This window comes from Manihot esculenta, chromosome 15 (assembly GCF_001659605.2).
Source record: "Manihot esculenta cultivar AM560-2 chromosome 15, M.esculenta_v8, whole genome shotgun sequence".
In the NCBI taxonomy this organism is placed as follows: Eukaryota; Viridiplantae; Streptophyta; class Magnoliopsida; order Malpighiales; family Euphorbiaceae; genus Manihot; species Manihot esculenta.
The window spans coordinates 1469039-1590934 of NC_035175.2; the positions used below are offsets into that span (position 1 = coordinate 1469039).

A 121896-nucleotide genomic window follows, 5' to 3' on the forward strand; every position below is an offset into this window, starting at 1 on the left:
GTGCCAATATTCAGAAACAGTCAAAGGCACAGGCTTCGGGTTCTAAAGCCCCCACACCAAGCAGTAAAAGATGGGATAGAGCAAAAGGAACAAAGAGTAAGTTCTGGAATAAAGTCAAGTCAGGTCTGGGAATAGGTAGTGGCTCAAGCTCTGGCACAGCTCCAGTCTGCAGACGATGCGGAAAACCACATGGAGGAGTTTGTCGGTTGGGATCTACAGCTTGTTTTCGATGTGGACAGGAAGGGCATATTGCTCGGGATTGTCCGCAGATGACTTTTGCACCATCCCAGCAGATGAGTTCAGGCAGTGTGGTACAGCCAGTTGTACAGCCAGCAGCTCCAGTCATGCCTCAGACTAGTGGCAGAGGTAGAGGGAGAGGGGTAGCCTCTACTTCAGCAGCAGGTTCCCGAGGTGGAAATCCGGTAGCCCCAGCACGGATTTTCACAGTGACACAGGAGGAGGCTAACACGTCGAACACAGTGGTGTCAGGTAATCTCATCATTGGGTGTTCATATGTGTATGCTTTGATGGACCCCGGTGCTTCTCATTCCTTTATTGCTTCGAGAGCCATAGAGCGATTGGGTTTGATCAGTTCTGAGTTAGAGTATCCTCTCTGGGTCAGTGGACCTAGATGTGACCCATCAGTGGCAGTGTCAGTCTGTCGTTTCAGTCCAGTATTCATAGAGGGTAGATGCCTTCCAGCTGACCTTATGGTTCTAGACTTGACAGATTTTGATGTCATTCTAGGGATGGATTGGCTATCTGCATATAGTGCTACGTTGGACTGTCGAGAGAAGCTAGTGAGTCTCAGAGACCAGGATGGGTCAGAGTGTGTCTTCAGAGGAGACAGGAGAGGTACACCCAGAGGTATGATTTCAGCCCTTTAGGCTCGTCGTTTGCTTAGGAGGGGTTGTCAGGGGTTTCTAGCTCATGTGAGAGAGCTAGACAGTCAGGTTAGGGAACCAGCCACAGTACCAGTAGTCCGAGAGTTTCTCGATGTGTTCCCAAACGATTTACCAGGACTACCACCTGATAGGGAAATAGGGTTTGAAATTGAATTGCTGCCAGGTACCAGACCTATCTCTATTCCTCCCTACAGGATGGCGCCAGCTGAGTTAATAGAGTTGAAAGAACAGTTGCAGGACTTGGTAGATAAGGGTTTCATCCGCTCTAGTACCTCACCTTGGGGTGCTCCAGTGCTCTTTGTCAGAAAGAAGGATGGATCCCTTAGACTTTGTATCGACTACAGACAGTTGAACAAGGTCACTATCAAGAATAGGTATCCCTTACCTCGGATTGATGATCTATTTGACCAGCTAGCTGGAGCAGGTTGTTTCTCGAAAATAGATCTGAGATCCGGGTATCATCAGTTGAGAGTCAGAGAGGCAGATGTGCCTAAGACAGCTTTCCGGACGAGATATGGGCATTATGAGTTCTTAGTGATGCCGTTCGGGTTGACAAACGCCCCTGCAGCATTTATGGATCTCATGAACAGGGTATTCAGTGAGTTTCTGGATCACTTTGTCATTGTGTTTATCGATGATATCTTAGTGTATTCCAGAGATGCAGAGGAGCATGCCCAGCATCTGAGGATCGTTTTGCAGACACTGAGAGAGCATGGTTTGTATGCCAAGTTCTCGAAGTGTGAGTTTTGGTTACGGAGCATTGCCTTCTTGGGACATGTGGTATCAGCAGAGGGTATTGAGGTAGACCCCAAGAAGATAGAGGCTGTAGCTAACTGGCCCAGACCCACGACAGTGACTGAGATTAAAAGCTTTTTGGGACTGGCAGGTTACTACAGGAGGTTCGTTCAGAACTTCTCAAAGATAGCAGCTCCTATGACCAAATTGACTCAGAAGAACCAGAAGTTTATCTGGTCAGACTAGTGTGAAGAGAGCTTTGAGGAGCTCAAGAGGAGATTGACAACAGCACCAGTGTTAGCTCTGCCTGTCAGTAATGAAGAGTTCACAGTGTTCTGTGATGCATCTCGAGTGGGATTGGGTTGTGTATTGATGCAGAGTGATAGAGTAATCGCTTATGCTTCTAGACAGTTGAAGAAGCACGAGTTGAATTACCCTACCCATGACCTAGAGATGGCAGCAGTTATCTTTGCACTTAAGATGTGGCGGCATTACCTCTACGGGGTTAAATGCGAGATCTTCACTGATCACAAGAGTTTACAGTACATCTTAAGTCAGAGAGCTGAATTTGCGGCAAAGAAGATGGGTCGAATTGCTCAGTGATTATGATTGTAAAATCCAGTATCATCCGGGTAAGGCGAATGTTGTCGCAGACGCCCTAAGCCGGAAGTCACTAGGCAGTTTATCCCATATAGCAGCAGAGCGGAGACCGGTTGTGATGGAGCTTTATAAGCTCTTTGAGGAGGGATTACAGTTAGAGTTGTCTGGTACAGGTGCGTTGATAGCACAGATGAGAGTGACACCTGTGTTTCTGGAGCAGATAGCTCAGAGTCAGCACGAGGACCCTGAGTTGATGAAAATTGCCAGGACTGTTCAGTCAGGCAATAGTGCAGAGTTCAGATTTGACAACAAAGGGATCCTTCGCTATGGGAGTCGACTTTGTGTACCAGATAGGGGCAGTGTGAAGGAAGACATTATGAGGGAAGCTCATAATGCGAGGTATAGTGTTCACCCAGGAACCACCAAGATGTATCAGGATCTGAAAAGGGTCTATTGGTGGCCAGCCATGAAGAAAGAAGTGGCGCAATTCGTGACAGCCTGTGAGGTTTGTTAGAGGGTGAAATTAGAGCATCAGAAACCAACCGGAATGCTTAACCCATTACCGATTCCAAAGTGGAAATGGGAGAACATAGCCATGGATTTTGTAGTGGGTTTACCAGTAGCGTCCAACAGGATAGACTCGATATGGGTGATTGTGGACAGACTCACGAAATCTGCTCATTTTCTTCCAGTACGGAGTAACTATTCTGTGGATAAGTTGGCACAGGTTTATCTGGATGAGATAGTGAGATTACATGGAGTCCCAGTGTCTATAGTTTCAGACAGAGGACCACAGTTCACCTCCAGATTTTGGCGAAGTCTGCAGAGTGCGTTGGGCACAAGATTAGATTTTAGTACTGCTTTCCACCCACAGACTGATGGACAATCAGAAAGGACCATCCAGACCATAGAGGATATGCTTCGCCTATGTGTGTTAGACTTTGGCGGTTCTTAGAGGCAGCATTTACCTTTGGTGGAGTTTGCTCACAATAACAGTCATCATGCTAGCATTGGGATGGCTCCTTATGAAGCTTTGTATGGGAGGAAGTGCAGATCCCCTGTTTGCTGGGAAGAGGTAGGAGAGAAGGCTCTTGCAGGGCCAGAGTTAGTAGACCTTACCAGTAGAATGGTGCCCATGATCAGAGAGAGAATCAAAACAGCTCAGAGTAGACAGAAAAGTTATGCAGATGTTCGCAGGAAACTGTTAGAGTTTCAGGAGGGTAATTGGGTATTGCTAAAAGTGTCTCCAATGAAAGGAGTGGTTCGTTTTGGAAAGAAAGGTAAATTGGCTCCACGGTACATTGGACCCTTTGAGGTGTTGCAGAGGATCGGAAATGTGTCGTATAAGCTGGATTTACCTGCTTCTATGGAGAGAATTCACCCGGTATTTCATGTTTCTATGCTACGACAGTTTGTGTCAGATCCGAATCAGGTTCTGAGTGAGCCTGAGGTGGAGATTCATACGGATCTCACCTATATAGAGCAGCCAGTGCGGATTCTGGACACGCAGATCAGACAGCTAAGGAACAAGGAGATTCCGATGGTGAAAGTCCTATGGAACCACCATAATCTAGAAGAGTGCACCTGGGAGACGCGGGAGTCTATGCTCCAGCAGTATCCACATCTGTTTTGAGGTTAGTTTCCTCCTTGTGTTTTGTTTTTGTTGTTTTAGGAACATTCGAGGACGAATGTTCTTAAGGAGGGGAGAATGTAATACCCGGCTAGAGTCCGGCACCGGAATTCCTGTTGTTTGGTGGAATTCGGGGTGTCGGAATTCTAGAAAAAGGTAGAATTTATGTTTTACTAAGTGGTATGATTTGTAGTGATGTTTTACGGTTAATGGAAGTGAGTTTTAAGTTGAATAACCTAAGGCAGTTGAGCTAAGTTCGGCCGCCGAAGATAAGTTCGGCCGCCGAAAGTGCTCAATATTCGGCTTCCGAATTCAGGTTCGGCCCCCGAATGTTGCATGGTTTTGCATGCGATTCGGCAGCCGAAGCTGAGTTGCTTAGCCAGCAGTTTTGTATCCCTTAGTCAGCATTTTGGACAGGTGTTATCACCAGCTCATGTCCAGACGTTGGCCACGTCTCCCCTGGTTTATTTGCTGAGTTTGAGCAGCTCATGCAAGAGTTAGCTAGTGTGCAAGAGATTTTGAAAGTGTTGAAGAAAACAAAAACTAAGTTTTTGAGAGTTTGAGAGTGTGAAGAGAGGTGGTTCGTTTCCTTTGATCAGAGTGTTTATCTTCTTATAACAGGAGGTAAGTGATGCTCTTGAACATGTTTTTATGTTTTCTGAAGGTTTTATGGGAGTTATGGAAGGAGATGCATGCTTAGGTTATAAATGATAGTTTTGATGATTTATGCATGTATACATGTTTATGTGTTATGTTTGTTTTGTTTGGGGTTATTAGATAGTTTTGGACCCCTGTGGACATATACGTGAGTATATGTGAGTTGAGTAGAGGAGGTAGGCATGTTTGGAGAGCTTGAAGGGAAGGAGGAGATGGTTTGCCGTTGAAGCTGAGTTCTGGATGAACTCAGGTTCGGCAGCCGAAGGTGCATTCGGCCGCCGAACCTCTTGCATGGTGGCTTAGGCTGCCACAGTTTACCCCCGCGAGTTTTGCATGTTCGGCTCTGTGTGGGGGATTCGGCCGCCGAAGGTGCTTGAGTTTCGTCTCTGGAGAGGACTTTCGGCCGCCGAACCTGCCGCCGAAAGTGTCCTGTCCAGCTTTCTTTTGCATGCTTTGCAGGGCTAGTTGAGTGAGTTTAAGGGGATTCTTGGGGAAGTTTAAGAGAGTTATTCTACGCTTGTTTGGTCCCTCATTTGAGTCCATCTGTATAGGTACAGACCAGAGGAACCAGAGAGAGCAGCAGTGAGTACTGCTCCAGAGGTCAGAACCTGCAGAGTCAGTCAGTCCAGATAGCCAGAGGTGAGTGGAACTAAACTTATGACTTTTAATTGAACTACAAACTGCTTTTGAGCATATCTCATGCATCATGTTTATGCCATAGGTTGATTGCATTAGTATTCACGAATATGTTGCATTGCATCGTTATTTGATGATGTGAGTGAATGCTGAATGATCCAATAGTCTCAGACAGGAAGTCCAGGAGCCTTTGCCTACGCCCTGGCAGGTATAGCGAAGTCCAGGAGCCTTTGACTACGCCCTGGCAGGTATATAGTAAAGTTCAGGAGCCTTTGACTACGCCCTGGCAATGGTAAGTACAGGGGGTGTTATATACACATATACATATATGACAGGAAGTCCAGGAGCCTTTGACTACGCCCTGGCACAGAGTTACTGGGACTATGTGGTGACAGGTTTACTCTTGATGTGGCTTGTCTGTGATATGGTGCATTCCATGAGATCATATTTTCCTGAGATGTTTTACTGTTCTACTCACTGGGCTATAGAGCTCATCCCACTCCCTTAACCCCAGTTTTGCAGGTTCAGTGTACAGTGTACAGGGACAGTCCAGCAGAGTACAGGAAAAGTAAAGAGATCTGTAATAGCTTAGAGTGGACATGTTGTAATACCCGGCTAAACCCGGCATCGGAATTCTTACCGTCCGGTGGGATTCAAGGATGTCAGAGGTTTCCTGAGGATAGAGTGAAGGTTTTCTAAAATGTTTTAAAGTATTTTAACGGTTTGATTAGGAAATAGTTGAGTTTTAGGGAGAAATGGCCAAAGGAGTTTCTGTCATGTTCGGCCCCCGAATGTGAAGTTCGGCCGCCGAAAGTGCCCAATGTTCGGCCCCCGAAGTTTATGTTCGGCCCCCGAAGGTTGCATGGTTTTGCATGTAGTTTCGGCAGCCGAAGCTGAGGTGGTCGGTTAAGCTGTGCACACTCCTCAGTCCGTGGTTTGGCCAGGTGTTCACCTCCAGATCATGACCAGAGGTTAGGCCACGTTTCTCCTGACTCATCTGCAAGCTTTTAATCAGCTTATGCAGAGGGTTGATCATTTGCAAAAGGTTTTGAACGTTTTGGAGAGAAAAGAAGAGTTGTGAGGGTTGAAGCTTTGGAGGAGGAGTTGCTGAGTTTGGTTGTTCCTCTTCTGATTTCAGGAGGTAAGGGAAGTCTTTAAGTTTGTTTTAATGGTTTTTTAATAGCTTTTTAAAGAGGTTATGGGAGTTATGTAGAGTTGCATGCTTAGGTTAGTTTTGATGAGTTTATGGAGAAGTTTGATTATGTGTTATGAGTGTTGTTTGTTGGGGTTGATAGGTAGTTTTGGACCCCTTTGGAGCATATACGTGAGTATATGTAAGTTGAGGTTTGGAGTTATGCATGTTTAGAGAGGAGGAAAAGATGGAGGAGCTAGGTTGCGGGAGAAGCTGAGTTCTTGAAGAACTCAGGTTCGGCAGCCGAAGAAGGATTCGGCCGCCGAACCCCTTGCATGGTGGCTTAGACTGCCACAGCTTGCCCCTGAGTGCCTTGAGGTTCGGCTCTGTTTAGGGGTTTCGGCCTCCGAAAGTAGCCCCCGAAAGGGTTCGACCGCCGAAAGAGGATATTCGGCCGCCGAAGGTACTTGAGTTTCGGCTCTGTTCAGGACATTCGGCCGCCGAACCTGCCGCCGAATGTGTTCTGTCCAGCCTTCTTTTGCATGCTTTGTGTGATTGTTTTTAGAGGTTCAGAAGGGGTTATGGGGGATTGTTTAAGCGTTGATAAGAGTATGTTTGACACCTCATTCGAGTCCATTTGTGTAGGATTGGACCCGACAGTTCAGGGAGGTCGTCAGGATTAGCAGTTGCAGAGTCAGTACAGTTTCTGCCAGAGGAGCAGAGGTGAGTAGAACTAAACTTAATATTTTATATTAAAGTAACAGAATGCTTGTTAGCATAGTTCATGCATCATGGATGCCATGATATATCTTAGGGTGATTGCATTAGAATCACGAATATGGTGCATTGCATTTTCATTGTTTATGAGGATTGGACCAAGGCGACATCAATAGCCCGTCGAGGGAGTTTTGAGGTCATGTCTAATCCAAGATGTGGAATGTTTGAGTTGTGATGCATTTTCATATAAAATGCGTATGAATGAACTGTTTTCAGTGTTTCTACTCACTGGGCTTTATAGCTCATCCCTTTCCCTTAATCCCAGTTTTGCAGGGACAAGGTTAGCTGGGAAGTCTGAAGCATCAGAGTGTTGGCTTCAGTATGCTTGTGTATAGTTAGTGTGGACATGATGTAAATTAAAGAGATATGTAGTACAGATGTAATAAACAGTCAGATAGTGTGCTTGTGGTTTAGTATGTGCTTTGCCTATAGTATTTCATCCCTTGTATATGCATGTATCCTGTTTTCAGTTTCTTGATGAGAAATGAGTCAAACCAGGCTTAATAAATGTTGTGTTTTGAAAACCCAGTGAATTATAACTGTGAGGGAAGACAGGGATTAATTCCTTTGACCCAAGACCAGTGCAGAGGAAAGACCAGGTTTGATTCCTGTGACCCATAGAGAGGCCAATAGAGAAGACCAGGTTTGATTCCTGTGACTCTATGGTAGCCAAGTTAACTTATGATATGCTGACCCTTCAGGGTGGGTTCTATGGCACAGCGCATAGTGCATGGAGGTTACTTGGTAACGTGTCACTGGTGTATTACAGATAGCCCTAAGGGCTATTTCAGATTAGTATATCTGAGTGGTTTTTAAGGTTAAGTCTGGTAATGTTTTAAGAAAAGTTAGGAGTCGAGTTGGATCATGTATGGGATTTTATCAGGTACACAGAGTTCATAGCAGGCTTACTACGGGTCCCGGCGGCCTTAAGCCGATCTGGATCCTAGTGCCGAGCAGTTTGGGCCGTTACAAAGAGGGTACCGGTTTCCGGGCTGTTACACATGTAATATTAAAGAGATGTAATAGTTGTTGCTTGACCTAGTGATGTATGTATTGTACATGATCTGTATATGTATATATGTTTTCCTGTATGTGAAAACCAGGCTTAACAGGTATGAGTTAACCCATCTAGAGCAAGCTCTAGTCAGGGATACAGAGTACAGAGTACATGAGTACAGAGTACAGAGATAGTGCATGCACAGGTTGAGCCTTGGTTCAGAAAAGAGTTTTATTTTCACATAAAATGTATGATCATGTATAAGGTTTACAGGTACACAGAGAGTATAGCAGGCTTGCTACGGGTTCTGGCGGCCTTAAGCCGACCTGAATCCTAGCGCCGGTGACGGTCCATTTTGGGGTCGTTACAGGTATGAGAGTAACAATTAGGTATTGCTAATTAAGGTGCAATGTCTGATCCAAGTGAGATCATTCCTAGTGCTTCTGTGGGGATGGAGCACGTTGGTAGTCGCAAGAAGGGTAGTTGTAAGTTCCGCGAGCCTAGCCAATTGAGGAGTGAGCTAGGGGATGTTGAGACAAGGCTAGTGATAGAGCATATTTTAGTCCATTTTATCATGATGTTATTAATATTTATTTACATATTTTCTGGCTAATTTTATGGTTTTGATCTTATTTTGCAGATATTAGATATAAAGAGACAATTTGGTGAAAATGCTCTTAAAACTGTCAAAAAGTGCCAAATATGGAAAGTGCCAAAAAATGAAAGTTTTCAAATAAGGCAAGTTTTCAAAAAATGAAACTTTTCAAATAAGGAAAGTGCAGAAGCAAAAGCAAATAAGGAAAGCGCAGTCAGAAGATTATTTGAAATTCAAATTGCAGATCTTTCTTTCTTTGTTTAAAGATGTGCAGACACTTCCACAGTCAGATCTTCCTATTTAGGCAGCAATATTTCAAGAAGACGCACTTGCCTATTCCGCATTCAGCATTCAAAATTCGTAATTCAAACGAAGGCTCCACCTAAAAAGGAAAGACTGGACAACATATCCTTCCCTCTGCACAAGCCTTGCCTCGCGCCCATCTTCCTTCTGAAGAGCCATCCGCGCGCTTCCTTCTGAAGACCTTGCAACGCGATTCTTTCCTTTTCAGATACAACTTAGGCAGCAAGGTCAGCATCTAAACTTATTTAAGAAACACATAAGCCAGCCGAGAGCCTCTCTGTAATACCCGGCTAAAACCCGGCACCGAAATTCTCACCTTCTGGCGAAATCTCTGTTAGAATCCGGAATTTTTCGGATGTCGGAGCCATCTAGAAGGGTAAAATAAAGGTTTTCTAAAATGTTTTTACATGTTTTATGGTTTTAATAAAGAAAGAAATTGAGTTTTGAAAAAGAAAAGAGCTTGGAGACAAACCCAGGTTCGGCCGCTGAACATGGGGCGGATGCGGAGGCACTTTTGGCCCCCGAAAGTGGTCTGGCCAGCCATCTATAAAGGGCCCCCTGTCCGAAAATGGGCGAGTTTTCTCTCTCCATTTTCGGGCAAGGTGAGTCTCCGCCACCCCTTGTTGATCTTGTGCTTTTCCTTCAAGTCTCCCACGATTTTTATGAGTTTTCACCTTTATTTTGAAGTTTTTGAGCTAAAGATAGAGGGCTATTGGTGACAAGTCCGTCCTTGATGTGATTTGTTTGTGATGTGATGCATTTCATGAAAGCATGTGTTTAATATTCCGTTTTATTATTCTGCTCACTGGACTCTAGTAGCTCACCCTTTTCCCTTAACCCCCAGACTTGCAGGTTCGGGATAGACCAGGAAGTCAGTAAGAGTAAAAGTTTTAAGTATGTAATAGTTAGTTGTGGACATGAAAGATAATGTATTATAATGTAATGTAAAATATTGTTTAGAATTGTATTGAGGATTAGTGTTGTGCTTGACCCTAGAGTTTATGGTTAATCCCTTTTGTTCATGATCATTGTGTAATGTTTTATTTAATGTGATGTAAACCAGGCTTGATGTATGTAATATTGATCCAACTAGAGCATTTGATGAGGGCTCTAGTGTGAGATTTTTATGTATTCAGTTTCAGTGCATGCACAGGTCGAGCTTGGTGAATGAAAAAAAAAAGTTTAAAGTTTTTTATGAAAATGTATGATCATGTATGAGATTTATCAAGTATGACAGGATGTATGTTAGGCTTGCTACGGGTCCCGGCGACCTTAAGTCGATCTGGATCCTAGCGCCGATAGCTGTCCGATTTCGGGTCGTTACAATACCTAAATCCGAGCTCGGAGAAATCAAGCAAGAAAAGAACCGAATCCAAGAATGTAATACCCGGCTAGACTCCGGTATCGGAATTCCTACCGTCCGGTGGAATCTTGGATGTCGGAAATCTCTAGAAGGGTAAGAACATGTTTTATAAAATGTTTTCATGTATTTTAATGTTTTAAGTATAAAAGAAAATGAGTTTTTACATGAAAATAGCATTGGAGGAAAACCCAGGTTCGGCCGCCGAAAGGCAAGTTCGGCCGCCGAACATGCATGCGTTTTGGAGGCACGTTAGGCCCCCGAAAGCATAGGCGAGGGAAGTCCAGGTTCGGCCGCCGAAACTCACGTTCGGCCGCCGAACATTGCATGGATGCGGAGGCATGTTCGGCCCCCGAACGTGGCCTGGCCAGCCACCTATAAAAGGGGCACTTAGCCGAAATGGGTGAGCTTTCTCCCATTTTCGACCACAGCAAGCTTCCAACCTTCCCTTTACAAATCTTGTGCTCTTCCTCCAAATCTCTTCCATTTTTCTTGAGTTTTAAACTCACATTGCAAGTTTTGAGCATTCAAACCAAGTTTTGGAGCTTTGGGAACTCAGGAGCTCATTTTCTTGGATCTCCGAGTTTAGGTCGTCTCTCTCTCGATCTTCAAGAGGTAAAGGCCGATCTTAAGCTCCTTATGTGTTTTAAATAAGTTTTATGCAAGATCTATGGGTAGAAATGCATGTTAGAGTATATATGATGAGTTTATGGGTTTTGATGATTTTGAACAATGTAGCTTGTTTTTGTTGATGGAAGTGTTGTAGATGGGGTATATGATAGTTTGAGACCCTTAGGTGTAATCTATGTGAAGTATGCATGTTGTAGAGCAAGTTTTTGCATGATTTGAGCTTGGGAGGCGAAATGGGCATAAAAGAGCTGAGTTTCTGCCCTTCGGGAGAAGCTCAGGTTCGGCCGTCGAAGTGACCTTCGGCCGCCGAACCCCCTTTGTGGAGGCAGCATTCGGCTGCCGAAGTTGCCCCCGAAAAGAGACTTTCGTCTCTGTCTGGGACTTTCGGCCGCCGAAGGTGCCGCCGAAAGTGCCTGACTTTCGGATCTGTCCAGGACTTTCGGCCGCCGAAGGTGCCGCCGAAAGTGCCCTGTTCAGCCATTTCATGCATATTTCTATGTAATGTTTCAAGATGTTTTAGGGGGTTTTTGGGGAAGTTTATTAGAGTTATGTTTATGTATGATTGGTCCCTCATTGGAGTCCACCCGTGTAGGTTCGGACCCGAGGAACCGAGGACCTCAGCAGTGAGATAGCTGCTTCAGAGTCTGTAGAGCTTCAGCCAGAGGTGAGTGGAATGAACCTTAAGTTTTTAAATAAATGAAATATAACTTTTTGGAGCATGTTCATGCATCATATATGCCATGATATATTTTAGGTTGTTTACATTAGTATTCACGAATACGTTGCATTGCATAATATGATGTGGATGCGGATTGGCTATTGGATGATCCTCTAGTCCTCCTATGGTATGATATGATGATGATGATACGGTATGGATTGCCAGTGAGGCCCATTCTACGCCCCTGGACTATGTTAAGAGAAAGACCAGTGAGGCCCATTCTACGCCCCTGGCATATTGGAATGTTATGTTATGTTATGTATGTAAGAGAAAGACCAGTGAGGCCCATTCTACGCCCCTGGCACGATCGGACTATGTTGAGGACTATAGGTGACAATACCATCCTTATGTGATATGTTTGTGATGTGTTGCATTTCATGGAAGCATGAAATATTTAATATATGTTTTTCTCTATTCTGCTCACTGGGCTTTATAGCTCACCCCTCTCCCCTAACCCCAGATGTGCAGGTACAGGGTAGACCAGGAGGTTAGTCAGAGTATGAAGTGATGTTATGTAATAGTTAGATTGTGGACATGAAAATTGTATTATGATGTAATGTAAAAGAGTTTTAAGTTATGTTATGTAATTTGAATATTGAGGATAGAGTTGTGCTTGACCAATACAGATTGTTAATCCCACTTGTATGTACATGGTCTTTATGATATGAGATATGAGGTTATGTTTCAACCAAGCTTATGTATGATGAGATACCCCATTGGAGCATTTGATGAGGGCTCCAGTGGAGGTTTATGTTATGTTTATGTTTATGTACAGGTTGAGCTTGGTTGTTATATGAAAATGTTTACAGGTTTATGAGTATTGTTGATCATGTATGGGATTAAGCAGGATTACAGGGTATGTCAGGCTTGCTACGGTTCCCGGCGGCCTTATGCCGATCTGGATCCTAGCGCCGGTAGCGGTCCAGATTTTCGGGTCGTTACAGAATGGTATCAGAGCCCTAGGTTCATATGGTCGGACCTAGAGTGTCGGGCTCATAGATGTATAGAAGGTCAAGCACAATAGGAAAGGTCATGTCCACTAGGATAGGATGTAGAGTCCTGTCTTGAATGATGATGTGATATGCCATGATTATATACATGTGCATAAATGATATGCTATGTTATGTGATGTTTATGATGAGGATTCATGTGTGCCCACATGAACCATATGATGCTGATGTTTGTGCTATGTGTGGTTTTTCAGAAGACAGGATGAGAGGAACTCGTCGATCTGCAAGATTGACTGGAGTGCCACCTGAGGATGAGGGCATGAGCGCCCGTCCTCCAGCATTGCCTAGGGCAATGTCTAGCAGGTCCAACAGGGACCGAGCAATGAGAGACCCTAGAAGGTCTTTGGATTTGGACAGAAGCAGATCTGTGAAGGGAACTGTACAAGGGAGAATGTCAGTGGATGTGGAGGACAGTGTGGATGTAGAGCAGAGGAGGGATGGCAGTTTGGGGGTTAGTATGTCAGAAGAGGGAATGGGAGAGTCCCAAGGAGGCACTCAGGCCTCGGGATTTGTTCAGCCACCCCACTACCCACATTTCTCGCAACACCCCAGGTATTCGATGGGAGGCACGTCGGATTACCCTAGTTTTAGCCCTTACCCCACACAGATGCCATACCCACCATACTACCCACCATACCCACAGTATCCTATGTATCCACCACCACCCTATCACCCAAATCCAGAAAACCCTACCACAGAAAATGTTGCCCCACCTCCACCACCTACAGAACCAGCAGCCCCAGTTACTCAACCTCCTAACCCTAGCTCATCCAGAGGGAGCAAGGTCAGGATTGTAATACCCGGCTAGACTCCGGTATCGGAATCCCTACCGTCCGGTGGGACCTCGGATGTCGGAAACCTCTAGAAGGGTAAAACTATGATTTTATGAAATGTTTTCATGTATTTCATGTTTTTAAGTAAGAAATTAAATGAGTTTTTGCATGAAAAATCTTTGGAGGAAAACCCAGGTTCGGCCGCCGAACCTCATGTTCGGCCGCCGAACATGGCATGCATGCGGAGGCACATTCGGCCCCCGAACGTGGTATGGCCAGCCACTATAAAAGGGTCCCTTAGCCGAAAACGGGCGAGTTTTTCCCCATTTTCGGCCAAGGTGAGCTTTCCGTCGCCCCTCACCCATTTTTGATGTTCTTCCTCTAAATCTTTCAAGATTTTCACTTGTTTTCCCTTGGTTTTGAAGATTTAAGCTTTTGAAACAAGTTTTGGAGCTTGGAAGTCTTGGAGCTAAATCCCTCCATTTTCCGAGCTAGGGTCGTTCTTCCTCTCGATCTTCAAGAGGTAAGCTTCGATCTATGCTTCTTTTATGTTTTATGAAAGTTTTATGCAAGTTGATGGGATAGAATGCATGTTTAGGCTTATTGTTAGGTTTATGGGTTTATGTTGTGATTTGAACAATGTATGTTGGAAATGTGTTGTTTGAAGTGTTGTAGTTGGGGTATATTATAGTTTGAGACCCCTAGGTGTGAGGTATGATGTGTATGCATGTGTAGAAACAAGTTTATGCATGTTTTGAGGCGTTTTGGAGGCTGTGGACACAAGGGAGCCAAGTTTCTGCCCTTCGGCAGAAACTCAGGTTCGGCCGCCGAAGTGACTTTCGGCCGCCGAACCCCCTTGTGGAGGCAGTTTCGGCTGCCGAAGCCTGCCCCCGAAACTCAAGTTTCGTCTCTGTCTGGGAGGTTCGGCCGCCGAAAGTGCCGCCGAACCTGCATGACTTTCGGCTGCAGAGGGACTTTCGGCCGCCGAACCTGCCGCCGAAAGTGCCCTGTTCAGCCATTTCTTGCATGTTTTCATGTGATGTTTTCAGGATGTTTTAGGGGGTTTTTGGGGAGTATTTTAGAGTCATATTCATGGATGTTTGGTCCCTCATTTGAGTCCACCTGTGTAGGTTCGGACCCGAGGAACCGAGACCCCCAGCAGTGAGCCAGCTGCTTCAGAGTCTCTTCAGAGCTAGCCAGAGGTGAGTGGAATAAACTTTAAGTTTTAAAGCAAATTAATGAAATGTTTTAGCATGATTCACGCATCATGAATGCCATGAGATATATTAGGTTGTTTGCATTAGAATTCACGAATATGTTGCATTGCATACTTTGTTGTTGATGTGGATGAATGTTGAATGATCCATTAGCCCTTGTATGTCATGATAGCCTATGTGAGTCCAGGTGTGCCTGCTACGGCTCTACGCCCCTGGCACTATGACAGATTATGGAAGTCCGAGTGTGCCTGCTACGGCTCTACGCCCCCGGCATGTATAAGTAAGAAAGATAGGGGCTAAATGGTGACAAGTTCATCCTTGTTGTGAAATGTTTGTGTTATGGCGCATACATGAAAGCATGATTTAAATTGATGTTTTATTATTCTGCTCACTGGGCTCTAGTAGCTCACCCCACTCCCTTTATCCCCAGAGTTGCAGGTACAGGATAGATCAGGAAGTCGGCTAGAGTGAAGTTCAGTCATGTATGTTGTAATAGATAGTAGTGGACATGAACATGATGTAATGAGTATTTATGACCATGTAATGTAATGAATGATTTGATGATGTATTGAGGATTATAGTAGTGCTTGACCTAGAGGTGTGTGAATCCCCATTATGTACAGAGTGTTTAATGAGTAATGACGTTAATGACCATGATTATCCAAGCTGATATGTATGATGATGATACCCCATTGGAGTATTTGATGAGGACTCCAGTGTGGGGTTTATGTATGATTTTGTGCATGCACAAGTTTTGCTTGGATAAGAGAAAAGAAAAAATTTTTACAGATCGTGTATATGTTGTTATGTATGGGATTCCACAGGTTTACAGGAGGTATGTAGGCTTGCTACGGGTCCCGGCGGCCTTAAGCCGATCTGGATCCTAGCGCCGGTAACGGGTCGGATTTCCGGGTCGTTACAAGGATGACTGATTATATGAAGCTGGGTGCTCCCCAATATGATAATGGTGATGACCCATTTGTGTATCTGGAAAGGGTCAAAATGATAACAGACGAGATAGGGGCGGATGACAGTAGAGCCATTCAGATGGCTGGGTTCACCCTAAAATGCAAGAAGGCCCGTGAGTGGTTCAAGAACTACATCAAACCGAGGGTGGACAGTCTTCCATGGGAGGATTTCGCAAATGAGTTTGCAGGATGGGCTTTCCCTGATAGTTCAAGGGAATTGAAGATAATAGAATTCGAGCAGTTGAGGCAGACTGATGACATGAGTGTAGACGAATATACTGACAGGTTTATGGAGTTGCTGCCATTTGCTGGGCAGGACCTTAGCACAGACCAGAAGAAGTCGAGGAGGTATATCATGAAGCTCCATCCCAGGTATTCCTCCTTGGTACAGTCAGCAGATAGAGAGAGTTTTCACACCATAGTCGATATGGCTAGGAGAATGGAGGCTAGTGCTATCATCGAGGGAAAAGTCAAGCAGTCAGTGGCACAGCCTTCCGGTTCCAAAACCCCAGGTAGGGGAAAAGTGGATCCTTCTTCTTTAAGTCCAGGTAGTAAGAGGTGGAGCAGTACCACTAAGAAGCAGAAGAAGAACAAGTTCTGGAGCAAGATCAAGTCAGGTCTGGGATTAGGAAGTGGCTCGAGCTCAGGTGCAGACAATGTAGCATGTGTGAAGTGTGGTAAGCCACACAGGGGAGTGTGCCTCTATGGGTCCAGAGCCTGCTTCAGATGTGGGCAAGAGGGACATATGGCTCGGGATTGTCCTAGAGCAGCTGTTATGGCACAGTCCCAGCAGACAAGTTCAGGCAGTGTAGCTCAGCCAGTAGCTCCAGCACCAACTCAAGCCAGCGGCAGAGGTAGAGGGAGAGGAGCAGCCTCTTCTTCAGCGGGTTTCAGAGGTGAAGGTCTGTCAGCTCCAGCGAGGATCTTCACAATGACACAGCAAGAGGCGAACACATCCAACACCGTGGTGGCAGGTAATCTCATCATTGGTTGTTCTGATGTGTATGCATTGATGGACCCTGGTGCATCTCATTCTTTCATCGCTCCGAGAGCCGTGCTGAGGTTAGGGTTGATGGTCTCTGAGTTAGAGTGTCCCCTCTGGGTCAGTGGACCCAAGTGTGACCCGTCAGTGGCAGAGTCAGTCTGCCAATGTAGTCCAGTTTTTGTGGAGGGAAGATGCATGTCCGCCGACCTTGTGGTTCTAGAGTTGACTGATTTTGACGTCATTCTAGGGATGGACTGGTTATCTACCCATGGTGCTACCTTGGACTGCAGGGACAAGGTAGTTAAGTTCAGATGTCAGGATGGGTCAGAAGTCGTCTTCAGAGGAGACAAAAGGGGTACACCTAGAGGTATGATATCGGCCCTATAGGCTCGTAGGCTGCTCAGGAGGGGTTGTCAGGGTTATCTAGCTCACGTGAGAGAGCTAGACAGTCAGGTTGGAGAGCCCGCCTCATTGCCAGTGGTCAGAGAGTTCTTAGACGTGTTTCCAGACGAGCTTCCAGGTTTACCACCTGCTAGGGAGATAGAGTTCGAGATAGAGTTAATGCCTGGAACGAGACCGATCTCTATCCCTCCCTACAGGATGGCCCCAGCTGAGTTGAAAGAGTTGAAAGAACAGTTGCGAGATCTAGTAGACAAGGGCTTCATCCGACAGAGTACCTCACCTTGGGGTGCTCCAGTACTCTTTGTAAAGAAGAAGGATGGATCCCTTAGACTTTGTATCGACTACAGACAGTTGAACAAAGTCACTACTAAGAATAAGTACCCATTGCCAAGGATCGATGATCTATTCGACCAGCTAGCCGGAGCGGGTTGTTTCTCCAAAATAGATCTAAGATCGGGGTACCATCAGCTAAGGATAAGGGATGAAGATGTGCCAAAGACGGCTTTCAGGACCAGATATGGGCATTTTGAGTTCCTTGTGATGCCGTTCAGGTTAACTAACGCCCCTGCAGCATTCATGGACCTCATGAACAGAGTGTTTAGCCAGTACCTGGATCACTTCGTTATTGTCTTCATAGATGATATCTTAGTGTATTCCAGGAATGCAGAGGAGCATGCCCATCATCTGAGGATAGTTCTGCAGACCTTGAGGGAACATGGCTTATATGCCAAGTTCTCCAAGTGTGAGTTCTGGCTAAGGAGCATTTCGTTCTTGGGGCACGTAGTATCAGAGAATGGAATTGAGGTGGACCCCAAGAAGACAGAAACTGTGGCTAACTGGCCTAGACCCACTTCAGTAACAGAGATCAGGAGTTTCTTGGGTTTGGCAGGTTACTACAGGAGGTTCGTTCAGGACTTCTCAAAGATAGCAGCTCCTCTGACCAGACTAACCAGGAAGAATCAGAAGTTTCTGTGGACCGACCAGTGCGAGGAGAGTTTCGAAGAGCTTAAGAAGAGGTTGACTTCAGCACCAGTGTTAGCTCTGCCATCTAGTGATGAGGACTTTACAGTCTTTTGTGATGCGTCCCGTGTGGGACTGGGTTGTGTACTGATGCAGAATGAGAGGGTGATTGCTTATGCTTCTAGACAGCTGAAGAAGCATGAGTTGAATTACCCCACACATGACCTTGAGATGGTAGCAGTAATCTTTGCACTCAAGATGTGGAGGCATTACCTCTATGGGGTGAAATGTGAGATCTTCACAGATCATAAGAGCCTGCAGTACATCTTGAGTCAGAGGGATCTGAATCTGAGGCAGAGGAGGTGGGTGGAGCTGCTGTAACAGCCCGAAAATCCTGACCGCTACCGGCGCTAGGATCCAGATCGGCGTAAGGCCGCCGGGACCCGTAGCAAGCCTAACATATAACCTGTAAACCTGTAAATCCCATACATGATCAGCAAAACGCATAAACCTGTAAACATACTCATATAACAACCAAGCTCAACCTGTACTTAAACATAAACATATCATAAACCTCCACTGGAGCCCTCATCAAATGCTCCAATGGGGTAACTCATCATACATAAGATTGGTTGAAACATAAACTCATATCTCATGTCATAAGGACCATGTACATACAAGTGGGATTAACAATCTGTATTGGTCAAGCACAACTCTATCCTCAATATTCAAAATTTCATAACATAACTTAAAACTCTTTTACATTACATCATAATACAATTTTCATGTCCACAATCTAACTATTACATAACATTCCTTCATACTCTGGCTAACCTCCTGGTCTACCCTGTACCTGCACATCTGGGGTTAGGGGAGAGGGGTGAGCTATAAAGCCCAGTGAGCAGAATAGAGAAAAACATATATTAAATATTTCATGCTTCCATGAAATGCAACACATCACATACATATCACATAAGGATGGTATTGTCACCTATAGTCCTCAACATAGTCCAATCGTGCCAGGGGCGTAGAATGGGCCTCACTGGTCTTTCTCTCACATACATAACATAACATATCATTCCAATATGCCAGGGGCGTAGAATGGGCCTCACTGGTCTTTCTCTTAACATAGTCCAGGGGCGTAGAATGGGCCTCACTGGCAATCCATACCGTATCATCATCATATCATACCATAGGAGGACTAGAGGATCATTCAATAGCCAATCCGCATCCACATCATATTATGCAATGCAACATATTCGTGAATACTAATGTAAACAACCTAAAATATATCATGGCATATATGATGCATGAACATGCTCCAAAAAGTTATATTTCATTTATTTAAAAACTTAAGGTTCATTCCACTCACCTCTGGCTGAAGCTCTACAGACTCTGAAGCAGCTATCTCACTGCTGAGGTCCTCGGTTCCTCGGGTCCGAACCTACACAGGTGGACTCCAATGAGGGACCAAACATATATAAACATAACTCTAATAAACTTCCCCAAAAACCCCCTAGAACATCATGAAAACACCACATAGAAGTATGCATGAAATGGCTGAACAGGGCACTTTCGGCGGCACCTTCGGCGGCCGAAAGTCCTGGACAGATCCGAAAGTCAGGCACTTTCGGCGGCACCTTCGGCGGCCGAAAGTCCCAGACAGAGACGAAAGTCTCTTTTCGGGGGCAACTTCGGCAGCCGAATGCTGCCTCCACAAAAGAGGGTTCGGCGGCCGAAAGTCACTTCGGCGGCCGAACCTGAGCTTCTCCCGAAGGGCAGAAACTCAGCTCCTCTATGCACATTTTGCCTCCCAAGCTCAAATCATGTAAAAACTAGTTCTAAAACATGCATACCTCACATACATTACACCTAGGGGTCTCAAGCTATCATATACCCCAACTACAACACTTCAATCAACACATAAACAAGCTACATTGTTCATCAAAGCATCAAAACCCAAAAACTCAACATATACCCTAACATGCATTTCTACCCATAGATCTTGCATAAAACTTAGTTAAAACACATAAGGAGCTTAAGATCGGCTCTTACCTCTTGAAGATCGAGAGGGAGACGACCTAAACTTGGAGATCCACGAAAATGAGCTCCTGAGTTCCCAAAGCTCCAAAACTTGTTTCAAAAGCTTAGATCTTCGAAACCAAGGGAAAACAAGTGAAAATCTTGAAAGATTTAGAGGAAGAACATCAAAAATGGGTGAGGGGCGGCGGAAAGCTCACCTTGGCCGAAAATGGGGAAAACTCGCCCGTTTTCGGCTAAGGGACCCTTTTATAGTGGCTGGCCAGACCACGTTCGGGGGCCGAATGTGCCTCCGCATGCATGCCATGTTCGGCGGCCGAACATGAGGTTCAGCGGCCGAACCTGGACTTCCCTCACTCATGCTTTCGGGGGCCTAACGTGCCTCCAAAACGCATGCATGTTCGGCGGCCGAACTTGACTTTCGGCGGCCGAACCTGGGTTTTCCTCCAAAGACTTTTCATGTAAAAACTCATTTTCTTTCATACTTAAAACATTAAAATACATGAAAACATTTTATAAAACATGTTTCTACCCTTCTAGAGGTCTCCGACATCCGAGATCCCACCGGACGGTAGGGATTCCGATACCGGAGTCTAGCCGGGTATTACATTCTCCCCCCCTTAAGAACATTCGTCCCCGAATGTTCCTCAACTAGTACATGCATATCATGAAACGTAACATACATATTAAACACATAGAACACATAGATACTAACCTCTAAAAGAGATGGGGATACTGTTGGAGCATGGACTCCCGTGTCTCCCAAGTGCATTCTTCTAAATTGTGGTGGTTCCAAAGGACTTTCACCATCGGGATTTCCTTGTTCCTTAGCTTTCTGATCTGGGTGTCTATGATCCGTACTGGCTGCTCAACATAGGTGAGATCCTCTTGGATCTCTACATCAGGCTCACTAAGAACCTTGTTCGGATCTGACACATACTTCCTTAACATAGAAACATGGAAAACCGGATGGATTCTTTCCATCGAAGCAGGTAAGTCCAGCTTGTACGACACACTCCCAATCTTTTGCAAGATTTCAAAGGGTCCGATGTATCGTGGGGCTAGTTTACCTTTCTTTCCGAAGCGAACCACTCCCTTCATTGGAGACATCTTGAGCAATACCAGATCCCCCTCCTGAAACTCTAACTGTCTCCTGCGGACGTCTGCATAACTCTTCTGTCTGCTTGCAGCAATCTTGATTCTCTCTCTGATGATGGGTACCACCCTGCTGGTGATCTCTACTAACTCAGGCCCTGCCAAGGCCTTCTCTCCAACTTCCTCCCAGCAAACAGGTGACCTGCACTTCCTTCCATATAAAGCTTCATATGGAGCCATCCCGATGCTAGCATGATGACTGTTATTGTAGGCAAACTCCACCAAAGGTAGATGCTGCCTCCAAGAACCGCCAAAGTCCAGCACACACATTCTTAGCATATCTTCTATGGTCTGGATGGTCCTCTCTGACTGTCCGTCTGTCTGTGGATGGAAGGCAGTGCTAAAATCCAACCTGGTACCCATGGCATCCTGCAGACTCCGCCAAAACCTGGAGGTGAACTGGGGCCCTCTATCTGACACTATAGAAACGGGAACCCCATGCAGTCTGACAATCTCGTTTACATACACCTGCGCTAACTTGTCCACAGAATAGCCACTCCTGACAGGGATGAAGTGAGCAGATTTGGTGAGTCTGTCCACAATCACTCATATGGAGTCCAATCTGTTGGACGCTGCCGGTAACCCCACTACGAAGTCCATAGCTATATTCTCCCATTTCCACTCTGGAATAGGTAGTGGGTTAAGCATTCCAGCCGGCTTCTGATGTTCCAGCTTCACCCTCTGACATACTTCGCAGGCTGACACAAACTGTGCCACTTCTTTCTTCATCGCTGGCCACCAATAAACCTTCTTTAAATCTTGATACATCTTGGTGGCTCCGGGGTGAACGCTGTATCTTGCATTATGAGCTTCTCTCATAATGTCTCCCTTAAGCCCTATGTCATCTGGTACACATAATCTGCTCCCATAGCGGAGGATCCCCTTATCATCAAATCTGAACTCATTACCTTTGCCCGACTGAACAGTCCTGGCAATCTTCACTAACTCTGGGTCCTCATGCTGTTTCTGAGCTACCTGCTCCAGAAACACGGGTGTCACCTTCATCTGTGCAATCAAAGTGCCTGTACCAGACAACTCCAACTGTAGACCTTCATTCATGAGCTTGTAAAACTCCTTCACCACCGGTCTTCTCTCCGCCGTGATGTGGGATAAACTGCCTAGTGACTTCCGGCTTAGGGCGTCTGCCACAACATTCGCCTTACCCGGATGGTACTGAATCTTGCAATCATAGTCACTCAGCAGTTCTACCCATCTCCTCTGTCTCAAATTCAAATCTCTCTGACTTAAGATGTGCTGCAGGCTCTTATGATCTGTGAAGATCTCACATTTTACCCCATAGAGGTAATGCCTCCACATCTTGAGTGCAAAGATGACTGCTGCCATCTCAAGATCATGTGTGGGGTAATTCAACTCATGCCTCTTCAGCTGTCTAGAAGCATAAGCGATCACCTTGCCATTCTGCATCAACACACAACCCAAACCTACTCTGGATGCATCACAGAACACTGTGAAGTCCTCATTGCTAGTTGGCAGAGCTAACACTGGTGCTGAAGTCAACCTTTTCTTAAGCTCCTCGAAACTCTCTTCACACTGGTCGGTCCACAGAAACTTCTGGTTCTTCCTGGTCAATCTGGTTAGAGGAGCTGCAATCCTTGAGAAGTCCTGAACGAACCTCCTGTAATAACCAGCCAAACCCAAGAAACTTCTGATCTCAGTCATTGTGGTGGGTCTAGGCCAGTTAGTCACAGCCTCCACTTTCTTGGGGTCTACCTCTATTCCATTCTCTGACACTACATGCCCCAAGAATGAGATGCTCCTCAACCAGAACTCACACTTGGAGAACTTGGCATACAAGCCATGTTCCCTCAAGGTCTGCAGAACTATCCTCAGATGATGGGCATGCTCCTCTGCATTCCTGGAATACACTAAGATATCATCTATGAAGACAATAACAAAGTGATCCAGGTACTGTCTAAACACTCTGTTCATGAGGTCCATGAATGCTGCAGGGGCGTTGGTTAACCCGAACGGCATTACAAGGAACTCATAATGCCCATATCTGGTCCTGAAAGCTGTCTTCGGCACATCTTCATCCCTTATCCTTAGCTGATGGTACCCCGATCTTAGATCTATTTTGGAGAAACAACCCGCTCCAGCTAGCTGGTCGAATAGATCATCGATCCTTGGCAGAGGGTACCTATTCTTGGTAGTGACTTTGTTCAACTGCCTGTAGTCGATACAAAGTCTAAGGGATCCATCCTTCTTTCTTACAAACAGCACTGGAGCACCCCAGGGTGAGGTACTCGGTCGGATGAAGCCCTTGTCTACCAATTCTTGCAACTGTTCTTTCAATTCTTTCAACTCAGCTGGTGCCATCCTGTAGGGAGGGATAGAGATCGGTCTCGTTCCAGGCATTAACTCTATCTCGAACTCTATCTCCCTAGCAGGTGGTAAACCTGGAAGCTCGTCTGGGAACACGTCTAAGAACTCTCTGACCACTGGCACTGAGGCGGGCTCTCCAACCTGACTGTCTAGCTCTCTCACGTGAGCTAGATAACCCTGACAACCCCTCCTGAGCAGCCTACGAGCCTGTAGGGCCGATATCATACCTCTAGGTGTACCCCTTTTGTCTCCTCTGAAGACGACTTCTGACCCATCCTGACATCTGAACTTAACTACCTTGTCCCTGCAGTCCAAGGTAGCACCATGGGTAGATAACCAGTCCATCCCTAGAATGACGTCAAAATCAGTCAACTCTAGAACCACAAGGTCGGCGGACATGCATCTTCCCTCCACAAAAACTGGACTACATTGGCAGACTGACTCTGCCACTGACGGGTCACACTTGGGTCCACTGACCCATAGGGGACACTCTAACTCAGAGACCATCAACCCTAACCTCTGCACGGCTCTCGGAGCGATGAAAGAATGAGATGCACCAGGGTCCATCAATGCATACACATCAGAACAACCAATGATGAGATTACCTGCCACCACGGTGTTGGATGTGTTCGCCTCTTGCTGTGTCATTGTGAAGATCCTCGCTGGAGCTGACGGACCTTCACCTCTGAAACCCGCTAAAGAAGAGGCTGCTCCTCTCCCTCTACCTCTGCCACTGGCTTGAGTTGGTGCTGGAGCCACTGGCTGAGCTACACTGCCTGAACCTGTCTGCTGGGACTGTGCCATAACAGCTGCTCTAGGACAATCCCGAGCCATATGTCCCTCTTGCCCACATCTGAAGCAGGCTCTGGACCCATAGAGGCACACTCCCCTGTGTGGCTTACCACACTTCACACATGCTACATTGTCTGCACCTGAGCTCGAGCCACTTCCTAATCCCAGACCTGACTTGATCTTGCTCCAGAACTTGTTCTTCTTCTGCTTCTTGGTGGTACTGCTCCACCTCTTACTACCTGAATTTAAGGAAGAAGGATCCACTTTTCCCCTACCTGGGGTTTTGGAACCAGAAGGCTGTGCTGCTGACTGTTTGACTTTTCCCTCGACGATAGCACTAGCCTCCATCCTCCTAGCCATATCGACTATGGTGTGAAAACTCTCTCTATCTGCTGACTGTACCAAGGAGGAATACCTGGGATGGAGCTTCATGATATACCTCCTTGACTTCTTTTGATCTGTGCTAAGGTCCTGCCCAGCAAATGGCAGCAACTCCATAAACCTGTCAGTATATTCGTCTACACTCATGTCATCAGTCTGCCTCAACTGCTCGAATTCTATTATCTTCAATTCCCTTGAACTATCAGGGAAAGCCCATCCTGCAAACTCATTTGCGAAATCCTCCCATGGAAGACTTTCCACCCTCGGTTTGATGTAGTTCTTGAACCACTCACGGGCCTTCTTGCATTTTAGGGTGAACCCAGCCATCTGAATGGCTCTACTGTCATCCGCCCCTATCTCGTCTGTTATCATTTTGACCCTTTCCAGATACGCAAATGGGTCATCACCATCATCATATTGGGGAGCACCCAGCTTCATGTAGTCGGTCATCTTGACCTTGCTCCCTCTGGATGAGCTAGGGTTAGGAGGTTGAGTAACTGGGGCTACTGGTTCTGTAGGTGGTGGAGGTGGGGCAACATTTTCTGTGGTAGGGTTTTCTGGATTTGGGTGATAGGGTGGTGGTGGATACATAGGATACTGTGGGTATGGTGGGTAGTATGGTGGGTATGGCATCTGTGTGGGGTAAGGGCTAAAACTAGGGTAATCCGACGTGCCTCCCATCGAATACCCGGGGTGTTGCGAGAAAGGTGGGTAATGAGATGGCTGAACAAAACCCGAGGCCTGAGTGCCTCCTTGAGACTCTCCCATGCCTTCCTCTGACATACTCATCCCCAAACTGCCATCCCTCCTTTGCTCTACATCCATACTGTCCTCCACATCCACTGACATTCTCCCTTGTACTGTTCCCCTCACAGATCTGCTTCTGTCCAAATCCAAAGACCTTCTAGGGTCTCTCATTGCTCGGTCCCTGCTGGACCTGCTAGACATTGCCCTAGGCAATGCTGGAGGACGGGCGCTCATGCCCTCATCCTCAGGTGGCACTCCAGTCAATCTTGCAGATCGACGAGTTCCTCTCATCCTGTCTTCTGAAAAACAGTGCACATCACAAGCAACATTAGCATCATATGGTTCATGTGGGCACACATGAACCCGCATCACATACATCACATATCATAGTACATCATTAATGCACATGCATATTATCATGGCATTTCACATCATCATGCAAGACAGGACTCCACATCCTATCCTAGTGGACATGATCTTTCCTATTGTGCTTGACCTTCTATAACATCTATGAGCCCGACACTCTAGGTCCGACCATATGAACCTAGGGCTCTGATACCATTCTGTAACAGCCCGGAAATCCGGACCGCTACCGGCGCTAGGATCCAGATCGGCGTAAGGCCGCCGGGACCCGTAGCAAGCCTAACATATAACCTGTAAACCTGTAAATCCCATACATGATCAGCAAAACGCATAAACCTGTAAACATACTCATATAACAACCAAGCTCAACCTGTACTTAAACATAAACATATCATAAACCTCCACTGGAGCCCTCATCAAATGCTCCAATGGGGTAACTCATCATACATAAGCTTGGTTGAAATATAAACTCATATCTCATATCATAAGGACCATGTACATACAAGTGGGATTAACAATCTGTATTGGTCAAGCACAACTCTATCCTCAATATTCAAAATTTCATAACATAACTTAAAACTCTTTTACATTACATCATAATACAATTTTCATGTCCACAATCTAACTATTACATAACATTCCTTCATACTCTGGCTAACCTCCTGGTCTACCCTGTACCTGCACATCTGGGGTTAGGGGAGAGGGGTGAGCTATAAAGCCCAGTGAGCAGAATAGAGAAAAACATATATTAAATATTTCATGCTTCCATGAAATGCAACACATCACATACATATCACATAAGGATGGTATTGTCACCTATAGTCCTCAACATAGTCCAATCGTGCCAGGGGCGTAGAATGGGCCTCACTGGTCTTTCTCTCACATACATAACATAACATATCATTCCAATATGCCAGGGGCGTAGAATGGGCCTCACTGGTCTTTCTCTTAACATAGTCCAGGGGCGTAGAATGGGCCTCACTGGCAATCCATACCGTATCATCATCATATCATACCATAGGAGGACTAGAGGATCATTCAATAGCCAATCCGCATCCACATCATATTATGCAATGCAACATATTCGTGAATACTAATGTAAACAACCTAAAATATATCATGGCATATATGATGCATGAACATGCTCCAAAAAGTTATATTTCATTTATTTAAAAACTTAAGGTTCATTCCACTCACCTCTGGCTGAAGCTCTACAGACTCTGAAGCAACTATCTCACTGCTGAGGTCCTCGGTTCCTCGGGTCCGAACCTACACAGGTGGACTCCAATGAGGGACCAAACATATATAAACATAACTCTAATAAACTTCCCCAAAAACCCCCTAGAACATCATGAAAACACCACATAGAAGTATGCATGAAATGGCTGAACAGGGCACTTTCGGCGGCACCTTCGGCGGCCGAAAGTCCTGGACAGATCCGAAAGTCAGGCACTTTCGGCGGCACCTTCGGCGGCCGAAAGTCCCAGACAGAGACGAAAGTCTCTTTTCGGGGGCAACTTCGGCAGCCGAATGCTGCCTCCACAAAAGAGGGTTCGGCGGCCGAAAGTCACTTCGGCGGCCGAACCTGAGCTTCTCCCGAAGGGCAGAAACTCAGCTCCTCTATGCACATTTTGCCTCCCAAGCTCAAATCATGTAAAAACTAGTTCTAAAACATGCATACCTCACATACATTACACCTAGGGGTCTCAAGCTATCATATACCCCAACTACAACACTTCAATCAACACATAAACAAGCTACATTGTTCATCAAAGCATCAAAACCCAAAAACTCAACATATACCCTAACATGCATTTCTACCCATAGATCTTGCATAAAACTTAGTTAAAACACATAAGGAGCTTAAGATCGGCTCTTACCTCTTGAAGATCGAGAGGGAGACGACCTAAACTTGGAGATCCACGAAAATGAGCTCCTGAGTTCCCAAAGCTCCAAAACTTGTTTCAAAAGCTTAGATCTTCGAAACCAAGGGAAAACAAGTGAAAATCTTGAAAGATTTAGAGGAAGAACATCAAAAATGGGTGAGGGGCGGCGGAAAGCTCACCTTGGCCGAAAATGGGGAAAACTCGCCCGTTTTCGGCTAAGGGACCCTTTTATAGTGGCTGGCCAGACCACGTTCGGGGGCCGAATGTGCCTCCGCATGCATGCCATGTTCGGCGGCCGAACATGAGGTTCGGCGGCCGAACATGAGGTTCGGCGGCCGAACCTGGACTTCCCTCACTCATGCTTTCGGGGGCCTAACGTGCCTCCAAAACGCATGCATGTTCGGCGGCCGAACTTGACTTTCGGCGGCCGAACCTGGGTTTTCCTCCAAAGACTTTTCATGTAAAAACTCATTTTCTTTCATACTTAAAACATTAAAATACATGAAAACATTTTATAAAACATGTTTCTACCCTTCTAGAGGTCTCCGACATCCGAGATCCCACCGGACGGTAGGGATTCCGATACCGGAGTCTAGCCGGGTATTACAGCTGCTGAGTGACTATGATTGCAAGATTCAGTATCATCCGGGTAAGGCGAATGTCGTGGCAGACGCCCTAAGCCGGAAGTCACTAGGCAGTCTATCCCACATCTCGGCAGAGAGGAGACCGGTGGTGAAGGAGTTTTACAAGCTCCGCAATGAGGGTCTACAGTTGGAGTTGTCTGGTACAGGTACTTTGATTGCACAGATGAAGGTGACACCCGTGTTTCTGGAGCAGGTGGCTCAGAAACAACATGAGGACCCAGAGTTAGTAAAGATTGCCAGGACTGTTCAGTCGGGCAAAGACAGCGAGTTCAGATTCGACAACAAGGGGATCCTCCGCTATGGGAACAGATTATGTGTACCAGATGACATTGGGCTAAAAGGAGACATTATGAGAGAGGCTCATAATGCAAGATACAGCATTCACCCCGGAGCCACCAAGATGTATCAAGATTTGAAGAAAGTTTATTGGTGGCCAGCGATGAAGAAAGAAGTGGCACAGTTCGTGTCAGCCTGCGAAGTGTGTCAGAGGGTGAAGCTGGAACATCAGAAGCCGGCTGGAATGCTGAACCCGCTACCTATTCCAGAGTGGAAATGGGAGAATATAGCTATGGACTTCGTAGTGGGGTTACCGGCGACGTCCAACAGATTGGACTCCATATGGGTGATTGTGGACAGACTCACCAAATCTGCTCACTTCATTCCTGTCAGGAGTGGCTACTCTGTGGACAAGTTGGCGCAGGTGTATGTGGATGAGATCGTCAGGCTGCATGGGGTTCCGGTTTCGATAGTGTCGGATAGAGGGCCCCAGTTCACCTCCAGGTTTTGGCGGAGTCTGCAGGATGCCATGGGTACCAGGTTGGATTTCAGTACTGCCTTCCATCCACAGACGGACGGACAGTCAGAAAGGACCATCCAAACCATAGAGGATATGCTCAGAATGTGTGTGTTGGACTTTGGCGGTTCTTGGAGGCAGCATCTACCTTTGGTGGAGTTTGCCTACAATAACAGCCATCATGCTAGTATCGGGATGGCTCCATATGAAGCTTTGTATGGAAGGAAGTGCAGGTCCCCTGTTTGCTGGGAGGAAGTTGGAGAGAAGGCTTTAGCAGGGCCTGAGTTAGTTGAGATCACCAGCAGGGTGTGACTCGCGGTTGTCGAAGCCGGTCAAAAATAACCTTCCTGGTTATCAACAATTTACAACTGCAGATAGTGGTGAAGGATCGAATCCACAGGGAATTGAGAACCTATTTATTTTTCTCAACAAGACCAAGAGAATTAACTGAAACAATAATAAATTAAAGATGAGATAAAAGACTGAAAGTGGGATCAAATGAGATAAACTGGAAGCAGAATAAAAATAAATTGCAATAAAAGTAAAATGGGGGGGTTTGAGATTGATTGTAGTAACTAATAATGAGAGTAATAATAGAAAGCAAATAATTAAAATAAAAGAGTAAATCAATATGAGAAAAGCCTAGTTGAAGATATGGATCCACTTTGGTTATTTGGGTTGATCATTGAAACTTAAATTATCTTGATTGGTTCAATAGATTAGTTATGGGGGTGGAAGACGCTTCGCACCACCATGTCTCTCCTTATGATTAAATTAATTAGGGAACGTCCTCTAATTAATTACTAATTAACAAATTGCCAAGGAACGTCCTTGGGCCATAGGCATCAAAACAATTGTCAATTGCATAAAGAAATAGAGAGATCCAATCCTAGCTACCCAAACGTATGGAGATAACGCTAGATCATACAATTTTCTTGGATTTTATCCCAAGTGTTCTAAGGTCAGAATATTTTCAGCAATTACGGACTAAAAATAATCCCAACTAACAATTAATTAACTTTGCAATTAAAATCAAGTGGCCAATTTGATCAAAACAACAAAGTAATCATATAATTAAAGCATCAATTGCATAAATATTGAACAAAACCAAAGACAATAATTTATGTTCAGATCTCACAACCCATTAAACAACCTTAGTTTCAACCAATCCTCAACTAGAATTAAGAAATTAGCCACTCATTGGCTAAATTAAAAACAGAGAATAAATAAAAAGGAAAAGAAATAAAAACCGAAGGAATGAATTCTGCCTTGCGCCGACACTGCCGAATTGAAGAATTTGGAATTGTGTCTTTTCTGTCTGTGAAAAGCTCTTTAAATAGAGCTGGAGAGACGCCCTATTCAGGAAAATTGCTCGCGGTCATGTGCGAGCGTGGATCAGGTGCGGTGATGTGCTGGAACGGGCGAGTGGACGTGCAGAGCCTGGAGTGCGCGATCTGTGGTCCACGTGAGGAAATGGCCTTGGTCCATGTGAGGGAGTGAGCAGGTTGTTTGGCCCTTTGGCGTGAGTGACGAGATGCACCGGTCCACGTGTGGGTGTTGATGAAGCGGTTCATTGCAGAGAGCTTTGGTTTGGGGGCCATGTGCAGATTAGTCCATGTGAAGAGTTGATGAAGCCTATGCGGGCCCATGTGCAAGTGGTTTGGTGCTGGCCACATGTGCACGTTTTGATGAAGAGAATTGGTCCATCTGCGCGTGTGGGCTTGATTCACGTGGAGAGAGCGGTGAAGCGCGGGTCTGTTGCGCGTGAATGCTTCGGGAATGGGCCATGGTGAATGCGCGCAGAGTGGGCCGTCCATGTCCTCTTGTGCGAGCCCAATTATTTCTTGGCTCCAAATAATACATTTTAGGGGGATTTTCTCCAAATTGTCTTTTTATATAATTTTCTGCAAAATAATATTAAAAGCAATAAATTAAGCAGAAATCATGTAAATATTCATCAATAATATTAATATAAAATGGACTAATTTATGCTCTATCAGGGTGGTACCCATCATCAGAGAGAGAATCAAGACTGCTGCAAGCAGACAGAAGAGTTATGCAGACGTCCGCAGGAGACAGTTAGAGTTTCAGGAGGGGGATCTGGTATTGCTCAAGGTGTCTCCAGTGAAGGGAGTGGTTCGCTTCGGAAAGAAAGGTAAACTAGCCCCACGATACATCGGACCCTTTGAAATCTTGCAAAAGATTGGGAATGTGTCGTACAAGCTGGACTTACCTGCTACTATGGCAAGAATCCATCCGGTTTTCCATGTTTCTATGTTGAGGAAGTTTGTGTCAGATCCGAGCAAGGTTCTTAGTGAGCCTGATGTAGAGATCCAAGAGGATCTCACCTATGTTGAACAGCCAGTACGGATCATAGACACCCAGATCAGAAAGTTAAGAAACAAGGAAATCCCGATGGTGAAAGTCCTGTGGAACCACCACAATTTGGAGGAATGTACCTGGGAGACACGGGAGTCCATGCTCCAGCAATATCCCCACCTCTTTTAAGGTTAGTCCCTATGTGTTTTATATGTATGTATGTTATGTTGTTTGTTATGCTATGTACTAGTCGAGGAACATTCGGGGACGAATGTTCTTAAGGGGGGGAGAATGTAATACCCGGCTAGACTCCGGTATCGGAATTCCTACCGTCCGGTGGAATCTTGGATGTCGGAAATCTCTAGAAGGGTAAGAACATGTTTTATAAAATGTTTTCATGTATTTTAATGTTTTAAGTATAAAAGAAAATGAGTTTTTACATGAAAATAGCATTGGAGGAAAACCCAGGTTCGGCCGCCGAAAGGCAAGTTCGGCCGCCGAACATGCATGCGTTTTGGAGGCACGTTAGGCCCCCGAAAGCATAGGCGAGGGAAGTCCAGGTTCGGCCGCCGAAACTCACGTTCGGCCGCCGAACATTGCATGGATGCGGAGGCATGTTCGGCCCCCGAACGTGGCCTGGCCAGCCACCTATAAAAGGGGCACTTAGCCGAAATGGGTGAGCTTTCTCCCATTTTCGACCACAGCAAGCTTCCAACCTTCCCTTTACAAATCTTGTGCTCTTCCTCCAAATCTCTTCCATTTTTCTTGAGTTTTAAACTCACATTGCAAGTTTTGAGCATTCAAACCAAGTTTTGGAGCTTTGGGAACTCAGGAGCTCATTTTCTTGGATCTCCGAGTTTAGGTCGTCTCTCTCTCGATCTTCAAGAGGTAAAGGCCGATCTTAAGCTCCTTATGTGTTTTAAATAAGTTTTATGCAAGATCTATGGGTAGAAATGCATGTTAGAGTATATATGATGAGTTTATGGGTTTTGATGATTTTGAACAATGTAGCTTGTTTTTGTTGATGGAAGTGTTGTAGATGGGGTATATGATAGTTTGAGACCCCTAGGTGTAATGTATGTGAAGTATGCATGTTGTAGAGCAAGTTTTTGCATGATTTGAGCTTGGGAGGCGAAATGGGCATAAAAGAGCTGAGTTTCTGCCCTTCGGGAGAAGCTCAGGTTCGGCCGTCGAAGTGACCTTCGGCCGCCGAACCCCCTTTGTGGAGGCAGCATTCGGCTGCCGAAGTTGCCCCCGAAAAGAGACTTTCGTCTCTGTCTGGGACTTTCGGCCGCCGAAGGTGCCGCCGAAAGTGCCTGACTTTCGGATCTGTCCAGGACTTTCGGCCGCCGAAGGTGCCGCCGAAAGTGCCCTGTTCAGCCATTTCATGCATATTTCTATGTAATGTTTCAGGATGTTTTAGGGGGTTTTTGGGGAAGTTTATTAGAGTTATGTTTATGTATGATTGAGCAGATAAGGCCCCAACCTCAATTCCTATCTGCACAAAACTAAAAACAAAGAGGCCAGCCCTGCTCATCACTTTAAAAGGTACATGGTCCATTTCACTTTGATTACACGAAATGTATATATCCGATCTCAAATCGTGGGTTAATCAACAGAATAAAAAATCAATAAGAGTGCCTTTGCGAGATTAAAAAAACTTATAAGTTAGAAGTTCAACCAATTATTGGAGTTCTAGTCTTGATCAGCTCTAGGGCAAGAAAATTGCTAACTGAACTGGTCAATCCAAGGTGGCTGATCTATTTGGAAAATCATTGAATAAGCGTATAGCTTAAAATTTTTATCCTTAATTTATTGGCCAAATTAGGCTTTTCACAGATTGAGCAATTTGGTGAAGCTAGAAAAACAAACAAAAGTAGAAATAGTTCAAAGGTAAACACAAGCAGAAGGTAAATTTCATTAAAGAAAAATAAAATTACAACCTATTGTAATCATCTATAATTACTAGAGGAAAAATTGTCCGTAAAGGACTTACATTTCTAGGAATGTCACTATTTACATTATTATCATCTACACTACTATCTTTGGGGAGTCCAACACCTTTCTGCTCTGACCCCTCGAGGCCCACATAGGGCACTATCTCACCCCCAGCACCTTCTCCTTGAGGCCTGGCATCATCTTCGGCAGCCTCGTCGTCCTCCCTCTCGTCCTCCTCTCCTAGCTCGGCATCCTCTTCTAGGGACCCAGTAGCAGTGTGAGGAACTCCTTTGGGCAAGGGTCTGTCATCCTCCCCGTAACGCACCTCCTCTCCATCAGAGTCTACCTCAAGAGCTCGAAGTTGGGCTAGCGGGGTGAAAGGGGCATGCCTGGCTTCCCTCAAGCCCCGATTGAAATCGGAGATGAACATGCGGAAGCCCTTGTGCCATATTGCGTTCTTCATCTCGTCAGAGGCTTTGAATTCCGCAAGTCGCGCCTCGCAGGCCTCAGCTATCTTGGCCTTTAACTCATAAGAGTCCTTATAACTTTGGAGATGAGCTTCACAGGCCTGCTCAATCTCCTTTTTCAGCTCTGCCGACTCCTTGTACTCCCTCAGGCGCTCCTCACACTCCAGTTGAACCCTGTCTTCAGCGAGCTTAGCGTCCTCGAGCAGGGCTGAGCACCTTTTCTCCAAAGCTTTAACTTCTTGGCAGAGTTGTTGATTTTGAAGTTTAGACTCCTCTGCTGCCAAGGTCAGGTCTTTGATACTGTCAGCACGCTTGCTCAGCTCCTGCTCAAGAACCACTATCCAAGCCAGGGCTTCCTCTCTTTGGGCCATCACAGCATCATAATGAGCCTGGGCTGCCTCAAAATCTGCCTTTAAGGCCTCGTATTGGTGCCAGACCTCGTTCTTCTGGCTCACGGCCTCATCCCTCTCTCGCCGGGTCCAAAGAGCAAGCAGACGAGGGTCTGAAGCCTCTATAGCCCCGCCAAACATCCGCTCCCATAGGATCTCCGCAACAATGCTTGCTGGAGATTGGTGAGTGATGTCCTCTGCGTTCAGAATTTCGTTGTCAGCAGCAGAGAGCAGAGGTACCACAGGAGTTTTTTCTTTTTCTAGAGAAGGCAGGGCTGGAGCTGGTCTTCTAGAGGCCCGAGACCTCTTGGGGACAAGAGCCGAGGCAGGCGCTTCAGAAGAGGGAGGACGCTTGTTCGTGGCCCCCTCGACAGCACCCTCAGGGACTACTGAGGACTCCTCTCGGGGAGGAATGCTATTCTTTAGCTCAGACTCGACCCCCTCCATAGGAACGTCCTCAGCAGCGGGGGCAATCTCTACGGAAGCTCCTAAAACCTCCTTTTCACCGCCCGAAGCTCTCCCATCAACCGGAGCGACTTGGGCTCTCTCTTCAGGGACATCCTCCAAAGATGAGGCAACATCCGTCCTCACATGCCCAGGATCTTCAACCGTCCTGTCAGTAACCCTGGGAGCCCTCTCCGTCCTCGCAGAAGAGACCTGTTGGGACTTCGGGGCCTGGAAAGATTGAGGAATCGAGCTCGAGCTGCTACGGCTGGAGGGCCTAGAGGTCCTGACACCTCAGGAGCTCGGCTTGGGAGCTCGGGAAGAAGCGGGAGCAGGGTGAACAGATCAGCCTGCCGACCTAGAAGAGATGACCTGGGCCACCTCCTGAGTGGCTTCCGACACACCGCCCAGCTCGGAGGGCATCTAAAGCAGCATTCATGCTCTCCCGAGACAAGGTGAAGTTCTTTGGGGGCTTGATCTGGTCCATCTTAACGTCGGAAGCTGCAAAGATCCAAAACCAAAATAAATTAGAACAACCCTCAGTAAAAATCACAAAGAAAAGGTGAAACAATTAAATGAAATAAAGTACCAGCAGCCCTGCAACCCTGAAGGCTAGACACAAACATACACTTTTCGACATCATACTTTCTTTCAACGGAAGTCAGTCGAAGGTATCCGACCTGCTCGGTAAGACTTAGCTGAGGCAGGTCGTTGCAGCCTAAATGGATATCCTCCCAGGAGAGCTCCACCTCCCAAGACAACTCGGAGTCCTTCTTTAGCTCAATCACAGCGAACCCTTCCACCCAGCCCTTTATCGAGTCCTTATGACCCGAGAAGATTGATAGCCCTCCACGAGGGGCAAAATAGTAAAAGCTTTGGCTTGTCCTAACCAGCCTAAAAAAGGTAACAAAGAGACACGCCGTGGGTGTGAACCCCCAACTCAGACAAACAGATTCGAAAGAACACATGAAAAGAAGGGAATTAGGAGCCAACATTCGAGGGGTTATCTTGAAGTACCGGAAGACCTCAATGAAGAAAGGAGAAAAGGGGAAGGTTAGACCGTATTCTCGTTGTTTGACAAAAAAGACTAGACTGAGATCTCTCTGGAGGTCTATTAAGCCGGGAGGAGGAGGATCGGGAAGAACGATCCTCTCGTTCCGGTAAGGAGCTCGAATATGATAAAGGGGAGTGTCCAAATACTCCCGAGAAATGAAATTTTTTAAAGTAGAAGGGGTGATGCTAGACTCAAGATTAAATACATCGGGAAGCTTAGGGCTATCCATGGTGAAATAAGAATCGTACCTTGAAAGTGGTTAGAACAGAAGGACAGAGCAAGCAAAGCGCACAGAGAACAGGGAAGCACAAGGGTTCTGGAAAAGTAGAGAAATTTTGAATTTTAAAATAGTACAAGGAAAGAGAAATGTTTTAAGGGGGAAAGTTCTCGGGTCGCGCGGTCATAATGGGTCCTCGGCGTTTACCCTCCCATCATTCATGTAATACCTGATGAGAAGGTAAAGGGGTAATTGATGACCGCTGGGTTTCACCACCCTGGGAAGAGGCCGAGCCCACAGTGACAGGACCGGCCCAGGACCCGCGAATTCCCACGAATGAGAAGACCCAGCCCATTCATCCCTGAGGTCGGGCCTTTCTCAGGATCCAACTTTCTCTGCCCGAGCCTGGCCTGGAAGCTTAGCAAAATAAGGATCACTGGCCCAGCTCCGAACTGCTCGGTTCACACGCGTGCTAAAAGGGTGAATTAAATGGCCGTTAGCATGGCGCAGAGGCCTAATTCTCCCGTACATGCGTATCAGCATGGCAGGGACAGGTGGCCCAATGACGAGAAGGTTGCTATACGTCACTAGCGGACAAAAGAAAAAGAATAAAAGGAGAGGAGCACCCTCCTCTCAGGCCAAGCTTACTCAACCATTGTAAAACCCTATTTTCTGGATCTCAGATTATCACCTATAAAAGACGATCTGCATCAATTGACTATCGATGAAGAAAAAGACGTTGTTGTCCCTATTAAGAGTTCCAGAGATATTCCGATCGTCACTTATGATTTCTGTATGGTGAAAATATTTCTCGCATACAATCCAATCAATTTTCAGAATATGCAAATCTTTTTAGCAGATTTATGACATTCTTTAAAGAGTATCTATTATGAAATTAGAGACAGAAATATATATGTTTCGCTTTTTTAACAATGTTGATTTTCCTTTCTCTCAACAGGATGATGATGCTACAGGTTTCCTTCCTTTCAACAGGATGTCTCTAACCACATCCCTATGAATGTTAATCTGATAGATAACAGTGAAGCGGCTTATCCCGTCAAAAGTCGGAATAGCCGAAAGCAATGATCGTCCTGTGTTGAAACTGTCGAGGACTCGGCAATCTTTGGACAGTTAATGCATTGAAGAATTTAGTTATTAGTTACAAGCCGAACATTTTATTTTTTATGGAAACAAAAGTTTTAGCTCTCTGTGACTGTTTGCTCTTTGCGACGGAATTTTTGCCTTTTAATGGCTACATTATTATGAACTGTTTGCAAGTGGTTCAATCTCTTCAATATCCACATTTACATATTTCTAATCTGAGTTTAATTTTGAATGATTGTAAATTTTTGTTAGATCCTAGAACTGATATTTCTGTTATATGGGTTCGTCGTCATGTCACTCTAACTACTCTAACTAGATAATCTATTAGGCATAATCATCTCTCTGTTTGGGATATCTCTCTTTATTTTATGAAATTTTATTAATACAATAAGTAATTTGCTTTAAAAAAAAATATAAATTTTGATTAATTTTTTTTAAAAAGTTATTTTCTTTAAAAAAATTTAATTTTCTTAAAAAAAATTATTAACTAGTTTTTTTAATACTCTAAACCCCATAAAATGTAATAAATATCTTAATTATTTAGAACAATAAAATATTTTTAAAATATTTTCTTTTAAATATTTTTTAATAAAAAATATTTTCTAACTAAAGAACTTATTTTACATTACTTAATTTTAATTTAAAAAATAAAATAGTAATGAATGTATATGTAACAATATTAATCAAAATTTTAATGTGCATAGGATGATTTTTTTTTTTTTTTGGAAAAAAGCCATTTTAAACATATTTTAATTTTGCTTTTGACTGAAAAATATTTTATTTATTATATTTCTATTAAATGCCCTACATATCATATTTTCTCCATCTTATAATTACATAATTTTTATTTAATTAAGATTATTAAATGAAGTTATATAAATGAATTAATAGATCAACTATTATTTCTGAATAGAAAGTGACATACAATTTAGGAAAATTAAAATAAAATATATTATATATTTATATATATTTCATATATAAATTTTAAATTATTTATAAAAAAATAACCACTACGATAACTAAAAGTTTAAAATAAAAATAAAAATAAAATAAAATTAGATTGTAAAATAAATTGAACCGAATCAAGAGTTTGGTTATTTGGCGCACATTTTTTCATCAATCCCAAAATTTATAATCAATCCCACGAATAATGAAGCAAGCAATATTTTTTTCCAATAATAACTCAAATATCAATATATATGTAGTAAATCCATTTTCCAACAAATTGACACGTGGAATTTTTCATGTTAATTTCACATTAAATTTTTCATTTTTAAGAAATTGACATGTATTATTTTTTAATATAAGTGTAGTTAATATTTTGGTATGAGTAGTTTTTAATTATGATTTTTTTATTTTATACTTAATTTATTAATTTTAATTAATAATAGTTTATTTTCATTTAATTGGTGTTAAATCAAATTATTATTGCTGATGTTTAGTTTTAAATGATGAATTGGGAAAAATAAAATTAAAAAATTATTATATTTTTATAATTACTTTTGATAATATAAAAATACAATAAAAAATGACAAAAATATATAAAATTCATAATTTTATAATTCTTTTTAAAATATAATTTTATAAGAATTATTCATTAAGATATTAATTATTTGTTTTCTAAAAAATAGGAGTAAATAATTTCTAAAATTATTGATTTTTAATTTATATTTATACACTATTGAATTTATCCATAATTCTAAATTATTTAGTTTAATCGATAAAATCATTTAAAATATATTTTAAATTAAACTAGTTAAAAAATTAGATAAAGGCAAATTTAATTATAAAATAATAAATATAAAAATAAAATTTAAATAATAAATTACAAAATATTATATTGATAAATATAAATATATATTAGCATGCGCATATCACATTCATTTATATGGTATATAAATATACGTAGAGAGATTACTTTTGAGATGTTTTATAATCAAGCCTAATATAGAAATTGGCCTAACTCCAAAGAGAGCCCAATACGCGGTTCTAAGCACCATATGAGTTCAGGATTCTAAGCACCATATGAGTTCAGGGCCTATCTAATAAATTAGGTTGAACGCGAATTTACCAATAAGATCTTAATCTCAAAGATCCACTATCCTTCATGGAAAGTAGACCCATGATGTTTAGGATTGTATCTAGATAACGCGAATGGAATTAAATGGCGGCCTGACGAGATAAAATGATGCATTATGTCCGTACGAACTGCCAACATGAATATGACAGAAGGGTATGGTACAGGACGACAGTTACACGTTACTAAAAAACAAAAAAAAAGGAATAAAATGACCCGAAAGAGAAATAAAAATCAATCTTATCAAAATATACCATGAGCCTAGACTCATTCTCAGATATGGGACATCAATTGGCACTATTTGTGGAAACGAATGAGATCTTATCGTCATCGGAGTTCTCATTTCCATTCACCAACTAAGATTCACATAGCCAACTACTGCAAAAACTATACAAGAATCACTCTAAACGACTTGAGCTCGACTCAGGAAGGTCTGTTGTTCTCATTCTCTAGCCCAACAACACCGATAAAGTAGCCACTCGCATTATTAAACCCCTCACCTAAAGCAGACAACTGTGCGAGGGCTTCATCTCGTTAAGACTCCATAGCAGAAGCCCGTTGAGACGACCTGACAATCTCCTCCTTTAGCTCCCCTAGTTACCTGGTGAGGTCTTCAATTTGCCCTTGAAACTCAATAATATGCCCACGGGCGTCAACCGTAGCAAGCAGGTTTTCCTCCCAATGTGCCTCATCGATGCGACGGTCCATAGAGTCCTGGATAGATCGATTTTAGGCATCAATCTCCATATACATGTCGAAAGACTGCAGCAACAAGAAACAAAATCAAAAGACTTTTAACTTAAAAGTTTTAACAAGAAAGACATGAAACTTACCATGAGCATCTCTCTCATACTGTCTCCAAGGGCCTCTATAGGACGCGAGCTGAAAATCGCCTACTATTTGGTGGCGCAGGCTAGATAGCTGATAAAAGCTAGGAAATCGGGGTAGAAGCATTTGGAGCCCCCAAACATCTTACCGCACAACATCTCAGCCATGGAGGTTGGCGTCAATTCAACATTGACCTCGGCGACATTTATTCTCTACCACCTTCTTCCCCTTGTCGACAGGAGGGGAAGGGATTGCCTCCGTGGGCTTCGAAGTCCTAGCGCACTTAGCAGCTCGGCCCTACATGGCAATAGCCCCCACAGCTCTTATGAGAAAAACGTTCAAAGGAGGAGACCTGGTGCCATCCTCCGAGCTGCTATTCATCGACTCGCTAACCACAATAGGCTCCTTGGGGACTTCCTTTATAGTAGGTGGAGCCTTAGAAGAGGCCGACGCCTTGGGAGGGACTAACGTCTTGGAGGTCACAGAACGAGACCCGACACTGGCACTAAAGCCAAAAAAGGCATGGGGTACGAGCAGAGGGGCGAGTTAACGATGCAGGAGTTGCAGCTTAGAAAACATCTCTGGCCACGTCGGCGACAAATTTCTTGGCCTTAAAAGCGGCAAAGGTTTTCTTCGTACTCTCCTTAGACAAGGTAAAATTATTGGGAAGCTTGATAGTATCCATTGGCATGTCACAGGCTGAAAATGAGAAACCTGTTTAATTATAGTCCAAAATAACAAAAGAATAACACAGGGGGGAAAAAATTAAAAGGTACCATATTATTGGCAGTTCTGCAGGTTAAACATAAATATGCAATTCTCCATATCATATTTATTATTTACAGAGATAAATCGAAAAAGGTAAATATGATCTACTATAATTAATTTAGGGAATTCGTTAAAGTCCTGAGGAATTTCCTATTTCCTCCAAAATAGGTCAATATCCCAGCTAATTTCTAAGCTCTCATTTAGCTCAACGGCAACAAAATACTTTATCCAATTCTTTATAAAGTCCTTATACTCCGTAAATATTGACAATCTAGCTCAAATGCTAAAATAATATAATTTGTGGTTAAATCTAACCAAAAGAAAAAAGTAAATAATAACTCCACGGAAGGGGCAAAATTCCAATACAAATAGACATATTTAAAATAACATGTAAATAAAATAAAATTAAAAAATAACATTTGTGGAGTTATCCTAAAGTGTCAAAAGAACTCAACGAAAAAAAAGAAGTAAACGGAAAGTTAATAAAAGAAAGTTACAAAAGAGATTAACTAAGTACAAGAAGTTACAAAAGAGATTAACTAAATACAAGAGACAATCTTTAAGAGAATAATATGCTAATAAAAATTGAAAATATAGAAAAACTTCATTTAATGCTGGCACCAATTGAGAATCCTTTAGGCGAAGCCATATTAACTCTTCGTAACTTTTACGAGTCCTTAAATAGAATCAAATCAAACTCAATGAAGAAGAAGAAAAGCATGAGGAGGATCCGATTTTCACGCATTGCATGCATAAAAACCAAGCACCGAGTGAAAGCCCCATCCATTCTTTTAATGTATTGGTAGTGAGAATATTGAAGATGGGTTTGAAAGTAATATTAACACAATGGTTATACAGTGTGGATTAAAAATTTACGTAGTTAAATTTCTCAATCAAGAAGGTATTTAAATTCACAAAATTTATTAATATTTTTAATAAAATGACTAAATATATATATTTTAAAATAATAAAAGATATTTTTATTAATTTTAAAAATTATAAAAATTGATTAATTAATTTTGCTAAAATTTAATGGCTCTACTGTAATTTTTTCAATTTTTTATTTTTTTAAAAGAATTGCATACTTTTTTTAATATAGTTTAAATGTAGTTAGATTTTATGAAGATAAATTATATAAATAATCAAAATTATAAAAAAAATATAAAATTTAAGGCTTGGACGAACGGACAAGTAATTGATTTTTAAAACTATAAAATTAAATAATTAATTTTAAAAAGAGATCAGCGCTTTATAGTTTTCTTTAAAAAAAAAAACAAAATATTTAAAAATCTGATGGCATTTTAGTAAAACGGTATGGGTTAGACGCGCAATGTCTTGGGCACTTGCCCAATAAAAAGAAGTGAGTTGGGAGTCCTGGAACCGGTTACTCGTTGCAAGAAGGAGCTCATTTTCCTGGGAGGGTTTCCGTTTGGGAAAGCAGTTCTTTGTCTATGCAAGGCTAGTTACTGATACCAGCATTTCCTGCTATCTACTGGTCGATCTCCGATCGGGTATTTATATACCTCTTTCTTTACTGATCTTCTTTTCCATGCGTCGAGCTTTTCTATTCACCCTAGAAAATAGTTTTCCCGGAACAAAAATCCCCTAAAAAATTGTATTCCCTGGGTACGATGACTAGCTGAATTTGCTTCCCTTTCTTTGTTTGCTTAGTAGGAATTTGACTTTTAAGTCCCGTATTGCTATTATTAAGATATTATCCTCTTCCTCTACGTGCGTATGAAACGTTTTGTGTGTGCATGGGCGTGGTTGGAGTTGTATTATATAGATTCTGTCAATCTCGCCGATCTTCACCTAAATTAATGCCTTTTCTGTTTCCTTTTTTATTTAATAACAATATTAACTGTATAAGATGATTTATATAAGTTCTTTTTTTGCGTAAATTTGCATCCTCAGGTAGCAGAAACTGCTACCGGTCTATTTGTTTTAATTATCTATGTATTTTGAGAGTGCTTTACTTTGAGCTACAAACTGTTGTAGTGGGGGGAGAATTTTTGACATTTGATATGCAGGAAGTAGCTTGTTTGCTAATTTATTCATAGAATTTTGTAGGTGAGATGAGATGGCATCTTCACAACCCTCACATAATGTTGAATTTGAGGCTGCAAAGTTTCTGCAGAAACTTATTCAAGATTCTAAAGATGAGCCAGCAAAATTGGCTACTAAACTCTACGTGGTTGGTGTCCTTTTTACTTGAAAAATATCTTTATCATTTCCTATATTTGTGAATTCTAACATCCTTTTATTTTATACTTGTTTGCTGTTATGTATGTATTCACTAGTTGTGAATTCTAATTTAGTTTTTGCTTCTAATGGTTATCTATGTGTAATTCAGATATTGCAACACATGAAAGCAAGTGGGAAGGAGCATTCAATGCCATATCAAGTCATATCAAGGTGAATTCCCCCTGTATATATGTATGTGTGTGCGGACATATATATGTACTTATGTATGTATATATGTGTATGTATGTATCATGTGTATATGTATGTATATATGTATATGTATTGCTTTCCTTGGATATTCATAATCTGTTTGCATAATGAGAAATTGTGAGAGAGCCAAGTGACGTAAATATGAGAGATCATTCTTGAACTCCTAGATTTATTCTCCTCTCATGTGCGGTAGATTTACTGAATTTTGTTAAAATCAGAAGATAATTTATCATTTAATTATGGCTGAAATTTCAGGGATAAACATGTTTTGTACACTTCTCTATATGATGAAAATAACACATGGTATTACTTTTGGTCAGGTGGATGTTGAATTTTTAAAATTTGACTCTTGATATCATCCGGGTACTTAATCAGGATTTGAACTTTGAAATCACAATAGCTCATGCATAGTGGAAAAATAAGTTCCATTTAGTTATGATTGTTTGTTAAGCCCCAGAGCCTGTGATTCCAGAATGCAGATTAGTTTATATACTATGCTGGCCTCAGAAATGTTATTAGGCTTAAATAGAACATTAGCTGGGGACTGTTACTTTTGTGAATGTATCATTTGCCTAGTTGTCCCCTTGTCCCTGGTATTTTAGATATTGTTATTTCAGTACAAAATTTAACTCGGCGATCTTATATTCTCAACTTATTAATGTGCTTATTTTCCCTCTTTTTCGATTTCCTTCATTGAAGGGCCATGGAGACTGTTATCAACCAACATGGTCTTGATATTGAGGCATTGATGTCATCCCGCCTTCCTTTGACAAGCGGATCTCAAATGGGGGATTCTGCAGGTAAAAACAAAATTAACCAAACGGTTTTTGGTTCTTTTGTTAATTTGTGGAGCCTGTGAGTTTTTAGCATACATTTCATTAATTGTAAATAAATGGCAATACCTTTATGCAGGATCTTCACATGCAGTTGGAGTCGCAAAAGATTCTAAAGTGGGTTTGGCTGAAAATGAAATATCCAAAATTGACCCATTTGCTTCTACCAGGCCACCTGTTGGCCCAAGTGGTGCAGGAGCAGGACATGATTATTATCAAGGATCCGGAACTCACAGGAGCAGTCAGTCTTTTGATCATGAAAGTCCTTCTAGTTTGGACACTAGATCTGCCAACTCTCAATCCCAAGAAAGAGGGGTGAATCAAAAGGATGGAAAAAAATCTGCTGCTAAGAGGAAGAGGGGTGATTCGTCCTTCCCCTCAGAACCACACATTGACAATCAACCACAACTTGATTCTCGTAATGCTGTAGTTAACCAGCGGAAGGCCAAAACAAATAAGATTGACTCACCAGGAGGTTTTTCAGCTAGGGGTGGTGAAAATACTGGCCAGTTGGAACTTTCCACTTCTCATGTATCCACAGGGCAACAACAAGGTGCTTCCTTACCATCTGCTCATGAAACTCTTTCTTCCAGAAGTGCGTGGAATCAAAATAAAACAGGGTTGCCCCTTGAAAGATCTCAAGTACCCAGGTTTTCTTCTAATTCTATGCCTGGTAATATGACGTCGGAAATTTCAGTGCAGCAGTCAATGACTTCTGGTGAGTGTTAAATATAGTGTTATAATCAAATTATGGGATCTTAAAAACTGTACTTTTTTTGGGTTTCGTTTTTTAGTTCAGTGGTGTTTGGTAAAACTTAAATTTAATAGCTATGTTTTAAATGTTTGATAAGATAAATGCTGACAATTTTAATTGTCAAGTTGTTTGATGTGCTAAAAATAAATTGATAAATATAATAAATCAGTTAAAAATTTGTGACTTTTTATTTTATGTTAAAAATTTTGACTAACCATTTTAAGAGATCTTTAGCTTAATTGAGACTGATACATAGACAATTATTAAAATTAAAAAGTGCTAAACGTTTTGAGTGCTTAACTCTGTTCTCAAACACGCTTAGCGACAAAAATGTTCTCAAACAGCCTCTCATGGCAAAGATGTTCTAGTTTTGACCATGACATGAAGTTAGGTATCAGAAGTACTTAGAAGTGAATCATGCGGGAAGATCCGAATGATGAGATTCTTCTTTCAGTTTATTTTGTCAGTTCTGCAAGGAAAAAAAAAGGGAAATTGTCTTTCCTTGGTTTAAATGTTACTCAGAATATTTCCTCACTCAGTTATAGTGATCTTGTTGTTTTTATTACTGGTTTTTTAGGTCCTGTTAGCAAGGTTCATGGAGGGATGCATGTCACTTCTAGTTCTTACCCAATAGGGGAGCTAGGGTTTTCAGGTCAAGTCCACTTCAGTGGTTCTGAACTTCAGAAGCATGGACTAGCTAAAGCTTCTGTAACAGCAAGTCCTTCTGAGAAAGCCATAGAAGCCCACTTTTCCCCTGCCAACCGGGTGGAGGAGTTGCCAGCATCACTTTCCACTGCAAGGGTTTTGGAAAATGATGGGGGGAGTTCAAATATGTTTGGGGATGTAAACAAGATTATTCAGGTACCTTTTCCTCTCTTTTTTTTTTTTTAAAATATTTTCCCTACACCATTGTGGCTTTCCTGCATATTGTCTAGGCTCGATGATATGTTTTTCATGTGGTTTTCATTGGTATTATCAGATAGCAAAGAACAGCAAGGTTGCTTTTTCTTGTTTCATGTTTGTATTCCGCACAACAGTATGTGAGCAATGGTGTTCACTAGTTGTTTCTTATGTTATATTTTGTTGAACATCTTGTTTAAGTAGCCCGTTTGTTCTATTTCTAGGTACATTACTTAAAAGGAGATGATGAATTGCTTCACCCTTTTTATGTGGTGTATATATGTCCTTATTTTCTTTTTTGTAATGTTTAATGATGAGGTCTTTTTGAGCTTCATTTGTCTTATTGCATTTATTTGTCCGTTATTTGTAGTTCACTACTGAATCTTTAATCAAGCAATGTATCCTGTTAATAAAATTTTATCATGTAGGGTGTGTTTTGGATGCTCTTCCTCGTTGTAGTTAATTAGATTGAACAAAATGGTAATGTGATAATTATTCTGATTAATCTTTGATAGTGGACAATGATTTTTTGGCATGCCAAAATGGAAACTCATTGGGTCAAAATCTTAATTGATTTGATAAATAGAAGTAATTCTGTTTATTCAGCAATTTAGTGATGCCTTCATGATGGAAAGTTATTTAATATTTCTGACATTTGGTCTGTGCTTGTTGTAATTCAGGTTCAATGATATAGAGAAATCTGAAATACTCTTTGCATTCGTTTGATTTTATGTGATGTTTAGACCTGGATTTTTTTATCAATTTAACATTGCCACTTCTAGTGTTAAATTTAATCAAAAGGCCAATATGTGGTATGCTTTTAGAAATTTTGGGCCATTAGGAGCAAGCATATCCATCACTGAAGATTGACTAACATGCTAAATAGACAATTATGACTACTTCCATAATGCGCTATTCAGGAGCCCACTTAATTGGACTGAAAACTGTACTGTAGTGTTTTTGTTAAAAAAGGATCAGAAGTGCGTAGAATGATCATTCAAATAATTCTGATAGAGGAGAGATTTATGTTCTGTGAAAGTGCTTTAGCAATTAGCCCTTCTGGTTGTTTAAGTATGTTCTCATTCTTGGTGTTAGGGTAAAACTGTGTAATTACTTCTCATTTTGTGTATAATCTACACAATAAGGCAATTTTTATTAATTTGTTACATGTTTTTCATTTTAATTTTTCAATATGTGCATTTGCATACTATATATGGGTGTCCATTTCTTCTCATTGCTTATTTACTTTTTGGTGTCCCTTTGTCTTGGTTTGGAGGAATGAAGAGTCTACGTGGGTTGTTGTATCCTGGACATTGTTGGGGTGGGAGGGGAAGGATGTTGATTGATTTAAGGTTCGCATAGGCGTGAGCCTAGAGCTTACAGCTGCCATATATGAAATTTGCTTTTGGTTGTATCATGTCATGTGACTAATGCATGTTAGTACTTGTTGAGAATTTGACAGCTACTTTGGCTTGCTTTCGTTCCTATACAAAATATGATCTAGTTTGTAAATAGTGCTAATGTTTTCTTCCTCAACGATATGCTAGGCTGACAATTCTTTTGGTATAATGATGTTTTGTCTCTATATTTTGCATCTCTGATGTATTTCATCATGCTTTATTGCTTCTTTTTTTGTTTTTTATTTTTTATTATGTTACATTCTGTTCTGCACGTGCCTTCAGTGTTTTTTTTATGGTTTTCATATTTTGTGTGATAAACATCATTGTTTTAAATAGTCTTTTATCATCAGAGCGGCAGGCAAAACAATATTTCTGAGATGACAATGGTTAGACCAGCAGCTCCAAGAGATGTGGGAAAATCTCCTGTTTCTCAGTCTAGCAATCCTTTCAGGGATCAACAACTGAAACAGCTCAGGGCCCAATGCCTTGTCTTTTTAGCATTCAGGTGCAGAGCACTGCCCCTTCATCATCTTCTGTTTGTTTGGTCCCCTCTCCTGCCTAATTAGCTGGTTTTAATTAAATGATTTTCTAATAACTGCTTGCAGAAATGGTTTGGTGCCAAAGAAACTGCATCTTGAATTAGCACTTGGAAATATCTTTCCTAAAGATGGTAAGAACTCCCAAGTCCTTATTAGATCAGACTATAGGCTGGGCATGCTGCATATCCTAATAGGTCTCTCTCTCAATTTGGAAGGGCTTGGACAAGGGATCCTAATTGGACAGATCAGTTTTAATAATGATTTTGTACTTAGTAAACTTTTTCAAAATCAGTCGTGATTTTTGTGGACTCAGTACTTGACGTAGTTTATATGGGGCTCGGCTTGGGTAAGCAGGTGCCTGTGGGCTTGGGCCAAGATGTTAAGACTTTTTTTTGGATTCAAAGGAGGCACAATGGCCAATAACAACTGATGGGCTACCAATGGGAGATAGCATTCTCCATTTCTCACCATAAAGGTGCTCAAAATAGGTAGATTGGGGGAAGACATTAGATTTTAGTCCAGGTTGAAAGTCCCAATTTGGCCCATTGCTTGTTCTTCTTTTTATCCATTTATTATACATGTATTTTCTCCTTCTTGTTTTTTGTGGTTATCCTTTTCTTGGTGATCATCAGGTGGTAATTCAGATGGCCTTCGCAAAGAGCTGGTTGATCATAAAGGAAAAGCACAATCTTCTCATGAGCCAACTAGCATCCCTGAAGCTTCAATGCCATCTGGTGGGTTGAATAATACAAAGGAAAGTGAGGGAGTTCCTCCAGGTGCCTCTTCCACCGGTAGATTCTTGGATGGCAACTCCTCTAAAGAAGTTGACAAAGTGAAAATGATGGAAGACAAAAGTGTTCCACCTTCAGACTTCTCAGGACATGCTGAAGAAAGGAAACATCCTTTTGCTACTAGAAAACTGGAGGGTGAAGTGCAGAGCCAGGAAAGGGTGGAATCACAGGCATTGTTCAATGCTGTGAATGTGATGCAGCCAGTTGATTCAGAAAGGGCTCCTGTAGCCTCTCGTAACCCTGTGGACAGTACAGAGAATGGCAATCTGCAAGTAGGAAGGGCTGACCTGTCTTCATCTCTAATGAGCATAAATAGACAAGTGAACCCTGAGGCAGTCAGCTGGACTGGAATAGGCAGTCATAATGAAGTTCCTCGGGGATCCTTAGGTTCCATTGCTGTTCAACATGAATTGGTGCCTGATCGAAAAGATAATGGTCCTAATCATTTTCAAAGTCTTGGGAACAGTAGTGTTTCAGGTAACGAAACTTATGATGATCATTCTTCTTGTTTTTTATTTTTTTGTTATCAAAGCCTACTTAAGAGTTGATTGTTCACTTGTGGCTTTAAGAATGCTTTGGTGTCTCAGAGGGACAAATCTCTCTCAGCAAAGTATTTTATTGTCCTTAGCTTTTATGGTTCTTCCTTAGCCCAAGTTAATTGTGGTACTAATTTCTGTGAATTTCAAATAAAATGCATTCCTGGCGGGTGCATTGTTATTGTTGTTATTGGAACACTTCCTTGCAACAGAACAAGATGATGAAGACAAGTCAGCTTCTACAGATTCACCACCTTCTCCAAAGTATACCATGTCAGAGAAATGGATCATGGATCAGCAGAAGAAGAAACTTTTAGCTGAGCAAAATTGGGCTCTAAAACAGCAAAACACAAGACAAAGAATGACATCTTGTTTTAACAAATTAAAGGTTTGTTATGAAACTTTTACTTGATTGGTTGATGCTTAGTTTTCATTATGTTACTGCTGCCAATTCATGCCTTCTGTCTTCCTTCTCTGACTGAGTCGCTGCTTACAAGCTTTTTGTTATCAAAATTGATTCGGCTAGTATTAGTGATGTCGATGTGAAATCTTTTAAAAAAATATTCTTTCAAATGATGTCACTAGGAATCCTGTTTGGGGAGAATATATAAGAACTCATGGGCAAATTTGCTCAGATGAAGTCACATGGTTTTTGGGAGAAGGACGTAGTGGATAGTGAAATGATTTTGAGAACCCTTTTGATGTTGTCATATTTTGCTCATTTCATTATTCTCTGTCATACATGTTGGAGACTTGCCCTTTGCTGGACTTGGTGGTGTTCTTATATTGCCATGCAAGGTACACTAGAAGACTGATTTTTTTATCAAATTTTGGGTACAGGAAACAGTGAATTCATCTGAAGATATATCTGCAAAAACCAAAAGTGTCATAGAATTGAAAAAGCTTCAGTTGTTGGGGCTCCAACGCCGTTTAAGGAGGTGATTACTTTTCTGAATTTTCACCTTAATTTGAGTTTTTGTGCAGAAAAAAGAGTGTTTTGCTTCATTTCTTGCTAAATTTGGTTGCTTTCTCATTTAGTTATAGTTTTTTCTCACTTTGTTGTCAAATTTTGGCAGTGATTTTCTGAGTGATTTTTTTAAGCCAATCACTGCGGACATGGATCGCTTGAAATCATATAAGAAGCATAAACATGGTAGAAGGATAAAACAACTTGAAAAATTTGAGCTGAAAATGAAGGAAGAAAGGCAAAAGAGGATTCGTGAGAGGCAGAAGGAATTCTTTGCTGAGATAGAAGTTCACAAGTATGTATTTCTGTGTTAATTTAAAGCACTAATGCTCTCTCTCTCTTTACACATATGCCCCTAAGTGCACACACTTGTTCTTTAAAGAAAACATTTTAGTGCATCGTAGTTGTTATTGAGTTATGTATCCGAAGGGTTTTCCAAACACAGTTTTGCGCTGTTAACCTCAATTTTAGGGAAAGACTGGATGATGTATTTAAGATTAAGAGAGAACGGTGGAAGGGTTTCAATAAGTATGTGAAGGAGTTCCATAAAAGGAAGGAGCGCATCCATCGGGAGAAGATCGACAGAATTCAGCGTGAGAAGATTAATTTGTTAAAGATTAATGATGTAGAGGGCTATCTGCGAATGGTTCAGGTTAGGTTTGGGTCCCTAAATTTTGCGATGTGAGGCTAGGTATCTTACATTCACTTCTAACAATTTTTGGCAATTGTACAGGATGCAAAATCAGATCGTGTAAAGCAACTACTGAAAGAGACTGAGAAATATCTTCAAAAGCTGGGATCCAAATTACAAGAAGCAAGGCCTATGGCTAGGCACTTCGAAAATGATATGGATGAAGCCCGGACTGCGAACATTGTGGAAAAAAATGAAACTGCTTTTGAGAATGAGGATGAAAGCGACCAAGCAAAGGCAAGTTTCTTCCATGAGTGCTCTGTTGGGTTCACTTTGAACTTTTTTGCTAATTGCATTATTCTTAAATTAATTTGCAGCATTACATGGAAAGCAATGAGAAGTACTATATGATGGCTCATAGGTATGAATCTGTTTTTGCTAAGATTGGAGTATTGCTGTTTCGTTTACTATTATAAATCATGTTCTTCCTTTTCCTTTCCTCATCTATGTTGGTAGTTATCGCTGACCAGTAATGTGTCTTGTGCAGCATAAAAGAGAGCATTACGGAGCAGCCGGCTTCTCTCCGGGGAGGAAAACTAAGGGAGTGAGTATGATGTGTTTCTGTATCATTTGCTTTTGTGTTCCAGTCCAGGTGTTTCAAATTCTAAGTTCTAAAAGTTCAGCATATGTCATTTGTGTTCTTGGGGTGTGGATGTTGGTTATTATGTTTAATTGATCATGTATTATTAACCTATTCTGGATTCATGGAGTAAGCCGTCTGTTTTACTTCAGTTGGAAAATTTTTTAAATCGCAGTTTTGACTTTCAGGTACCAGATGAATGGATTGAGGTGGTTGGTTTCGTTATACAATAATCATTTGAACGGCATTCTGGCTGATGAAATGGGCCTTGGAAAAACTGTTCAGGTCTGGATCTGAGCTGAATATGCTATCATCTAACTAAACTACTAGAGTCTATATCCTAAGTTGTTGCATTCTTTTTATATTTGTCAAAAAATGAAACCTCTTTGCTATTTATTTTTCATTTTTATAGGACATATTACCATTCTTTTTTCGTCGTCTCATTTTTTTGACAGGTTATATCACTTATTTGTTACCTGATGGAAACCAAAAATGATAGAGGTCCTTTCTTGGTAGTTGTACCTTCTTCAGTTTTACCAGGATGGGAGTCGGAAATTACTTTCTGGGCGCCAGGTGTACATAAAATTGTTTATTCTGGGCCTCCTGAGGAGAGGCGTAGGCTGTTCAAGTAATTGCAGAGTGACATGCTCTTTTTCTTGTAATTCTTTTGTTGTTTTTGTGTTGGTAAGCATGATTTCCCATTTGTATTTCAGGGAACAAATTGTGCATCAGAAATTCAACGTCCTTCTAACAACATACGAGTATCTGATGAACAAGCATGACAGACCAAAATTAAGTAAAATACACTGGCATTACATTATAATTGATGAAGGTCATCGCATAAAGAATGCTTCTTGCAAGTTGAATGCCGACCTGAAACATTATCAGAGTGCACACAGATTGCTATTAACTGGAACACCACTACAGGTGACCGTTTTTCCTGAATTTACGATTTGTCCTTTTTTCTTCATTTGTCTGACCGTCTAACAGTTTCTTGTGTTCTATTTTAAACCTATTTAATATTTTAATTTTGGTGTGGATTTTATTTACCAACTTGTTTTAATTTTGCAGAATAATCTCGAGGAATTGTGGGCACTACTTAACTTTCTTTTGCCTAACATTTTTAATTCATCAGAGGATTTTTCTCAGTGGTTCAACAAACCATTTCAGAGTAATGGTGATAATTCAGCTGATGAAGTGAGCATTTTTAATTCTATATTTGAGATCTGTTGTTTCAGTCTATTATGGCTTCTTTTTCTTCTTGCTGCATCATACTGAATGCTTTCTATTCTCATCTCTGGCTTTGTGTGTCCAGGCTTTACTATCTGAAGAGGAGAATTTGTTGATAATAAATCGTCTTCATCAAGTCCTTCGGCCATTTGTACTTCGGAGACTGAAACATAAGGTCCTTAAATGATCTTTTTTGGATTTAGGCTTATCAGTTGCCTTTAGGTTTTCTTATTACTGTTCAATATTTTTCATAGAATATTTGACTTTGGGAATTGCTCTATGTTTCTTGCATTTGCAAATTCATTTTCTAGGTTGAGAATGAACTGCCAGAAAAGATAGAGAGACTTATAAGGTGTGATGCTTCTGCATATCAGAAGCTTTTAATGAAGAGGGTCGAAGAAAATCTTGGTTCTATAGGAAACTCAAAGGTTTTTATAATGCATTGAATTTTCACCTTATTGGTACCCTTTTGTGTGAAAAGGACTTGTATATATTTTACACTGTTTAACCTTAGATGAATAATCTTTTGTAGGCTCGTTCTGTCCACAACTCAGTTATGGAACTTCGTAATATCTGCAACCATCCATATCTTAGCCAGCTTCATGTGGATGAGGCATGCTTTTTTCCTGTTAAAGCAGGCTTACTTTGAAACTTGAAATTCTTTATCAAAGATATCCAATTTCTTTTGAGTCCCCCGCTTCCCTTTGCCTAATATAAGCGTTGTTTTGGGTTTGCCTATTACAGGTTGATAATTTGATACCCAAGCATTTTCTACCACCAATTGTTAGACTCTGTGGAAAGCTCGAGATGCTAGATAGGTTACTGCCCAAACTGAAAGCAACTGACCATAGGGTATGAATGTCCTCCTCTGCATTCTTCCATTTGCTTGGTAAAAGTTGATTTCTTGTATTGTTCTTATGCCTGGCAGGACTGCATATTGCATATTTTTAATATTTTTATGCAACTATTGGGAGTAGAACAAAAATGGAATATGAATATCAGGAGGTTTTTCTCCCTTTTTGTTATTGTTTGATTCCTTTACAATGTGCAATATGGTGCTTAATTTGTTCACTGTATGCCTGGATAGTTCCTTTTTCTTGGAGGTGGTGATGCCACTTTCTTTATGCAATTAGGAACTTCTGGATTTCTTCCTAATACATCTTTCTTCATCCTATTGAAATGCTTGCTAAGAATCATGCATGGTTTTCTTTATTTATGCAAGGAATTTAGCTCTATGTCTACTTCCACTGTCCATTTTTGTTTCTAAATTTCTCATCATTCTTTTGTTTTGAAATTACCACTATTTATGGGACCATGCAGGTTCTTTTCTTTTCGACAATGACTAGGCTGCTTGATGTAATGGAGGAGTATCTCACAATGAAAAAGTATCGGTATCTCCGCTTGGATGGTCATACTTCAGGGAATGATCGCGGTGCCCTTATAGACCAATTTAACCAAACAGATTCTCCGTATTTTATATTTCTGCTTAGGTAATCTTATCTGTTATACATGCTTGATTTGTATAGTAACCATTGGCACATTGGAGATTCTGCAGTGAAGAAATTGTGTGCTTGTATACTGTTGTATGCAATTAGCTGATTGTCTGACTATACACAATAATAACTAAAGTAAACATTTTATTATTGTTTCAATTTTTTAATATTGCACCATTATTGATAATGATATTTGATGAGAAGTCTCCAGAAGGCTGACATTTAAATATGTGGTGTTAGCATTCGTGCCGGTGGTGTTGGAGTAAATCTGCAAGCTGCTGATACTGTGATCATATTTGATACTGACTGGAACCCGCAGGTTTCAAATGAAATTTCAAATCTCTTAATTAGAAAACAACTTTATTTGTGCACAACATTAGTTTCTCATTGTAAAGCTACCTAATTTTTATGCTGCTGGATTTTCAGGTGGATCTTCAAGCACAAGCAAGGGCCCATAGGATTGGTCAGAAGAGGGATGTGCTTGTTCTTCGATTTGAAACCGTATTTTTCTTCCATTTCCTCTTTCCTTGGTGTCTCATGGGGAAAAGTTTATTTTGATTTCTTGATGTTGGAAATACAGAAACTGGATATGGCTGCTCATTAAACCATGAATCTTGATATGATCAGTTATAGCATGATTTTCTTTCATAAAAGGCAGCTGGGGCTTTGAACTTTGACGTGATTTTCATTTTTGGCCACTCCTTGTGCTTAATGTGGCACATGTAGAATCTCTGTGTTGGTAAATGATTAGCTCTTCATAATGTCTTATTCTCTGGGAACTATTATTTTCTTCCATCTCACTTTCATGCTATGAAACTGTAGATTTGTTTGGTATTGTTTTTGGTGAGTCAATGCTGTTATTGATAAAACACTTCCTTAAATATGTTAGTTATAGGGTATCAAAGTGGATTTATAGTTAAAGTTTTCATATTTTAGTCATAAGAACTTCAAAACCACTAATCAATGTTTCTCAACGATATTTAAATGGTGCTTCTCAAAAAGCACTTTTTGGCGCCTGACCTCTACACCAAGCTGGGCCTATATTATTTTGATGTGCTTTTAGCCCGTTCTGGAAAAATAGAAGGCAAAAGGTCATTTTTGGTTGGATGGTAAGAAAGCCTCCATTTGTTGCACAGAAAAAAATTTGCAGGAAAATATTTTCCACATTTTTTGATGTTTGGGGCACCGAAGTAAATTGGTAAATGGAAAATATTTTTCCGTTCAAAGGGAAAATTTAGTCATTTCTCAGGAAATGATTTTATTTTTCAAAAAAAAAGTCTGTTTTTTAAACTTTGAGAATCTTATTAACATCACTATTTATAAATTTATTATATTTTTTATTTTTTTTAAATCATAACTAAATATCTAAAATTAAGTTATTTTGTTGGAAAATATTTTCCATAGAAAACATTTTTACAGAAAATATTTTCCATGAATATATTTTCCAAATACAAGTTATTTTCCGCAAACAAATGCTGCCTAAAATATTGAATAATTTGAAGTAGGTGTGAACTACTAAGATTGTGAAGGATATAGATTTGTAATACTGAAATAGGTCATTGGATGCAGTCATTCTGTTATGATCTCTGGACCTAAAATATTGTTTAACATGTGATGTGTTTTTGATGTTTTATTTTGAGTTGATCTTGAACTAATTCAATTATTTTCAGGTGCAAACCGTCGAAGAACAAGTAAGAGCTTCAGCCGAGCATAAATTGGGAGTTGCTAATCAGAGTATCACTGCTGGTTTCTTTGACAATAATACAAGGTGAACTGGAGCTTTCGTTAAGCAAAATCTTGCTATAAAAATCATCAGAGTTCCAAAGAGTTTTGACTGATGCTCTTGAGGACATTGTTATGCCTTTTTACAGTGCAGAAGACCGTAGGGAATACTTGGAATCGCTTCTACGGGAGTGTAAGAAAGAGGAAGCTGCCCCGGTATTGGATGATGATGCTTTAAATGATATATTAGCCCGCAGGTAAAAACGAAAATCTTGTTTTAAGTTTTTTGATATTGTTAGAAATTGGAAACATGTTCTTGGTGCTTTGTCTGCGACACTGCACTGTAAGTTTTGAGTAAATGTCATCGAACCTTTTTGAGAGCACATGGTCCAAAGCTAAAGCTTTGGTATCTCCATCTTATTGATGAAATTCCAGCAGAGAGAAAATGTGAAACTGTGCTTATCCACTTTTAAGCCAATGGAGCCTTGCAGGAGGTTGCATTCTTGGATATTCACATAGGGGCTTGAGCTTTAGGTTCCCTGTTCTTTAATAGTTATTGTCATTTTTTGAAAATAATGATTTTGTTAGTGTCTTCTACAAATAAACTATTTCTTGACAATTATTTTGTTATCTCTTTTCCTACTTGATTGAACACAGCTTGACATTGATATAACCAATAAATTAACCATGAATAGCCTTGAGCAACTTGTAAATTAAAGCACGCTTTTTACATGTTTTTGCTCCTGATCCAACTGAGAGACTGCTCATTGTTTTACTCGTGAATGTGAGTTTGATTTTCTCATGTCCAGTTATTACTAAAAGAGAAAAAAAGGAAAAAGAAATGAAGTTAATAAATCAGTTGTCACACTCATTTTTATGTAAACAAAGCAGTCCCTCTATTCTACTAGTTCATTTGTTATTGAAAATGTGAGCTGATTTTAAAAGGTGCAGTCATCCTAAAATGAGGATAACTTATTGTTATGAATAGTCAAAGCAATCTAATTGAGATCAATAAAGCATCCTGAATGTTTTTACTACCTGTCAACTTTAGTAGGTGGGAACCTTTATATCAATATACTACTCTTACCATTCTGCTTCATCTAAGGCCATATCTAGCTGCTATGCTAGTCACTCACTGTGGGCTTGTTTCTTTTGTTGGCTGAAAATTTTTGTTGGTTTCAATTGATGGATTTAATGATTTTTCTTTGATGTTTCTCTTAATATGCTCTCCTAACTTGGCATGAGAATTATGTCCTTATTCTTTATTTTTTATTTGGTTTTAATATAAAATTTGGCCCTTGACTTTACACAAAAAGTCAGTTGGCAACTTGGCATGCTAACATTTTCATTGTTAAGTTTTAGCACCTAACCTTTATAGAAGTATAACTATTTAACTCTTGCGGACGTCATTTACCTGCACTATTTTGAAGGGTGAAATAATTGCACTTTATAATGTTAAAGGATGATAGTTATATTTTATAAAATTTATGGGTTAAATAGTTACTCTTTTATAAAGGTTAGGTGTCAAAAGCTAATAACGAAAAGTCAAGGTACCAACCTAATTTTTGTGTAATGGGCAAGTGCCAAATTATGTACTTTACCTTTCTATTTATAATGGATGTCTCATGGATCTTATTGATAAGTTGCAAATTTTTGTGATATTTAACCTATGTTGTCAGTGAGTCGGAGATTGATGTGTTTGAATCAGTTGACAAACAGAGGCTGGAAGAAGAGAAGGTAAATACCAATATGCAATGTATTTATGACTTCAATACTTCTCTTCAGGTTCTGCTTTCTAATGTTTCTAGTTGTGCAGGCAACATGGAAGAGTTTACTACTGGGACAGGGGCGGGATGTTACTGAGCCTTTGCCTCCCCTGCCTTCTCGCCTTGTCACAGATGATGACCTGAAAGCATTCTATGAAGTGATGAAGTTGTATGACGTACCAAAGGCTGAGGAAGTATCTAATGTCGGGGTGAAGCGGAAGGGGCAGAAGCTTGGGGGCCTTGATACCCAGCGATATGGAAGGGGAAAGCGCGCAAGAGAGGTATATTGATTTTATTTGATTCTTGTTGCCAGTTTATATGCTTTGTGCAGTGTGTTTTACCCCAGTGAGTTCTTTTAATTTATGATTTCTTTTAAACTTAAGGTGCGCTCTTATGAAGAACAATGGACGGAAGAGGAATTTGAGAAGATGTGTCAAGTTGATTCCCCTGAATCCCCTAGAGTGAAGGAAGAAATAATAGAAAGGAACATGCCAAAGGATGCTAGTGTGCCCTCAGTGGCTATTAATAACCCGGAAGCTCAGGCCTTACTCCCATCACTCCCTCCGCCACAGTCTATGGAGCCTCCACTGCTGCAACAAAGCAAAGAGGTAACTCCACCATCAAAGCGGGGACGTGGAAGGCCAAGAAGAACAATTTCAGATAAATCTCCAACTGCCATGGCACTTCCAGCAACTTCTGGAAATGGAAAAGTGGATGTGGGATTGCAGAAAGGGATTGAGTCTATCTCAATAAAACCCTTTGCTTCTAATACTTCAACTGATTCTTCTAATTTAGGGGGAATTAGTGGAATGACATCTCAGTCTGCTATAGGGATTAGCCCTAGTCCCCAGCCTATAACCCCTTCAGTTTCTGTTATTCCCAGTTCACAATCTACTGCTTCTGCACCTGTCACAGCTGGCTCGCAATCTATTTCTGCTGCTGTTGTCACGGCTAGCTCACATTCTATTTCTGCTGCTGCTGTTGTCACACCTAGCTTGCAATCTATTCCTGATACTCCTGGCTCAGAGTCTATTCCTGCTACTGTTGTCACACCTGGCTCACAATCTATTCCTGCTGCTTTTGTTGCCCCTGTGTCACAACCTATTCCTGCTGCCTTTGTCGCCCCTGAGTCACAAGCTAATCCTGCTGATCCTTCTGTTGTGCATATCCAATCAAGAGGACGAGGTCGGAAGGTTCAGAGTGGAGTACAGGCACCACGACGCAGGGGAAAGAAACAGGGGCCAATACTGTCTGCTCCTGGGAATTTAGCTGCTCTTGATCCAAGTGCCAATGAACAATCACAAAATACATCTGTTAATCCATTGGTTAGTGCTACAAGTGGAACAATTTCTAGCGCCCCTGTTGGTCATAGTAATATACCCATCTCTGCTGCTGTAGAAGTTATTAGTGGACCCGCTCATCATTCTGTTCCTGGGATTGCTTTGGATTCGAAGTCAACTCCTCCCTTATCTTCTGTCACTTCAGCGGCTGAATGCCCCCCTTCTGGCCCTTCAGCTCCTTTGCAACTGAAAGGGCTAAGTAGCAACAACACACAAACTGGAGCAGGAACACCCCGTCGTAGAGGGAGGAAACAAGCACCATTATCGGCTGCTATTTCAGATGCTTTTGTCAGTCAGATTTCTATGTCAGAACCAGTTTCACAGAATAAATCTGAGGAATCAGGAAGTAAAGCCATTGTTCTGACAAGCAACCAAAAGAACTATGATTGTGAACTGAGAGATGTAAACCAGGAGCAAGCATCCAGAACAGCTGGTCAGGATCAAAAATCTACTGAGCATTTGTATGACACAACCCAAAATCAGCAGCCAGTCTGCTCATCAAAATTAAATGATGGTGTTGCCAGACCCATGGGTAAGTTGTATGCATATATGAATTCCATTGGAAATCATGCACTCATAATATCAAGGGTTAATATGTTGCTTACTGATGTTGAAAGGACTCAACTTTGGCAGGCACATCTCCTGGACAAGGCTCTGATATGCATGATGTGGCTACTGTTACAAAGGAGTTATCAGCTGAAAATATCCTTGCAAAAGCTAATTTTGGTGATCAAGGTAATGATGGTGGGGTTGCCCAAAATGTGTCTGTATCAAGTAAAACCTTGATGGACGGGGCTTGCGAGAGTTCTGAGGTCAAAGTATCTCCAGTTATTGGCTGTCCGGCAGAGTCATCACCCAGTTCTGTTGTTGTAGAAGCTATGGGCAAATCTACTCATCAGGTTGCTGTTAAGATTGCTTCTGATTCTCAGCCAACTGCTTCTTATCCTTCTCTCACTCCAGCCTCCCAATCTATCCCACCCGAACCCATGCAAGTTAAAAGGCAAGGTCGAAAGGCTCCAAATAGAGCAGAAACACCTAGGCGTAGGGGAAGAAAACAGGGTCCAGTTTCACCTCCTACTGATGGTTTGGTTGTTCAGGATCAGAAAATGAGTCCACAATCACAGAATAAATCCAGAGATTCATCAGGGAGTAAGGTGATGAATTTGAGAACTAAACAAGAGAGTGATCTTAACGATCCTGCAAATGTTCCTCAGGTATTTTAGTTTGTTTTCCTGTATACACTAAAGTTATCATATTTCTACAAGGCCTAATGACGTTAAAATCATCCTGACTAACACTTTTTCAATTTTGGCTGGAACTTTCGATTATATTCTCTGATTATTACTTTTTTTCAATTTTTAATAAATTTATAACTAATGCATGAAGATTGCACTTGAAGATATAGTTTATATATTTGAAACTTTTGGCTAAAACTGACAAACACACTTAAAATTTTGTTTTTTTTTTTTTAAAGAAATTTTGTGTTTATGTTATTACATTTAATTCTTTTAATAATTTTTATACCCTAAATTTTTAGGAGGCATATTTGTCCAGCGGTTTGGTTGGCCAAGATCCAAAAAGAAAAGAGGCTAGTGGAATTCCTGCTTTTGGCCGAATTCAAACTGATGCTGTTACTGATGTTGCTCGTGTGATGAAGGAGATTTTCTCTGAGACTTGCTCATCAAAAAATAAATTGGGGGAATCTTCTAAGGGTGAATTTAAAAATGCCCCAATAATAGCTGTAGTAAGCAAGAGTGTTGTGGAGGTTCCAAAAAGCCAGAGCTCAGAGGAGAAAATCCCTTCAACTGTGCCAACTCTAGTTACAGAAGCTAAAGTTGTGGGAACTTCAATTGACAGTTGCAGGCAGTCTGGCCTTGGAGTTGGAGTCATCGTGGAAAAGGCCCATGCACCTGCTTCAGGTAAGCCAAAACTTATAAAATGTAGCACATTCAGGACAGTTTTCTTATAAAAGCTCAATTGCAGGTGTCAATATGGAGGTCACAAGTACAGTTGCAGTTAGCATTGGTGAAAAAGAGATTATTCCTTCCTGTAGACCTGCTGTGCATAAACTCCCTGGTCCTAGTCCAGCGTCTTCTGGGAATGAGGTTGATTCAACACTTGCATGTCAAGGCCCAGAAGAGCCTTCAGGGATGACCCAGGATGGATCAGGCAATGAAACAGTCCCGTCTTCAGAAGAGCTCACAAAATCTTCCCCCCTTGATGGTAGCAGCCTTGAGCATCCAAAGGTTTCTGTGGGGGCTGCTGATGCTGGAAAATCCCCCATGGCAACTCTTCCAATGGGGCCTTTTGATCACAATTTAATAAAGAAAACAGAGGTTTCTGCAAAAGCATCACCTCTGCACGGCATAGAGCGCCCCACAATTTCTTCAGATCCTGATTGTGTCAGTTCTGCTTCTGGTTTGAGCACACAAATGATTTCTAGTCCTCGTGCAGATTCTGTTCCTGGAAGCATTCCTATTCTGTCCAAGGCTCCTTCTGGAAGCATTATCGAGCCTTCTGCACAAGAGTCACCAGATGCCAGAAGCATTCAGGGCTCAACAAGTTGTGTAAAGTCTAGTGGTGTTGGTGGTCATCATACAGAGTCTGCTTCAATTTCAGTGAATTCCTGTAGTCCACGCAATGTGAAATCATCTGACACAACTTCAATTGATCCTAAAGATGAAATACGTCTTTCTTTAGAAGAGTCTCCAGCACTTCGTGCTCAGCCTTCTTCTAAAGAACCTCCAGCAGATAAAGCTGCAGTTTTCATAGGTGAAACTGCTGTTGAATGTCCAGAAGCTTCTGAAAAGACCAACAATCTTGGAGCTGTTCTCCTGCATGGTGTTGTTACTGCTTGTCGTACTACTGATACTTTTGGCAAGGCTTTCTCTGACCATGAGAAATCTGAAGATAAATCCAGCCATATTGAAGATAAAGGGGATCCCTTGTCAGAACCTTTGCAGCCAGTTTCTTCCGAGTGTATTGAGGGAGATCATGTAGATATTATTACAGAAGATCATGAGCCGGCTGTTAGAAATAGTGAGGAAGATCGTGTTGACGTTTGCAGTATGGAAATAGACCCCTCAGAAATACAAGAGCTGCCTCCAGAAGATTTTGTTTCTACATCTTCCAATGTACAGAATATTTCAGAAGGCACTAGTGGAATGCAACTGCCTCTTGGAGGCACGGGGGGTGATCACCTTGAGGTTAACGATGTGGAAGAACAAATATCTTTGCCGGAATCTGCTGTTTCTTTTTCTGCAAATGCAGGGAAAGATAATAGTGGAGCTGAGGTAAAGCCAGAGGTTGGAAGAAGTAAGGGTGAATGTATTGCTGGTAGCAACGCTGAAGCAATCCTGTCTGAAGCACTTGCATCATTGCCAAATGATGTGTCTGCCAAATCTAATGATACAGAGGATGTTCATCATATGGAGGCTTTGCAGTTGGACGGGGTTGAACTGCAAACTATTTCCAAAAATATTCCTCCAACTTCCCCGGTGGCAGAGGAAGGGAAATTTGATGATATATGTGAGAGGGGTCTAGTTGGTTGCTCCCTAGCACAGGGGGAAACACAAGGATCTGAAGCAGGAATGGCTAATCAGGCGGATGCCTCTGAAGTTGGTATGATTTTGCCCCAAGATTTATCAGAAAACATGGTCTTATCTTCATCTCAATTGACAATAGAGGAAGAAAAGAAGGGTTCCTCTGAGCGGGTTTTATCTGGCAGCCCAATAACACCAGAAGAATCAAAAAGATCTGAAACTGAGATTATCCATCAAATGGATGTATCCAGTGATATTGTTTTGCCTCTGATTTCAACACCAAATGTGGTTTTACCTTCAGCTTCCTTGGCTAGAGAAGAGCAAAAGACGAAGAGTGCATCTGAGAAGGGTCTGGTTCACAGCCCAGTACTAGAAGAAGCAAAAGGAACTGAAGCTGAAAATTGTTATCGGATGGGTGAGTCTGAGGTTGCTTCAACTGTGCCTGAATGTACATCGGAAAACTTGAATGTGCCGTCATGTCCTTTAGCAATGGAGGAAGACAAGGCTGATGACTCTTCTGAAAGGGGTCTGTTTTGCAGCTTAGTAGTACCAGCAGAATCAAAAGGATCTGAATTTGAAAAGAACAATGAAAATGATGTTGCTGAGGTTGGCGATGTTGTGCCTGAAATTATATCAGCAAATATGGTTTTGTCTTCATTTTCCCATGCACTTGAGGATGGCAAAATTGAAGGCTCATCTGGGATGAACAAAAGTTGCAGCCCAGAAGATGACAAATGCAAGGGCTTATCTGAGATGAACAGAAGTAGCGGCCTAGCAGCAGAGGAACCAAAAGGATCTGAAAATGAGAAGAGTAGTGCCCTGGAGGATGACAAATGCAAAGGCATATCTGAGATGAAAACAAGTAGCAGCTTGGCAGGAGAGGAGCCAAAAGGATCTGAAAATGAGAAGAGTAGTGCCCTGGAGGATGACAAATGCAAAGGCATATCTGAGATGAAAATAAGTAGCAGCTTGGCAGGAGAGGAGCCAAAAGGATCTGAAACAGAGAAAAGCAATGCTGTGGAGGATGACACAAGTAAAAGCTTAGATGAGATGAGTAGAAGTGGCAACTCAGCAACAGAGGAAACAGAAGTATTGAAAAATGAGAAAAGCAAAGGGATGATTGTATCTCAGGTTGTTGGTATTGTGCCTGAAACTACTTTAGATAGTGATGGTCAGCCTATATCTTTGTCAGTGATGGAGGATGAAAAAATTGAGGGTGTTAGTGATGGTCAGCCCACATCTTTGTCAGTGATGGAGGGTGAAAAAATTGAGGGTGCTTCTGAGAAGAGCAGTCATGCCATCTTGGTGAGAGTGGGTGATTCAAAGTCTGAAATAGAAGATAATCAACCAATGGCTGAATCTCAGGTTGATATGATAGAGCCTGAAGATTCTCAGGCTGGTAATGTTGTGCTCGATGATAAATCTGGAAATGTTAACCTATCTACATCATCTTCCTCAGTGATGCATGAAGAGAATTTTGAGGATTCTCTGTGCAAGGTTCTAGGGGAATCAAAAATGTCTGAAACTGAAATAGATGGGCATGGTGGGATGGCTGAAAACTTAGACCTACGATCTTCTCTAGCGACAGAGGGGGAAACGGTAAATGTCTCATCTGAAACGGTAAATGTCTCATCTGAAAAGGGTACAGTCGACAGCTTAATAGCATCCATGGATTCTGAAGGGTCTAAAATTGAAGTGGGTGATCAAGTATCTCGTTCTGAGGCTGGTGGAATCGTGCCAGAGAAATTATCTGCGGATATAGGCTCACCTTCATCTTCTCTAGTGATACAAGATGAAAAGACTGACTCCTCTGGAAAAGATACTGTTGGCGCCTCAGTAGCTGGGGAGAAATCACAAGAATCTTTAGCTGAGTAAGTTCTATGAACTAAGAAATTTGTTGTACAGTTGTATTGTAATTTACTAATAGTATGAGCTGATTGTCAAGGGGTTAAGTTGACATATTTAGTCATCAAGTGTTGCAGTTCCCTGTATAACTAGTTTAATTGCGTGGGTTATAGAGTTGCTGTATTCAAATTATCTAAATTCTTCTGGAATTGTTGTTTGGTGTCGTGGGTTAAGTTGACATATTTAGTCATCAAGTGTTGCAGTTCCCTGTATAACTAGTTTAATTGCGTGGGTTATAGAGTTGCTGTATTCAAATTATCTAAATTCTTCTGGAATTGTTGTTTGGTGTCGTAGTTACAGTTTTTTGCTGTGATTGCAGTCATTGTAGTGTTATTTTTAGTCGAATGCTCATTTCCCATCCTTTTGTAGACTTGAGGAATCTGTGCAGTGCTTGTGATATTATTACGTGGCAAGGAAGTTTGGGAAGCGGATGGTGTAGCCTGAAATTGTTTATTATTATACTGTTTGAACAACTGAGGGTTGTCGGAGTCGGAGAATCTCGGCTCCCCGAGGAATATTTCATTGAGCAAATAACCTTAGTTTGAATATATAACCGTTTGGAAATATTCAACAAGTTCGTATCCGACATTGCCCGCAACTGCAAACGGCAGTCTTGAGGATTTAGGCCGAGTAAACGACATGCCGTTATGGCTACGAGTCACATCGTTGGTGTGTCTTTTTAAGTACCCATCTAACATTATAAATCAGACGAAGATCTCATAAGATATTGGTTTTATGATTATGAAGTGAATGCACTGGTATTATATGTTGTGGGGATATTATAATTGTATGATATTATTTTATAAAATAATTTTTTTTAATAAAGTTACTCTGCATATAAAGAAATGTAAAATATTTTTTTTTTAATTTTAAATTCAACAAAGAAAATTAAATATTTTAATTCTTAATATCATATATTATTAATATACAATAATAAATTCTATTAAAAAAATTATATATTAAAAAAATAAAATTTATTAAAGTCTAACGGTGAATGATATTAACGGTGGTGGAGGAGAATTGTATATTTTATCACAATATTTTTATATTTTATTACAATATTTTTTAAATATGTTAATTTTTTGAATGATAAAATCTAATATATCAATCGTATTAGGTGAATATTATTTTATAATAGTACAAATAATTTCACAACTATAATATAAATAAACTTTATTATTAAATAAAAATAGGATCATTTTTAAAACATATAGATGATTTATCCTTCAACTTTAATTTAATCAAGAGAGTTGAGTTGGTTGTGGAGAGATCCATTATGCTAAATACTAAAAAATGATAAGAAAAAAAAAATTTAATTTAAAAAATTTTAAATTTTAAATGTTGAGAAAGATATGTGAAAATATATATATGACATAGAGATTATGTTAATAGATTTTATATAAAATGTATAATAAAAGTTATTTTTTTAAGAAAAATAAAAGAGATTAAAATTATTATAGTTATTAATATAATAAATTATAATAATTTATATTTAATAATTTTGATTGTTTAATATTTATAACCATTGATTTATAGCATTATAATCACAATTTTATTATACTTTAATTATTTATATTTATTAATTTTTTTATAGTTATTTGAATTAATAAAATTTTAATTTGATAATATTATATAATTAATTTTATTAATTATTTTATGTTTTAATCATAGTTAATATTTTTTATAATAATTTTAATCGATTATATATATTTATCCTATATAATAAATACTAATAGTGATTAAAAAAATAAATTATATTAATTTTTTATTTTATATAAAAATAAAATTATAAATATATAAAAATATATATATACATAGAAGATCTATGGATGGAGAGAGAAAAACACAGAGAGAAAGTGTAGGAACATGAGTGGTGTTGTGAGCAGCAAATATCTTGAAGGATTATTGGGTAAAACGAAGATTGAATTGGGAGAAGGATTTACATTTGAAAGGGAATTTGTAACGGAAAATAGAGGAGATTCGGCAAGGTGGAAAGTGCAAGTGACTGTAATATTGTGTTGATGGGCAAAAATTTACAAATTAATAAATACAGATAAAAAGTGGATACGTGATTGCTGATGGAGAGTTTGAAGGATTATTGAGTAAAGCAAAGATTGAATTCGGAGAAGGATTTAGAGCTGAAAGGGAAATTATAACTGAAAAATGAAGGAGATTCAGCCAAGTGGGAAGTGCAGCACTATGATGGCGAGTGGCTGTTGTTGATGGTTTACTTGATTATGTTATTCAGTAAAAAATTTCAAATTAATAAATACAAATCAAAAATCAGCATATAATTAAATTGCACTCCAAACCTTAACCTGATAGAAAGTGCATCCTATAACTTTGAAAGGTCTAAGGTTCGACTCCCCCAATCCCTATTTAAAAAAAAAAAAACATATAATTAAATTGTAATAATATAAATAATAAATTATATTTATTATAAATATATTAAATATAGAAATATAATTTACATTAAAATTTTTAATTATTATCAATTCTACATTAAATTTTTTTAATTATAATTAGACTAATTTTAAAAGGTTAGTATTTAGTATTTATTTGTTTGTAGAAAATATTTTTAATATATTTAAAAATATTTTATATGAAAAATATTTTTTAATTAGGTGGTTTATTTTTTATTGTTTAATTTTAATTTAAAAAAATTATTAAAATATTTATATATAAAAGTCTTAATAAAAGTATTAATGTGCAAAAAATAATTTTTTATTTTAGAGAAAAAATATTTTATTTAAAATGATTTATTTATTTTTTTAATTAGAAAAATATTGAGTGATCAAATATGAAAAAATATGAAAAATATTTTATATAAAATATAAAAAAAATTAGTATAAGATGTAATTTAAAAATATAAAGTTTTTTGACAATTATTATTATTTTTTTCAATCTGATGGAACTAAAGTTCTTAAAATGTAATCTTGACATTGGAATTACAATATATTCCATACCTACCTGTTTACCTTTTTAAATGGAATAATAATAAATTTTTTTGTGTGTGTAAATATTGATGAAAACTATTATAATTTTAAAAATTGAAGATCCTACCTATGAAAATAAAAAATGACATAGGGGTATATTAGCAAATTTAGAAATTAATATCCTGAAAGAGCCCCACAAGTTTAGAATATTTACCATGTATTTTGGTATAAAACTCAAAAGACCGAGACTGGACAGCACAGCAGAGGAATTTGATAAAAAAATCATTAATTTAAATCTATAATCCCTCTCATTCTTCCCCTTCAAAAAATTAAAAAAATCGTAAACCCTCATTCATTCTAGTTGATCTTATAGTTCCATTTTTTTAGATTTTCTCCTTTTACTTGAGCTGTAATTTTTTTTTTACGGTTTTATCGAGGGTAGTTGTGGAGTTTCAAAATTTCATGTTTGAGTTGGTTTTTGCCCTATTTGGGTGCAATTAGAGATTTGGGTCACGATTAATTTGTCATGAGGTTCTATTAGCTGAAGTTGTGTTTCGGACTGAAATTTGTTCATGAACTAATCTCTCTAGAAAAAAAAAGTTTAGAAATTTTTTTAAGATATTTTAATATTTTATTTTTTTATATTAATAATATTGATAATGCTTGATATAATTTAAACGATAAAAAATCTATACTAAAAACATAGTATGTGAATCTGTGACTGGCCTTTTTATTTTATAGATTTCTTTTTTAAATTTTAAATATAAAAAAACCTAATAAAATCGAACAATAATCAAACCATTGAATCAATTCGCTGTACAGATATTCACATTTAAACACCCCCATCAAATATTGTTTAATCAAGTATTGTCATTAAAGAAATTAAATTTAAACTAAATAGTATTCGGTTCGTTAAATATCATAAGCTGATTCATTTTCATATTTGTGAGTAAATTCACGAATAAATACCTTAAATAGAACTTATAAGGAAATTCGTGAAATTTAATTGTTAAATAAATTTATGAGGATTTTTATTGGGAAAGCTTAAAAATTTTGTTAAAAAAATTAATTAAGTGTACAAATTTATGAAATAATATTTATTATAATTATAAATATAATTACAATATTAATTTAATTTTTTATTATAAAAATTAAAATTAAATTATAAATAAAATAAAATAAAAACTTTAATTAAATAAAAATTTAAAATTTGATAATTAAATCCACAATATGAAATATAATAATAATTATAAAAATATATTAATAATGATTAATTAGATAAATAATATTTATTATATTTATAAAAAATTTTATAATTATAATTTAATTTTACACTGTGTATATATTTATAAATAAAAATATTAAAATATAAATAAGTAATATAAAGTATAAAACATGTGTAAACATCCAATAAATTCTAATAATTATTATTAAATAATTAAAATAAAAATAATTATAAAATTATAAAATACTTTAAATAATTAAAAATTATATTTTTAAAAATCACAAATAACTAATATAAATTATTGTAATGAGTACTCTTTAATACTATTATTTAAATAATATTATATAATAAATTATAAAATTAGATATTTTTTAAAATTAAAATACAATTATAATTTTTTAAAATTAGATGTTATTATAAATATTTAATTAATAATTATTAATATATTTATATAATTATTCAGTCTATTAACTAAATTTTATAATTTTAATTAAAATCATGTAATTTTAAATAATTTTTTTTAATTATATAAAAAAATATTTTTATACTCATTAATAAAATTATGTAATTATAAAAAAAATATATTTTTCATGAAAACTACAGTAGGTAGTTTTAGTGTGCTACTGATAATAACAAATTGCATATTTGCCCAAATTCATATTTCTCCCAAGTCACGCTGCAGCAGCCATCGATCGTATTTCAACCAGAGACCCGTCGACCGCCTGAGATCACGCCAGCACCACCGGCGCATCGTGCGCCTGTGAGCCGCCGCCGCCGCACGCCGCACCTCTGCATCGACCGACGATCGCTCGTTTGCAGCCCACTCTGCATCGCGCGATTGGGAGCCGCCGCACCACTGCACCTCGTGCTCGTGAGCCGCTGCACGCCGCACCTCTGCATCGACCGACGACCGCTCGTTTGCAGCCCACTTTTGTATCGCGCGACTGTGGCCGCCGCCGGCCCGCCACACGCCCGCACCTCTGCATCGACTGCTCGTTTGCCACCCCCACCTCGCTCCTCTGCAGTTAAGCATTTTTTTTAAATCTGAAGAAAATAGTTCCGGATGGAATTTTGATTGTTAGAATTTTGATTGGTATTGTTGGAACCATTATGAATGTTTGTTGATGATTGGTATTGTTGTAAGCATCGTTAATTTTTTATTGGTGTTGTTGAAAGCATTATGAATTTATGGTTGTAGGTTTTAATTGATTGGTATTGTTGGAAGCATTATGGATGTTGAAGTTGGAATTCAAGTTGACTAGTTGTGCAAGTGTTTGTTTTTGGAAGTTGGAATTCAACTTTATTCGTTTGATATAAACTTTGTGTGTTATTTGTATTATGTTGTTGAGTTTGTATTTATTTGTTTTATTTTTATTATGAATTACGTTCTGTAATCTTTTTTTAATGTGCTTACTCTCTTTTTTTTTATGTTATTTATATTAATGATGATTAATTTCCTGGTTTTCTCTGTCCACATGTATGTTTTGGATTTTCATATAAGGTGAACTTTTTTGCAAAACAAAATGTAATATCTTTATTTTAGGATCAGTCATGCTGGTGTTATAGTGCTGAGCAAGTAAAGTGCCCAGAAAACAATCTGTACATGTGAATACATATAATTACATAGTGATCAGGGGCATATTCCTCATTTTAGATCCATCTCTCTCTCTCTCTTTCTCTCTCTCTCTTCTCCAAGTCAATGATAAGCTCTTATTTTATATTTATTTGTTCAAATCTGCAGGGCCCAAGTGAGTGAGTGGGAAATTTGATAGGTGGAGAATCCTGGCTTTTTGTGGAGGGCTAGCATTTTAACTTGGCAGGTTTATGCTTTGAAAGAAAAAATAACACTGTCTTGTTTGAAATAATTGGAGTTCGGGTTGTTTGAGGATTTATTTGTGATGGAGGGTAACAAAGAAGAAGCAATCAGGGCCAAGGGGATTGCTGAGAGTAAGATGCAAAGCAAGGATTTTGGTACTGCTCGTAAAATTGCACTCAAAGCCCAACAGCTTTACAAAGATTTGGATAATATTTCCCATATGCTAATGGTTTGTGATGTGCATTGTGCTGCTGATAACAAACTATATGGGAATGAGATGGACTGGTATGGCATCCTTCAGACTGATCGGACAGCTGATGAGGCAACAATCACAAAGCAGTACAAGAAGTTTGCACTCTTACTTCATCCTGACAAAAATAAGTTCCCTGGTGCAGAGGCTGCTTTCAAGTTGATCGGTGAAGCTCGGAAGGTTCTTTTGGACAAAGGAAAAAGATCCTTGCATGACATTAAGCGACAAGCTTTCGTAAGTAAACCGGCTCCAACATACAGGCCCCAGCACATGCAGCAGCCAACAGCTCAACAGGGGTTATCCAATGGGCGCAAAACTTTCTGGACAGCTTGTCCATTTTGTGATGTGAAGTACCAGTATTATGTGGAAGTTATGAACAAGTCTCTTATTTGTCAACATTGTACTAAGCCCTTTATTGCATATGAGAGTATTATGCATGGGGCTCCAAAAGCAACTAATTTGAATCAGTCGGCATTTCCTGAAAGGGAATATGTACCAAATCGGGCTTTTAGCAAAGTGGAACTTACTCATCAGAGCACTTTAAGTGCTGAGCAATCTGGAACAGAGTTCTTTCAGAAGAAAGGTTTCAGTGCAGAGTTAGGTTCACAAAAGGTAAATGGAAGGAGACAGAGGAAAAGGGATGTAGAATCAAGTGAAAGTTGTGATACTGATAGTAGCATCAATACTGAAGAAGATATGCTAGTTGATGAAGATGGTGAGTTTAAGGCAGAAGTGAATTCGAGTTGCTATGGAAAGCGCCCAAGGAGATCTGATCGGCTTAAGCAACAGGTCTCTTATAAGGAAAATTTGAGTGATGATGAAGACTTCATGACCCATTCAAAGAAAACCAAGGGGACGGGATCATCCTGTGCCAATGAAGAGGAGTGCAGAAATGGATTGAGGGACAATTTATTTAAAAAAGATAATCATTCTGGTCTAGCTTATGTGAAAGATCTGAATGAGGAGAACCAGAAGAAAGGTCCAGAGAGTTTTGCAAATGAATTAAAGGACATCAAGGATGTAAAGAGAAAAGAAAAAGCAGAAGAAAATGGGTATAAGAAACCTTTTGACCCTCATGTTGACTTTGCATCAGATTCTAGCCCCAAATCCACATCAAATCCAGAGCGCTACGAGTATCCTGACCCTGATTTCAATGACTTTGATGAAGGTCGGAATGAAGGGTGTTTTTCAGTAGGGCAGATTTGGGCTATTTATGATACTCTTGATGGCATGCCTAGGTTTTATGCTCGAATTGGGAAAGTTCTCTCTGCTGATTTCAAACTGTGGCTAACTTGGCTGGAGTCGGACCCAGATGATGAGGATGAAATTGGATGGGTCTGTGAGGGCTGGCCAACTGCTTGTGGTAAGTTCAGAAATGGAAACTCTGAAAGTACTGAAGATCGGCTTATGTTCTCCCATATGGTTAATTGGGAGAAAGGCAGGCAAAGGAAACCTTGCAAGATATTTCCAAGGAAAGGGGAAATTTGGGCTCTCTTCAAGGATTGGAATATTAAATGGAAATCTGATACAGACTCAAGCAGGAAGTTTGAATATGAATTTGTGGAAATCTTGTCAGAATATACCGAGGATGGTGGTGCATGTGTTGCGTATCTAGGCAAGTTGAAGGGCTTTGTGAGTCTTTTCTGTCGAATTAGCAAGGAAGGAAATGCCACATTTCAAATTCCGCCAAATGAGCGGTTCCGCTTTTCCCACATGATTCCATCATTCAAAATGACGGGCAAGGAAGGAGAGGGTGTGCCAAAGGGATCTTTTGAACTTGATCCAGCTTCTTTGCCCAAAAATATTGAAGAGATTGTTGTCCCTGAGCATATGGTGGTTGACGTAAGTAATAGTCATCCTAGTGATTTGTTTTCTGGATTCTCAGAAAGTCGGGAAGCAGAATTCTTCAACTTTAAAGCTGAGAAGTCGATTGGAAAGTGCACTGCGTGATGATGTAATTCAATGGCATGATAAGGGTAAATGCCCATTAGTTGTGGAAGGACTTAAAGGGTGAATCACATTCTTATACTTCTGATGCATATATCATTTTGTCTATAAAAGGTCAGATTTGGGCTGGTCTGCTGAAATTAAACCTATGTGAAATTGCAAATACTTGTTAATGGAAGGATCAGCTGTTACAATACTTGTATTAGCTGCAGCTTTTTTCTTTTTGGGTGTAGAGATGCAATGCTAGTAAGCAACTCACTTTTTTTTTAAAAAAAATTTAAATTTGAATAGTTCTACTTTAGGGGAATTTTAGCGGCTTAAGTTTAGCTCCATCGTTGTGAAATTGCAAATGCATTTGAAAGCAACTCTTGTGAGGTTGCTTGCGTACTGTTAACTGTGCTTGCTGTGGCATGTGAAGCGAAAAAACCAGCTTCTAGTCCAACGATATACATGTTTGATTTCAGCAAAACGTCTGTCTTTGTTTTTTTTTTTTTTTGGGGGGGGGGGGGGGGGATCACAAATTACATATCTCAAGATAGAAGGTTCGTTTTGCAGGGGAGCTCAAAAAATTTATATGATAATGCAATTGTGATAAGCTTGTTCATTATTATTATATCATGATATGATTCCGATAAAATGATAAATCCAGTAAGAGGTAAATGTGAATGGTTGATGGATCCGATTAAAAGAAAAGACACATGTTTAATATTATCAGATTTTGCATTAGGAAGATAAGTTGGCAGAGAATGACTCCTACAACGGCAAGACGTTAGGTTGATATTAAAAATAAAGCAAGCATTTATTGTAATTAAAAGATCAAATTTAATGTAATATATTTTTTATTTTAATTTCAATAAATATTAAAAAAAATTGATCAATTCGATTAACTGCTAGTCTTCTATATGAACAAACTAACTGAACCTATTGAAGTTCTTCTAGACCCATGGTCAAGAATCAAATCCTGGTTAAGCCCATGTAAAAACCCTCACAAAGCTCAAGACCGAGAGGAATATTTTTACTCCAATCCTTAATAACCCTAAATAAACAATCTTCTCTCGCCTATTGCATTTTGGACTGTGCAGCATGCCGCCTCTTATGTCGCCCTCTCAAGTTCACCCTCATTCTCTGGTCCACACCCTCTTTTCGTTTTCGAATATAAGTTGAATTAATTTTTTATATTTTTATTTAAAAATTAAATAAATTTAATTTAAAAATTAAATAAATTTAATTTAAAATTTAAAGTCAATTAAGTCTTTATATTATTATTAAGATTATGACTTATTTAGTTCTTAATAAAAATATAAAACTTTAATTAATACAAAATTTTAAATCGAGTTTATTTAATTCTTTGAGAAAAAAAAAATAAAAATTTAGTTAGATTTATTTCTTTTCTTTTTCTGTACCTCTGAGCCATGAAATTTGGCACCAAATCTAAAGCTATCTCTAAAGCAAGAATGTAACACAGACAAAAAGAAGAATCTACTTAACTCGTAATAGAAACCTAGAGCTTGAGGCTATTGAGATAAAACAATGGAATTTCAACGGTAAAAAGTTACTTGCATATGGCTTGCTCTTATCTGCATGCTTTGTGTCGTTGATGATAAATTAATTTGATTTCATTCCCATTTGGAAAAAGAATTTTTTTTTTTATAATTATTATAGTTCATAATGAACAATTTCCCGATAGGATACCCTCAATCGTGTTTATGCATAAAAATAAAAATTTAAAGGGGCATTCCGAGAATTTGGAAAAAGAATTTTTTTTTTTTAATTATTATAGTTCATAATGAACAATTTCCCCGTAGGATACCCTCAATCGTGTTTATGCATAAAAATAAAAATTTAAAGGGGCATTCCGAGAATTGAACTCGGGACCTCTCGCACCCTAAGCGAGAATCATACCACTAGACCAAATGCCCTTGAATACCTTTGGATAATGTCCAAAGCAATTTCATCGCTAGAATTCGTTTCCCTCCAAAAAGTTTCCCATTTTTTTCCGTTTTCTTAGCCCTAAGCTACTCTCCCGCTCTTTCTGTCAGTTTCGTGTCTCTGTTCCTTTTACTTCAGTTCGCTCCAGTCTCTCTCTAAAGTTCGCTAATTTTCTAGATTGTTAATAGCTTGGATTTTGACTTCGGTGGTTCTCTCGGAGACGCAGTTGCCCAAAATAAACCAATGCAAGAAAACCAAAATTCCCATTCCTTCTACACCGATTCTCAGCCTTTTGACTCTCAGATTTTTCTCTCTTCCTCGCCTGGTAACCACTTTTATTTCTTCAATTTCTGTTGTATTATACCTTAAAGCTTTGTTTTTTTTTTTTTTATCATAATTTTTGTTTGACTTCAGATCAGTTTGATTGAGGTCAATCTAATCCATTTTGTATTTTATTAGTGTGATGCACTGATATTAGGTCTCCGCTTTTTTTTTTTCTTTTTTTTTGTTAATAGAAAGTGGTAAGCTTTCATTAAGTTGATGTGGACATGCAAATTGTCCCTCGTTAGAGAGAATATGAAGTGTGCAGGTGGTTATGTTTCACTCCTATATATTTAATACAATTTTGTTGTTCTTTAAAAATTATAAATAGGTGATAAAGGTGGCAATGCTAATGAGGTACCATTGGCACAAAATACTGTATCTTTTGATGACCCCGTTCCTGTTGAAGATGCATTTGAGACCCAAGTAGTTGATGAAACACAAGTACTGGACGATCCTCTTTGCCTTCAACACATGGACACTCAATTAATAGATGATTTTAATTGTGATGGTGAAGGAACGGATAAGACTGAAGTTTTGGATGATAGTGATGGGTTCTCTGATGATGACTCTCAAAGAAGAGGCAGATGTGAATCCCTTTATGGGGAGAGGAGTTGGCAAACTTCCCTTGAACACAGTAAGAACATATTGGTGGAGCAACCTGATGAAAACTGTAGTTCCAGTGAGTTGTTCGTCTTAACTTTTTGTGATAAATGAATTTCAGTATAAGGTTCTAAGGTACATGTTATTTATGTTTAGATTCTCATCAGTTTAAAAGAGCGATTGATCCCGTGGAATGGAATGATAGTTCTTTAATCAGTTGGTTTTGTATTTCTAATTTCATTTCTCTGTTGATACACTCATGAAACTGTAAGAATTAAACTGAAATGTTTACTTGCGACTTCTGCATGTAATGAAGCTTATCAGTCTTGAAAACTAAAATTATGATATCCTCCATGCATTTCAGGACTCAATGCTACTCCTGAAACGCCAACTGTTCAAATCAGCCAAGAGCCAAAACCTGGTTTGTGTTCTTTCTTCTTGTTTTCTGGTTGTTATCATTTTTTTTGCTGGTGCTAATCTCCAAAGATCGGCTATATTGCATGGTTATGCCTAAGGAATCCCTTCTCTCTCTCACTTAACTCTTAAAAGTGGTCCAAGTTAAGTATTGCATGTGAGATCCTGAAGTTCAAATGACTGATATTGATAGTGGCAATTTATGTTCTCACTTTGATGAGGAAGATTTAAATTTATATTTGTCCTTATGCAATTTATTCTTCATTTTTTCCAATAACAATTGTATTGATGTGGGACTATTATCTCTTCTTTTTTTTTTTTTTTTTTTCCTCCTCTTCAGGTTCTACTACGAGATTTACTTCAGTCCGTGCAGCATCTTTACGGGCATCTGGTCTAGCAGCTCGCAGAATTGTTTTGAAAGGAACCAACAAGGAGTCTAGTTTTCTCCAGAATAATAATCAGCTTTCAGAAGAACATGCTATGAAAAATAATGGGTCAAACACAGAAGTGTGGAAGGAAGTTGATCAGGTGTGTGGTGCAGGAAGATACAATGAAGTGAAGGAATTGATGAATGTGCATGATTGTAAGATTGGCCGTTCTACTGTGAGAAAACTCTTTGATGACAATTACTTTGTTGAAAATGAAGAACTTGCTTCCAGAAATGATAATACTGCAGGTGGAAAAGAAATCCATCAATTTCCCACGTGTTATGATGGGCTGGTTGGGTTAAGCTATATTGACTCCCAAGAACCTGGAGAATTATCACAAGCCGATGCATTTGCCTGTGTGCAAAGGTTGATTGAAGAGAATAAGGCATTGTGTGATAATGAATTTGAACTGGGGATTAGTAGCAAGGGAAAATTAAATTTTGTTTCAGCCACAAAAGGGCCACAGAGTTTGGCCAAGAAAATCAACTGTGGAGGCACTAACTGGAAAACAGGAATTTTTGACTGGGATGATGAACAAGAAGATGAGGGAGGGGGAGATCTTTTCTGTAGAAGAAAGGAAGAATTTTTTGGTAGTGCAAAACTTGGGCAAGGATCTTTTATGAAACCCCAGAAGGTCAAAGGGAAACAACTGGACGGATACACAAAGACTATAGGCAAATCAGATATCCAGAATGAAATAGTTGTTCAGTCTGATTCTCAAGTTGTGTTGCATAATGCAGAGCTGAATAACAAGAAAGCACCAGAAGCTGAAATGGGTTTTAGAAAGAATCTTGTTAGTGCGTTTGATGATGAGTCTAATATAGCAACTACATCAGGGCAATTGCAATCTGGTCTTGCCAGGAATCAGATGCTGCAAGTGCTTGATGTAGGTTTGGACACTCAAATGGCTGCTGAAACCATAGAAGCCTCGTTGTATGGGGATGGAATTACTAATATTGGTGCTAATAATGTGTCAGGAAATCCAGTTTCTCAAAAAGGATCTCCAGGAAGAAAAGTTAAGAGGATGATGCACGATATTGGAGTTTCCACAAGACAATCTAAGAAATCAAAGAGGATTGGTGCTAAATCAAATGAACAACCTTCAAGAAAAGTTAAGAAGAGGATGCCACAAGCTGTTGGGGTTGCAACAAGACAATCTAAGAAATCAAAGAGAAGTACTTCAATTTCATCTAAGAATCATTCTGAGATTGTCAGAAACAAGTCTGATATGGAGCTAGTAAATACAAGGAGGAGGACTAAATCCAATTTTGAAGTCTCAATGACCAATGGGATAAGAGGGGCAGACAAAATGCTAACTAAAATGGCAGGAGGGCCTATTGAAAGAAGCCTACATGATGCACTTGATGCACACCATGAGGCTGCTTTAACTGGTAGTGGCTCAGTTAAGAAATGGAACTTACCAGAGGAATTTTCTACTTTGACACCCATTGCTTGTCGAACTAGGCGATCTCTGGTGGCCTATCAATTGAAACGTACTGAGAATGTGTCTAGGGGTTGTGGAGAAGAAAAGAACTGTCCAATTGAGATCAGTGCCCTCAGACAAAATGAAGCTGGTGCTGGAGTTGAGGCTGCTAAGGTGTTGTATGCTAATGGGAAATCTTCAGAGTTGATTTCCGAACAATCTGGGGAACCTGAAAATTTCAAATCAAGATCTACAAGTATGAATTATGGCATTAGTTGCCCAAAACGAAGATCCTCTCGACAAAAATCAAATAAGCTTAATGAACAAGTCAACTTAGATGCTCAATCCAAGGCATGTACCAGTCTTGCTAATTTAAACACAAAGAGGAAAACACTATCCTCCAAATCTATCTGCTTAGAATCCTCTTCCTTGTACGAAAATTTCAAAGGGGAATCATCACAAAGAAGCATAGATAAATCAAGTTCAGGTGATGCTGCTCTTAGTTCCATTGAGAATGGGAAGAAGAGTTCTGCAGATCAAATGGGAGCAAAGAACAAATTACCTGACAGAAAGGATAATGCACTTCTATCGCCATCTATGGAACATGAAGTAAAAGAAATTTTGGATCATTTACATAATGAGGAAACTAAACCATCAAATTCAATGTGTAATTCCCCAGTTAACAGTACGAACCCTCCAGTGAATTCTGCATCACCTATCTGCATCGGTAATGAATATGTTAAGCAATCAGGCACGAAGAGGCTGTCAAGATCATGCCTCATGAGAGAAGTTAGTAGCTTATGTGCCACAGAGCGAGAGCCTATTTCTAAACTAAAAGATTCCAGGAAGAGAAAAGAACTGGGTGATGTCAGAGTCTTGTTCAGCCACCACTTGGATGAGAACATGATTAAGCGGCAGCAAAAGGTAGTCCTTCAGTTTTCATGCACTCTTTTGCATAACATTTGTTCTGTTTTAACTAGATATTGCCTATTGTTCTTTATTTTACAGATTGTGGACCGGCTTAAAGTTTCTGTTGTGTCCTCCATTACAGATGCAACACACTTTATTACTGATAAGTTTGTGCGTACAAGGAATATGTTACAAGCCATTGCTTCTGGCAAACCGGTGGTGACACATTTATGGCTTGAGAATGTTGGACGGGCTAACTACTATATTGATGAGCAAAAATACATACTCAGGGACATGAAAAAGGAGAAGGAGATTGGATTTAACATGCCAGTTTCATTGGCACATGCACGTCAGCATCCACTTCTGCAGGTAAGTGCTTTCTTATGTTGGTTTATCCTGTTGTATTGGATAAACTTGTTACTAAATAACATTTCTTCAGGGTCGAAGAGTTCTAGTCACACCTAGCATAAAGCCGGCTAAAGAAATAATTTTAGACTTGATTAAAGTAGTTTGTGGTCAGGTATGTTCTGTGATCTGTATAATTTGATTTGACTTCTAGAGTTGCTGATGGGACTAGTGTCGTACTTATTGATGGCCCTTTGTGGTTTCATAAATGATTTGGATTAAAATATGCTTGCCCCTGATCTCTCACTCCCATGGAAGGACCTTCTCAGTTTCTCCTGTTTACGTTGATCTGCTAGTTGTTGGAAATTGGGTCTCGTGATTTTTCTTTTAGATGCTTTTAAATTCTGTACTGTGTTATTTAATGTATGATGGAAATGCTTTTCAGGCAGTGGAGAGAATTGGCAGGTCTACTCTTAAGAATGATATGGTCCCAGAGGATCTGTTGGTTTTATCTTGTGAGGAGGATTACGAAGTTTGTGTGCCTTTCCTTGAAAAAGGTTTGGATAATTGTGCTGCTTTATCTTTATAGACGATCCATTAAATATACTCATGAGACGCTTTATACTTCCAGGAGCAGCAATTTACAGTTCAGAGCTGCTACTGAAGGGGATTGTTACTCAGAAGCTGGAATATGAAAGGTAAGCCCCATTCTTTTTAGGATTATTTATTACTTCCATGATAAGTAATGGAATTGAATCTTTTGATTTCGCTGGTTGGGCAGCCTTATCCTCAGCTTCTCCTAACGGACTTTACCTTGATGGCAGGCATCGGCTCTTTGCAGATCATGTGAAGAGAACTCGTTCTACAATATGGCTGAAAAAAGGTGGTGGTGATTTCGTTCCCGTCGCAAAGCATAAATAGCTGCTGTTAGCCTGTTGCTGCTCTCTTCTTTTTTGGTTTTTCCTTCATGGGGGCAGAGGGTGTTTCCTTTTCTTTATTTCTTTTTTCTTTTTTTCTCCTTTTATCTCCTCTCATGCAGAGAGAGATCATGTATACATGTAGAATGGGTCGTTTTCTTGTATATTTGTGTAACATAAAATGGAGAATTTCGTTAGTCACACTCTTCAAATTATCTCTCGACCATGATGAACTACAGTTATTTGAGTTCTTATACAAGTTAAAGCGAAGTCCAATATCATCGTATCTAAAAATTAATTTTATAACCATCAGCGCCTTCTGATAAACAAATACAGAAATAGAATAAGAGAAAGGAAAAAAACAGCCTTGTATAACGAAGTGCAGAAATATGTGGAATTTGCTCATATGATATCACATATTACATAGAAAGATATGTACGACGTAAATCCACCAGCAAATGGGCGTCACAGATGGAGCTGTGGACCTTGTCTCTCTGTGGGAACTGTTCATACCGGACTAGGGATCTGGGCAATCTGAACTCGCCAAGCATAAAATTTAATATACAATGAGTTGAGGGTCAAAGCTATCCCTAGACCCAAAACTGATGAAACCAATATGGCATTAATGGACTTCAGATCAATCTGCAACATAATTTAATGAGCCTTTAGTCAATGCAAGAGGTTAATGGACATCTGAATTCAAGTATGATTCAAAAGTACCAATAAATGAAATAAAATCTTTCACTAATCTAAAGAGCAAGAAACACGTAGCAGATCCAGAACTCCAAGGCACTAAGCAAATGAAGCAGACCCAGATGCAAGGAATAAATTACAATTCCCACTTACTAACAATGTTGTGAAATATCAAATGCCGAAATTGGGAGCAGTTGAGAAAATGAAATAGAAGTCTCTGAAAGTCATACAAATTAAAGATTTTATTTACCTACATACTACTGGTGTTTGGACGGATTGCAATGCTATTTTCATTAGGAATGAAGCAGCTGGCAGACTCAGTGATGCAGCTGCAATTTGCAATCACTTGGCTTTGCGTTCCAGTATTCCTCACTTATAACTTTTGATTATAGCAACTTTTGAGATGGTTCACAAGACTCACCTTGAGATGCATTTGTACAGGAAATCATATAAATTAAAGATTTTATTGATTTCAAAAGGAGGAAAATTGTATTAAGATTGAATGCGAGAATGAATCAGAATACAAGAACAAGAAGTTTTCATGTTGTGCCAAGGAAAGGTCATCAGTACAACTTGCCCTCGTGACGAATGGCTAAAAATCTCTAAGATCATTGGTAGTGGAATATGGTAGCTAAGCTAGATAATGGTTATTTAAAAAAAATGATCTTTTAAGTGTACAAAAGGTAGTTCAGTTGTTTCTGAGCCAAATCATGCAGCTTAAAATACTGAAATTATGTGATATCCTAATTAGCAGTTTCTCCTTTACCCTCTTAAATGATCATGTATTGAACAATAATTCACGAAATCTTCACACTTTCATGGACAAGAAACAACATTCCTTTTATATTTAACATAACCACATAAATCAAATAGCAAACACTACGGGGATTTCCTTTGTTTGTTGTTGTTGGGGTTAGGAGAGGAAAAAAGAGAGAAAAATTAAAAGAAGATATGTTACTTACAATGCTATAGAATATGTGGACAAAAATGGCTACAAGTGCAAATTCAAGAGCAGCATATGTCCATATATACTCTCTGATTGCTGCAAGTGATACAACCACACAGTAAGACGGGTTCAGTCTAAAAAAGAAACTTCTTGTAGATTTTAAGGATTAGATGTACCAAACAGGATAGCAAAGATAGATGCAAAAAGGCCCAGAGTAAATGCAAACGGCGCAGCAAGTATGACTGCTTGTGTCTTCATGTCATGAATCTAAACAAAATTTCAGAAACAGAGTTAACATTGTTATGCCAAACATTACACAAAGAATGTGGCCAGTGCATAATCATGACAAACCTAACCCCTACAAGTGAAACTAAACATTTAAGTCAATTATACTTCAGTTCAAATACAACTAGGGATTGTGCCTCATCTGTTACTATCCATCTTATATGTACTATTGGCATGACATTGACGAATTTTGCGGTAATTAATATAATAGGGTCTTTATTTAGAGACATCATTCCATCCATGTGTTTTTACAAGGAACAAGCAAATTCAATCTATAGGCCAACCATCGCATAGCATGAGAAGCATCCTCAAATAAGAAATGTAATATGGAATCACTGGCCAACTCATTCTTTGCAGCATTTATACTTAGGCAATTGCATCAGAAAACTTAGTTATCAGAATAAGCTAAATCACAAGTTTAGTTTTCAGAAACTATATAACTTTATGCTCTCTAGCTGCATGACATACCAATAATTGCTCCAGGAAGAAGAAATAACAAATGGTGCTAATTAAGACAAGCACTACAAAGTCCTGCCATGCACTGCACAAGACATCAAAAGAACATAAGATCAAAATTAGCAGACTGGAAAATTTTACAAGCAAGCAACTGAATTTCACTTGAACTAAATAGAAAAATATTAAGCTAAGTTGATGCAAACAATGTAACGAATAAGAACGAAGATTCGATTATGCTGGTTGTTCAAGTAACCATATCCAGACAGGTTGTTCAACAGATTTTGAACGTGATTAACCTCAGATTACACTACCTTACTGATTGTGTCCTCAAGTGGTTACTCTGCTCCTGTCTATTATTGCTTTGAGCGGAGCTCGTCACTCGAAGCAAAGTTACAGGTAAGTTCTTAACCTCTTGCCGGCATACATCACAGTTCTTATTTCCTTTTGTACTAAACCACTTAACTGCACATTCTTCATGTACAAGTTGAAGGGCACCTTTGCAACTGCACTCCATTTTGAGTGTATTTCCTTCTTCACATACATCAAGACAGATCCTACATACAGCTTCCTCTTCAGGAATTTCTTCATCATCAACTTCTACAGGAACAGAAGATATTTGATCTGTTTTTCCAAGAACAGAAGTTACATTGGCAAATTAATTGGGATACCAGTTGAAGAATGACATATGTAGTGAGCTCCTTCATCATGTTACTTTCATTTTCTTTAAAACCACAAAATTATTGATTGTTCTGACTTAATGGCATAAATGAAAATAAATAAGAATATGGCAATAAAATTTTCCCATCAAACCAAGAAAAACTGTGAGTTCAGTCAATATCCACATAAATACTGAGTTCAACAGCATAAAACTTTAAAGAGTAGATTGCCAGTACATTATAACTACGAAAAACTTAAATTTTATCGTGCACATAAAACTTTTGGTTGTGACTCCAGTAGGAAGCACATTATCATCCTAGGCAAACATCCAAAAAATAAAACCACCTAGAGTTTCCAAAATTACAGTAATTTCACCCAATTCTGTGCAATGGTGGATGCTGATTCAAAGAATCCAATGACTCAACAAGTAGAATGAACAAATAAAAATAAAGAACTTGAGTAATAGATGAGGTGCTGCTTTATACCATTGATTGGATTTGTCGGCTCATTCTCATTGTGAGTGGTAAAAGATGAACACCGCACAATCACAATATTCCGCCCAGGCACTGATAGAGACCTAGAAACAACTGCCTGAGCTGCTTCTTTCTGAACAAGGATTACCATAATTGATTTAGAAATTTTTTTTCCTTCTTTTTGCCATAACCTTGATTTCATGATAATATTACTGATAATCAGGCATCATTTATTGTCAGAAAGAGTTACATAATGTGCCAATGTTTTTCAACAATTAACTTTGTCCAAATCAGAGAATAATTCAGGAAGACCTCTTTGAGAAAATCAAAGTGAAATAAACTTTATGCTTAAAATCTTTACCAGGCAGCAGAAAAGTATTAATGTAGCTTACATTTATCTTATGAGATTCACCAGGCATTCTTGCAGAAATGGGGGTGGAAACAGAAGGCGACAAGTTTGATGCCGGTGTAACAGGAAGAGATGTGCATCTATTCCAAGCAGACCTAAGACTGGCCATAACAGGACTATCTGGAGCTGTTGTAGGATCTGACTTGAGGAGAAAGCTCCGCTCACCATCAGGTATGACACTTTTTTTCTTAAAACTTAAACCCCGCAATAAGCCTCCTGATGATGGACTGCCTTTACATAAATCTTGGGAGTGGATTAAACCTCTTCCACTCCTACTAGTGCCAAAACCTATAGGTTTAGGGGGTATTTGAACTGCAAGATTCAAGCGCCTTCCCCCTGATTCTGGATTTGAAGCCTCTTCATTGGAGGGCTCCTCATGTTTTGGAACAGCCTGCAAGTCACAAGCATTAACCATCAGTCATTTGGTCTATGAGTTCTAAAATGGAACAACAGAACCGCAAAAGAAAAACTAGCACTTCTCGACAAACTGAGATAATCGGCCAGTGATTACACAGCCACCACAAGGGAAAAAAAAAAAAAAAAGAAGCTTGATTTCGTAGAACCGATAAATCATACAGGATTGGAAAAGATACCATGTCTTGAACTGCATAAAAATAGATAAAGTTGGAAAATTTAACCATCCTTGTAGTAGAACAGAAGAATCTCACTAACCCAGAAAAATCAAGCGAGTCTATGAAATTTAGAAGTATAAGACATATAGGCAGATGCAGAAAAGAGATGGAGGACCATAAAGGACTAACCTGTGAAGACACCTCTGTAACTCCACTGGTGGCTGCTTGAGTTGCTTGCATAACTGGTGCCAAATCAAAAAGAGATTAGTTGAGAATCTTATAAATCAGGAAATAACTATCTATGCCATAGAAGAGGGAAAAAAAAAGAAGAAGAAACGGAAAAGATAGAATCTGGAAATAGAAAGGAAGCAAGGCGAAAGTTGGTGTTTTGGAGCTTATCACTTAATTAGTGATTATTGTTGTGTTTTGTCGTTTGATTAGAAAACTAACACATGAGAGCAGAGGAAGTGATGATCAAGGCAGGTCCGCTTGGAAGATGAGGACAAGCTTTTCTGGTTTCACTCGCATCCACTGGACCACTTGAGTATTTGCTTCTCTTCGCCTTCACTCTCGTCCTACGCGATCGTTTTCACCTCGTGACAATTTTTCTCATTTATTTTAAATATATCACAATTAATTTTTTGTATTAAAACAATTTTTCTGGGTGGGAGTAACTCTCTTTTAAGGTAGCTAAATGCCTAGTCATAGAATAAATTAATGAGATTTTCATCATCTTTATTTATTATTTTGCCCCTTCGATTAAAAATAGAGTAAATTTTATTTTTATAATATATAGTTATACAAAGTAAAATTTTTTTATGATTTTTAAATTTTAGTATTTTTTATTACTTTTATTTTATAATTTTTATTTTTATTTTTTTATTTTAAAATTATTATTCACATTTTTTATACTATAATAATATATATACTGATTATTATAATTTTATTTTATTTTTAAAAGATTTTTTAATATTTAATAACATTTAATATTTTTAAAATGTATATAATTAAAAATTAATAAAAAAGTTAGAAAAAAAATTATATGACAAAGAAAATATTTGAGAAGAAAATAAAGATTTTTAAAGTTTTTTAAAAAAATCTTCTCAATGTGTAATTTGGTCGATATTTTAAAAAAATTATTTAAGAATCCTTATAGATTAAGATTTTTAAATTTTAAAAATAATTTTATTACCTTAAAACATCTCTTCTAAACTGAGTGAGCGAGGCCTTTTAAGAGATAATTAATTATAATTTTCGTTGCTAAATAGCACACCACATCCAAATGAAAATTTATAAAATGCTCCTCATACATTAAAACATCATATTTGTAAAATTTTAATTGAAGAATAATAGGAGATTCAATTTAAAAGTTCGTTATTATGGGTAGCTCTTACAAAAGATGTACGTCTGAGCGCTACCTTCAAGCGTAAATTACGACAAGTCCCTATGTCAATATGCTCTATAATAAATATTCTCTTGAATTGTTTAAAAATAATAAATATAAAAAATAAAATCAATTAAAGATAATTAAATTATATTATTAAATGTTATTCTTTATATAAATTTTAATGTAAAATAATTGATTAAAAAAATTAGCCAAATGATCAAGAGGTTGTTTAATTAGACAAATTCACGAAATCGTTGATGGGTTCATGAGATTGGCCAAAAGGCTCCATAATTTCTTATTTTGATTAATGTAAAAAAAGAATACATAAAAATTTATATAAGACATTTTCTTTCCAAATGATACTTCGATTGTCTTTAGAAGTCAGCTTTGCAGGCTCTTCTTGCAAAGAAGCCGACCTCGGTCACCTCTGTTATTACTGAGTCAGACTTGGAATTCAATCAGTTACCACCGTCACAAGAAGCATGGATTTCTCATTTCAAAATCCAAGAAGTATATTATCTTACATAACTCTTCCATGTGTGGATGAAAATGGTTTCCTGCTACAAAAGATGTCACCTTGTCTCTCACTTCAATCCAACTGCAACCAGGCATCTTTTTCAACCCTTCATCAATCATTGCCTTTCTAACCATCGCTGCTTCCTTCCATAGCCCTCTAGCACAGTACAAATTTGATTGCAACACATAACTCATCTCTTTATCAGGTTCTAAAACCTTTAATTCCTCCCCTAAAAAAGTCCCCGTTTCTACTTCACTATGTGCAGAACATGCTCCAAGCAAAGCCTCACAAGAATTCGCCTCAATATAGCCTGTTTTTGAATACTTGTTAGCCAACTCTCTTGCTTCTGTTAAGTAGCCGCCTCGTCCAAGCATATCCACCATGCATGCCACATGATCTGCCTCATATGAAAGCCCATGAGCTGATCTCATTGATTCGAAGAACACATGACCGTCTTCTATAAGCCCTGAGTGACTACAGGTCATTAACAATCCAATGAAAGTCATTTTATCTGGTTTTGTCCCAGATGCTATCATATCTTCATATACCTGTAAAGCTTGCTTAGCCTTTCCATGTAACCCAAATGCAAACAACATAGCATTAAAAGAGACCAAATCTTTTTCATAAATGTCACTAAATGCTAAAATTGATCCATCTAAATCTCCACACTTAGCATACATGTTAACTAAGCCATTTCCAACATACACATAAGTAGAGAAACCACGGCGAAAGGCAGATCCATGGATCATTCTGCCATATCCTAGGATGGCCAAATTTGAACACGCATGAAGAACAGATCCAAACGTAAAATCATCTGGAAGCAAGTGACTGCTCACCATGCCAGCAAAGAAGCTAAGAGCTTCTTCTCCATAACCATTTTTGGCATACCCAGATATCATAGATGTCCATGAAACAGTGTTCTTTTCCGGCAGGCACTGAAACATGTGAAATGCTTCATGGAGGTTTCCTCCTTTCATATGAGCATCGATAATAGCATTCCAAGACACCTGAGTCAGTATTCCAGTTGATTCAAAAATTTTCATAGCATCACTCAAGGAACCAAGTTTAGCGTAAAGGCTGAGAATCGAATTCTTTGCCTCCACTGCAGAGCTCCAACCACTCTTAATAATGACACTATGCAACACACACCCGCATAACAATTCGGATGATTCAGTACAAGCACTTATAAGGGCGCTGTAAGTCCATTGATCAGGCTCACACAAACTTTGTAGCATCTTTTTGAACATATCCAAACATAATTCAATCTCGCCACATCGGCCAAGGCCAGCAATCATTGTATTCCAAGCAATATCGACCTTTCTAGGCATTAAATTAAAAATCTCCCTTGCCGCGTTAAACTGACCAGAATTCGCATATGCGAACAGAAGCGAACACCATGTTACTTCATTTGTATCATCCATTGCTTGAAAAACTTCTCCAGCACTAAAAGCATTCAAACACTTCCCATACATATCTATAAGGGAGTTATTAACTGCCAATGAGGATTGGTATCCCGAAACAATGACTAGAGCGTGCACTTTGGTTCCATTGAGAAGGGAGCCTGAATCAGCGCATGCACTTAAAGCTGCAGTGAAGGTGAAGGGGTCAGGTTTGGCGTTGCTAATTCTCATTTGATGGAAGAGAGATAAAGCCTCTTGATGAAGACCAAGTTGAGAATAGCCAGCAAGCATTGAATTCCAAGCAACCGTATCTCTGTAAGACATTCCATCGAACAGTTTGCGAGCTTGTACGAAACAACCCGACCTTGCAAGAGCAGCAATCTTAGAGGTTATTTGAAACAAACTAGAGTTCATCGAACTTGATTTTAAGCCAGTAAAATCCTTCATGACACCAATCCCTTCGGTGACTGCTAGTGCTAACCGTTAAGGTGGCGACATTGTTTTTCAATAACGACACGACGTAGGAGTCCTCTACTGTTTGATATATTTGCATTACTAGAGTTTGACGGATTAAATCCTCCAAAATAATGAAAAAAGATATGTCAGAAAACGACATGGCGTTGATAACTTGAAAGACAAAGATGTAGCTTACCTTATGCGTATCACGCCATCATGGCCCATTTAGTTGTTTTTTCTTTTGTCGGATTAGTTTATGTATTTCGCCTGATGCCGGTCCGTTGATTGTTGTTGGGCCTCTTTATTGGTCCGAATTATTATAAACTATAAAACCCTTTTTATGGTGAAAATCCCTAGGCCCAAAACCCGTTTTCTGGTCTCAAGTCGGGGCGTCGGAGTGTGTCCATAGGCCGAGAACCAGCGCTATCTCAGAGAGCACAGAGTATAGAAGACGACGAAGAAATATGCGCATATTACGGAATGAAGTTTCTAGATTTGTATGTGAAAATAGCCATTGGTTCTGCTTTGATTGGAGCTTCTTTGGTTTGTTCATGATTAAATCCGGCTTCTATCTGAGAACCCCTTTTCATCTGTTTCTTCGCTAACCTTAACCTTTCACACTTAGACCGGCTCATTTGTTGAAGTCTGCAGCAAACATGAGGTTTTCGTGTGAATATGGCTTTTTTTGGATCGGCTTATTGATTCTTGTGTTTGACTAAGGTTCGGCTTTTTGGTAAAAACCTTTAGTTCTTTCCAGTTGCTTGTCTGATTGTCATTGGATGCTTCTCCCTGTTGTTTGATGTCATGCTGTCGAATTGTTCCATGTTACACTATGTCAAGAACAGCAGAGCACCTACCACTTTCTATCAAATGATTTCAAATTTTAATTTACTTGTTGTGGTTTCATGTAGATATGAAGTAACTGTTCTGGAGTCCTAGAAAGGGCATAGGAGAGCTCCCTGAAGCACAGGGAATCAGAGAAAAAAACTCACTAGTTTTTATAGGCTTGGGATGAAGATTTCTTCCACAAGCCGTGTTGCTTGATGGTTTGTCTACACATTGGGACCTGAAGTTTCTCACACATGGGAAAACAATTGGATTGGCTATCAATTTTGTGAGTTTTTACAAGTGTTACCTCAAACATAAACACATTCCGTCTATTAATGCTTTTATTACTGTTATAATGGTTTCTTTCCCTCGTTTCTAAACTGGTGTAAGTATACTATTTATTAGCATAACAAAGCGAATTGGATTAATCTTAGTCCGGTTAGGATGCCTATGATTGAATAAAATATATGTGTGTGTGTGTGTGTGTGTGGTGTCAATACAGCAAACCATGGCTTTTGATTTATATGATCTCGATTGCTATTTTTTATGCTTCTGGATTTGTGCCTATAACAAGTCTCTGAAATATGTAAGATTTTGCTGTAGAGGCAGCTGGAGTCCTGGAAGCTATGTTTGAATGCAACCAATTGAATGTTCAAAAATCCTTTTCTTTTTCCTGGGAAGGGGGGATGTTTTTTATAATTTTTTAGCTTCTAAGACACAAGTAGTGTTGTGAAAGATAATGTACATGACACATGGATATGACAACATTAGCATAATGATGGATAACTATTAGTGTATTAGGTGAGTTTAAAGGAGGTGAGACAACATTAATTGGTGGCAATCCACACTTAATATGAAGCATAATGCTGGAGTCACTAGAAACACCATCATTTTACCTTTAGAATGAGTGATGTTATAGCACGCGTCGGTAGAACCTAGCCTCATCCTGCCTATTATAATCAACCATTTCGGTGAAATAACACTGTGCTGTATATTGACATTGGTAACTTGTACTAGAATTATTCCTTCACTGTCTGTTATCAAAATTTAATCTTTCTTAACATCCGAGGGGGATGACTTACCAATTCTAAATTCCCACATATTGAAGCTACTTTGAATGTTATATACAAGTTAAAATACAGTAGAAAGAAGAGCAGCTAAGCAGTATATTCAGATACAGTCGCAAACATGAAGTCATCCTAGCATCAGGGTTGGTCTTGGTCTATACACAACAACTCGCCATCTTATCAAAGCTGAGATTTTAATAAAGCAAACAGCTTAAATTAGGTGGGGGCAGTATCTACACATCTTCTCTCTCTAATTCATATCTCAGAAATAGTCATTATGACATGACTAAGCTTCTCCTATGGCTATGGACATAGTCATTCATGTACTTTAATACTTAAAAGAACAACAAACAAATGGTTTCTAGAAACTATTTATCTAATACTAACACATGGTTTTGCTGCTGCTGTATATGTTGGAGTAACTTTGATTTACATGATGATAAGCAATAAGAAATAAAGGGTTAAAAAAGTAATACAATCTATGAATAGTATCCACCGAAAAAGTCTGGTTGCTCTATAAAGAAGACCTGAGACTAGAAGATGACATGAAACCCACCAATAAATTGGTCTCTCAAGCAAGAACCTACCACCTTTTTAACCCAAAAGGTGAAACTAGTCGGTGTAGTCTCACCACTAATTAAAAGGGAACTTGTTGACAAAGTATTTAATAAACAAGCAATAAAGAGAGCATAAACTATTATTCACTTAAGCAAAGATGAGTAATAGAATAGTAATGGAGAAGAAGATTAAGAATGGAGTGGTAGATGTCTCCTCTTTTCTTCTGGTGGAGGGCAGCGCAGACTCCGAGGCAGATTGTGGACTCTTGAAGCTATGCGAGGATGTGATTATGGCCTGTGATTATGATGATGAAGATGCGGAGTCATGCAGCTGTGATACTGTAGATTCTCTTGAAGTCTTTGACTATGATGGTACTGGTGGTGATCAAGATTGCAGTGGTTATGATGAAGCTAAAGCTAATAAAGAATGCGCAGAAGAGCGAAATTGGTGTAGGTTGTGGTTGGGAGTTGCAGGCTTGGAATATATGTCGACTGAGAATGGAGAAGAGGAGTCCAAGGCTGATGCTAAGTGGAGTAAAGAGGTTATAGATCAAATGGAGGACAGTCTCTTTTGGGAAACTTGCCTGGCAGTAGGGTACCCATAGATTTTATTTGCTCTACTAATTTATTTTTTCTTATGTAGATTTTAGTATTTTGATTTTTTTTCTTTATTATTAGTACTCTTTTATTTGCTTTCGATAGATTTTAGAACGAATTAGGATACAAGTTTGCCAAAGATTTACCTTAAAGGTTATATTTATATATACAGTTTTTTTTTTATATAATTGTTATAAGTTCTTTTATTAATTGAATTTTTTACCGATTTAAAATTTTAAAAAAAATTTATCAACTTAAAATAAAAAAAAATATTTATAAATTTAGAGTTTTACCAGGATTTTAAACCCTATATGGTGTGCGCTTATTTTGACGCTTTTAAAAGGAAAAATGCCAGAATTGTTTTTTAACTACCAGCCAATATTTCCAATGGTGGCCTGGCGCCATTGGCAGCGGCGCCAAGGCCATGCCAAAGTTTATATATATTTTTTTATTTTTTTAATTGTTAATATATTATAATAATATATTTATATTATATTAATTTAATAATTTTATTTATAATTTTTAATATATAATATTTAATATATTATTAATATTTAAATAAAAAATTATTGATGTTATATAATTTTAATATTATAAAATTAATATTATATTATAATTAGATATATAAAAATAATTCAGTTATATTTATTTAATAATAAAAGATTTTAAATTATTTTTTATAATATATTTTATTATTTTTAATATATTAATATAATATACTGTAATTAAATAATATCAATAATTTAGTATATGTTTAATTACATAATAATATCATATTTAAATTTAAAAATAATTATCAATTTAATTAGTACCAACTGTAATAGTATTATTTTTAATATATTATTATAATAATATTGCAATTAAATAATATCATTTATAAATTTACTAATATTTAGTTATTATATTTTACTATTTTTAATATACAGAAATTCGATAAAAATTGATAACAAAGGATTTATAAAAAAATATTTAGAATTATGATATTATTTTGTTATTATTAAATGTGTATAAAATCATTGGATTTTTTATAATTTATCGAGGAGAAATTAATTAATTACTTAATTTATTTATTTTTTCTTAATGTATTATAAACAAGCCAATCATCACGTACAATATTTATCCTTGATGAATTATATTTAAAGTTATAATATTATCATGCTATTAAGTATTGTATGAGATAATTATTGTTTATAATTTATTAATAAGAAATAAATAAATAAATTAATTTAATTGCAGAATATATTAATTATTTTATTTATTTATTTATTTTTTCTCTTTAATGAATTACAAATAATTTAGTGATTTTGTGTAACATTTAATCACCGGATAATTTTATCTCATAACTCTAATTATATTAATATTTAAATATATTTTATCTCACAATATAAAATGCTAATATATTTTATTATTAATATTTAAATTAAAAATATTAAGATTGCATGAAAGCAGTTCAATAAAATATAAATTTAATTTTTATAATTTTAAAGATTCATGTTAATTAATTAATTTATTTATCTACTTTTTCATTAATTATTTAATTAAACATTTAATAACAGCGGAATATTATAATTTTAAATATTTTTTATTATTAATTTTTATAATATTTTTATATATTAAAATAATAAAATATGTAAAAATATAATAATTAAATATCAATAAATTTATAATTATAAATAAATTTATAATTGATATTATTTAATTATAATATTATTATAATAATTTATTAAAATTAATTAAATATATTATAAAAATTTATTATCATAAAAAATATAATATAAATAAAATATTAAATTAATATTATATAAATATATTATTATAATATATTAATAATTAAAAAAATAATAATAATTTAGCACTAAATTATTATTTTGAAAAAAAGATTTGAGGCTTCTTTAAAAAGCGTCAAGTCCTGTAAAACGGGTCAAGTATGGATTTTGACAGCGAGATAGCAGTTAAATCTCATTTTCTTTTTTTTTTTTTTTTTTTTCATCACCTCCAAATGACAAATAGCCCTTATTAATTAGTTCTATCAATATTCTTTTATAGTGACGCCGACCAGAAGTGTATAAATATCAAGAGCTTTAAAAAAATACACATCTTCAAAGGCTTTTTCTGTAAGGGGCCTTTTCGTCATCAGACTGATAGGTGGTGGCCCTGACCTGGTTGGGCCTTCTAACTCTGGGTTCCTTCCCTCCTAATCGCTCCTTTTCTATCAAATTTTCTATGATTAATTAATTAAAATCTCTGCTTAAAAAAAAAAAGTTAATTGATCTGCTTACAAAAGTTTTTCATTGTGCATTGAAATTCAAATCATCATATTGAATATTTTAAATATTTATAATTAAATAGATATAAATAAAAGAAATTAATAAAGGTAGTTACTTTTTTCAGATACACACGACAGAAATAATATTATAAGATTAAGCAACCTTTTAAGTAATCTCTGTAAGGTAGAATTACTGGGAATTTTAGGTTTTTTAAAAATTTATTATTTTATTTTATTTTAAAATTATTCAATAAAATATTTTTATATTTTATAAAATTAAATTTTTAGTTTTCTTATAAATAATTATCAGTCAAATTATTTTATTTTTTTATTAAAGGGACTAAATAAGGGTAATATTTAAAATTATAATATTTAAAGCGTTTAATGGTTGTTTTAGCAAAATAATTAAAAAATTAAATTTTATAAAATATAGTGATAAAAAAAAATGAATTAGTAAATTTTCTAAAAACGCGTCGATACCACTTTTCTAAAGTTTTTTTTTTTTTAATAAATGGTTTAATTATCATTAGCTTGAAAAATAAATTAATAAGCCTCACCATATAAATGCATGAATGAACACAGACGTCGGAGACAATAATTCATCAAATTAAGATTTGAAAAATGCACTATTTTCTTCCCCATTATCATTTCTTTTCTTTGGACGTGATTAGCGGGGTATGGGTTTTTTTATTTTATTTTTTTAATTATATTTAAATCATATATTAAAGGACATAATTAAGAAATATATATTTTGCATCAAAATTTTGTCCCGAGGAGATTGGTTGAACAACTCCACATGCATATATGTTCCTTTAATTACATTATTAAATATAAAATTAGAGATCAATCACAAATCATATATTAAATTAAAAGGCAACCACCAAGAGTGCTCAAATTAATTAGCTTATGCGTATACGTTTTTATTTATTTTTTATGCCATTTGGTAGAAATGAAATGATTAATTAGATTCTATGCCAACCTTGCTTTTTCTTAATTTAATCAACCCTTTTATACACCCTTCCACTTACTTTCCCCCCTCCTTTTTTTTTTTTTTTTAAATTTTTCTCCCTCAAATTTTAATATCTTTATTACTTAAAATGGTTGTTTATTTGTTAACTTATTAATATATTTATATTTAATATATAAATCTCAATATATTGCCTAAATAAACCTTCAGCAATGAATATAAAAACAAGGACTTGATAATGGTTGATTTATTAATGAGATCGTGTTATCCATGCATATTTATAAAACTGGATCTATAAACCTAATTATATAAACTACACTATATATTCATCAAACCCTGACAAGTTCAGACTAAGCATGTTAAGAAGCACAAGTCAACCAGAATCTCTTAATTTTAAAATTCTGCTTTTTTATGGTACCAAGCAAGCTGGTAAAAGACCATTGTCTCAGTGATAGATATATAAGGAAGCCTAGCCCTTCGTTAGCTTTGCAGTAGTGCAGCACAAGAGAGATAGAGGGAGAGCTTAGCGAGAAAAAATTAAAAAAATGAGGACTAGCTTTAGCTTAGCTTTCTTCTTCTTGATAACCATTGCATTAGCTTATGCAATAGGAGTTTGCTATGGAGGGGAACTGAGGAAAGACTTCTACAAAGATACTTGTCCAGAGGCTGAGGACATTGTGAAGAGTATCATTTGGAAGCGTGTTGCAAGCAATTCAACATTGCCTGCCAAGTTTCTAAGGATGCATTTCCACGACTGTTTTGTTAGGGTAACTTTTCTCCATCTATTCCATATACTATATATTTCTTTTCAACACACATATGTATATTATTTTGTCCTCTTCGGGCAGGGCTGTGATGCCTCTGTGTTGCTGGATTCCACGACAAATAACACTGCGGAAAAGGCAGCAATTCCAAATCTATCTCTAGGAGGCTTTGAAGTGATAGATGAGGTTAAGGCCCAGCTAGAGAAGAAATGCCCTGGAGTGGTTTCTTGTGCCGATATTGTTGCTCTAGCCGCTAGAGACTCTGTTTCCTTCCAAGTATATGTGAACATTAATTTCAGGAATTATTGTCACTATTAATTAATTGGTTTCCTTGGCCCTAATAACTAATGGACTTCATTTTTTTTGTATGTCTGTTGCTGTGGTTAATGAGCTCAGTTTAAAAAGCCAATTTGGGAGGTGCTTACTGGTAGAAGAGATGGATCAATTTCTCGAGCATCAGAGGCTCTCTCCAACATCCCTTCACCTTTCTTCAACTTCACCCTTCTCAAACAGTCTTTTGCTAACAAAAGCCTAACAGTTCATGACCTTGTCGTCTTATCTGGTAAATTTTTTAATGCTTTAATCATTTTACCACCCATGCATTTCCTTTATTGGTCAAAAAATTGACATTAGATGTATATTCATTACGTTTGGTAAGGTGGACACACCATTGGGGTAGGACACTGCAACTTCTTCAGCAACAGGCTATACAACTTCACAGGAAAAGGTGACGCAGACCCTTCTCTGAACTCAACCTATGCTTCTTTCTTGAAGACCCAATGCCGAAGCCTCGCAGATAACACAACAATAGTTCCAATGGACCCCTCCACCCCCTTATCTTTCGACAACAATTACTACAAAATTCTCAAGCTGAAGGAAGGCCTTTTCCAATCTGATGCTGCACTTCTCACTGACAAGGGCTCTAGAAATATCGTCGACGAATTGCTGGACTCTGGAAAGTTCTTCACTGAATTTTCACAATCCATGAAGAGGATGGGATCCATCCAAGTGCTTACTGGAACTGCTGGAGAAATCAGGAAGAACTGTAGGGTGGTGAATTCTTGATGGCTGTTGCCTTTATGATTAAGAAAGCATCTTGAAAAAGTTTCAGCATTAATTTATTTTGTTATGTTGAGTTTATTTCTGAGAGTGTTCAAAGTAATAAGTTGGCTGATGCATGAACCAACATATTGTATTAGTAGTTTCCTTTACTCTCTTCTGTAACCAAAATTTTCTTTATTTTTACAATGTTTACTATGAGGAATAAATATGCCCAATTAATTTGTTTGATTTGATGTTATATAATTATTTTTTATATAAAAAAAATCATTATAGGTATAATGTTGTTCTCGTAATATAAACTTTAATTTCCATAATTTTTATCTATTTTGAAAAAGCAAAAATGTAATTTCTTTTATTATCTTTTGAATTATACCCATTTTAAATATAGTAAATTTTATTAAAAATTGAGAAAATTTTTAATTAATTTCTTAAAAATAAAATAAAATAAAATAAAATTATAATAATTAATTTATGTACTACTATAATCTAAAAAAAGAAAGTATATAATAATTTTAAAACAATAAAAAAAAAAAGAAAAATGATGGAACAGATGGAGTATTTAAAATTTATTTATTACATAGAAAAATTAAATTAAATGGAAATATTTTTTATTTTATAAAAAAGTTAATTGTAATATATTTTATGAAAATAAAGTATTCATTGAGTAATAGATAAATTAATCTTAAATTTAAAATATATTAAATACTATATTTTTTTATCTTGAACAAAATTTTCAGTTATTAATCTCATTTTGTAAAGCAAATATTTGATCCTCCTTTTTATTGTTGGAACTTAAAGGCAACATTGCAGACACATTGAATCATCAACATAGGTGCAGAATCATGGTTGGAATACATTAATCAATCAGCTTTCTTAATTTAATGGAAAGAAGTCAAGTTCCTTGTTTATTTCAATTCAGTATAAAAAAATATAAATTCATCTTTCAGCAATTATTACAAGCAAAATGATACCTTGCTCCAGAGTTAATTAAACATCTTGCAGCTGGCAATTTTCTTCAAATGGAGAGATTAGGGTTCTCTTAAAATAACTTCATCTTTCAGCAATAATTAGAAGCCACCAGAAATAATAATTAATTTTATTTTTGCCTTCAAAATGAGAGATTGGGATATATACTCTGTCGCAATTAGAAGACTTTGTTAGATAAACCCTGGTGCGTAGTTAATGCTTATCATGACAAACTATAAAGAAAGTTTTCTAAGTCGTCAAATAGAAGTCAATCGATTTTTCTTTATTTTTTTTTTATGTATTCTTCAAATCGACCAATTAATTAACAATTAAAAAAATTCAGAGATTAATTATTGGGTTCATTCATGTTGAAGTAGTTGACTTTGATCGTTCATAATTATTTGTTCATGAAGGTAACAAAGTATGTTTATATATAATTTTTTATTACCTAGAGTCCAAGAATCAAGGTGGATTTGTCTGCTTCAGGTTAACTATAAAAACGGTATTTTGGTGGGTTCATTGTTCATTCAAGTGATCACCCAGAACAACTTAAAACCTTTTTCCTTAGTATCATCTCATTCAATTTGGTTTCTATTAGCGAAAATGAAGCCTAATAACTTCATTCTCCTTTTCATTTCTCTCTTATTGCTGACCGTTCTCAACCTTTCCAGTGGAAAGGATCATGGAAACAAAGGTGGTAATGGTGATCATGGTAAGAAACATGATCATAATAATCATGGTCAGGGACATGGAAATGAAAAAGAGAGTAGTTGCCCTCAGCTTGAGAGAATTTCAAGGGACATTACATGGAGGAGATCTGCAGCTAACCCTGCCTTGCCAGCCAAGCTATTAAGGATGCATTTTCATGATTGCTTTGTGAGGGTATAATTATATATCTATACATGTACACTAGCTAATTTTTAACATTTATATTTGATTCTCATGAATTCTTCATCAAAATTATATTGGTGCATGCAGGGATGTGATGCCTCAATATTGTTGGATTCGACTGGTGGCACGGAGGCTGAGAAGGAAGCTGTTCCAAACCGATCGTTAGCAGGATTTGAGGTCATCGATGAAATAAAAGCCAAAGCAGAAGAAGAATGCCCTGGACTTGTCTCATGTGCTGATATCGTTGCCTTGGCTGCAAGAGATGCTGTTGCTTTCCAAGTAAGACTACAAGGATTTTAATCAATAATTATGTATATGCACAGTAACTAAGACATATTTGGCTAAATTAAATATGCAGTTTCGAAGATCTTTATGGCCTGTTTCATTTGGGAGGAAAGATGGGAGAGTTTCTTTGGCATCTGAAGCCAATGCAACTTTACCATCCCCAGCAGCGAACTTCGCCACCCTCCGACAACAATTTCAAAGCCTTGGGCTGGATGTTGTTGATCTTGTTGCATTGTCAGGTCATTTTCCTTTCTCTCCTCTTCTTAAAACTCTCTCTCTCTCTCTTTGAGCTATATCAACTGACTCATATATATATGTTTTACAGGGGCTCACACCATTGGAGTATCGCACTGTGCAGCATTTTCGGATAGGATTTTCAATTTCACGGGGAAAGGAGACACAGATCCTTCACTTGATCCAGACTACGCAAATTTCTTGAAACAGAAATGTTCCAACCCTCCAAGTCTCACTACCACAGTTGATATGGACCCTGGAAGCTCACTCTCCTTTGACAGCCATTACTTTGAAGCTTTATTCCAGAACAAGGGCCTATTTCAATCAGATGCCACTTTGCTCACTGACCCAGAAGCAGCTCGGCTAAGCAGGACTTTTCAAAATCAAGGGGCTTTCTTTGCTCGCTTTGGTCAGTCAATGGTGAAAATGGGTTCAATAGTTTCAGGAGAAGAAGGAGAGATTAGGAAGAACTGCCGCGTCGTTAATTAATTAATTGACGACGACTGATTACAACTGGTGATTTTCTTGTGTATTGATTAAGCAAAAGCTAATTGATAAAATATAGAAATTATATTGATTTCAACAATTAAAAAAAATATATGTATTATTATTAGCGAGAGAATCTTGCTAAATTATATATAATAAAATATTTATTTCCTCCATTTATATAATTTTATAAATTTGCACTAATTTTTTTTTTTAAAATAACTTAACATAATTTTTTTGGTTATGTTTATTGTGTAAAAAAAGAGTCTATTTTATATGTAGAATAAAATTCAATAAGAGGGGAAAATTAATTTAAAAAATGTGTCTCTCAAGAAAAAAGAAAAAAAAAGTGAAGAATTACGCACAAAAACCGACCACATAGAGAATTGCAATGTCTGAGCGAGTAATGTTTGGATTTGAATCTACGCTATCCCATATTAATTAGGATAGTATACATGTATCCCTCTGGCCATTTTATAACCCGGAAAAAAAAAATTAAAAATTAAACATAATCAAACAGCGGTGGATTTGTTTTCTGTTCCTCTTGTATTCATGATGAGTTGTTGATACATTCAGAAATCTTTTTTTTTTGGCGAAAATTATATTCTTTAGCAAATTCTATATATGTAGATTGAATTGGCTGATAACAAGTTTTGGGGAAATTTTAAATTTAAGAGTTAAAAGGAAGACAATCATAAGTTTCCCTTTGTGGTTCTTTTGTATCTCGATATTTTCGTATTTTTCTGTTCCTTAAACCTAACTTATTTTTTCTCCTTCTCCATGTAAAACGATTTGTATCAATTGACCATCAATGAAAAAAAAGATGTTGTTGTCCCTATTAAGAATTCTAGAGATATTTCGATCGTCACTTATGATTTTTGTACAGTGAAAATGTTTCTTACATACAATTCAATCAATTTTCATAATATGCAGACCTCTTTGCCAGATTTATGACATCCTTTAGAGGGGTATCTATTATAGAATTAAAGATAAAAAGATATTTGTTTCGGATTTTTAATAATGTTGATTTTAAAAATATAGGGAATGGGGGCCCTTGATTGTACAATCGCTTGTTTGAAATGAGATACAAGATAATGAAAATCCTCTCCATATCTCTTCAACTCATTGTGATTTTTGAGTTCTGATTAAAAACCTCCATTGTGGTTATTATAAAGAGACATTGGCTAAATTGACATGAGATTTTATTGGCCACTATAAAGTGTATGATATGAAAAATGCTTCAGTTATGTCGTCGGAAACGTTTAATGATTTATATTTGAGAGATAAGAAAGAAAAAACATTTTTGTCAAATTATCTTATGTAGGAGTTTAGACATGCAGAAGCATTTTTGCCAAATTATCTTATATAGGGTTTGATTTTGAATAATTGTAAATTTTTATTAAATTCAAGAACTAATATTTTTGTTAAATGGGTTTATCCTAATATTACTCTAACTGCTCATATTTTGGCTAAATAATCCTAAAATGAAATTTTATTAATATAATAAGTAGTTTTGCTTTAAAAAAAAAATTTAAGGAAAAATTTAGTACATTAAATTATTAATGGATTCGTAAAAATTTAATTATCTTGAAAAATGATTCTAATCCTGATGGGCATATCCGACATTCCTAGTACATTAAATAAGTAATCAATTAAGAAACAAAAACATTTATTCAAAAAAAGAAATAAAATTTTAATTCGATTTTGTATTCATTTCGGTTTGATTTTCAATTTTAAAAATTTTAATTATTTTAATTCGGTTCGATTTTAATCAGAAAAAATAAAAAAAAAATCAAACTGAACTGATTAGTAATAATAATATGTTATTTTCAATAATGTTAGAGATTAGATTATATTAAAATTAAAATATTTTAATTAAATTTTAAAATACTAAAAATAAAGTATAAAAATAAAAAAATTATTAAAAATTTAATTTGATAAAATTAAATTAAATTAAACCTATTCAATTCAATTTCTGATTAAAATCAATTCGATTTAATTTTTATGAATATCAAAATTTTAATTTTTGATTTGGTTCGATTTTAAATTAAACTGATCGAATGCTAAGTTATTGAGGCGTTGAATTTATTTTTCTTTTAATTTAATTAAATATATTTATTATCGAATTAAATGTATTAAATTTTATATTAATATAAAAATAAAGAAAAGTAGAAAATAACTATTTTTTTTCAATTTTATCTTTATATCAACTAAATAAAATTATTATTTTATAAATACCTAACATTTACCATTTCTCTTTTTTTCTATTCCTATAATTTCCTAAAGCCTACTTTATAATTTTTTTTTCCAAGTATCTAGTAAATAACTGGAAAAAAAATTGTTGATACCGAAATAATTAAGTGAAATAAAATATAATTTTAACCAAAGTATAGTAAATGATTTAATTATTTTTATAATCAGCATACAAATATTTAAAAAAAATTAAAAATAGATGAATTGATTTATTAATTAAAATTCAAAATCATGATCTTAAAATTTTTATCATCACTGAATTAACTTTCATTAGCAGATATTAATTAATAATCAAGACAATTACATTTCGCAGACGTAGACGTGAAATGTTGAAAGTCAAAGTTACCAGAAATGAAGGCACCGCGTGCCAACTTCGTTACAGGAAGGATGCTTAATTACTTGAAAGAAAAAAAGAACAATCAAAATCCAAATTCCAAGTGAAGTCTAATTAATTTATTCCCCATTCTAAATGCTACTGCTTTCACCTAATCAAATAATCCGTTACTTTTATATCAAGCGATCACAGCCGTTCACAACTGACAGTTTTATCTTCTCTCGTATGCCAGCCTTCTTGCTACTATCTGATCAACATTCCTAAATTACTTAATTGTTCATTAATCAATCGGTGGCGGAGATTGTTTATGGACAAGTTGTGCTGATTATTATATTAATTCATATTGTCGAACATGTCTTCGAGTTGAGCCTATAAATCCGAACGCGCTTGCGAGCTTTTAGATGCATGGTCTGCCTTGGGCTTTCTTATTCATTTCTCATTCTACTATATACTCTGCATTCTGTTGTTGTTTGCTTCACTTGTTTGATTTATTCTTGAAGTAGCTAGCTAGAGCCAAAGAAAAGAAATGATGGGTAGAGAAGGCATATGCGTTATGCTATCACTTGTTGTTTTTGGAGCTCTCACAATTCGTAATGCTGATGGGTTGAAGCAGAATTTCTACCACACAAGTTGCCCACAAGTTGAGCCCACTGTGAGCACAATCACAAGAAATAGGGTCCAAAGTAACCCAGCTTTGGGCGCTAAACTCTTGAGGATGCATTTTCATGACTGTTTTGTTAGGGTATGCCCTAATCTCTTCATGCACCAACTTAACTTCTATTTGTACTAACACTTTTTTCTTTCAAGCAAGTTTTGAATCCAACGATCATTTATATATAGATATAATTAAGAGTGTAGTTATGATTTGACGTGTGTTATAGGGATGCGATGCATCGATACTGTTAGATGCAGTTGGAAGTACCAAAGCTGAAAAAGATTCAATTCCAGATGGATCATTGTCAGGTTATGATGTGATTGATGAAATTAAATCTGAACTCGAGCAAATTTGCCCTGGAGTTGTTTCATGTGCAGACATTCTTGCCTTGGCTGCTCGTGATGCTGTTTCCTTTCAGGTAATACGTAGTTTCGTCATGAATATAAATATATTTCTATTTGCACATTTAATAAAAAAAGTTTACTCCATTGATTGCCAGTTTAATAATCCTTTATGGGAAGTCCTAACTGGAAGAAGAGATGGCAACCTTTCTCTCGCATCTGATGTGGATGCAAACCTTCCCTCGCCTTTCTCAGACTTCAACACTCTCTTGCAACTATACAACGACAAGGGTCTTGATCTTGATGATCTTGTGATTCTATCAGGTATAAAATTTCATCAATGTTTAATGGATGGAGGGTGCAATTATCATTTAATTAAAATTTAAACTGGAGCTGCAGGTGGTCACACAATAGGAGTTGCTCACTGTGCTACTTTCTCAAATAGGCTGTATAACTTCAATGGCAATAATGGAAGTGATCCTTCACTAGATCCAGACTACGCAGAATTCTTGAAAACCCAATGCCCTAATCCATTCGATCCAACAACGGTGGAGATGGATCCTCAAAGCTCAATGGTGTTTGATAAGAGTTACTTCAGTATCCTTCTCCAAAACAAAGGACTTTTCCAGTCTGATGCTGCACTTCTCCAAGATGAACGATCCGCCAGAATTGTAAGACAGTTGAATACATCTAATGACTTTTTCGCCAGGTTTGCCAACTCGATGAAGAAAATGGGGGCCATTGAAGTGCTTACAGGAGATGCTGGACAGATTAGGAAGAATTGCCATGTTGCAAATCCTCAAGGATAAAATAATTATATATAGAAATAATAATAAAAATTCATAATAATCCACAATGAATAATGATATTTTTATATCAATGAAATGAAAATGTTTAATTCTAATTATTATTGTTTATATATCTCGTTCAACCCATCAGTCCAATCTTGTTTTTTATGAGTTATTTTCTCTTGCATACTGATGTAAAAAGAAGAAAACGAAAATTGAAACATGACAATACTTTAAGGTTAACTTTCTGTCTGAGTGTAGACAGTGAATATAGGCAATATTCATGGGTCAATTGGTGCATGCATTGTTTTATTCTCGTCCAACGTTATCTGACCTAAACCTAAAAAACTATATAAATTTTATGTTTTTATTAATATTTGTTTGAGTAGTATTTCAAAAAGTTTGCAACGAATGAAAGTTGCCCTTAAATTTTCTATATATATATAGCTAGGGCTCCTAATATGGAGAGATTTGCCCTTAAATTATAGGGCTCCCTTAATTTACTAAATCATTCTTTTGTCCGGACAACACATTTTTTCAGTTAATGACATATCAATGATTGGACAAGGACCGATTTGAAAGTGTACGTAAAGTTGTTTTGCAGTTTTAAGATTAAAGCGACTCAAATAGTAAAATCAAACAAATTAGCTGTGTTAAAATTATCTATCCTAACAGAAAAGAAAAACTAATGGTTCTGAAATCAAGCAATAAAAGAATTCCAATTGAAAATGTTTTCCTGGCCTCTAATCTTTCGATCTTCTGGTGGAATTTCTGCAAAAGTCCAAATTAAAGCCATTCTTTAAGCTTTCTTTTGTTTATTTTCAATGGCAGATGAAAAGGAAAATGATCAACTCAAAGTAAGCTTTTCTCAGGTTTTATAAAAACTAATATTTTCAATTTCCTTTTCTTTTATTCTTTATTTCTTTAATTATTATTATTTTGCTTTGAAAATCTTTATTTTGTTCTTCAATTAAAAGGTGATAACGGTGGAATTCAAAGTCTCCATGTATTGTAATGCATGTGAAAGAAACGTGGCCAAAACAATTTCAAAGTTTAAAGGTAATTAATTAATTCAATATAAACCATGATTAATTAGTTAATAATTACTGGACGTTATTATTATTAGGAGTGGAGACATTTACAACAGACATGAACAAACACAAGGTAGTGGTAATAGGCTGTATCGATCCACAAAAACTTGTGAAGAAACTAAAGAAGAAGACAGGGAAGAGAGTAGAAATTATAGTAAAGAAGGAAGAAGAAGAAGAAGAAAAAGAAAAGGCTACAAAAGAAAATTATGATAATCAAGGAAATGATGCAGGGCCACCATTTTTCTTGGATTTTTGTGAAGAGGAATTGTTAATGTCATTTAGTGATGAAAATCCAAATGCATGTTCGGTTATGTAATGGAAAAACTCTATTTTTATTTTTATTTTTTTATATTTAATTATGAAGAACATATATATATTCTTAGACCAATTTTGTCATTAAGATTAAATTTTCTTTTTAAAATAATCAATATAATTTATTTAAATATAAATAATTTTAAAATTTTTTCAACATAATCAAAACCATAATTAATAAGCAAACTATATCCTTGCCTTTTGACTATATTTATCTTGTTATTCAAATAACAATAACGATCAAATCACGTTATCTGACCGACTTTTTTTTTTTTTTCCATCTTTTATCATCGCCTTCAACTTTACCTTTTCCTTTTCGGAAGGAATCAATGGGAAAATTTAAGGTTGATGGTTGGATTTAAGAATCTCATGTCATGCAAGAGAATTTCAACTTGATTGGACTCATATGGAATCCAACGCTTAGCCAGCGATACACATCTTAGTCAGTTATGCTACGAATAGAAGCCAATTGATATTAACACAACATCTCTTGTTGCTCCAGTCTCTTGTCCATATCCAATAGCCGTCCTTGGTTTTAACTTGTGAAAAGGAAAGAAACAAATTGTCTCTTTATCTCTTGAAAATTCTTACACAAATCTGAATATATGTAAGAAATTTTTAAGCCTTTTTTAATATATTAATAAATAAATTTATCCCACATTTAAAAATATATCTACAATTAATTTAAAAATATTATACTATTAATTCAGCAAATAAAAATCTTCTCATACGAACAACACTTAGATTTGATATGTCCTTTTTTGTAATTGACTTCTTAGTTGGAGGAAAAGAATGCGAAGCCACTCTGAACCAATTGACATGTTGCAGAAATAGAACCCAATATTATTGGATTGCAATTGGATATAATATAATACAAAAGCAATTTCACTTTTGTGTGGGCGATTAGGCATAAGCCCACGTATGCCAATAAGGCTAATTTTTGGAGTACCGCCCACCCCACCTTTGTTTGTGTGGATATAAAGACTGAATCTGCACAACTCTATCTCTATAGTAAGGTTGATTTGACATGTTTCTATAAGCATTTACCTTATTGGAAATAACGAGAACTGTGTTGGCCTCAGACTGGATCCTTTGATTTGCCCATTTTCCATGTTGAAGCCAAACTCATTATAGTGGAAATTGGACAAATCCAACTAGCTTTTTGCATGGTCCACTAATGACCTCCACTTGATTTCTATCAGCAATTAAGCAATAAGCATCTTCCAAATGGCAAATGCCAGATTCATAACAGCAAAAATCAAGTTCCCCTTTCCGTTTCTCTCTTACTCATTCACTAAAATAATTCAAATAATTTAAATTTATTGCTCTCTCTCCCTGTTCCACTAAAATAATTCAAATAATTTAAATTTTATCAATAAATATTAAAATGAATATAGAGCATACCCACTTGTTGATACATTATCATATTAAAAGCTCCCAAATTTTGTGTTTAGGAACAAATGCTTCTGAAATTCAAACAGATGTATATATATATATTTCATTGATTCTAATCGAAGTTGGTGCTGTTACATGATGCTGCAATATTGATTCTGAAATTACATATCATACACAAATGGAAGATGACAATAGATCTTGCTGTTGTTCTATTTTACAATATTGCAAAGTGCAAAACTGGAATGTTTCCACTTTCTCTATGATGACATTATTTGAAGAGCTTCTCTTCTATTTCCAAGTATGTTGAATACTGTTGCTGCAATGTGAGATGGTGTTAGACCAGCCTGTACCAACTGGTCAGCCGGGGATCCATGGTCGATGTACCTATCGGGAAGAACGAGCGGTCGCCACTGCCATATTTTAACCAAACATTAAGTATAAATACATATAATTTTAAAAGAAATGCATTCAGAGAGAATCATTATAAGAAAATATTAACTCAAAACTCAATATATCCACAAGGAAAATGCTTACTGTTGAACCTGAAAATGACATTGAATATATAAAAAATGCAAGTAAATTTGAAAGGACTTGGTTCTTTGCAACTTAAATCTCACTGGTATGATGATATCCAATTGTTTGTGGTATATGGAACACTGATTAAGATTAGTACCTTCAGCTTGCCATCAAGAAGACCATCAAGGGCCAGAAAATGGGCAACATGAGATCCAAAGCCCCCAATTGATCCTTCTTCAACTGTTATCAAAATTTCATGTGATTTTGCTAGGCTTCGAATGAGGGCATGATCCAAAGGTTTACAGAATCTAGCATCTGCTACTGTTATACGAAGTCCATGGGGTTCCACTAAAGAGGCAGCAGCCAAACAGCTCTGAACTGCTGTACCATAACCCAAGAGTGCCACTCTTTCCCCTTCTATCAATATCCTGCCTTTACCAACCTATGAGAAATACATCAAAGTTGAACTGTTAATTGGTTTTGTAAGTTTCCTTGACTAGAGTTGGATATAATAAAGACTCGCTTAGACCTTACCTCAAGAGGAATGCCTTTGTTTCCTGAGGGAAGCTGAACGCCAACACCATTACCCCTTGGATATCGGAAACAGCTAGGACGATCATCTATGGCAGCTGCAGTAGCAACCATGTGAAAAAGTTCTGCCTCATCAGAAGGAGCCATCACCACCATGTTAGGGAGGCATGCCATAAAAGTGACATCAAATGCTCCACAATGTGTGGGACCATCTGCTCCAACCAGCCCAGCTCTGTCCATTGCAAATCTCACTGGCAGTTTCTGCAAATCCACATCGTGTACTACCTGCGGTATTTATGCAGAAAATGCCATTAATGAAACTTAAGCAGACGACTAACCCAACATACTAAGCTATTAACTTTCTGACTAAGAAAGGTATTGAAGCAAATGAACAAGAACCAAGAATATATACTGGCTTGCCTGGTCGTAAGCCCTCTGCATGAAAGATGAGTAGATTGCACAAAATGGTTTAAGGCCTTCACAGGCTAATCCTGCAGCAAATGTAACTGCATGCTGTTCTGCTATTCCAACATCAAAGCATCTTGTTGGGAAACGACGAAGGAAGAGGTTTAAGCCAGTTCCACCTCCCATTGCAGCATGAATTGCAACAATATCCTTGTCTGCTTCTGCTTCTGCAATCAAAGCCTCTGCAAAGTATGTTGTATAGGACTGGGTACTAGCACTTGCCTTGAATTGCTTTCCTGTTGCAGGATCAAACTTGGTCACCCCTGCAAAATGAAAACCATTCAGTTGCTTCTTTCTAATAATAAAAGTTCAGATACAATTTCTATAAATCCATGAAAGAATTTCTCCAAGGCACTAGTGGTTAGCCAATATTAGTTTTTCCAAATAAACATAACCACAATATAGTTACTCAAAATTTTGCATGCATTTTTTTTCTATGATGTTGTCGATTCCAAATACCATGGTACTTGTCAGCAGCTTGCTCAGCATATGGATATCCCCGACCTTTCTCAGTGACAACATGTATCAAGACTGGACCTGTAGTTTTAGTACTCTTAACCTCTTTGAGAATAGATATAAGATCATCTATGTTGTGGCCATCAACAGGACCAATATAATATAATCCAAGCTCTTCAAAGAGCGTTGATCCAGAACCACTGATCATACCACGAGCATATTCATCAACCTTTGCTGCCAATTCATGCATGGGTCCACCAATCCGCTTTGTAACACCCTGCAATAATTTATAATAAGATCAGTTTCCATATTTAAGTAATTTACCAAGTGAAGCCCTCTTTCTCACTTGTATAATTACCTTAGCAACCTCTCTTAGTTCCCTGAGAGGCCTGTTTGATTGCAATCTACTAAGAGCACTGCTCAAAGCTCCCACTGGTGGTATGGGTCCATCAAGGGTAGCAGTTGGTAAAGAAACTTGTTTATTGTCATTGAGAATAACAATCATATCAGAGTCCAGATACCCCGCATTGTTCATAGCTTCATAAGCTTGTCCAGCTGTCATGGCACCATCGCCTATAACAGCAACTACGTTGTTCTTTCTTCCTTTTAGATCTCTCCCAACTGCCATCCCTGTCCACCAAAAGCACCCAAAATTTATATCATGAAGGACATATTGGACATACAAAGGGAAAGGGGAGGGGATTGTTAAGGTTTTGAACCCCCTAAATTCCTTCACTAAGGTTGGTTCTCAACCATTCAACTACTAGCCAATAGCCTGATTATTTCATTTCAGTTGAAAATAAAAATCATGGTTTTCAATTAGAAAAGTATGGATCAAGATTCCTACCAAATATTATGTCTTATTTAGTAATAGGTAGCTGTTCATGTCTGCATATATAGGAAAGTTAATCAAAACTAACCAACGCAAAAATTACACCAAATCTTATTTAAGGAGCAATATCTCAAAGATTATTTAAACTAAATAATTTTGTAATCCAATTTTTGCTGGCTAATTTTATCACTATGGCAATTCATACAAGGAATTATTAAAATAGCTAGTTTTTCTACAACCAACCGAGGAGTTTGGGAATAAGATTTAGTTAAGTGGATAAACACTTCATATCAACCATTTTAGAATAAAAAGAACAGCTTCAATAGAAAGGCTATGAGCTCTGAATCTTCCCTTTTTTTTGTGGTGAAAAAATTACGAATGTGTTGATGTTTTGAGCATTACCCAAGCCAGCAGATATAGTGGTAGAGCTATGGCCAGTTCCAAAGCAATCATATTCACTCTCTGATCGCTTCGTGAAGCCAGAAAGTCCATTAGTCTGTCTCATAGTGTGCATCTTGTCTCTTCTTCCAGTCAGGATTTTGTGTGGGTAAGCCTGCAAATCAATATTGGAACTTCAAATTCTGAACAATTTATGGCAACAGTATATTTCCATTTCCATAGTCTGATTTTTTTTTTTTTTCATTCATCACCAAGGATAAAGAAGGAGAAGCTAAACCAAATAAGATTAAGAGCAGATACCTGATGACCGACATCCCACAGTATCTTGTCTTGAGGAGCACCGAAAACATAGTGAAGAGCCACAGTGAGCTCAACAACACCAAGGCTTGATCCCAGGTGACCTCCAGTTCTAGAAACATTGAAGATAACGTCGGACCGCAGCTCGTCCGCTAGTTGCTTTAGTTCCTGTATTGATGAATACCATAAAGATTAATGTACAAATTAGATATAACGATACTAAGTCTTTGCATCATTAGAGTATTATTATTCTTGAATATGGTCTTAGTTATATACCTTGATTGATAGATTTTTCATATGAATTGGATAGTTTATGGTATCCAATAGAGGTGTTGGTGGTCTCTGCGAGTGATAGTCTCCTCTCTCTGACAGTGATGCACAAACCCCTCCTGGCCCTTTCTTGCTCTTTACCTAAACAGAACAAAAACAGCCGTTTCTTTCAATTGTTTTTTTTTTTCGCTTGAAATAACTAAAATTCCACACAAGACCAAAGGAAAGGAAACAAAGAAGATAAAAAAATACAAAAACAATCATTAAAAAAAATCTTGATTGGCTCTTCCTCGCCCGTTAAACACGATTAAAAGAATCGAAATTTTGACAAAATGGACAAGAGCCAGCACTCTAACTCAATTCTTCAACATGGGTATTATTTCATACACGTAAAGAGCATAAAAACATAAACAAACCTTATTAAGTCTGTGAAGAGATTGAGCCAATAGATCTGCTCTCCATAAGAAATGAGAAGAGACATAACTGTACTTCTGAAGATCTGAGATTGTAGCCCTGTTTGCATGAGCAGGAAATGAACATGCAGAGAGAGCCATTGCAGATAGAAAATCAACAGAAGGAGCTCAAAACAAGTTCCAAATTTGAATACAGAAACAAGCAAAGAGGAGGAAGAATTAAAAGAACCCAGAAACAAAAGGACAGATTCCGGTTATGGGTCCAAATGAACCGCTAATGAGATTGTGATACTTTAATAAAAGAACCGCAATGGGGTGGATTTCAGTAATAAAATGAGCTCTTAACAGACAAAGAAGATGTCGGGAGAAAGGTTTAGAAGCGGGGCCGAAGTAGAACCTTTTAACTTTGGCTTCCATATAAATAGATTTAGTGCTAGTTTAGCCATGGCACGGAGGAGGAGAAAGCGTTTCAGAACAGAGCCAGTATAGTAGCTGGTTAACTCCCATTGGGCCACGTCATCAAAAATCACTAATGGATAGATAGAATAGATTTTAGATAGATAGATAGATGGAAGCAAATGTCACTGAGCAGCTGCGCTTTACGGGAACTATATATTTTTAATATAAATATATATTACATATAAATTATTAATAAAATATATTTGCATAAATTTTATTATAATATTATATCAATTATTATTTACCATATATATCAATTAATCTATACTACAGTATTTTTCACAATATATATATATATAGTTCTTTTTATAAAAATTGTGTATATTGTAAAATGTTAGTATACAATGAGGTCTCAGTCTCAGAAGTCCCGCATACAAACTTTTATTTAAAAAACTTATCAGGAAAAGTTTTATTGGGAATTTTTTTTTTATAAAAAAGTTAAAAAATTTGAAAAATTCAATGGAGTCAATTGACCCCACCGATGGAGCCTAGCCTTAGCTCCGCCACTACATTTTCTCACCAAGGATGCACACTAGGGCAACGGTATTGGACCGCATGATATATATATATATTAGGAAAAAGAAAGATATATTATTATTTTCAAAAAAAGATAGGTATATTATTTAATAATTTGCACTTGTAAGCATAAAAATATTTTTTTAAAAATAGAAATGTTAATTTAGCAATTATTCTGCTTCTACTCCTTTAATTTTGGAGAGAAGATTTCCATTTCTACTATATTTTTTTATAGCTCCACCATAATTGATCAACGTTAATGTGTCCCAATTCCCACAAAGAAACATTCTCTTTCTAATTTAAATACTATATTTCAAAAACAATGAAATTGTACGAAATTTAATTAGAGGTTATGAGTGTGCATAAAATTTTAATGAAAACTGTATTTATTTTATTTTTTTTATCTAACTTCAAATTTTGACTATAAAACATTAATTAATTTTTATAATATAGTCTTAATTTTCATTTCAAAATTATAAAATTATTATGTGATGCTTTTCGAAAATAAAGAAAAAAATTATTATAATATGTTTGTGTATTCATATCTTCATTGGTTAAAGTATGAAGACTTGTAGTTAGCTAAAGGGTATTAACTAAATATCTAAATTAAATTAATTAATTACTTCTGGTAGTTATTTTTTTCTATTTTAGTTTGTTTAATAGTATGTTACTATTATTTGTATAGAAATTTTTTAAGCAAATTTGAATGTAATGGCTTTGTTAATATTTCACATCATAAGCTTTTTAAAAAACGTCATGAGTTTTAATTTAGTTAGGGTATAAATGGATGGAATTCAACCAAAACTTTCAAAAGAGTTCATGTTTAATTTATAGAGTAAATATGTTTTTTTTAATTTGAACAAAACTCTAATTTATATGAATTAAATATTAATAAATTTAAAAAAATTTACTCATTTAAAAAGAAATGCATATTTTATCAAGTCAAGTATTTAACAACAGTTTTGCTAATTAATAAATATATAATTGAGGATTGAGAGAGAAGAATCTGAAACCTTTCAGATTTATTTAGATACATTTACTACCACCAGATTTATTCAGATACACCTACCACTAGACTAAACAATGCAACTTTAAATTTAAGATAAACGAATATATTTACCATTCACAAATTTATTAAACAAATGAATTAGCAAGCATTAACAAGCTCATTATTTATAAGTTTGAGTCGTGCTCATATATTAAATAAATTTATAAAAATTAAATTTAAATTTTATTTATTTAAAAAATAAATCAAATTATACCGAACTTTTATGGTTGCTACTTGAGTTGCTGTATTGCATTGTTTCATAGCTTACAAGTTAGGAATCAATCACTACTGTAGACATCATGGACGCGGGTGGAAGGACAATGGTCAAGGACTGTAGTAATCACATTACAATTCCTCTCCGGTAGGCTAAGAAGCCGCTGAATTCTGATCCACACGAATTTTTGGTAGCTTAGCTCGGCATCATGTCCTTTCGTCGTGTGAACTGTGAATAGCTCATAACTCATAGCTCAGTCTGAAAAATTGTCTATTATAGTACTGTATTTCACATCAATACCCATCAACACCCATAATTCAATAAAACGAGTGATCCACATTGATGCAGAATATGAAACCTCGCAAACTGAAAAATGCTCATCCTCTTCATCTTTGACATTAGATACTAGAATAGGCATTCCACCATTAATATTGGAGTTCGACCTACTTTTCTATTCTTATACACTATTAATGTTGGAGTTCGACTTACTTTTCTATTTTAATTTTGTGATATTCTGTTGTAAAATTCCATCTCGTGCCGATAGATTTCTGCAAATTGAAATTGTATATAATAATTGACATGAAACTACTTAATCATTTTGAATCAAGTTTAGCAATTGTATTCCTAATACGAAATTATTAAATAACTTAGATTAACCATTTTGGACCAAATGGAGAGTGAATTCAAAAATTATTTGAGTAAATTTAAATCAGATTGTTTTAATTGGTATCAGAGCTACCTGAATCAAATAAATTGTACAAAATTAAAACTAGTGGGTCTACGAAAAAAGAATTACGGGATGAAGCCATCTGAAATACTAGCAAACACAATTCCCGAAGGTCCGATCTTGACTTAGTAATGGTATTTGATTCAGTTGCGACGATAACGTTGCAAATTGAGTAACTGTGTGCTTCTGTCCCACATTCACGGATTACGATAAATCGCAATTATATATAATATCAAGTTTAACCTAACCATTTTGAATCAAATGAAAAGTGAATTAAAAAATTATTTGGACCAATTTAAACCAGATTTTTTCTTATTTTGAATGCAAGCACTTTTGAATGGAATAATAAGCATGGATCCATAACTGTGACAGACAAGCCTCCAAGTCACAAGATGCAAACATAATTATTGCAATTCAAAATAAACCCATTGGCAACCCACTTCAGCTTAGGGACGATGCAATGTGCCTAAAATGATTTTAGGACGTCAACGCAAGCCCAGATACATTCCTCCTCTCAATCTCTAGAGAGAACATGAAACATTTTCTTATCACAGATAAGTATTAGGGTAATTTACGATTTAGTCCCTGAGTATTACCATTATTAACAAGTCAGTCCCTGTATTTTTAGAAACCTATTAAAACGTTCTTATGTTTTCTCTCCGTCAACGAAATAGTCCTTCTGTCCTATTTTCCGTTAAAATTAGATAAAGTAGGAGAGAGAAAATTTTTAAAATCCAATTTTACCCTTAAATAAAATCATTTATTTAGTCTTTGTATATTACAATTATTAACAAGTTAGTCCTTACATTTTTAAAAATCTATTAAAATACTTTTATCTTTTTTCATATCTATTAAAACGTTCTTATCATTTTTTTTATGTCAACTAAATAGTCCCTATCTTTTCTCAAATCTATTAAAACGTCCTTATCGTTTCTTTTTGTCAACGAAATCGTCCCTGTCTTTTCTTTCGTCGTCGTCGTCGTCGTCCTCCTCCGAAGGAGGAGAAAACATAAGGACGTTTTAATAGGTTTATAAAAATACAGGAACTGACTTGTTAATAATGATAATACCCAGGGACTAAATCGTAAATTACCCTAAGTATTAAGACTGAGATTCAAGAAATCCAAGATTGATAATATAGAAATTCACAAGAACCATTCCATGATAACTGCAATATGGATCATGCTAAGTTGCTAAAACGTAAACAAAATGTGAATTTCTAAAGTAATATTAGGCCATCCAGTAGGACAAGCATGACTAAGAATCTAGGAAGGGGGAGAAAGGTAGTCCGGGGAGAGCATTAAATAACACAAACAGCATGAACGAGTACTTATTCAGCTCTACTTGATTTCAAAATTGTCCACAGAAGCAGTTTATTGATCCAAAATAAAGTACATAACAACAATGAATGATCACATATGCTTCCACCTCTTCATTTCATTTTTGCCTCTGTGAACAACACATGGCGATTCACCCTAGGGTCATACTTCCGAAACTCGAGCTTCTCAGCAATTTTCTTAGAACTCTTTCTCTTCACATAGAAGAATCCAGTCCCAGCAGCTGAAACAAGCCGGATGAACATGAACGTCTTCTTCTTCTTGTCACCCATGCCTAATTGCAGACACAAGAGACAACCATCAAAACAGTATAAACACATGTTTTAAAGAAAGACAACACAGGTCTTAAATCTTGATACAGAATACCAAAACAGTGAAGACAATAAATTGCTGGATTTAGGCAGAATTTCAGTTACCCACATCATCTAACCCACACGAACATCAATGAATCTCAATTCGTCATTTTATCGAGCACCTTTTGCGCAACATTCATGGAGCGAACCGGAATCAATTATGCTGCTAAATACTCATAGTTCTATATTGCCCTAACTATCACAACAAGTGGGTAACTAATTACAAAAGAATAAAGAATTGCTAGTTCTGCTAGTCTGCAACAATCTGAAAACAGAAGCCAATGCCATTTTAGCAGCAAGAGAAAAGCTTTAACCAGTGGAAGCAAAAGCACGGAAAACGTTAGATTTTCATAAATGAGTCGATTCAAGAAAAACTGAACTCACTTGTCAATTTTCCTTCAAAGAGTCGAGAAAAGCGCACGCTATCACAGGGAAATGCAAGAGATAGAAACTCGGCGGTGAAAAACCCAAAACCCTAGAAGGATTGAAGGCGTGAAGCGAGCCAACCTCTTGATCGTGTTAAATGACATAAATGCCCTTGTTTGCTAATGTATTCCCCTGAGTAGGTGTCGTGTTATCCTATTCCTCCAGCCCTTAGCGCACGTTAGCAACAGCATTTCCAAATCCCTTTCCCTGATTTCTCTGCACTTAAACAATCTCGTTTCTGTTCTCTCTCACTTGTGAAGTTTTGTCTTTCAGCAGCAACGAAGAGGTACAGTTAATCTAGGAAAAGAAAAAGGCGAAAATTTTGGTCAATTTATTTCTGAAAACTATATATTTTCTGTTTGCTTACCGAGAAAAATGTGGAAATGTTGAAAAGACAATTAAATTTTATTATTTTTTTCTCCTTTAGAGTTTCTAGAATCGATTAGAGATGGCGAGTGCGATAGATGCTACGGGGAATCCGATCCCCACATCGGCGGTGTTGACGGCATCATCAAAGCACATATCGACGAGATGCTTACAGGAGAATGTGTCATTTCTCAAGTGCAAGAAGAAGGACGCAAACCCGGAGAAATGCCTCGATAAAGGTCAGGAAGTCACTCGCTGCGTCCTTGGCCTGTAAGTAATCTAATATGTTCGTGTTATTCTCCCCTTTCTTTTCCTCTTCCAGATTATGCCGCGGATTTTGTATTATTAGTTGTTACACATTTTAATTCTATGGTGTCTCGAGTAAATTTCGGTATTTCAACAATTGAACGATTAATTTTTCTTTGTTCTATAGATTTTTTTTGTGTATTTCTGTTTGGTTAGGCTCAAGAAGTTGTGTATTGGAAGCTTAATGAAAAATCCTTTTTGTTAGATTGCGAAGTTTCTTCTTTTCTTTCTGCCTTTATGTTTTATTCATATTCTGAGCTGTGGTGCAACTCTGACCAATAATTAAAAGCCCATGCAGACTTAAACGTCTCGTTTGTGATTCTGATTTGATGAGTTGATTTGCATGTGTTAAAAAAAGTTTCGGCTTTTCAAGGTTGTTTTTAGTTATACAGATATCACATAAGAATAATCACTTCATTTAGCATTGACCATGGCTGGCTGACAATCGACTCCCCTTATAAGGTCATCAAATCATCAAGTCATGTATATGTTTTGTAGTCTTCTCGTTGCAGCATTTCTCTGTGGAAAATTGCTGTCATAATAATTTTTTAGCAACCATTTTAATATAGTTATACTGATGTATCACAAATATTAGTTCCCAGAAATAGTAGAGCTAAACAAAATGCTCTCATAATCTAGACTATTGCAGGATTACAGTTATATGATATATTACGTAATGGCCAAGGTTCAGCTGCCACCTCACACACTCACACGCACATCCTTGGACCTTGAATGGCTTTCACCCGATGGCCAAGTACCTTCTGTTTTCAACGAATGGATTTGATGAGCTTTCTGGTTGCTGATATTGGGACTCTCTGCATTGTTACTGAAGGATCTTCACAATCATAGCATTGTTCATCCCTTTAAGGATTTATAATTCTTAACATTGTAATACTCCCTCCACCCCATAAACATAGGCTTGTTTTCTTTTTTATCTATCCTAAGTTGTAGGCAACTTTCTTTCTTTAGAATTTAGATGGTAATATATTCATTAGCTTCTTAATATACCCCTATTTAATATGCATTGAAAATGTGAAATTTATTAGTTTTAAAAATAATTTAGCTATAGAGCAATATGAATGGAGGTATCTTAGTAAAGAGTTAAAGACCATAAAATTATTGTTTTTAACTATATTTGTAACGACCCGGAAACCGATACCCCTCTGTAACGGCCCGAACCGCTACCGGCGCTAGGATCTAGATCGGCTTAAGGCCGCCGGGACCCGTAGCAAGCCAAACATACCTCCTATCACCTGGTCAAATCCCATACATGATCAAAACTTTAACATAAAAACTGTAACATCTGATGTAAATACCGAGCTTGACCTTTATGCGACATAACTGAAAACATAAAGAACCCCTTACTAGAGCCCTCATCAAGACTCTAGCTGGGTCAACACAACATACATCAAGCCGGAGTCACATCCAATGAACCAAAACTAACCTGTGCATGCATTAAAAACCATAAGCATAGGACCTCCACTAGGGTCCTCATCAAATTCTAACGTGGTAAACAACACATGCCACCAGTTTAGTTCAACACAACTCAACATCTGACATAACATACATCATGTACTAAAAGGGACTAACCAAGTCTTAGGGCCAAGCACAGTAATAATACATAAACATAACTCTACTTTACGTTACATTACATCACATTATCTTACAATACGTTATATCAATTTACATTACATGTCCACACTAAAACGCTAATCTATTACTATTACAAAAGCATGACATTACCCTTGACGTCTTCCTGGACTACCTCTGACCTGCAAAACTGGGGTTAGAAGAGAGGGGTGAGCTAAAAAGCCCAGTGAGTAGAAACAGAAAAACAGTTCATTAATTACATGCTTTTATGAAATGCGTCACAACACAAACATTTCACGTAACGGATGGACATGACCACCAAAACTCCCTCTGTCTGTAACATAACATGGTACCCGGTCCTTCGGGCTCCTCAGGACTTCATTATGCCCGGCCCTTCGGGCTCCTCAGGACTTCATTAACATAACATAAATAGGGCTATTGGGGTCGCCTTGGTCCATCCACACCAACAGTAAATAATGCAATGTGTCATATTCGTGTAACTAGTGCAATCAACCTATTACATATAAACATGATGCATGAGCATGTTTTAGGCATTTGATTTCGTAAAATAAAAGGTTAAATTTAGTTCTACTCACCTCTGGCAGACGCTGGACTGACTCTGCAACTGCTAACTCTGATGGCCTCCTCGGTCCCTCAGGTCCAATCCTACACAGGTGGACTCGAATGAGGTGTCAAACTCACTCTAAACAACTCATAAACAACTACTCAAAAACCCCCTCAAACATCCTCAAAACATGCATAGAAAACAACCATGAAAGGGCTGGACAGGGCACTTTCGGCAGCCGAAGGTCCCTTCCAGAGACGAAAGCCATGCAGATTCGGCGGCCGAAACCTCACTCCAGATCCGAAAGTCAGGCACTTTCGGCGGCCGAGCATCACCTTCGGCGGCTGAAAGTCTGCTCCAGATCCGAAACACAACTTTTGGGGGCAAGGTTAGGCGGCCAATCCATGCATCCATAGGCAGGTTCGGCGGCCGAACCTGAGTTCATCATAACTCAGCCTCTCGTGCATACCAGCTTCCCAACCCCCCAAAACAAACCAAAACATGCTTCCAACCTCACATACTCTCTCCCAAACATGCATACACACTCCCACAAGCATAAAGGAGCATAAACTAACATAAACTCCTAACATAACCATTACATAAACATACATTGGGCATAAAACCCACAAAACCTAAACATGCATATCTACCCATACTCAACCATTAAAACTTCATTAAAACACAAGGAAAGCAAGGATCTACACTTACCTCTTGAAGATCGAGGGGTGGTGCGATCGCTAACTCGGAGGTGTGGAGGATCCAAGCTCCAAAAGCCTCCAAGCTCCCAAAACTCCTATTTATGCTTCAAAACTTCAAAACAAGAGTAGAACTCATGAAAACTTGAGGGATGGGTAGAGAAAGCATGAAAACGACTAAAGGAGTGTATAAACTTACCTGAGCTCGAGAATGGGGAGAAAACTCGTCCATTTCCGATCTGAGGGCTCTTTATAGGTGGCCTGGTCAAAGACCTTCGGCAGCCTAACGTGCCCCCTAAACTCATGCATGTTCGGCGGCCAAACTTGAGGTTCGGCAGCCGAACCTTGGTTCGTTCAAACAAAGCTTTCGGATGCCAAAAGCGCTCCCAAAACCTTCCCATGTTCGGCGGCCGAACTTCACTTTCGGCGGCCGAACCTGGCAAATGTCTCCTTGGTCTTTTCTTTTCAAAACTCAATTCTTTTCCATTTAAAAACTATAAAATCAAGTGAAAACATTTTAGAAACACATTTTACCCCTCTAGAAGCCTCTGGCATCTTCAGAATTCCAGATTCCAACGGAGATTCCGCCGGAATAGGGATTCCGATGCCGGAATCTAGCCGGGTATTACAATATTTTTTAATCTATGTGGAAAAACTATAGGCCTATATAGGAGCGAGTAATATTTAAAATCAGCTTTATAAAGTCCATGTTTAACAAATCATAAGAACTAGAGATTTAATTTGTAGCTTCTTAAAAGTCCATGGTCCACACTGCTTTAAGAAATACATCCAAATAATGGATTCCTCTCTTTGTGGGTTCATCATAAATTTGTTGGCCTTGGTCTACAAATAAGATGCAAGTTTCTATATCACATGAACCATCCCAAATAATACTCACCCCTTCCAAATACAATGCATGTGAACTTAATACAAAATTAAGAACTTGGTGAATTCTCCTGCATTCTCTCATCTACTTTTTCTTTCTAAGTAGATTATTTTTCATGAATATCTCTGATAGAGAATAGTACGCAGAAAAATATAACAGAGTTGAATAACAGAGGAAAAAGGGACTTGGTATTACTTGTTAGCTCAACCAAGACAATCAAAATACACTCAATAGCTCTGTTGGCAATAACTTCACTGAAAAAAACAAGAGAAAAGAAAAATAATCCCAGGAGTACTTCCCAAACTAGACTGACTAGCCCACAGCAATGGCTGTCTCTAATTCCTCACCCCCCACCCCCCCCCCCACCCCAACTCCCTCTCTTTTATTTTTATACAGTACATAAAAGCAGATTCTCATGCATAACCAATTCCTGGAATCTCTCCAACGACTTATACAGCTGTTGACATTCCCAAAGTTCTGTCTTCTTCCTAGATATTTCCCCACCTTCTTGGGCTTGTTTCCTGAGTTTCTTTTGGTAGTAAGCTCTCAAGGGCCTTGGGCCTGTGTTAGCATCAATCCTTGGGCTGCTTGCTGGATTGCTATCAACCTCAGCCATTTATCTTGGCCATTCTGTGATGCTCCATATGGTATGCTTCTTCCTGTATATGAAGTTGGTTGAATAATATTTCTGCACCACATTAGATATTGCCCATGTCATTCTTTCCTGTATATAAAGTTGCTGAGCATTTTATAGTGCAGACTTTTTTCTTCTCTATTTTATGGTTGTCTTTTATGTCCCCTTCATTAGCTACAAGTAAGTTTACATGATTTATGGTTGTGACTGTCCCAAATCCAGCCAAGTTTAATATTTAACTTTGTGTTGGTTAAAATGCAAAACTAATCATACATGCTAATAACTATTTATCTGCGAACCAATCAATCTCTATGTAATATTCTGTTAAATTAACCTAGCGCAGCAACTCCAATTACACAAGGTCACAACCACACACATGCACAAAAGAATAGTTATTTGGATTTCTTAATTCTAAGATGTTTGGCACTGCAGGCTGAAAGATCTTCACCAGAAGTGCACAAAAGAGATGGATGCTTACGTAGGTTGCATGTATTACCATACAAACGAGTTTGATTTGTGTCGCAAAGAGCAGCAAGCATTTGAGAAAGCATGCCCGTTGGAATGAGTGGCAATCTGAACTTATAATGCCGTACTTACAATAACTAGAGCAGCTTGCAATGTGCAAAAACTGTTGTTGCGTACATTTTTCTTGTCTTGACATGAATCGTCTCCCATTTGTATGGCTCAAAATGTGCTCTCAAGATTGCTTCTGGTAAAAAAGATGGGACCTTGCCTCATTTTTAAGCATAAAATGTGTTGATTACATTATTGCTTTTACAGTAATCAGATGTTTGAATTTATGGACGAACTGGCATTTTGAATTTTGTTTGCAAATAGTTTTGGCATTGATAACTTGATGAGCATAGTTTTGGCATTGATATATTTTGCCAGTAGGTGTGCCACATTAAGATTTAGACTTAAAACACCTTTAGAAAAAGCTATTTATAGCAAAGATTAATATTATCAGAATTACGAGAGGCATGTTTATTCAGCAGCTAGTTCATGAGGCCAGAGAATGGAAGAATTACTCCATCGCGCTGGGCGTTAATTCCAGTCTTTTGCAGGATAAATGAAGTTCTTCAGCTGAGCAAATATCACCCGACTTATCTTGCAAATTGATTGAGGCAACGGATCTGGAATAACCAGAAATGTCATGTTCATGGCTACATGTAGATGTTATTGTCCAGATTCATCCAAAAGAAATGCAATGCAAGAACAAATCAAAAGTGGGTGCCCGTTAGTTGTATGACAAAAGATAAATTGTTAGATTTGCAAGAGCACTTGGGCTTCACTCTGGTTGGGCAACGGTGAGCGGGTTCAGTAATTTACTCCTGCAGTCCCTAATACTCGCACATGGAGCACTGCTGTAGTTGCTGGCAATGAAACAAGGCCAAACTTGTGACCATTAGCGAGCACCCGGAAGAAAAGCAGCGTATTAACGTCCATCTCACTGACATATGCAGCAGAAGATCAGATTGTTTAAAAGACTTGAAATACCATTTATATAGTATTATCAAGTGGTTGTAGTTGGTATATGTACGTTTATCTTTCCGGGAAAAA

At 37.7% G+C, this 121896-nt stretch overlaps 13 protein-coding genes and 1 non-coding gene across 18 annotated transcripts; 9 read left to right on the forward strand and 5 right to left on the reverse strand.

Annotated features, from left to right (window-relative positions):
• Positions 1 to 42093: 42093 nt before the first annotated feature.
• LOC110602165 (chromatin structure-remodeling complex protein SYD) lies at positions 42094 to 64320 on the forward strand. 2 transcript variants are annotated; one of them, XM_021739611.2, is made up of 35 exons: positions 42094 to 42250; positions 42810 to 42933; positions 43093 to 43154; positions 43893 to 43993; positions 44106 to 44744; positions 45358 to 45641; positions 47431 to 47585; positions 47686 to 47750; positions 48252 to 48887; positions 49159 to 49334; positions 49787 to 49884; positions 50023 to 50208; positions 50385 to 50565; positions 50647 to 50841; positions 50922 to 50965; positions 51092 to 51148; positions 51373 to 51469; positions 51640 to 51812; positions 51898 to 52111; positions 52256 to 52381; positions 52500 to 52589; positions 52726 to 52842; positions 52947 to 53027; positions 53159 to 53266; positions 53735 to 53904; positions 54148 to 54226; positions 54334 to 54408; positions 55578 to 55675; positions 55779 to 55886; positions 57309 to 57366; positions 57446 to 57676; positions 57779 to 59267; positions 59369 to 59949; positions 60273 to 60654; positions 60719 to 64320. In XM_021739611.2, exons 2-35 carry the CDS (start codon positions 42820 to 42822, stop codon positions 64150 to 64152), a joined length of 10704 nt encoding a protein of 3567 aa, XP_021595303.1. In that variant the 5' UTR covers positions 42094 to 42250; positions 42810 to 42819; the 3' UTR covers positions 64153 to 64320. The 2 variants fall into 2 exon arrangements, with proteins under 2 accessions (XP_021595303.1, XP_021595304.1); XM_021739612.2 differs by having other exon boundaries at positions 42098 to 42250; positions 42800 to 42933.
• A 4647-nt stretch (positions 64321 to 68967) lies between these two features.
• On the forward strand, positions 68968 to 72650 carry LOC110601641. Its single transcript, XM_021738853.2, has 2 exons — positions 68968 to 69367; positions 70085 to 72650. Exon 2 carries the CDS (start codon positions 70242 to 70244, stop codon positions 72357 to 72359), a length of 2118 nt encoding a protein of 705 aa, XP_021594545.1. The 5' UTR covers positions 68968 to 69367; positions 70085 to 70241; the 3' UTR covers positions 72360 to 72650.
• On the forward strand, positions 72529 to 79855 carry LOC110601507. Its single transcript, XM_043951098.1, has 11 exons — positions 72529 to 72602; positions 72719 to 72836; positions 74463 to 74610; positions 74938 to 75288; positions 75574 to 75630; positions 75964 to 78398; positions 78483 to 78752; positions 78823 to 78903; positions 79174 to 79285; positions 79360 to 79426; positions 79553 to 79855. The coding sequence occupies exons 1-11, from the start codon at positions 72529 to 72531 to the stop codon at positions 79647 to 79649; spliced, it is 3810 nt and encodes a 1269-aa protein (XP_043807033.1). The 3' UTR covers positions 79650 to 79855.
• TRNAP-AGG lies at positions 74204 to 74275 on the reverse strand. Its single transcript has one exon. It is a non-coding gene; the product is annotated as a tRNA-Pro (tRNA).
• Positions 79856 to 79989: 134 nt separating the features above from the next.
• Positions 79990 to 84743, reverse strand: LOC110601643. Of its 2 annotated transcripts, XM_021738856.2 has the most exons (9): positions 84587 to 84742; positions 84326 to 84378; positions 83548 to 83955; positions 83168 to 83288; positions 82337 to 82646; positions 82038 to 82110; positions 81461 to 81551; positions 81301 to 81380; positions 79990 to 80287 (listed from the first exon to the last, which is right to left on the reverse strand). In XM_021738856.2, exons 1-9 carry the CDS (start codon positions 84588 to 84590, stop codon positions 80153 to 80155), a joined length of 1275 nt encoding a protein of 424 aa, XP_021594548.1. In that variant the 5' UTR covers positions 84591 to 84742; the 3' UTR covers positions 79990 to 80152. The 2 variants fall into 2 exon arrangements, with proteins under 2 accessions (XP_021594548.1, XP_021594549.1); XM_021738857.2 differs by lacking the exons at positions 81301 to 81380; positions 81461 to 81551 and having other exon boundaries at positions 84587 to 84743.
• A 1061-nt stretch (positions 84744 to 85804) lies between these two features.
• LOC110601642 (pentatricopeptide repeat-containing protein At2g36980, mitochondrial) lies at positions 85805 to 88010 on the reverse strand. Its single transcript, XM_021738855.2, has one exon. The coding sequence runs from the start codon at positions 87885 to 87887 to the stop codon at positions 85995 to 85997; it is 1893 nt and encodes a 630-aa protein (XP_021594547.1). The 5' UTR covers positions 87888 to 88010; the 3' UTR covers positions 85805 to 85994.
• Positions 88011 to 88244: 234 nt separating this feature from the next.
• LOC110601647 lies at positions 88245 to 91126 on the forward strand. 2 transcript variants are annotated; one of them, XM_021738861.2, is made up of 2 exons: positions 88245 to 88616; positions 88808 to 91126. In XM_021738861.2, the coding sequence occupies exon 2, from the start codon at positions 90507 to 90509 to the stop codon at positions 90951 to 90953; it is 447 nt and encodes a 148-aa protein (XP_021594553.1). In that variant the 5' UTR covers positions 88245 to 88616; positions 88808 to 90506; the 3' UTR covers positions 90954 to 91126. The 2 variants fall into 2 exon arrangements, with proteins under 2 accessions (XP_021594553.1, XP_021594555.1); XM_021738863.2 differs by having other exon boundaries at positions 88263 to 88393.
• Positions 91127 to 94569: 3443 nt separating this feature from the next.
• Positions 94570 to 96232, forward strand: LOC110601645 (peroxidase 24). Its single transcript, XM_021738859.2, has 4 exons — positions 94570 to 94945; positions 95027 to 95218; positions 95339 to 95504; positions 95601 to 96232. Exons 1-4 carry the CDS (start codon positions 94724 to 94726, stop codon positions 96005 to 96007), a joined length of 987 nt encoding a protein of 328 aa, XP_021594551.1. The 5' UTR covers positions 94570 to 94723; the 3' UTR covers positions 96008 to 96232.
• Positions 96233 to 97514: 1282 nt separating this feature from the next.
• LOC110601644 (peroxidase 24) lies at positions 97515 to 99058 on the forward strand. Its single transcript, XM_021738858.2, has 4 exons — positions 97515 to 97852; positions 97949 to 98140; positions 98220 to 98385; positions 98472 to 99058. The coding sequence occupies exons 1-4, from the start codon at positions 97574 to 97576 to the stop codon at positions 98867 to 98869; spliced, it is 1035 nt and encodes a 344-aa protein (XP_021594550.1). The 5' UTR covers positions 97515 to 97573; the 3' UTR covers positions 98870 to 99058.
• A 2849-nt stretch (positions 99059 to 101907) lies between these two features.
• Positions 101908 to 103303, forward strand: LOC110601646 (peroxidase 24). The gene is made up of 4 exons (XM_021738860.1): positions 101908 to 102195; positions 102335 to 102526; positions 102608 to 102773; positions 102849 to 103303. Exons 1-4 carry the CDS (start codon positions 101980 to 101982, stop codon positions 103256 to 103258), a joined length of 984 nt encoding a protein of 327 aa, XP_021594552.1. The 5' UTR covers positions 101908 to 101979; the 3' UTR covers positions 103259 to 103303.
• Positions 103304 to 104061: 758 nt separating this feature from the next.
• On the forward strand, positions 104062 to 104644 carry LOC110601649 (heavy metal-associated isoprenylated plant protein 19). Its single transcript, XM_021738865.1, has 3 exons — positions 104062 to 104094; positions 104215 to 104296; positions 104364 to 104644. The coding sequence occupies exons 1-3, from the start codon at positions 104062 to 104064 to the stop codon at positions 104642 to 104644; spliced, it is 396 nt and encodes a 131-aa protein (XP_021594557.1).
• Positions 104645 to 106107: 1463 nt separating this feature from the next.
• On the reverse strand, positions 106108 to 110623 carry LOC110601640 (probable 1-deoxy-D-xylulose-5-phosphate synthase, chloroplastic). Its single transcript, XM_021738852.2, has 10 exons — positions 110218 to 110623; positions 109808 to 109942; positions 109535 to 109699; positions 109238 to 109388; positions 108362 to 108633; positions 108007 to 108280; positions 107503 to 107810; positions 107086 to 107367; positions 106709 to 106993; positions 106108 to 106445 (listed from the first exon to the last, which is right to left on the reverse strand). The coding sequence occupies exons 1-10, from the start codon at positions 110353 to 110355 to the stop codon at positions 106293 to 106295; spliced, it is 2163 nt and encodes a 720-aa protein (XP_021594544.1). The 5' UTR covers positions 110356 to 110623; the 3' UTR covers positions 106108 to 106292.
• A 3874-nt stretch (positions 110624 to 114497) lies between these two features.
• LOC110601651 (50S ribosomal protein L33-like) lies at positions 114498 to 115307 on the reverse strand. The gene is made up of 2 exons (XM_043951303.1): positions 115253 to 115307; positions 114498 to 114789 (listed from the first exon to the last, which is right to left on the reverse strand). Exon 2 carries the CDS (start codon positions 114785 to 114787, stop codon positions 114611 to 114613), a length of 177 nt encoding a protein of 58 aa, XP_043807238.1. The 5' UTR covers positions 114788 to 114789; positions 115253 to 115307; the 3' UTR covers positions 114498 to 114610.
• A 115-nt stretch (positions 115308 to 115422) lies between these two features.
• LOC110601650 (NADH dehydrogenase [ubiquinone] 1 alpha subcomplex subunit 8-B) lies at positions 115423 to 121157 on the forward strand. Of its 2 annotated transcripts, XM_043951302.1 has the most exons (4): positions 115423 to 115580; positions 115722 to 115930; positions 120195 to 120349; positions 120769 to 120871. In XM_043951302.1, exons 2-4 carry the CDS (start codon positions 115743 to 115745, stop codon positions 120771 to 120773), a joined length of 348 nt encoding a protein of 115 aa, XP_043807237.1. In that variant the 5' UTR covers positions 115423 to 115580; positions 115722 to 115742; the 3' UTR covers positions 120774 to 120871. The 2 variants fall into 2 exon arrangements, with proteins under 2 accessions (XP_043807237.1, XP_021594558.1); XM_021738866.1 differs by lacking the exon at positions 120195 to 120349 and having other exon boundaries at positions 115432 to 115580; positions 120769 to 121157.
• Positions 121158 to 121896: the final 739 nt, after the last annotated feature.

Bases quoted from the DNA above. Each gene is read 5' to 3' on its own strand.
- LOC110601647 (XM_021738861.2), top strand. From the start codon at position 90,507: ATGAGTAATAGAATAGTAATGGAGAAGAAGATTAAGAATGGAGTGGTA.
- LOC110601644 (XM_021738858.2), top strand. From the start codon at position 97,574: ATGAAGCCTAATAACTTCATTCTCCTTTTCATTTCTCTCTTATTGCTG. The intron at 97,853-97,948 runs GTATAATTATAT...TGGTGCATGCAG, and splicing joins TTCATGATTGCTTTGTGAGG to GGATGTGATGCCTCAATATT. The intron at 98,386-98,471 runs GTCATTTTCCTT...TATGTTTTACAG, and splicing joins TGATCTTGTTGCATTGTCAG to GGGCTCACACCATTGGAGTA.
- LOC110601645 (XM_021738859.2), top strand. From the start codon at position 94,724: ATGAGGACTAGCTTTAGCTTAGCTTTCTTCTTCTTGATAACCATTGCA. The intron at 94,946-95,026 runs GTAACTTTTCTC...CTCTTCGGGCAG, and splicing joins TCCACGACTGTTTTGTTAGG to GGCTGTGATGCCTCTGTGTT. The intron at 95,505-95,600 runs GTAAATTTTTTA...ACGTTTGGTAAG, and splicing joins TGACCTTGTCGTCTTATCTG to GTGGACACACCATTGGGGTA.
- LOC110601642 (XM_021738855.2), bottom strand. From the start codon at position 87,887: ATGAAGGATTTTACTGGCTTAAAATCAAGTTCGATGAACTCTAGTTTG.
- LOC110601640 (XM_021738852.2), bottom strand. From the start codon at position 110,355: ATGGCTCTCTCTGCATGTTCATTTCCTGCTCATGCAAACAGGGCTACA. The intron at 108,634-109,237 runs GTAATGCTCAAA...TTTGGTGGACAG, and splicing joins CACTATATCTGCTGGCTTGG to GGATGGCAGTTGGGAGAGAT. The intron at 108,281-108,361 runs GTAATTATACAA...AAATTATTGCAG, and splicing joins AACTAAGAGAGGTTGCTAAG to GGTGTTACAAAGCGGATTGG.
- LOC110601643 (XM_021738856.2), bottom strand. The intron at 83,289-83,547 runs GTAAGCTACATT...ATCCTTGTTCAG, and splicing joins GTGAATCTCATAAGATAAAT to AAAGAAGCAGCTCAGGCAGT. The intron at 81,381-81,460 runs GTACATCTAATC...TATCACTTGCAG, and splicing joins TATCTTTGCTATCCTGTTTG to CAATCAGAGAGTATATATGG.
- LOC110602165 (XM_021739611.2), top strand. From the start codon at position 42,820: ATGGCATCTTCACAACCCTCACATAATGTTGAATTTGAGGCTGCAAAG. The intron at 52,382-52,499 runs GTGAGCATTTTT...TTGTGTGTCCAG, and splicing joins GTGATAATTCAGCTGATGAA to GCTTTACTATCTGAAGAGGA. The intron at 57,677-57,778 runs GTATATTGATTT...TTTAAACTTAAG, and splicing joins GGGGAAAGCGCGCAAGAGAG to GTGCGCTCTTATGAAGAACA.
- LOC110601650 (XM_043951302.1), top strand. From the start codon at position 115,743: ATGGCGAGTGCGATAGATGCTACGGGGAATCCGATCCCCACATCGGCG. The intron at 115,931-120,194 runs GTAAGTAATCTA...TCTTCTTCCTAG, and splicing joins ACTCGCTGCGTCCTTGGCCT to ATATTTCCCCACCTTCTTGG.
- LOC110601507 (XM_043951098.1), top strand. From the start codon at position 72,529: ATGGAAGGATCAGCTGTTACAATACTTGTATTAGCTGCAGCTTTTTTC. The intron at 74,611-74,937 runs GTAACCACTTTT...AATTATAAATAG, and splicing joins TTTTCTCTCTTCCTCGCCTG to GTGATAAAGGTGGCAATGCT. The intron at 79,427-79,552 runs GTAAGCCCCATT...CCTTGATGGCAG, and splicing joins CAGAAGCTGGAATATGAAAG to GCATCGGCTCTTTGCAGATC.
- LOC110601649 (XM_021738865.1), top strand. From the start codon at position 104,062: ATGGCAGATGAAAAGGAAAATGATCAACTCAAA. The intron at 104,095-104,214 runs GTAAGCTTTTCT...TTCAATTAAAAG, and splicing joins AGGAAAATGATCAACTCAAA to GTGATAACGGTGGAATTCAA. The intron at 104,297-104,363 runs GTAATTAATTAA...TATTATTATTAG, and splicing joins AACAATTTCAAAGTTTAAAG to GAGTGGAGACATTTACAACA.
- LOC110601651 (XM_043951303.1), bottom strand. From the start codon at position 114,787: ATGGGTGACAAGAAGAAGAAGACGTTCATGTTCATCCGGCTTGTTTCA.
- LOC110601646 (XM_021738860.1), top strand. From the start codon at position 101,980: ATGATGGGTAGAGAAGGCATATGCGTTATGCTATCACTTGTTGTTTTT. The intron at 102,527-102,607 runs GTAATACGTAGT...ATTGATTGCCAG, and splicing joins GTGATGCTGTTTCCTTTCAG to TTTAATAATCCTTTATGGGA. The intron at 102,774-102,848 runs GTATAAAATTTC...CTGGAGCTGCAG, and splicing joins TGATCTTGTGATTCTATCAG to GTGGTCACACAATAGGAGTT.
- LOC110601641 (XM_021738853.2), top strand. From the start codon at position 70,242: ATGGAGGGTAACAAAGAAGAAGCAATCAGGGCCAAGGGGATTGCTGAG.